Here is a 107109-nt window from a genome sequence, read left to right as displayed (position 1 = left end):
AACCTGGTGCCCATAAGGGATGCCAGCACCGCAGACAGAGGATTAACCAAGTGAGCCATGGTGCCAGCCCATCCAACTTGAAATTTCTAAAGAAGACTTCACTTAAATGTGTTTAGCAATGATGTTTTCAGAAAGGAAATACAAAGAGCTACCCTTTTTCTTTGACTTAGCTGAACTTAGTTGTGGGAAGGAAGGGGAATGTGGAACCCAGTGTCTGGTGATGTCTCAAGACCTAAGCTCCTAATGGCTACTCCCATGATTTCCTACAACTTTTATATCGGGGTGAAATCAGGTGAGAAACTCTAGTGTGCAAGCAAAGCACTCTGACAATCAATATGCTGTCCACAGTAGAGACTAGGATACCTGAGGAATCAATATAGTCATTTTTCAGCATGGTGATTGCCTTAGAGCCATGAGCTTCAGCCCCCTGGGTGTAAGAAATTCCCAACTTTTGGTCCCCCAAATCCAGAGAGGATTCCATGACAAGAAAAGCTTTGACCAAACATGTGAAGCCCTTTTTGCATTCTTGATAGGATTTCTCAGGATCAAGGTTGTAAGCATTTTGACCTTGAGATTTCTAGCTGGACCCTTGGATATGTCAAAGGATATGCATCTCATCTTATAGAGGCAATAGCTACTTAGTCTATTTGGATTTTATATAAAGTTCTATTATACAAAATCATGCTAAATGTTGTTATATTAACATGGATATGTTATTGATATAAATGTCATAGAAATTATATAAAAGTGGGCTGGCACTGTAGCATAGCAGGTGAAGCCACTGCCTGCAGTGCCGGCATCCCATATGGGCACAGCTTTGAGTTCCAGCTGCTCCACTTCTGGTCTAGCTCTCTGCTATTGCCTGGGAAAGCAGTAGAAGATAGTCCACCCATCTTGCCATGAGACCCCTCTGGGACACATATATGTGAATAATCATGACATTCAACAAGTGTGTACTAGCAGGCTGGATCTAACAAATGTCCCTTTAGCAGAAGTAGGGAACATCCATAGTGTAGGCCATAAAAAGCCCGTGAAATCACCTGGTCTGACCCTGCTATGGAAACTGAAATGGGATTTGAAATCCAATAAACTATAGCAGGCTAAATCTTTATTTATTTATTTGAAAGGCAGAGGGAGGGAGAGAGAGCAAGAGAGAGAGAGAGAGAGAGAGAGAGAGAGAGAGAGGTCTTCCATCCACTGTTTTACTCCCCACATGGCCACAGTGGTAGGAGCTGGGCCAATCCAACGTCAGAATCCAGGAGCTTCTTTTGGGTCTCCTGAGCAGGCGCAGGCGCCCAGGGATTTGGATCATCTTTTACTGCTTTCCCGGGCCATAGCAGAGAGCTGAGTCAGAAGTGGAGCAGCCAAGACTTGAACCAGTGACCATATGGGATGTTAGCACTTCAGGCAGCAGCTTTAGCCACTACACCACAGTGCTGGCCCCTGGGCTAAATCTTACATTGATAATTTGGTATGGCCTGTGAATAATGGTATAGATATACAGATGGCCCTTGGAAGAAATGTCCTTTGCTTTAGAAACTACAGACTAGAAACAATCATGGGTGGAAACAGTTTCACAGACAAGAATCACATGCTGAATATGCACCAGTAACTCCCCAGGAAACTTGGGAAGGAGTAGCATTGCTACAAGGTATCTTAGTACAGAATGCTAAACTCAAAGCCCTCACCCATGCCTATGTCTAGGAGAAAGTAAGAGTCACAATTCACACTGACTTGAGTTAGGAAAGAGGGATGTTGATGGTCTGAATATTGATTAAAGACATATTTTGGGCCTTCCTTGGGTTCAAGAAAGATGGAAAAGGTATACAGAAATCTGTGTTACCCAAACTTTCTTTGTAGCTAGTCCATATCTCTGTTCCATTCATATGAAAACTAGCTATTCATCTTTGTTCTATAGATAAGACTGGAGAGTGTGATTTTGCACATTAAACACTGGCAAAGTGTTTTCAACATGTCTTAAAATGCTATGTCTAGACCAACTCTAAGGTTTTTTTAAATATAAAGATTTATTCATTTACATGCAAAACAGAGTTGTGGGGGGGGGGGCAGAAATATCTTCCACCTGCTGGTTTATTCCCCAAATGCCTGCAACAGCCAGAGCTGGGCTGATCTGAAGTCAGGAGCCTGGAGTTTCTTCCAAGTCTCCCAAGTGGGTGCAGGGGTCCAAGCACTTACGCCAACCTCTGCTGTTTTCTCAGGTATCTCAGCATGGAGATGGATCAGATGTGGAGCAGCTGAAACTTGAACCTGTGCCCATCTAGGACACAGGCTGGTGAAGCAGACAGTGGCTTTACCCTCCACACAATAGTGCCAGCCCCATACACACTAAGCCTGAATTCATAACTCTACTCCTGGTTTGGACTGGAAGTTTTCTGGAAGAAAGATTATTAATGTTTCTGGCTTTCATTATAGGTATAGAAATAGTAGTGTGTTCTTGGTTTCATTGATATAGAATGGTGATGCAACTGCAGGATAAAGCTGTGCAGAGGGGCTGGCACTGTGGTATAGTGGGCAAAGCTGCCACCTGCAGTGCCAGCATCCCATATGGGCACTGGTTTGAGTCTCAGCTGCTCCACTTCCAATCCAGGTCTCTGCTATGGCCTGGGAGAGCAGAGGAAGATGGCCCACATACATGGGCCTCTGCACCTGTATGGGAGACCTGGAAGAATCACCAAGGCTCTTGGCTTTGAATCAGCTCAGCTTTGGCCATTGTAGCCATCTGGGGAGTGAACCAGCAGATGGAAGATCTCTCACTGCTTCTGTCTCTCTATAACTCTGCCTTCCACATAAATAAATCTTTAAAAAAATCTGTGCAGAAACTGGCAGTGCAACACTTTGGGGTGCTCTGCTACGAGCTGCTGGTGGGAAATTCACCCTTTGAGAGCATCTCTCACAGAGACATACAGACGCATCCTTAAGGTGGATGTGAAGTTTCCTGTAACAATGTCTTTGGGAGCCCGAGACTTGATATCCAGGCTTCTGAGATCCCAGCCATCAGAGTGTCTGCCCCTGGCCCAGATCCTGAGGCACCCCTGGGTCCAGGCCCACTACTGGATGGTGCTGCCTCCTTGTGCTCATCCAGCTTCCTGAATCCTGTCTGCCTCTGTCTGCATTTGTGCAGGGAGCTCTCCAGGCTCTGCTAACTCATCTATTTTTTGTTTGTTTCCTTTTTAAGATGCAAGATATAAATTAATAAAAGCTGAATTGTTTAGTACCAGCTGAAAAAAAATTGCAGAGGATCTCTACAGCTAAACTCAAGACTAGGAACTTTATTTAAAGAGATGCCTACAGGGTTGGTGTTGTGGTTGGTGTTGTGGTGTACCAGGTACAACTGCCATCTGACTCAGCATCCCATATGGTGCTGATTTGAGTCACAACTGTTCCACTTTGGTCCAGCTCCCTGCCAATGGCCTTGGAAAGCAATGGAAGATGGCCCAAGTTTTTAGGCCTCTGCATCCAAGTGGGAGGAAGCTTTTGGCTCCTGGATTCAGATCAGCACAGCTCTGGTCATTGTGATCAATTGGGGAGTGAATCAGCAAGTGGAAGACCTCTCTCTCTGCCTTTTCTTCTCTCTCTGTGTAACTCTTTCAAATAAGTAAATCTTAAAAAAAATCAGATAAAATAAATCTGGTTTATAACTGGTTGAATCACTCTAAGTGGATGGATGTTATTTCAAAATTAATAGGGAGTTTATTTTGACCAAATATTTTAAGCCCCTTTGGCATCCTTAACAGATTTCTCAGAATCAAGGTTCTAAATTTTTTCACTTTGAGAGTTCCAACAGGAACCCTTGATGTTTCAAAGGATATATCCTATCTTGTAGAGGTAATAGATGATTATGCAATTTAGATTGTATGTAAAGTACTGTCATGAAATTATGCTCAATTTTAAATTATATTAATATAGATATACCATTGATATATAAATTTCCTAAAAGTTATATAAGTTTTAAAATCTGATAATTCTGTTGTGTTGTTATCAGTCATGATGGTTATCTTGATAAAAAGGAGACCCAGAGGCCTAAGGGACGGGAGACAATAGGTTTGTAAACTCATTCCGTTTCTTTCTTTCCTTTTAAAAAGATTTATCTATTTTTTTGAGAGGCAGAATTCCAGAGAAGAAAAGACAGAGGGAGACAGATCTTCTGTTGGTTCACACCCCAAAGGGCCACAATAGCCAAGGATGGGCCAGGCTTTGGTGATCATGTCTGCTTTATTAACAACCATGTATACTTTTGAAAGGGCAGGCAGCAGGAGCATAACTAATTCAGGGCAATACTAATTCTACAGGATGAAGCTGACATTGGCACTGCTATGCTTCTCCATTAAGCTGGAAGAGTAGATTTCCAGGTGGGCCTGGGCCACACCCAGGAGTAGTTTATCTGATTGGTGGTGGTTAAAGGAAATGCACCCAGGGATCCCATTGCCTGCCAGGAGGGAGGCCATGGGGTCACTCCTGGGAGGCATGGTGCACCATGCCTTTTCAACCTCCTGCATGGGCAAGGCAGGCAGTCTGACAGGATCACCCATACCTCCCAAAAGGGTGCAGGAGCCCAAACACTTGGCCATCCTCTGCTGCTTTCCCAGGTGCATTATCAGGGAGCTGGATCAGAGTGGAGCAACCAGGACTTGAAGTGTAACCCATATGGGATGCCGGCATCAGAGGTGGCAGCTTAACATGCTATGCCACAATGCTGACACTCTTTAGTTGCTTTGTAACATGCTGTATGGAATGAATGTAAGTGGCTCATGTCAATTAATCAATTTCATTTTAACCATGTATATTTAAAGATTGTGCCATCCATAATTTTGTATTCTCTAAAAACACTTGAAATCAGTTTAACAAAAAAATTCTTAAATACAGATCTTAGGCTACTTTAGACAATAATTTACAGAATGCTGAGGGAAAGAAAAAACTAAAAACCCCATTAAACTGCTAGTAGAGGGGCCAGTGCTGTGGCACAGTGGGTTAAAGCCCTGGCATGAAGCTCCAGCATTACATATGGGCACCAGTTTGAGTCCTGGGAGCTCTACTTTTGATCCAGCTTCCTATTCATCTTCCTGAGAAAGCAACAGAGGATGACTCAAGTCCTTGGGCCTCTACATCCACATGGGAGACCCAGAAGAAGCTCCTGGATCTTAGCTTCAGATCAGCTCGGCACCAACTGTTTCAGCCATTTGGGGAGTAAACTAACAAATGGAAGTGCTTTCTCTCTCTGTCTCTGTCTCTCTCTGTAACTGTCTTTCAAATAAATAAAATAATTCTTTCAAAAAACCTGCTAGTGGAATTCAAACAAGAATTAGTTAAATGAGATTGAATGAATCATATTTATGGATTTCTATGCTTTTATTTAAAAATTTTTGGTTCTGCATTTCAGTGTTTCATCTAGATTCAGGAAGATTTCTACAATTTCTATTGGTTAATATACTTTAGTATAGTTTTGTAAACAGATGGAAATGTTTACTTTTCCACCTACTTGATTCCTCTAACATGCAAAACTTTTTTGATTTCTTGTGGCAACGTTATTGTATGAGCTCAGTAAGAATCCATTATCAGGGCCGGCACTGTGGCATAGCAAGCAAAGTTGCTACCTGCAGTGCTGGCATCCCATATGGGCAATGATTCAGGTGCCGGCTGCTCCATCTCTGATCTGGCTCTCTGCTATGGCCTGGGAAAGCAATGGAAGATGGCTCAAGCTCTTGGACCCCTGCATCAGTGTGGGAGAATCAGAAGAAGCTCCTGGTTTCAGATCAGCCCAGCTCTGGCCATTGTGGCCATTTGGAAGAGTGAACAAGCAGATGGAAGACATCTTTCTCTCCCCCTTGCTTCTGCCTCTTTGTAATTCTGGCTTTCAAATAAAAATAAATAAATTTTTAAAAAAAGAAGAATCTATTATCATCATACCACAATATCCTTGAAAACATTAGCAAACACAAAAATTATGCACAGAATATCTGGCATGATGAACTCCTAGCCTTGCAATTAGTGAATAGAGTTGTCCCTTCTTAATGAACCCCAAAACTTGAAAATACCAGATATTGCAGTTAAAAAAGAAAACATAAGCCTGTCTTGGATTCAATTTTTAACTTTTAGAATTTCTGGACCAGACATTATACGTATTTAATGTAAGTAGTTAGTACACTGTAATACCCCTTCTTTCAGATCACAACTCTGTTCATTGTTCTTGTTTTATTTAAAATATTTAATTTTTCATTTATTTGAAAGGCAGAATTACAGACAAAGAGGGAGAGACAGAGAAAGAGAGGTCTTCCACAAATGGCTGCAATATATGGAATGGGGCAAGGCTGAAGCCAGGAATCAGGAACTTCATCTGAGTCTTCCCCATGGGTGACAGGGGTCCAAGCACTTATATCATCCTCTACTGCTTTCCCAGGTCCATTGCCATGGAGTCAAATCAGAAGTGACTCAAATTGGCACTCTTATGGGATGTAGGCATCAAAGATGGCAGCTGAAACACTGGGCCACAATACCATCCCATGTTCATGGGCCTGAAAACTTTCACTGAGGTTAATAGTCATTTCTTGTGTACTTATGTGATGTTAATTATGGTATTCTGCTATTCACTTGTAACCTTGTTCACTGTTTTAACATATAACTTCTGCATAGCTTATATGCATAGATGTAACTCAATTTGTTATCATCTTGTTGGTTTTGTTAAACACTTTTATTTTGAATTTTGGGCCTATTGAATGGCTTACTTCTATAGAAGTACAATTCCCAGCAAAATAATCCTGGCTAGGTACTTCGGGGCGATGACTTCTGTATACAGAACAGATAGATCTAAGTTTAACAATGGACTACAGATAAAGTTAGCCTGAAGACCACTCCTAAATCTTCATTGTTAATCAAATGTGACTAAAAACATATTTACACTGACATCTTCTCATCAAATGTTTCTATCTTGACATGGGTCTGCATGAAAAACCAGGTCAAATACAACTTTGCAACAAGAGACAGATGGAACATGACTGATCAGCTAAGATTTCAGAAATAGATCTTGAACACAAGGAAGAAACAAAAGTCAAGATGTAGTGAGTCACTGGTGTGAACTCTAAAGCAAATTAGATAAAGCAAAAAAGTTATAAATAAAGATTTTTAATGAATGATGGAAGTAACTGACACAAAAAGACTCTGCTAGAACTATAATCTCTAGAGTGCTCTCCCATTTTGAAAAAGAGATGGGAACTAGATATGATACTTAATATTCTCACACCTAATGCTACATCTATATGCTATTTAAAATGATTGTCATTCTATGAGTCTGCTGTGTGGACTGCTTCCGAACTCAACATGTCTTAAAATACAATGTCTGGCTTCATTCTAAGTCTTGTTTATTTTTGCTAAATATTTATTTATTTATTTGAAAGATAGCTTTACAAAGAGAGAGAGGGAGAGACAGAGAGATCTTCCATCTGCTGATTCACTCCCCAAATGGCTGCAACAGCCAGAGATGGGCCCACCCAAGTCAAGAGCCAAGAGCTTCTTCCAGGTCTCCCAAGTGGTTGCAGGAGCCTAGGGCTTGGGCCATCCTCTGCTCATTTCCCAGGTGCATTATCAGAAAGATGGATCAAAGTGGAGCAGCTGGGACTCAAACCCATGCCCATATGATGCTGCCAAGGCAAGCAGTGGCTTTATCCTCTACACTAAAGTGGAAGCCCCATGCACGCAAAGTCTTAATCAGTGACTCTTCCTGGTTTTAAACTGAAAGTTTTCTGGCAGAAAAATCACTAATTTCTCTGGTTTCATTTGAGGTACAGAAATGCTAGCATGTTGCTTTTATTACTGCTGTAGAATGGTGATGCACCTGCAAGATAAAGCTATGCAGAAACTGGCTGTGTAAACCTTCTATTTATACAGAAGATCACTACAGCTAAACCCAGAACTAGGGAGTTTTTTCTTAAAGAAACACCTACAGCAGCTGCTGTTGTGGTGTAACAGGTGAAATTGCCAACTATGACTCCAGCATCCCATATGAGTACTGGTTTTAGTCTTGGCTGCTGCACTTCCAATCCAACACTTTGCTAATGGCCTTGCAAAAGCAGTGGAAGATGATGCAAGTACTTGTGCCTCAGCCACCCAGGCAGGAGACCATGAAGAAGCTCCTGGATCCTGGATTTGGCATGATCAAGCCCCGGCTGATGCCGCCATCTGGGGAAGTGAAACAGCAGGTGGAAGATCTCTCCCTCTCTCTCTCTGTTAATTAATAAGTAAGCAAATAAATAAATTAAAGAAATGCCTACAACCTCCTCTCTTTTCATCCTTAAAATACCCTCACATTACTCCATAAATTTCATGAAGCACTCTAGGCTCTTGATGTTATCTGGATAATTTCTCTTCAAATGCAAAAAATAGGTTGACTTTTCCAAACATCTTGTATTGAAGAGACTACTCATTTTTCATCATCTGTTCTAGACACCTTAAAAATCAATTGGCTATAGTTTAATGACTTGTTCTCTATTCTGCCCATTGCTTAGTGTATCTGCTTTAATGCCAGTGACATGCTATTTTGATTACTATAGCTTTGTAAAATATATTAAGTAGTGTGACCATTCCAGCATTCTTCTTTTACTTCAATATTGACTTGACTATTCATTATCCTTCACAGTTCTGTACAATTCTGGGGACTTTAAAATATTTTGTTAAAGATGGGCTGGTTGGCACTGTGGTTCAGTAGCTAAAACCACCACCTGCAGTACCAGCATCCCATAAGTGTGCCAGTTCAAGTACCGACTACTCCACTTATGATTCAGCCCTCTGCTATGGTCTAGGATAGCAGTGGAAGATGGCCCAAGTCCTTGGATACCTGGAAGAAATCCTGTTTCCTGGCTTTGGATCAGCACCCTGCCCCAGCCTTTGCGGCCCTCTGTGGAGTGAACCAGTGGATGGAACACTTCATTCTCTGTCTCTCTGCAATTCTTTCAAATAAATAAATCTTTAAAAAAGTTTTATTAAAGAATAACACTGAAACTTTGCAATTGCATTGAGTCTGTATATTGCTTTGGATAGTAAGAATATCCTAATACTATTCTAATTGATGAACTTGAGTAATGTTTCAATTATTTCTCTTGTATTTTCTTTTATCAATATTATAAAATTTTCAGCATTCAGGTAATTATCTTCCTAGATTAAATTCACTCCTATATATTTATTTTTTTCTGCTAGAATTTGTTTTTCAAAAATTGGTTCTTAGGTTATACAAATTCTCTTAATTTTGTATTCTGTAACAGTTGCAAAGAAAAAAGCATCTGGCAAAACCAACCCAGATTCATTATTTAAAAAATTCAAGAGACAGAGCCAGGGGCTGATGCTGTGGTGCAGCAGATTAACGCCCTGGCCTGAAGCACTGCCAACCCATATGGGTGCCGGTTCGAGACCCAGCTGCTCCACTTCTGATCCAGCTCTCTGCTATGGCCTGGGAAAGCAGTAGAAGATGGCCCAAGTCCTTGGGCCCCTGCACCCAAGTGGGGACCTGGAAGAAGCTCCTGGCTCCTGGCTTCGGATCGTCAAAGCTCCAACTGTTGTGGCCATCTGGGGAGTGAACCATCGGATGGAAGACCTCTTTCTCTCTTTCTCTCTCTTTCTCTCTCTCTCTGCCTCTCTCCTCTCTGTGTAACTCTGACTATCAAATAAATAAATCTTTAAAAAAGAGAGAGAGAGACAGGGTCAGTGTTGCAGTACAGATGGTTAGGCAACTGTCTACAGCATCAGCATCCCATATTATCACTGATTCAAGTCCCAGCTGCTCCACTTCTGATCCAGGTCTCTGCTAATATGCCAGGGAAAGCAGCCGTGGATGACCCAACTGCTTGCACCTATGTTGGCGACTTGGATGAAGCTCCTGGCTCCTAGCTTTGACCTGGCCCAGCCCTGCCATCAGTTGGGCATTCATTTGGAGAGTTGAACTAGTGAATGGAAGATCTCTGTCTCTTCCTCTCTCTGTAATTCTGCCTTATAAATGAAGTATATAAACTTTTTTTAAAAAAAAAAAAGACTATAAGAACTGCAAGAGGGGTCAGCATTGTAGAAAGCAGTTAAAACTGCTGCCTGTGATGCCAGATTCCCACATGGTGCTGATTCACATCCCAACTGCAACACTTCAGCTACCACCTTCATGGGATACAACAAAGAACCTCCTGGCTTCAGCCTTTAGCCTGGACTAGCGCCAACCATTGTGGCCACTGGGGAGTGAACCAGTGGATGGAAGGTTTCTTTTTCTCTCTGTCTCTCTCTGCTTCTCTCTCTGTAACCTTGTCTTTTAAATAATTAAATAAATCATTAAAAAGGAAAGAAATTAGGGATAGAAAAAAATATACCTTATTATAATAGAAGCCAGAAACGACAAGGCTAAAGATGACACTATTCTTGGTGAAAAGTATCCCTCAAAGTTCAAGAACAAGATAAAGATACGCACTCTCACATCTGCTGAATCTAACACTTAGATTCACATCAAAGCAATTGGATAAGAAAGTAAAACTTGCAAATAAAAGGGCTAGTTTTCTGCTTGCTAATGATATGATCTTAAACATATGAAAAATAAAAGGATCATTTACCACAACTTTTATTCATAAAACACAAGCACATTTCAAGATATACAAATCAATAAGTGTGACATGGGGCCAGTGCTGTGGCACAGCAGGTTACAGCCCTGGCCTGAAGTGTTGGCATCCCATATGGGCATCAGTTCTAGTCCCGGCTGCTCCTCTTCTGATCCAGCTCTCTTCTATGGCCTGAGATAGCAGTGGAAGATGGCCCAAGTCTGTGGGGAATCCCACAGGAGTCTCAAAATAAGTCACGGATCACCGCTACCTGGAAAGGAGGTGAACTGTGGAAACTCCACAGTAAAAAGTAAAAAGTTACCACTAGCCACACAAGAAAGTAAAGTGCAGTTATTCATGATAAGTCAGGAGCTGATGCAATACCTAATGGCTGTTAGGGAGATGCTCCTAATCATACCAAGCAGACATCTCTGGTCAGTCAGATAACAGTGTGCTATAGGCAATACCCTCCTGCCCACGCAGACTGGACTGTTCAAACATAAGCAAGGAGGAAACAGCACTGATTGGACAAGTCAGGGGATGGCAAGCTGGAGGACTGCCAGAAAATGGGGATTTTTTCAAGGACCATGGCCTGTGTGAAACCACTGGGAGCAGAAGAAAGAAGAGCGGAGCGGAGCTGAGCTGTCACTGACAAGTTCCTGACCCGTTCCTGACCTGTCTGAGCCACAGCTTCCTGAGCTGCACCCATTCCTGAGCCACTCCAGCCACAGTTTCCTGAGTGGCCTTAACCGCATGAGCTGCCCTGTTCCTGTCTAGTTCCTGTCTAATAAAAGTTGCTGTAACACTTTCGGCTTTGCCACTGAACCAAGGGCCTGGTATGTGTGAACCTCTGGATCTCCACACATCCAGAGCTGAAGAGGCAGCCCACTACTGTCATGGATCAGGTAGCAGCACAAGCCGACCTGCAGAGCTGTCCCTGAGCTGTAATACTCACTGTCTGTGTGAGTGTGTGTGTGTGTGTGTGTATGGCCCAGTGCATGCGAACCTCTGGATCTCCTCACACTTTGAGCCAAAGAGTCAGCTGGTTAGCTTTCTAGCTATGCGGTACAAGGTGACAATGGGCTCCAGATGCCAGCAGAGCTGCTGTGTTGCTACTGTGCTGCCCTGCCTGACCAGTGAAGCTGCCACCTTGCCACCTCACTGCCTCGCCGCCATGCACTAGTAGCAGGGCTGTCATTGTGCTACCCGAGTCATCGCCTCACCTCACCACCTCACCATCTTATCACCTACCCATTGCCTCACACTTCCCCGTTCATCTGAGAACTCCAGGCCTGCTGCCTGGAAGTGACTGATCCGAGGACTGTCCCTGCTGGGACGTTGAACCCTGGACACTGCACACTCCCCACAGGAGAAACACATTCATGACAGTGATGCAAGCCTAGATACGTAGCAAACCAATGTCATGTATTGAATCTTTTGCTGTGCTTGTGTTGTTCATTGTGATAGTACTTGAGATAACTTTAATAGTGTTTGTTGTGACTTGTGGTGTAAGAATATTGATTTTCTGGCCAATAAGTGATATTGTTAAGTTAGGTATATATTAAGGTAAGTAGTTGTGTTAAGTTAAGTAATTCAGCAAGTGTGTTAAGTCAGCTATAAGTTATACTAAGTGATATTAATTATATTACTGATAGTGATACTAGTGATATTGATAAGTGTGTTAAGTAGTTATGTTAAGTTATGTGCTCAGGCCAAGTAGTTATGTTGCACTTGCTACTGTTGAGCTACATGACAATATGCACTCGTGACAAAGTCCTTGGGTCCCTGAACCTGCATGGGAGACCCAGAAGAGGCTCCTGGCTCCTGGCTTCAGATCAGCACAGCTCTGGCCATTGTGGCTATCTGGAGAGTGAACCAATGGATGGAAGACCTCTCTCTCTGTATCTACCTCTCTCTGTAACTCTTTCAAATAAATTAAATAACTCTTTAAAAAAAGTGTGATGCAACATGAATGTATTACATCGACATATGAATTGCATATAGCAAAGTGTTAAAAATTATTAAATCTTGGGGCCAGTTGCCAACTGGGAGAGGGGGAGTGGGGGAGAAGGGGAGGGAGAGGGAGAGCATTCCATATAGGTGCCTGCTACACAACTTCTGACATAGCTCTCTACTATGGCCTGGAAAATAAGCAAAAGAGGGCCCAACCTCTTATACTCCTGCACCTATGTGGGGCACCTGGAAGAAGCTTCTGGCTCCTAGCCTCAAATCAGTCCTGCTCTGATCATTATCTCCATTTGGGGAATGAACCAGTGGATGGAAGATCCCTCTCTCTTTTTCTCTCTGCCTCTGTCTCTTTGTAAACCTGCTTTTTAAATAAATAAATATTTTGGCCAGCGCTATGGCTTAACGGGCTAATCCTCCACCTTGCGGCGCCGGCACACCGGGTTCTAGTCCTGGTTGGGGTGCTGGATTCTATCCCGGTTGCCCCTCTTCCAGGCCAGCTCTCTGCTGTGGCCCAGGAAGGCAGTGGAGGATGGCCCAAGTGCTTGGGCCCTGCACCTGCATGGGAGATCAGGAGAAGCACCTGGCTCCTGGCTTCGGATCAGCGAGATGTGCTGGCCGCAGCAGGCCATTGGAGGGTGAACCAACGGCAAAAAGGAAGACCTTTCTCTCTGTCTCTCTCTCTCTCACTATCCACTCTGCCTGTCAGAAATAAATAAAAATTAAATAAATAAATAAATAAATATTTTTAAAAATTAAATGAAAATAAATTTTTTAAATGGAAAAAACATGTGATCATGCCAGTTGATGCAAAAATAGCATTTGGTGAAATTCCTGTTTTCCTGATAAAGGAAAAAACTGTCAAGAGATTAAGTGTACAAGAAATGTATCTCAGGGGCCAGCGCTGTGGCGCAGCAGGTTAACACCATGCCCTGAAGCACTGGCATCCCATATGGGTGTTGGTTCAAGACCTGCTTGCTCCACTTTCTATCCAGCTTTCTGCTATGGCCTGGGAAAGCAGTAGAAGATGGCCCAAGTCCTTAGGCCCCTGCACCTGTGTGGGAGACTTAGAAGAAGCTCCTGGCTGCTGGCTTTGGATCGGCACAGCTCAGGCCATTGCAGCCATCTGGGGAGTGAACCATTGGATGAAAGACCTCTCCCTCCCTCCCTCCCTCCCTCTATCTCTCTGCCTCTCCTCTCTCTGTGTAACTCTGACTTTCAAATAATAAATAAATCTTTTTAAAAAAGAAATGTATCTCAATAAAATAAAGGCCATAAATGACAAGCTCACCACAGTCAACAGTGAAAATTTGAAAACTTTTCCTCTCAGGCAGACATTGTGGAATACTTGGTAAAGTCACCATCTAATGCCAACCTCTCATATGGCATTGGTTTATGTCCCAGATGCTCCACTTGTGATGAAGCTCCCTTTTAATGACCAGGAAAAGTCAGCAGGAGATTCTCTAAGTGCTTAGGCCCCTGTAACCCATGTGAGCCCCAAAAGAAGCCCCTGTCTTTGGGCTGGCCCAAGGCTGGCCACTGCAGCCATCAGGAATGAACCAGAGCATGGAATATTTCTCTCTGTTTCTCCTGACTCCTTGAAAATATAAACATTTCCAGGGCCAGCGCTTGGAGCAATGGATTAAAGCCTGAATGATTAATGCCTGAAGTGTCGGCATCCCATATGGGTGCTGGTTCTAGTCCAGCTGCTTTTCTTCTGATCCAGCTCTCTGCTGTGGCCTGGGAAAGCAGTAGAAGATGGCCCCAAGTTCTTGGGCCCCTGCACCCATGTGGGAGACCCGGAGGAAGCTCCTGGGTTCCGGCCTCTGATGGCACAGCTCTAGCTGTTGCAGCCATCTGGGGAGTGAACCAGCAGATGGAAGACCCCTCTATCTCTCTGCCTCTCCTCTTTCTGTGTAACTCTAACTTTGGAATAAATAAATAAATCTTAAAAAAAAGAAAAACATTTCCTGTAACAACAAAAATACAAGGATGTCTGCTCTCATCACCTCAATTGTGTACAGGACTGAAACATGTAGTGGGAGCAATTAGTGACAAAAAGAAATAAAACTGGAACTTAGCTATTTAGAAGCCCTAATGATTCCATGAGAGGCTATTCATTGTCCTGAATTGTGCAGCATGTCAAGCCATTGTTTGTGTTGCCAGCATCCCATATCAGAGCACCAGCTCTAATCCCAGCTACTTTGCTTCTGATCTAGTTTCTTGCTAATATGCCTGGGAAAGCAGCAGAGGATGGCCCAAGCCTTATGTGCCTGTTACCCAGTGTAAGAGACAATGATGTATTTTCTGGCTGCTGGCTTCAGCCTGCCAAAGATCTGGCTGTTGTAGTAGCCATTTAAGAAATAAACTCACATTCTCACTCTCTTTCCCCATCTATCTCTGCCTATCTCAGAGTCTCCTGCTTTTAAGACAAATAGGGACCAGCACTGTGGCAGAGGAGGTTAAGTGGCCTCTTGTAATGACAGCATCTCATATGGATACCAGTGTGGGTTCCATCTGCTCAACTTCCATTCCAGTTCTCAGGTAATACACCTGGGTCCAAAGTCCAAGTGTCTGGGCCCCTGCAACCACATGGGAGACCTGGAAGAAGCTCCTGGATCCTGGCTTTGGCCTGTCCCAGCCCTGGTTATTGCAGAAGTGAACCAGCAGATGGAAAAACTGATTCTCTCTCTCTCTCTCTCTGTCTGTCTGTAACTGCCTTTCAAATAAATATTATAGCAAGCAAACATAGCAAATAAATATTTTTCAAGATTTCTTTCATTTATTTGAAAGGCAGAGTTACAGGGAGATAGAGAGATCTTTGATCCTGGTTCACTGCCCACATGTCTACAGTGGCATGGCTGGAGAGCCAGAAGCATGGGTTGCAGAGGCCCAAGCACCTGAACCATCTTCCCCTGATTTTCTAGTGCATTAGCAAGAAGCTGGATAGGAAGTAGAGGAGCCAGGACTCTCTAATCAGTGTACACATGGTATAGCGGAATGGCAGGTGGTGGCTGGACTAAAATAGATATATCTTTAAAAAGGAAAATTAAAAAAAAAACTATTAAATCCAAAAATGAATTCCATAGAGTTGCAGGATACAGAATCAACCAGGTTGTAGTAACTGTGCTACATCAAAAATGTTTGAAGCAATGCAGATTTATCTTGGAGAAGGACAGACTGAAAGATTAATGCCTTGCTAGTGAATAAATGCAGAATCTGATGTTTCAGAGTAAAAGATAGAAGCATTTGAATGTGTATTGTTTCCTATGCTGCCATAAAATCATGACAAAATAGGTAACTTAAAACAACTAAAATGGGATAGGCATATAAAAAGGTGGAATAAATATATATTCTTTTTCTGTTCTGGAGGCCTGAAGTCTGATATCAGCGTGTCGGCAGGGCCAAGTTCCTTCTAATGGCTCTGGAGAAGAATGCCTCCTTGCCTTTACCTAGCTTTTGATGATTGCCTGCAGTCGTTGGCATTCAGTGGCTAGAAGCTGTATCTCTCTAATTTCCGCCCCTGTTGTCATGACATCTCTCTTCTGTGTGTCCTCATATGGCTTTCTTTTTTTAATATTTTATTTTATTTATTTGACAGGTAGAGTTACAGACAGTGAGAAGCAGAGACAGAGAGAAAGATCTTCCGTCTGCTGGTTGACTCCCCAAATGGTGGCAACAGCTGGAGCTGGGCTGATCCAAAGCCATGAGCCAGGAGCTTCCTCCAAGTCTCCCAGATGGGTGCAGGGGCCCAAGGACTTGGGCCATCTTCTACTGCTTTCCCAGGCCATCAGCAGAGAGCTAGATTGGAAGAGGAGCAGCCGGGACTAGAACCGGTGCCCATATGGGATGCTGGTGCCACAGGTGGAGATTAAACTTCTGTGTCACAGCACTGGTCCCTATATGACCTGCTTATAAAAACAATACATATTGGGGGCCAGCACTGTGGCGTAGCAGGTGGAGCTTCCACCTGCAGTGCCAGTATCCCTTATGAGCACCACTTCGAGTGCTGGCTGCTCCACTTTTGATCCAGCTCTCTGCTGTGGCCTGGGAAATCAGTAGAAAATGACCCAAGTCCTTGGGCCCCTGCCCCCACATGGGAGACCTGGAAGAAGCTCCTGGCTCCTGGATTTGGATCAGCACAGTTCTAGCCACTGTGGCCATCTGGGGAGCAAACCAGCAGGTAAAAGACCTCTCTCTCTCTCTCTCTCTTTCTCTCTCCCTCTCTCTCTCTTTCTCTCTCTACCTCTACCTCTGCCTCTCAAATAAATAAAAAATATTAAGAAAAAACACATTAAATTTAGGGCCCATTCTGATCTTGAAAGGTCTTGGTTTAGTTACTTACCTATGCAAAGATTCTATTTCAGAATAAAATCACATTCTGAGATTCCAAGTATATTTGAACGAAATAATATTCAACCCAGCAGAGTTTAATTTGCAAATGCCAAACAACAAACCAACCGATTCAAGAAACAATAAGAAAGACAACATGACATCCCCAAAAGAACAGCATTTCAGTACTAGATTGTGAAGATGATGAGATGGAAGAAGATCAAGGAATGGAATTCCAAAAACTGATCATAAGATTACACAGAAGTAATCAAAAGCAAATACTGGTTTTTTGAAAAAATAAACAAAATTGATACACCATTGGACCAACTAACCAAAAAAAAAAAAAAAAAGAAGAAGACCTAAATCACTAAAATTAGAGATGAAAAAGGAATTGTAACAACAGACACCCAAAAATATAAAGAATCATCAGAAATTATATGAAGAGCTGTATGCCAACAAACTGGGAAACCTAGAAAATGGATAGGTTCTTGGACACAACAAACCTACCTAAATTGAGCCATGAAGACATAGAAAACTGAAACAGATCCATAACCAAGACAGAAATTGAATCAGTAATAAACTCCCTCCCAAAAAAAGAAAAGCCCAGGACTGGATGGCTTTGTTGTAGGCAGAGAGAGAAAGAGAGAGAGAGACAGTGAGAGAGAGAGAGAGAGACAGTGAGAGAGAGAGAGAGAGAGAGAGAGAGAGAGAGAGGTCTTCCATCTTCTCCTTCACTCCCCAAATGGCCTCAATGGCCAGAGTTGAGTCACTTAGAAGCCAGGAGCCAAGAGCTCCTTCAAGCTTTCCCATGTAGGTGCATGTCATAAGCACTTGGGCCATCTTCTACTATTTCTCCAGGACACAAACAGAGAGCTAGATCAGAAGATGAGCAGTCAGGACACAAATGGGAACCCATATGGGGTGCTGGTACCACACTCAGAGGCTTAACCTATGTCACATCACCGACCCTCAGAAGATTTGCATTTTAAGAGCCAAACTCTGGAAAGAGAATGGAGTCATAGAGAGGAAGAATTAGAGGAGAAATCAAAAAGAGACATGACCACTAACCTTTAGATATAGTAGTAAGAATACTAAACAGAAAAGACAGGAAACAGCCGGCACCGTGGCTCACTAGGCTAATCCTCCGCCTAGCGGCACCGGCACACTGGGTTCTAGTCCCGGTCGGGGCACCGATCCTGTCCCGGTTGCCCCTCTTCCAGGCCAGCTCTCTGCTGTGGCCCGGGAGTGCAGTGGAGGATGGCCCAAGTCCTTGGGCCCTGCACCCCATGGGAGACCAGGATAAGCACCTGGCTCCTGCCATCGGATCAGCGCGGTGCGCCAGCCACAGCGCACCTACCGCGGCAGCCATTGGAGGGTGAACCAACGGCAAAAAGGAAGACCTTTCTCTCTGTCTCCCTCCACTGTCCACTCTGCCTGTCAAAAATTAAAAAAAAAAAAAGACAGGAAACAAGAACACAATTCAGTTATAATTGGCTGGGCAAAGGATCAAAAGTGGAGTTCAATTCCATGATGTATGTATGAAAGACTGCGTGGGCACTGGCATAGGATGTTGAAATTGGGAAAAAAATCAGTAAGAATATGATGAAAAGACATGAGACTGAAATTGGACACATTGTGTTTGAAGTTTCTGTTGTTAATTATGTCAGGATCAACAAAATGCAACTAGAAACATGAGGTAGAGTTCAGTGTAGAGATTAAGTAGCAGAATATCAGTGATCAGAGTGAATGAAATATCATAAAGAACAGGATAACATAATGTGAAAAGGAATGTGAACAGGATCTGAGGAAACTCTGACACCTACTGATAGGGAAGGACATAATAAAAAAAGAACAGGAGAGAAGGAATTTTAATGTTTATTCCAGGGATAATGAAAATCTCAATATTAAAAAATCTGGGGCCAGCTATGTGGCATAGTGGGTAAAGCTGCTGCCTGCAGTGCCAGCATCCCCTATGGGTGCTGGTTCAAGTCCTGACTGCTCCACTTCCAATAGGCTCTCTGTTATGGACGGGGAAAGCAGTGGAAGATGGTCAAGTCTTTGGGGCCCAGCACCCACATGGGACAGCTGGAAAATTTCCTAGCCCCTGAGTTCAGATTGATCCAGGTCTTGCCCTTGTGGCCATTTGGGGAGTGAACCAGTGGATGGAAGACTTCTCTTCCCTCTGGCTCTCCCTCTCTGTAACTCTTGTCTTTCAAATAAATACATTTTTTAAAAAAAATTATTGAGTATATATGGTTTCAAGATTTGCAGCACCAAAAAATAACTTACATCTCAATTCTATTTCCCAAACATTTATGAAGTACCCCTGTCATATTTCATGATATTCAGAGGTCTACTGAAACAAATTTCATGATCATCAACAAAGGCATTGAGAAAATACATTTTAAAATATTTCTTTGGTAAAAAATATTTATTTAATTGAAAGTCAGGGTTAGAGAGAGAGGAAGTGAGACACAGAGAGAGATCTTCCATCTGCTAGCTCACTCCCAAAACAGTTGCAAAAGCCAGGGCTGGAATCAACTGAAGCCAGGAGTCAGGAGGCTCTGCTGGGTCTCCCACATGGCTACATGGTCCCAGGGATTTGGGCAATCTTCCATTGCCTTCCCAGGTGCATTAGGAGAGCTGGATCAGAAGTGGAGCAGCCAGACTCAAACTGGTACCCATATTGGATTCAGGCTATAGCTTAACCTTTAAATCTTGAAAAAAATTATTATTACTTGCACACAATTTATACCTGCAAGACTCAAAGAATCCCCATGAAAACTCCTATTTGGGTGGTTCAATAAAATAAAATAATATTGGAGCCAACACTGTGGTATAGAAGGTTAACCCACTGCCAGCAACACTGGAATCCCATATAGGTGCGTGTTCAAGCCTCTCTGCACCACTTCCAATCCAGTTCCCTGCTGAGGTATCTCAGAAAGCAGAAGATGAGCCAAGGGCATGGTCCTTATAGGAGATGTGGAAGATTCTTCCAGAATCCTGGCTTCAGACTGTCATAGCAGCAGTCATTGCAGCCATTTGTGTAATGAATCAGCAGATAGAATCTCTCTCCTCTTTCTGTAACTCTTCCTTTCAAATAAATAAATGAATCATTAAAAAAAGATGAAACATGACCACTGCTGGACAAGTAATAGGAGTCAGAGAGTATTCTTATTTTATATATTATTGTTTAAGGTTGCCTCCTCCAGTTCTTATAAAAAGTACAAGCAATCCTTTGGGAATCAAGAGCAATCTGTCATCTCTCAAGTAACTGATAACTGAAGGTTATGGCAATGACAACACTGTTCAATATGTGAATGGGTTAAATAGACCCCAAGTAAATGCTTCCAAATGCTCAAAATTGGCCAAAGGAAAGGAGAATGAAATATACATAAAACATGGCTTTCAAAAATCATAAAAGGCAAGATTAAAACATCATGTCTCAAAAAGTTGACCCCATCTAAAATTATGAAAACATATATCTAAGTCTATTTTTTATTTTGTCAGAAGCAACATTACTGACAAAAAAGTATGGAGGGTTTAAGCTGTAGAGAGGCCAAGAGTGATACAGAGGAAACACAACACCTAAGCAATCTAACCCTGAGAGTCCTTGCCAATGGGTACAGTGGGATTGCAGAGGAAGGACACTGCAGAGGGCAGAGACATGTGCAGCAAGGGTGCATAATCAAGGCTTCTGTGAAGAGTGTCTCGTGTGAACTCAGAGGTCTCTCCCTACTTCTGCCCCCAAAATGGGCAGATTGCTATGATTCCCCGCCATGTTCTAAGCCTCTACATGGGGTACACAGAAAGCACATAACTTATTTCTCTGTGAAAGGGTCTAGGGGCCAAGGGTAGCTACCCCTGTGGAGAACAAGGGGGCCTGGCATTATTCAAGATTCTGGATTTGAGTGCAACATGGAACATTATGACTATTGAATTACACCATAAAATACGAGTATCATTTGGATTACCATGAGAAAAAAAGGAAAGTTGGGAAGCCTATGAATGTCCAAAGAAAGCAAAAAAGAGAGACCTGAAGGTTAAGTTCTACCAAAATCAGTGCCACGCTGAGAAATACAAATGAAAAAGTTTATCAGGGCCGGTGCTGTGGTGTAGTGTGTAAAGCGGCTGCCTGCAGTGCTAGCATCCCCTATGGGCATTGGTTTGGTGAGTCTTGGATGCTCCACTTCCAGTCCAGCTCTTTGCTATGGCCTGGGAAAGCAGTAGAAGATGGCCCAAGTCCTTGGGCCCCTGCACCCACATCGGAGACCTGGAAGAAGCTCCTGGTCCCTGGCTTCAGATCAGTGCAGCTCTGGCTGTTGAGGCCAACTGGGGAGTGAACCATCAGATGGACGACTCTCTCTCTCTCTCTGCCTGTCCTGTGTAACTATGACTTTCAATAAATAATAAATAAATCCCCCACTGAAGGACTACTTTGCCTGTGAATAGTCCTGCACAGGTGCACGCAGGGGCAGCACCAGGCTCTGCCCTGCCTCAGTTCAGCTGGTGGGGTCTCACCGTGTACCTCAGTTCTCTCCTGCTTGGTGGGAGCAGAGCCGCCTGACCCTGTCTCTTCCAGGGGACCGCAAGGTGCCACCTGCTTGTGCACAGTTCAGACCTGGCTGCTGAGAGTGGCCACACACGGTGCTCATTTTTACCTCTAAATGTTAAAAACTTGAAGTAGATAGTTTCTCCCCCGGCCTGGGTTACCGCTCAGAGGAAACGATGGCTAAGATACCAAAACCACAGTGCCGACAGCTCTCCAATATTCGGGTTGTTGCTGGCAGATGGCTCAAGACAGCAACTGTAAACCAGATTTTTAACAAAGCCTGCCCCTCTGTGTTCTGAGACATGTAGCGAAGGGTCTTTTTCAGGGCCTGGGTTGTCTCTAGGGCTAGCAACAGGAATGGATGTAAATGTCGGTCTTGATTTTGACCTGGCACATTCTCCTCTTGCAAGGGGTGCAAGGACTGGAGGCTGCTGTCAGGACCTTTGTATTTTCCACAATGGTGACTGTCAGCAGGGATGACGTCATCACCATGTTCAGGGCTGTTTTCCCCCACACACCCAAGGGCAGGGGCCACTTGTAGCTAAGTCCCTCCCAGTAAGTGCAGGACACCTCTCAGGGGACCTCAGGAAGGGGTGGGCTGGTTGTGTTGTATAAGCTGCCATATTGTGTAGACAAGTCCTGGCTGTCCCCTCTTCCTGTGTGAGGGGCATGAAGGAGGGACCTCCCACATGATGCCCCCCCACCCCAACCCTCAGGCCTCATCCTGCCCCTACAGCCAGGGGTGAAAGCACAGGTTCTCACTTTCCTCTCATCTAAGAGATGGCCAGGGGATGTGCAGCAGCAGCTCGCCCCTCCCCTGCAGATTTTAGAATCCTTTTTTATCCCATGTTTTTAGAGGAAGGGGAGGCCAGGCTAAGTACGCTGCATTTCAGAAATGCTGTCTGTGACGATTTTTAACACCTTTTACTCTTCTTACTGGTGCTATTTTGTAGGATAAGAGACAATGTTGAGTTTTGTGGGGCTTTTTATACATCTTTTTTTAAAATCTCAGACTTCTATTTTTTTTTTTGACAGGCAGAGTGGACAGTAGAGGGAGACAGAGAGAAAGGTCTTCCTTTTTGCCGTTGGTTCACCCTCCAATGGCCGCCGTGGTTGGCACGCTGCGGCCGGAGCACCGCGCTGTTCCGATGGCAGGAGCCAGGTGCTTATCCTGGTCTCCCATGGGGTGCAAGGCCCAAGCACTTGGGCCATCCTCCACTGCACTCCCGGGCCACAGCAGAGAGCTGGCCTGGAAGAGGGGCAACCGGGACAGGATCGGTGTCCCGACCGGGACTAGAACCTGGTGTGCCGGCGCCGCAAGGCAGAGGATTAGCCTACTGAGCTGCGGCGCCGGCCTAAGACTTCTATTTTTATGTTCAACATTTTCATTAAAAGTTATTTTTTTATTATTATTTTTTTTGTAACTGGAGCCACGGAACAAGTATGCGGAAAAAACTGTGCCTTGTTTCAACAGTTTTTGCTAATTTTTAGGCTGGAAGATGATGATGCCTAGAGTTTACCTTATTATGTTTAATTAAAATCAGTATTTCGCTAAAAAAATAAATAAATAAATCATTTTTTAAAAAGGAACTTATGGGATATGTGCTCCATGGAATACTGACAAAGGTTAAAAACATCATTTAATTTGCAACAAAATGGATAAAACTGGAAAACATCATACTTAGTGAAGTAAGCCAGTCCAAAAAGGACAAATACCATATGTTCCCCCTGATCTGTGATAACTAATAGAGCACCTAAGGTAATCTATAAAAATGAAATTTACACTTTGAGAAGCAATGACTGAATAGCCCTTGTCTCAACTATTGAGGAAGAGTTTTTTTTATATTATTTGTTGAAATATTTAATTAGTATAATTAATCATATGTGTATAAAGTTATTTGAAAATAGATCTTAGTGAAAAATAAGAATGCAAATAGGAGGAGAAAGAAAGGGTGTAGGAGTGTGGGTGGGAGGGTGGGTATGGTTGGAAGAATCACTGTTTTCTTAAAAGTTTTAATTATGAAAAGCTTGAAGTTTGTATTCCTTAACTAAAAGGTTTCTGGGGAAAAAAGACAGAAGAGCATTCCAGGAAAATTTTCATTCTGATGATTTGGGTCAAGGATACTTGGTAGCAATATTTAAAAAGAAAATAAATTATGTGTTTTTCATCTTATTTATTTTTAATGATTAACTGATTTGTTTTGAAAGACATTGTTTTGGGAGAGAGGAGAAGATAGAGAAAGATCTTCCAGTTGTTGCTCCAGTCTCCAAATAGCTGTAACAGGCAGAGTTGGGCCAGACTAACCAACAGCCAGAAGCTTCATCTGGGTCTCAAACATGGGTGGCAGATGTCGAAGCACTTGGACCATCTTCTGTTGCTTTCACAGGGGCCCTAAGCAGGGAGCTGGATTGGAAGTGGAGCAACCAGGAAACAAACCAGAACCCATAAGGGATGCTAGCATCCTAGGCAGCTGTTTAACCCACTATACCACAATGTCACAATGTCAGCCCAGGTTTTCAATTTAGAATTGTGTGGCATGAGGTGCCATTTGGACAGCTACAAAGAAACACTCAACAGGGCATAGATATAGTGGTATATATGCTGTGCAAGAAATACAAGCTGGAAGGAAACAGACATGTCAGACCAGATAGGGTCAAACCTGTCAAGGTGAATTGCAGCATGGAATCAACAAGATACCAGTAAAAAGAGAAGAAACCATCAGTGATGTCATGATACAAACAGGATGGCTTCCAGAAGGCTGTCTAGTAGTTTCAACTATGGCAAGGCAAAAGATTCTAGAAGTGAGGCAGTCATTTAGGCTAGTGCCCTAGTCCTACAATAACATTTCTGGCTGTGCTTCCAGCACTGGCTCCTAATTCTAGATTTTTGCAAATCTAGACACCAGAAGTCAGTGCTGACAACTCAAGCAAGTAGGCTTCTGCATCTCAAATGAGAGGCCAGAACTACATTCTTGGCTCTCAGCTATGACTTTGTTCCACCCTGGCTACTGTGGGCATTTGAAGTATGAATCAGTGGATTAAAGGTCTCTCTCTCTCTCTCTCTCTCTCTCTCTCTCTCTCTCTCTCTGTGGCATAGTAGGCTAACACTACACCCATGGTGCCAGCATCTCACATGGGCAACAGTATGTGTTCCTGGATGCTATTCTTCTTCTTTTTAAGATTTATTTATTTATTTGTTTGTTTATTTGAAAGTGGAGTTACAGAGATGGAGAGACAGAAAGAAAGGTCTTCTATCCACTGGTTCACTCCCAAAATGGTCACAAACAACTGGAGCTAGGCTAATACAAAGCCTGGAGCCAGAAGTTTCTTCCAGATCTCCCATGTGGATGCAGTGGCCTGAAGACTTTGGCCATCCTCTACTGCTCTTCCAAGTCACAGCAAAGAGCTGGATCATTAGGAGAGCAGCTGGGACTCAAATTGGTGCCCATATGGGATACCAGCATTGTAGGCAGAGGCTTAATCTACTAAGACACAGCACTGGCCCCAGTTGCTCTTCTTCTGATCCAGCTCTCTGTTTATGGCCTGGGAGACCCAGAAGAAGCTTCTAGCTTTGGATCAGCCCATCTCCAACAGTTTGGGCCATTTGGAGAGTGAACCAGTGGATGGAAGACTTTTCTGGGGCCGGCACTGCAGCTAAATAGGCTAATCCTCCATCTGCAGTGCTGGCACCCCAGGTTCTAATCCCAGTCGGGGTGCTGGATTCTGTCCCGGTTGCCCCTCTTCCTGCCCAGCTCTCTGCTGTGGCCCAGGAGTGCAGTGGAGGATGGCCCAAGTTCTTGGGCCTTGTACCCACAGAGGAGACCAGGAGAAGCACCTGGCTCCCGGCTTTGGATCAGTGTGGTGTGCTGGCTGCAGCCTACTAGCCACAGCAGCCATTAGAGGCTGAACCAATGCAAAAAGGGAGACCTTCTTCTCTCTCTCCCTCTTACTGTCTACTCTGCCTGTCCAAAAAAAAAAAAGACTTTTCTATCTCTCCTCTCCCTGTAACTCTGCCTCTCAAATAAATAAAATCTTTTTTCAAAAAAGTCTCAATATATTTCCACCTACTTCTTCTTTCTGAAGTATATAATTTTTTTTTTTTTGACAGGCAGAGTGGATAGTGAGAGAGAGAGACAGAGAGAAAATTCTTCCTTTTTGCCGTTGATTCACCATCCAATGGCCACTGCGGCTGGCGCATCGTGCTGATCCGAAGCCAGGAGCCAGGCGCCTCTCCTAGTCTCCCATGCGGGTGCAGGGCCCAAGGACTTGGGCCATCCTCCACTGCCTTCCCGGGCCACAGCAGAGAGCTGGCCTGGAGAGGGGCAACTGGGATAGAATCCGGTGGCCCAACCAGGACTAGAACCCGGTGTGCCGGCGCCGCAATGTGGAGGATTAGCCTGTTAAGCCATGGCGCCGGCCCAGTATATAAATATTTTAAGATGGCAAAATATTCAAGTAAAGCAAAGACTAGGGAATTGACTTTGGCTCTGACTATAGTCTATGCCATTGATAAATGTTTCAAAAAATGGAATAATTTGGCTGGCACCACAGCTCACTAGGTTAATCCTATGATTGCAGCACCAGCACACTGGGTTCCAGCCTCAGTTGAGGCACTAGGTTCTGTCCCAGTTGCTCCTCCTCTAGTCCCGTGTGGCCCGGGGACACCCGCAGGTGTGTGTGCTCCCCATCTGGCAGGCCGCTGCCGCTAGCAAGCACCTGGGTTCAGTTGGCAGCACCGCCTTGGCTTCCTCCTAGAGCCAGGGGTCTGGCAGGCTCCACAGCCGAATGGCCTACGGAAGCTAAGGGGGGGCCCACCTGCTCCAAGGCCTCCAGGGACACAGGGGACACAAGTGGGTGTGTGGCTGGCAGTGCCCGGCCAGAGGGAGGGAGGCTGCTGAGGCACAGCCGGCTCCAGCCCTTCGGTGAACTGGCAGCGGAGGCTTCGGGAGTGGGGGCTGCCAACTCAGACCGCCCGTCTCTGTGGCTGCCCCCGTCCAGGCAGGCTACAGGTTTGGGCGCAGCCGTGGGCCTGGGGGGCATTTTTCCTGTGGGCGGGCTTCCACGCACAAGGTGGCACCTATCCCGGCCCAAGGCTGGTGGCGTGAACCCAGGAGGCGCTCGGAGACGCAGGAGTGCCCAGACTCCGGTCCTGCAGGCAACACCTGTGGGCCCCCGGGGGGGTTCCGTCCAGCCTCAGGAGGCCCTGCTGGGACAGCCCATGCCCGTGCTCTGAGCTCATCTCCCTTGGACCACCCCAGTGGGCTACAGGAGTGGGTGTGTTCCAGAAGCAGACCTCCCAACCCACCCACCCTGCATCGGCCCCGCCCACAAGCCCCTAGGGCGAGGATACCCAGAGGGCTCATTTGCAACCTGGAGAGGCAGCCCAGTCAGTGTGTGAGGCCCAGGGACACCCGCAGGTGTGTGTGCTTGCCCCGTGGCCTGCCACCGCGGCTAGCTAGCACCTGGGGGCAGTTGGCAGCACCGTCTGGGCAGCCTCCTAGAGCCAGGGGTCTGGCAGGCTCCACGGGCGAATGGCCTACGGAAGCCGAGGGGGGCCCGCCCGCTCCAAAACCCAAAACGCGTAGTGGCCTCCAGGGACACAGGGGACACAAGTGGGTGTGTGTCTTGCAGTGCCCGGCCAGAGGCAGGGAGGCTGTTGAGCCGCAGCAGGCTCGAGCCCTTCGGGGAACTGCCAGCGGAGGCTTCGGGAGGGGGGGCTGCCAACTCAGACCTCCCGTCTCTGTGTCTGCAGCCGGCCAGGCAGGCTGCATGTTCGGGCCCGGCTGTGGCCTTAGGGGGCTTCTTGCATACGGGCGGGGCTTCCACGCAAAAGGTGGCACCTCATCCCGGCCCAAGGCTGGTGGCGTGAACCCAGGAGGCGCTCGGGGACGCAGGAGTGCCCAGACTCTGGTCCTGCAGGCAACAGCTGAGGGACCCCGGGCGTGTCCGTGCACCTTCAGGAGGCCCTGCTGGGACAGCCTGTGCCCGAGCTCCACGTTCAGCTTCCTATTACAGCCCCAGTGGGCTTCTAGAGTGGGTGTGTGCCAACAGCAGCCCTCCCCACCCTCCCACCCTGCGTCGGCCCCGCCCACAAGCCCCTAGGGCGAGGATACCCAGAGGGCTCATTTGCAACCTGGAGAGGCAGCCCAGTCAGTGTGTGAGGCCCAGGGACACCCGCAGGTGTGTGTGCTTGCCCCGTGGCCTGCCACCGCGGCTAGCTAGCACCTGGGGGCAGTTGGCAGCACCGTCTGGGCAGCCTCCTAGAGCCAGGGGTCTGGCAGGCTCCATGGGCGAATGGCCTACGGAAGCCGAGGAGGGCCCGCCCGCTCCAAAACCCAAAACCCGCCGCCGGCCACTGCCGCTAGCTAGCACTTGAGGTGAGTTTCCCGTGTCGCCTTGGCTTCCTCCTAGAACCAGGGGTCTGGCAGGCTCCGCAGGTGAATGGCCTACGGAAGCTGAGGGGGGCCCGTCCCCTCCAAAACCCAAAACGCGCTGTTTCCTCCAGGGACACAGGGGACACACGTGGGTGTGTGTCTTGCAGTGCCCGGCCAGAGGGAGGCTGGCTGTTGAGCTGCAGCAGGCTCCAGCCCTTCGGGGAACTGCCAGCGGAGGCTTCGGGAGTGGGGGCTGCCAACTCAGACCTCCCGTCTCAGTGGCTGCAGCTGGACAGGCAGGCTACAGGTTTGGGTGCTGCCATGGGCCTAGGGTATTCTTGCCTATGGGCGGGGCTTCCACAAACAACATGGCACCTCCTCCCAGCCCAAGGCTGGTGGCTGGAACCCAGGAGGCTCTCGGAGATGCAGGAGTGCCCAGACTCCGTTCCTGTAGGTAAACAGCTGAGGGCAACCGGGCATTTCTGTCCAGACTGAGGAGGCCCAGCTTGGACAGCCTGTGCCTGAGCTCCGAGCTCATCTCCCTTGGACTGTCCCAGTGGGCTTCAGGAGTGGGTGTGTGCCAGCAGCAGCCCTCCCCCCCATCCACTCTGCATCTGCCCTGCCCACAAGCCCCTTGGGGGAGGATTCCCAGAGGGCTCATTTGCAACCCGGAGAGGCAGGGCAGTCAGTGTGTGAGGCCCGGGGAAAACCGCAGGTGTGTGTTCTCGCCCTGTGGCCTGCCACTGCCGCTAGCTAGCACCTGGGGGAAGTTGGCAGAGCCACCTGGGCAGCCTCCTAGAGCCAGGGGTCTGGCAGCCTCCACGGGCGAATGGCCTACGGAAGCTGAGGGGGGCCTGTCCGCTCCAAAACCCAAAATGTGCTGCGGCCTTCAGGGACACAGGGGACACACGTGGGTGTGTGTCTTGCAGTGCCCGGCCAGAGGCAGGGAGGCTGTTGAGCCGCAGCAGGCTCCAGCCCCTTGGGGAACTGCCAGCAGAGGCTTCGGGAGTGGGGGCTGCCAACTCAGACCGCCCGTCTCTGTGGCTGCCCCCGTCCAGGCAGGCTACAGGTTTGGGCGCAGCTGTGGGCCTAGGAGGCTTCTTGCCTGTGGGCGGGGCTTCCACGCACAAGGTGGCACCTCATCCCGGCCCAAGGCTGGTGGCGTGAACCCAGGAGGTGCTCGGGGATGCAGGAGTGCCCAGATTCTGGTCCTGCAGGCAAAACCTGAGGGCCCCCGGGCATGTCCATCCACTCTCATGAGGCCCTCTTGGACAGCCCATGCCCGAGCTCCAAGTTCAGCTCCCTATTACAGCCCCAGTGGGCTTCAGGAGTGGGTGTGTGCCAGCAGCAGCCCTCCCAACCCTCCCACCCTGCGTCGGCCCCACCCACAAGCCCCTAGGGGGAGGATTCCCAGAGGGCTCCTTTGAAAACTGACGAGGCACGGCAGTAGTGTCTGTGGCCTGGGGACACCCGCAGGTGTGTGTGCTCACCCCATCGCCGGCCACTGCCGCTAGCTAGCACTTGCGGTGAGTTTCCCGTGTTGCCTTGGCTTCCTCCTAGAACCAGGGTTCTGGCAGTTTCCACGGGCGAATGGCCTACGGAAGCCGAGGGGGGCCCGCCTGCTCCAAAACCCAAAACACGTAGCAGCCTCCAGGGACACAGTGGATTCAAGTGGGTGTGTGGCTGGCAATGCCTGGCCAGAGGGAGGGAGGCTGTTGAGCCGCAGCCGGCTCCAGGCCTTCGGGGAACTGCCAGCGGAGGCTTCAGGAGTGGGGGCTGCCAACTCAGACCTCCCGTCTCTGTGGTTGCAGCCGGCCAGGAAGGTACATGGTCGGTCCCGGCTGTGGCCTTAGGGGGCTTCTTGCCTGTTAACTGGGCTTCCACGCACAAGGTGGCACCTCATCCCGGAGCAAGGCTGGTGGTGGGAACCCAGAACGTGTTCGGGGACGCAGGAGTGCCCAGATTCTGGTCCTGCAGGAACACCTGAGGGCCCCCGGGCGTGTCCATCCAGACTGAGGAGGCCCTGCTGGGACCGCCTGTGCCCGAGCTCCGAGTTCAGCTCTCTATTACAGCCCCAGTGGGCTTCAGGAGTGGGTGTGTGCCAGCAGCAGCCCTCCCCACCTCCCACCCTGCGTCGGCCCCGCCCACAAGCCCCTAGGGTGAGGATTCCCGGAGGGCTCATTTGCAACCCGGGGAGGCAGGGCAGTCAGTGTGTGAGGCCCGGGGACACCCGCAGGTGTGTCTGCTCCCCCTCCTGCGGGCCGCTGCCGCTAGCTAGCACCTGGTTTCAGTTGGCAGCGCCGCCTGGGCAGCCTCCTAGAGCCTGGGGTCTGGCAGGCTTTGCGGGCGAATGGCCTACGGAAGCCGAGGGTTGCCTGCCCGCTCCAAAACCCAAAACGCGCTGTGGCCTCCAGGGACACAGGGGACACAAGTGGGTGTGTGGCTGGCAGTGCCCGGCCAGAGGGAGGGAGGCTGTTGGGCAGCAACCGGCTCCAGCCCTTCGGTGAACTGCCAGCGGAGGCTTCGGGAGTGGGGGCTGCCAACACAGACCTCCCGTCTCTGTGGCTGCCCCCGTCCAGGCAGGCTACAGGTTTGGGCGCAGCTGTGGGCCTATGGGACTTTTGCCTGTGGGCTGGGCTTCCACGCACAAGGTGGCACCTCATCCTGGCCCAAGGCTGGTGGTGGGAACCCAGGAGGTGCTCGGGGACTCAGGAGTGCCCAGATTCTGGTCCTGCAGGCAAAACCTGAGGGCCCCCCAGGCGTGTCGGTCCAGTCTCAGGAGGTCCTGCTGGTACAGCCCGTTCCTGTGCTCCGAGCTCATCTCCCCCTTTCTGCCCCAGTGAGAGGGAAAGGGAGGAAGGGAGGGAAGAAGAGAGAGGCAGAGATACAGAGGCAGAGATGGAGAAAGATATTCTATCTGCTAGTTCATTGCCCAAATGGCTGCAATGGCTAGGGTTGGGCCATGCTGAAGCCAGGAACCATGATCTTCATCTGGGTCTCCCAAATGAATGCAGGGGCCCAAGATCTTGAGCCATCCTCTATTGCTTTCCCAGGCACATTAGTAGGGAGCTGGATTGGAAATGGAGCAGCCAAGGGTTGAACCTGCATCCATATGGGATGATTGCATCATAGGCTCTGGCTTAACCCATTATGTCACAATGCTGGTCTCAAAAGTTCATTTAGACACTGTGCTGTGGCAACACCAAAGTCCATCAGTGTCCTTTTAAATCTGCTATTATATCATTAAGCATTATAATTTCTACTTGGATCATAGTATGGGCTTTTTAAAAACACATGCATATACACAAGAATAATTTATTCATTTTTGTATTTTCTTTCACTTTCTCTGATATCTAGAATTTAAGGGACATATTTCTAATGTTTTATTTATCATCTATTTTATTTCTTTTTCTCATTTAGGCATCTGGGCACCTAGAAGCACAGTTTTTTTTTTTTTAATTTTTTTTTATTTTTGACAGGCAGAGTGGACAGTGAGAGAGAGACAGAGAGAAAGGTCTTCTTTTTGCCTTTGGTTCACCCTCCAATGGCCACCGCGGTAGCGTGCTGCAGCCGGCGCACCGTGCTATTCCGATGGCAGGAGCCAGGTGCTTATCCTGGTCTCCCATGGGTAAAAGCACAGTTTTTAATTTCTATATTTTTTTGAAAAAACTTTTTGTGGAGCTTCTGCGTGGGTGCAATTTAAGCAGGTAGGGATTGGGTATATCACTTTGCCAAAGTCACCATGACACATTACAACAAATGGGATGGTTTAATTCACCAGATGTTGTTTCTCATAGTCCTGCACATTGGAAATCTGAGATCAAGGTGTTTGCAGGCTTGGTTACTTTTGCGACCTCACTCCCTGGCTTCCAGTCAGCCAGCAACTTGCTGTGTGCTCACATGGTATTTCCTCTGTCCATGTGAATACCTGGTGGCTCTCCTTATAAGGACAGTTATGAGTCTGGATTAGGGCCTCACACTTGATATCATTTTCCTTCTATTATATCTTTAAAGGTCCTGTATCTAGAAACAATCACATTGGAGGTTAGGGGTGCAAGATATTCACTTTTGGGAAAGTCAGTTCAGCCCATTACAGTGAGAAGTACCAGTGCTCTGCCTCAATGAATCCAGGTCAGAGGAGGGCTTAATGCTTGAAATGAGGGTTAGGATTCCTCATAATATTATTCTATGCTGTCTCTCATTGTGCACATAAATATATATATATATATATATATATTTACAAATTCCTGTGTATGCATACACAAAATGTAGATGTTTAAATGTTGTATTCAGGCAAAATCAACATAGTAACCCATAAAGTGGAATGTTAGAAAATATTAAAATGGAAAATAGGAAAATGACAACACGGTGAGTTATATAAGAGTATATATGAGTCCATCATTCATCATTCCCAAAAAACAAGCATCATAGTATGAGAAACAAAACTAAAACTATTCTTCACAGGAATACAGGCCAGTTTACATGAGGAGTGTTGTCCTAATTTTTTTTTTATAAACCTTTAATTAATGTTAATCTGGTAGAAATTATGATTATATAGCAAAAAGGGAAGATAGATTCTGAGAGAATATCAGTCTGTTTCTGTAGTAACAGGTTTAATGCTTCTTCTTTTTTTTTTTTTTTGGACAGGCAGAGTGGACAGTGAGAGAGAGACAGAGAGAAAGGTCTTCCTTTTGCCATTGGTTTACCCTCCAATGGCCACCGCGGCTGGCACATTGCACTGATCTGAAGCCAGGAGCCAGGTGCTTGTCCTGGTCTCCCCTGGGGTGCAGGGCCTAAGGACTTGGGCCATCATCCACTACCTTTCCGGGCCATAGCAGAGAGCTGGCCTGGAAGAGGGGCAACCAGGACAGAATCCGGCACCCCGACGGGACTAGGACCCAGTATGCCAGCACCGCAAGGCAGAGGATTAGCCTATTGAGCCACGGCACTGGCCTAATGCTTCCTTTTATCTTCGAGCATTATCTACTAAAGTAACTGCAGAGTGGTTCATTGTGGATTTTTCAATTCCTTGCCAGTTTTACATAATAACATTTTAAAAATTATGGCTACATTTTTTTATTTACTTGAAATGCAGAGTTATAGAGAGGCAGAGAAAGAGAGAGAGGAAGAGAGAGAGGGAGTGAGGTAGATCATTCATCCACTGGTTCACTCCCCAAATGGCCACCATGGCCAGAGCTGGGCCAATCCAAAACCAGGAGCCTGGGGCTTCTTCTGGATCTACAACGTGGGTGCAGAGACCCATGCACTTGGGCTATCGTCTATTGCTTTTCACTGTGCATTAGCAGGGAGCTGGATTGGAAGTGGAGCAGCCAGTACTCAAACCGGTGCCCATATGGGATGCTGGCACTGTAGGCAATGGCTTTACCTGCTAATGCCACAGTGCTGGCTCATAGATGTGCTTTTAATTCTTGTACTTATTTTACCAGTTTGGTGAAATAGATATGGTTATTAATAAACTTGTGATAAAATGTCAAACAGACATAAATGTCACATTAGTTTGTTCAAAGCCAACAAAGTGCATCAGTAATAATGTGATAAATTCACAGAATACTGAAAACTTATTGAGTTTGTTTTTAGTAGCTAATAGATAATTAGTATGTGGTAATTAGAAACATAATTCACAAGTTACTGAGTACTCATGTATTAAAATTGAATGGGAGGGCGGTGCTGTGGCATGGCAGGTGAAGCCCCAGCCAGCAGTGCCGGCATCCCATATGGGCACCGGTTCGAGACCCAGTTGTTCCAGTTCTGCTCAAGCTCTCTGCTATGGCCTTGGAAAGCAGTAGAAGATGGCCCAAGTCCTTGGGCCCCTGCACCCATGTGGGAGACCTGGAGGAAGCTCCTGGCTCCTGGCTCCTGGCTTTGTATTGGCACAGCTGTGGCCAGTGTGGTCAGTTGGAGAGTAAGCCAGCAGATGAAAGGCCCCCCCCCTGCCTCTCTTTCTCTTTCTGTGTAACCCTTTTAAGTAAATTAATTAATCTTAAAAATAAATGAATGGGGGGACCTCACGTCTGCAAGGAGTCGCACCTACCTCACCACGGATGCACACTCCTGAAGACAGAATATGTAACATCTAAAAGTGAAAGACCAAGAGCCAGCAACACAATCCAAGTCTCCTACATGGTTGGCAGGAATCCAATTACTTGGACTATGACCACTGCCTCCCAGGGTCTGCATTAGTTGGAAGCTAGAGTCTGGAGCTGGAGCTGGGCTTCAAACCTAGGCACTTAGGTGTGGGACAGAGGTGTCTTAACTATTAGACCAAATGCCTGCTTTGAGGCTCTTTGATTAACTTTCTTCAAGCAGAAGCCACATGGTGTAATGGGAAAAACAGCCTTGGAATCTAACAAAGTTGATTCCTGGATTGAGTCCCAGTTCTGCGTGACCTTGGACAAGTTGCTTTACTTCTATGAATTTCCGTTTCCTTCTCAATGGACACCTTGCAACCCAGCGTCTAGGAGCACCCCTAGCACATCCTGAGTCAGCCTAAACGACTAGCAGCCATGATTACGAGTCTGCCACTCCACAACCCTCTCGAGGCTGGCGCCCTCTCTCAGCAAGTGTGTGCACAGCTTGCGCTGCCCCCTGCTCTCTGGGCTCGAGAGTCTGCCCGCTGGGTGTCCTCTCGCAGACCACAGAGTGGCAGCGCGATGGCCTCTAGGTGTCCCCGGCCCATCCCGACACAGAAGGGGCCCATCACCGAGGGCTCAGCCGAGGCCGCATCCCTCAGGGTGCAGGAGATTGAAGGAGCGGGCCAAACGTGTGCGCGGCCACCATCCCCTCAGCGCTCCCCTCGGCTCTTGCTCTGCCTCCTCTGCCTTTGCGCGCCTCCCGCCAGGGTCACCACCCAGCAGTGGTGTCTGCAGAGCACAGAGCGAGTGGCGCCCACACGCCCTGCGCTGCTCCACAAGCTGGGCCCGGCTGCCCTGGATGCTGAGGTGGCGGACTGGAAAGCTGCTGGTCTAGCGCGCCCAGAGTGGAGATCCTCGTACCCACGCAGGCCGTACACTCTCAGCCCGTGCGCGATGAGGCGCTGAAGCAGCCGCTGGCGCTGCGGGGCCGCCCCCAAGGACGAGAAAGCGGCCTGGCTGAGGGCGGGGGACGCCGGCTTGCTGGAGTAGAGGGGCGGTGGGTTCATGGCGCAAAAAACGTTCCCTGCCTCTCTCCCTGCTCCCTGGCCCTGGACTAGGCAGTCCAGCCCCCACCTCTCCTATTCCACCACCACTGCCTCCTCCATGGGCAATGACAGCAGCTGGCCTGGCTGGTGGAGCCCGAGCAGCAAGCAAGACCCGTAGTACTGTGAGCTCTGCGGAAGATGCAGAACCTGCTGTGCTGCAGCCACAGCACCAGCGCCAGGATTGGAACAAGCAGGAGCTCCTGTGCCGGGGCCAGAGGGCGCCTCTGGACGTGGGGCAGGCTCGCACCAGCACCCTGGCCATTCCCACAACACCGCGGCCCAGGGCCGGTGGGGCCAGAGCCCGAGAGGCCAGGAGATGCAGCCAAGGCCTTTGCTGCGTCCCGCCTCGCGCAAACCCGGGCCTCCAGGGCCTGGCCGCTGCAGCAGAGGTGGAGCCAGGGAAGGAGGAACCGCTGACCCGCCATCGCTGTATCAGGAGAAGGCGAACCTGTCTGTACCCGCTTAGCCCATGCTCAGTGAGGGCCTAAGCCATAGGTGTGGTCTGCAGCCCAAAGGGCCGAGGAAGCTGCTTCTGGCGCTGCCTTGCATGAACAAGCGTGGCATCTGTGTAGTGGACGACTTCCTGGACAAGATAGGTGACGAGATGTGCGCCCTGCACTGCACAGGCAGGTTCACAGATGGCCAGTTGGTTAGCCCGAAGAGCAACTCCTCCTAGGACATCAGAAGGGATAAGATCACGTGGATCTAGGGCAAGAAGCCCGGCTGTGAAACCACTGGGCTGCTGATGAGCAGCATGGACAACCAGATCCGCCACTGTAACGAGAAGCTGGGCAACTACAAAATCAATGGCCAGACGAAAGCCATGGTTGCCTGTTATCCAGGCAATGGAACAGGTTATGTGTGGTATGTTGATAATCCAAATGGAGATGGGAGATGTGTGACATGTATATATTATCTTAATAAAGAGTGGGGTGCTAAGGTAAGTGGAGGTATACTTCGAATTTTCCAGAAGGCAAAGCCCAGTTTTCTTTCTTTTTTTTTTTTTTTGACAGGCAGAGTGGACAGTGAGAGAGAGAGAGACAGAGAGAAAGGTCTTCCTTTGCCGTTGGTTCACCCTCTAATGGCCGCCGCGGTAGCGCGCTGCGGCCAGCGCACCGCGCTGTTCCGATGGCAGGAGCCAGGTGCTTCTCCTGGTCTCCCATGGGGTGCAGGGCCCAAGCACTTGGGCCATCCTCCACTGCACTCCCTGGCCACAGCAGAGAGCTGGCCTGGAAGAGGGGCAACCGGGACAGGATCGGTGCCCCGACCGGGACTAGAACCCGGTGTGCCGGCGCCGCAAGGCAGAGGATTAGCCTGTTGAGCCACGGCGCCGGCCGCCCAGTTTTCTGACATTGAACTCAAATTTGATAGACTGCTATTTTTCTGGTCTGACCCTCGCAGCCCTCATGAAGTACAACCACCATATGCCGCAAAGGACACAATAACTGTTGGGTATTTTGATGCAGATGAGAGAGCAGGAGCTAAAGTAAAATATCTAACAGGTGAAAAAGGAGTGAGGGTTGAACTCAATAAACCTTCTGAGTCAATCAGTAAGTATGTCTTATACAGCCTCTCATCCAGCAATACCCTTGGTTCACGACAATAATTGTTGACACTGTTTGTTAACTTGTGAATGTAAGTAAATGGGATAAAGAAAAATAGACAACCAGTGAGCATTTTAATAAGGAAAAGATAGAACTGTTTTATGTTGCATCAAAGCAGAAGATTTCACTGCTGTGGCTTTGTACTGCATGATCCACTCAGAATCTGTGATTGCTTATGGGAAGAAGGTAAGCTGTCAGTGGAAAATGGTTTTTACATCTGGACATGAAATAAGTGCCCTGTGTAAAATTTTTTCATTCCTATATTTTGTCTGATCTGTCATCTTGCTGAGTTATTTCATATCTCCCTTTTTAATATCAAGTTTGAATTTGGGGTAATTTTTGTATGATTTTGTATGATTAGGTACAATTTATCAAAACTGAATTGAGAAAAAATTACAGTATTATTTCTTAATCTATTTTTGTAAACCTCTTCATACTATTAAATTTTTGCCCTAAAAGACCTCTCAAAATGATGGTTGCTAGTGGCTGATGATTAATTAATTTTCTTTTCATTTAAAATAAGAAAAGGGGCACTTTACCAATGGAAACATCAGATTTTTTGTAGTCCTATCTTGGTCTAATTTGGGTTCTTAAAGATTGCTGCTGTCATGTTTTGACATTGTTAATAATGAACCCTAACATTGAAACAGTCACTGTTTATTACCAGTAACTTCAGTTCATGTTTTATAAGGAAAAATACACTGTAAGAAGGATTTATCCTTTCAAGTTTTTTTTTTCTTTAACAAAATGCACTAAATGAATTTGGGATTATCCTCAGCATCAAGTTCTTGAGATAAATGTTTTCTACGGCTTTCCCTTTTGCTTTCCAATTGATTATACTTTCAAATTTATTGTTTTCTTCCTAATACTATAAACCATCTGATTTTCAGATCAGAACTCTGTTTCTTTTGAAGAACATCAGGGGGTGATTATATTTCCATTGAGAAGGAAACGTGTTTTCACAGACTTGATGTTCAGTGAGTCTTCAGACAGCTCTTGAGACATTGCCCAAATGTGACGCCAGCCTTCTTGTCAGTACTGAAAGGTGTATGCCTAGTTTAGAAAAATGAACAAGTGCAAAACCAGATTATTTTATTTTTTTATGTTTTTGTAGTTTTATTTTTTATATTTGAGAAAAAGAAGGAACATTTTGTAATCACATAAGGCCTCTCAGACTTCTATTACTTAATGAACGAGTGGAGATAGATATCTTAGAGTTCACTCTCCTAAGCTCTTTAGCAAAGAGCCCTTACCAATTTATGTTTCTAACCCCCTTCTTCAATCTTCTTTGCCAAAATCTGAGTATACAGAAACATTTATATATATTTCTTTTTTTAAAAGATTTACTTTAGTCAGAGTTATTTATTTAGTCAGAGTTACACAGAGAGAGAAGGAGAAGCAGAGAGAGAGAGAGGTCTTCCATCTGCTGGCTCACTCCCCAATTGGCTGAGCTGATCTGAAGCCAGGAGCCAGGAGCCTCCTCCAGGTCTGCAGGGACCCAAGGACTTGGGCTATCTTCTACAGCTTGCCCAGGCCATAGCAGAGAGCTGCATCAGAAGTGGAGCATCCAGAATTTGAACCGGTGCCCATATGGGATGCTGGCACTGCAGGCAGTGGCTTTACCTGCTATGCCACAGTGCTGGCCCCTCTATGTATTTCAATTTATAGCAGTTTTAGCATCTATATAGTTTGTATGCAATTAGAGACCTTTTCTATGGAAAACTCAGTAATTTTTATTAAAAGATTGCTATTATTCATGTGTAATACGAAAAAAAATATTTAGTGAAACTGACAGTATGAATTTAGAATGGGATTAAATATTCTATATTGTGTTCTCACATAGGAGAACCTGCAGGAAAAAAAGTGGTAGTTTATTGTTTTTCCTTGCTCATGTTCAGCTTTGTCCACTTGCTCCTCCAGATGATAACGTAACATCTCTACAGTAAGTGCCTCTCTGCCAGCCCGACCTGGGAGAACAAGTTATCCTTGACATCTGGTCTATAGTGCAGTGCACTGCCTTGGGCCACAACTCAAAAGCACTGTCATTTTTAGGGTTAGTAGAAATTGTTTTAGGTAGACTGAAGTCTGTTAAGCATAGCCTTTTCATTTGGGAGCCCCTGCTCAAATGCGTGTATCTTTGCAGTTGTATACTTATCATATACAACTATCCATTGGTTGTGCTTGGTAGGCAGATCTTAGATTGTATATTTTTGCAAAAGTTTATATACTTTCATGGAGATCAGTATGAAAATATCAAGAAATTGGGATAGCCATTTCTTTTAATATTCACTGAAACTATTTGATGTTAGTGGGATCATTAACTTGTCCCCGAGCAGGACTATATTTAAAACTAAATTGAAAATGGTTTGTGGCCTATATGTGTTTATTTCTAGTTAAAGATAATTCTTCACAGTGCTTATTTTTATTCAACACATTAACCAGTTGTAAAACAGAACTTTATCAATAGTAGGCAAAGAATTTCAGGGTTCCTATATAGACAAGACTATAAAGTCATAATTTGGAAAGCAGTGTTTCATTATGAAATAGCTCTCAGGGTGCTTGTAAAGCTAATCTAATTAAAAAGATGTATAAATGTTCTTGAAATATATTGAATGGTTCCTAGATAAAATTCTGGCATGACACCCCTCCATTATAGCAAGTTACTTAAAAGAAAAACAAAAAGCCAACCATTTAAATGTTCTGTAAATGGTCTGAAAGTCATACAGCAAATAAAAGAAAAATAGTTACTGAAGAAGGTCTTCTAAGAATCAGGAAGAGCATGGAGATCCAGTGGTATTTGAATCCAGACCTCCTCTCTCCCTCCCATCAGTGAAATGGGAACTCTATTTCAGACACATGGAGACAAGAGCATGAGGCTTCCTCTCCCAGCAGTTGGCTGGCGAGTATTCTGAGTGTGACAAGACATGCTCATTTTTTCTCCTTCCACAGGTACCTGCTGCTGGTCATATGTTATATTGAGTGCAACTGAGAGGTGTGCTTCTGACCTCATTTGTTGATGGGGACTCTACATTGTGCATAAGAACACTTAGATACCATCATCAGTTGCATGTAATGTTTACAATAGGAAGATTTCTCAAAATAGTAGATTTGCGGTCGCTATGGATTGGAGGGATGAGCATATAGTTAAGAAAAAGTTAAAAGGCACTAAATTTGGGGGGATTTTGCACTTTAATAAAATTGGCAACTTTTTTACACAAAAGACATAATTTCCATCTTTAAAAATGTTTTTAAAATTATATTTAAATTTCACAATTTCATGTATTTTCATATATAGAGATTTAGGAGCATAATGATACTTCCTACCATACCCTCCCTCCCACCCATGCTTCAACAATTCCTCCTCCCTTTCATATTCCCACTCTTAATTTTTACAAAGATCTAATTTCTGTTTACTTACTGATTGCATGGTTAACTTTAAACTAAGTAAGAGTTCAACAAACAGTATGAAAAAACAAAACAAAACACTGTTCCTCAACAATTGAGACAAGAACTGTAAACAACATCAAGTCTCAAAATGTCCATTTCACTCCAACACATTACATTTTGGGCACTTTATTAATTACCCCAGGTTGGGAAAAACATATATCTATCTTTTGGGGATGGGCTTATTTCACTAAGTATAATGGTGTGCAGAGGAATCCATTTTGTAGCAAAGGACAAGATTTCAATTTCTTTTTATAACTGAGTAGTGATCCATAGTGTATATATACCATAATTTCTTTATCATGTCATCAGTTGATGGCCATCTGGGTCAATGCCATATCTTAGCTATTGGGAATTCAGCTGCAATGGATCTGGGGGTACAGATAACTCTTTCATATGCTGATTTCATTTCATTTGGGTAGATTCCTAGGAGTGAAATTAGTAGGGTATATTGCAAATTTATTTTCAGATTTCTGAGGTATTGCCCTACTGTCTTTCACAATGGATCTAACCAGTTTACATTGGATTAAGTTACCCCTTTTTCCCCACATCGCACCAGCATTTGTTCTTTATAGGTTTCTGTATGAGAGCTGTTCTAACTGGGATAAGGTGAAATCTCATTGTGGTTTTGATCTGCATTTCCCTGATGGCTAATGATCCTAAGCATTTTTTCAAGTGTCTGTTGGACATTTAAATTTCCTCTCTTGAAAAATGACTATTCAAGTCCTTTATCCAATTCTTAACTGGATTGTTTTGTTGTTGAATTTTCAGTAGCTTAGTTTGCAAACATTTCTTCCCATTAAGTTGGTTGTCTCTTCACTTTTCTGAGAGTTTCTTTTGCAGTGCTGAAGCTTCCCAGCTTGATGTAATCCCATTTGTCAATTTTGGCTTAGATTGCCTCTGCTTCTAGGTTCTTTTCCAAGAAGTCTGCCTATGCCAATATCTTGCAGTGTTTCCCTAATGTTCTCTAGTTATTGGATGGTATCAGGTCATAGATTTAGGCATTTGATCCATTTTGAGTGTATTTTTGTGTAAGGTGTAAGGTAGAGGTCTTGTTTCATACTTCTGCAAGTGGAGATCCCAACTTCCCAGCACCATTTGTTGAAGGGCCTGTCTTTCTCCAGGGATATATTTTAGCTCCTTTGTCAAAAATAAGTTGGTTGTAGATGTGTGGGTTGATTTCTGGAGTTCCATTCTGTTCCATTGGTCTGAACATCTATTTTTGTGCCAGTACTAGGCTGTTTTAATCATAACTACCCTGTTGTGTGTCTTGAAATCTGGTATTTTGATGCCTCAGGCTTTGCTTTTGTTGTATAACTTTGTTTTAGCTATTTAGGGTCACTTTTGTTTCCACATGAATTTTAGAATCATTTGCATAGAATGGGAATAGGAAAGGGAGAAGGTAGAAAGGTGGAAGTGTCGGTAGGAGGGCAGTTACAGTGGGAGAATCATTATATTTCTGAAGTTGTATTTTTAAAAAGCATGAAGTTTATACTCCTTAAATAAAAGGTTTCTGGGATGGGGCCAGCACTGTGGCACAGCTGGTTAATGCCCTGGCCTGAAGTGCTGGCATCCCATATGGGTGCCATTTCTAGTCCCAGCAGCTCCACTTCTGATCCAGCTCTCTGCTGTGACCTGTGAAAGCAGTGGAAGATGGCCCAAGTTTTTGGGACCCTGAACCCGCATGGGAGACCCAAAAGATGCTCCTGGCTCCTGGCTTCAGATCGGCCCAGTTCCAGCCATTGCAGCCAATTGGGGAGTGAACCATCGGATGGAAGACCTCTTTCTCTCTAACTCTCCTCTCTGTGTAACTCTGAGTTTCAAATAAATAAATAAACTTTTAAAAAAGAATTATTTGCATAGATCTGAGAAGGATGTTCTTGGTATTTTTATTTGGATCACTAAATATGCCTTCTATTCCATTCTCTGTTTCCACACCTTCAGGAACTCCTAAGAACTATATGTTGGGTTGTTTGATAGTTTCACATAAATCTCCTACACTATTTTTAAGTGTTCCAATTTCTTCTCTTTTTTTTGGTATGACATTTTCTAATTATTTCTTCTCCTTCCTCTCCTCCTCCTTGTCTTCCTCTTCTTCCTCCTCCTCCTCTTCCTCCTCCTTCTTCTTCTCCAAATATTTGTGTTCTAGCTTGGATATTCTTTCTTCTGCCTTACAAGTCTGTTGTTAAGGGTTTCCACTAGACTTTTATTGAATCTATTGAATTCTTAATTTCTAATATTTCATTTTGATTATTCTTTTAAAATCTCAATTTCACAAGAAAAATTTTCTTTCACGTAATGCATGGCTTTCTTTAATTCATGGATTTGCTTCTGATTTCTTTTGAGTAATCCTATGATTAATTTTTTGAATCCAATTTCCAGAATTTCATTGATGTCTTAATTTTTACATTTTAATGTTGATGTGTTGTGTTCCTTTTGTGGAGGATGTCATGTTGTGTTCTTTATTCTTGTTTCTTGAATTGAATTTCTGCATATATTTTAGGCATTTGTGGATATACTTCTGTTTTTTTTTTCTGATGGCTTTTATCTTTGAAGTATGCTTTGTGGCTTAGTGGAATGCTTCCACTTTCTGTGAATGTCCAGAGGTGTGTGCTGGGTGTGGCCAGGGAGCTGTGGTCAATGCCCTAGCATGGTGCGAGTTACCAGGGTAAGTCCATGTTGGATGAGGTAGATCCTCTTGTTAACAGAAGGGAGTGAATGGTTACCTCTGTTGGTGTGATCACAGCCTCATCTACTCTCCTCCAAGTTGATCAGCGCTCAGGTGTTAGCCCACAGTGGGCACAACACTCATCTGCACCCATGTATGAACCACAGAAATGATCTGCACAGTCCTCACTCCAAGCACGGTTCCTACTGCAGTGGCCTGTCCCAGGTCACCACATAGGTCTGCGCATGTGGAACCACACACAGTGATTTCTCAGAGGCCCAGATACATGCTGTACCCTCTCATGCAGCCAGAGTGTCCTCACAGCCTCAGCACACAAGGATCCTGTAGTTGCTGGGTGCAGTGAGTCTGCTTCACCTCTCCACCTGTCCAGTCCACAGAGAGGTAGACTTTTTCCTGAATCCACTGTCTGTTGGAGTTCAGCCTAAGTGGCTTGAGCCCCAGAGCCTGTGGTATGTTAGGAGGCTGGGAGTGCCTCACAGTCTCAAGTGGGTGCCCAGCTCCTTGTCAATCCTTGCAGCCAGGCTCAAAGAAGGTGGGGACCTTGGATTTTTTCTTCTGCTAGAATCTCTAGATCACATGCATACAGAAGAGCCACTGGCCAACTGTTGCCATCTCCCTGTCACTGCCATGAGTCAGGGCACTACTTTTTGAGATAGTAAAAACATTCTAAACATGGCATTCATTATGGTTGCATATTTCTTAAATCCCCTGAACTTTACACTTTCAATGTAATAATATGGCAAGTTAATTATACTCATATATAATATATATTTTGGGAAATTTATGATTCTTAATAATTTTGAAATGTGTATATTTAATTATTTCACTTTTTGTGTGTGATACTAACACACTAATATTCAAGATTCCAGGCTACATAAAATGTAACTTCCCTTATGTATAATACATATAGATAGCTAGATACAGATAGATAGATATGGCTATAAATGAATGAGAAAATGTCTGCATCATGTAAACTGAATTAATAATAATAATATTTAATTCAGGGGGAAGGTCCTCAATAGATTGTTGGTGAAGGTGATGTTAATCTCATCTATGTCTGTTTCTAAAGAATGCATTTAAAGCATAAATAGAAAGCTCAACAAGATCAGATACATGAGGTGCATAACTGTATATTCTCATTAGTTATCAGTAAAGGATTGACCTCTGCTCTTAATCCTAAGGGAATCCTTAATTAGTGAATTCTACTCTCTTTTCATTATTCTCTTTATTTTTTGCTATAGGGACAATATTATTCATTCTTCTGCATTCAGTACAAATTAATTATTAGAACTCCTCTTACTGACTAGGTGATCAAAATTAAGAACTCCAGTCATTACATGGAAGGTATGACTATGATGCAGAGAGAGGAAGTGAGGTGCAAAATGATTAGTCAATAATTGGCTGTGGCCTTTCCACTTTCTCTCTTTAATGCAGATCGCTATGGAATCCACATCTCAAATTGTAAAATGTCCTGCTGACAATGACAGGTGATCACTATTACAGGAACAATAATTCTTGTGAGCAGATATTAGGACCTACTACTCCATGATGACTTTCTAGTTTTTTTTTTGATCTCTGCAATCCATTTTCTATTTAAATCGGTGTGACCCTAATACCTAAGAATTTAGGGTACACAAAATTTGCTTCTTTGGTCTGAGGTGGAGGTACTTAGGGTAGAAATCTCAAAGCTTAAGTCTCTTAATCTGCAGAATATAGTCATTGATAGGACGTTGCAGCATCTAAGAGGATACAAGAATTTGAATAGTACATTTCATACTCCTATCCATAGAGAAAATGATTAATGGCTGTGAACCAAGAATCATCATCCCCATTACATTCCCACTGAATTTCTCTTCAACTGTATCACAGCATCCATGCCCATTCTCAATAGGACAGGAGTAGAAGTAGCATCAGGAGCTCCATGAAACTCATATATTCACCTCTTTGCCTTGTTTGTGGCAAAATCCAGCAGATGGATAACAAGATTCTGGTCAAGTTCTTTAAAAAAGTATTAAAGTTTTGTTACATATGTTGAGAGGAAGGCAAATGGACAGATGGTTGGCTGGATTTCAGATACTTCTGGATAAGCCAATATCAGAGAGTCAGCTTTTAAATTTGCACAATAAATTTTGAATGTATTTGCCCCATTGCTCAGGTATATTATGGAAATAAATGGACTAGAGTAATTTCCCAACTGTGGGAAATTATCCATATATAATTCACAAAATATTTCAGTAGATGAGATCAATCATCATTTTAAAAATTGAGAAAAGAGCTGCCAAAATAATGCCATTTCTTCTTTAAGTGTTTCAAATTACGATAGAATCCCTGGTGTGTTGCCATCCCATGTGGACATGCTTGGACCTTTGTTACTCTACTTCCAATCCAGTTCCTGGATCATGTGCCTGTAAAAGCAATGGATGATGGCCCAACTGCCCCCCATGTTGGAGGCCCAGATGAAGCTCTTGGCTTCAGCCAGGCCAGCCCTGACCATGTAGCCTTATCTGCAATGAACCAGTGAATGGAAGATTCATATTCTCTCTCTCTCTCACCTTCTCTCTCTCTAACTCTGCCATCATTCCTTCTTCTCTCCCTCTCCGCCTTTAAAATAAATCAAATAAACCTATGAAAATAGTTAAAATGTGAGATTTTTCCTACTTAAATATTTGTAATGAGAAGACATGGGTTCTATAATCACTATACAATTATTGGAACCAACGAAGACGGTAAAATTAGTGACCATTACCAAATACTTCTTACATTTGAATTTCTCCATTAATAGAACAATTATTTCAAATGTGAATTTGTCAAATCAAGAATTTAATAAGCAACCAGAATTTCATAGGGGTGTCATATGTATAGAGATGAGTTCTCATGCATCCCCTCTGCTTTCCAAGAGTCTATTTATACAGGAAATATATGGATAACCCTTCTTGTTTCCTAATGGGGGGTTGAAAAATCCTGTGGAAAATGTAGCCACACCTTTCCATTACCTTATCAAAATAGGACCATGGGAAGGCTTTTCTGGGCTACTTCTAAGCAGGTTCTGATTCCACCCACTTGTACCATCTTTTCAAAATTGCTAACCATAGAGCTTTCCTGATGTTGCTCCACCACTCAGGCTGGCATCTGTGCTTGTGAATGTTTGTGTGAGAGTAACAGAGAATATCTGAGATTCAGTGTAATCCAAGGAGTAGGACAGGTGTCTCCTCACTTGGTGTTAGCAAAATCTTCCATCCCTCAGGTCAGGTCTATTCTGGGCTGGAAGGAGACATTACTTTAAATCCACAGGTATGGGGGTAGGGATGATGTGACTCAGGCTGTGCTTCTGAGGACTGATTCTCAGCTTGTAGTGCACAACCAGAAGGCCACTGTGTGCATCTCAGTATGCAAAAGATGGTTCCAGATGCTCTGTGAACAATGTGGCTGGTTCAACATGGCAATGGATGTGCAGACCATGTGATTTGGGAGGGATGTGATGGTGTAATATTAGTTCCTGGAAGTCAGTTCCAGATGCTTTGTACAGTGTGCCTGATCCACTGTGACTACAGGATGGTATTAGGTATGTGGACCAAGAGTGGTGGAAGTTGCATGGGGTTGAATCTAGGTTGTTGTTCTGTCACAGTATACTCATCTCTAAGATGAGAATACTGACAATACTAGCAAAATGTCCCTAAATTCTAAGAGAAATCATTGTGAAATGTGTGCCAGCTGCCTCTTGCTACATGGAAGTTGTATTTGTAGGGTTTCATGTTGTCTCTTCAAGTGAAGCTTCTGGTTCCCTCCTGCACTGTGTTACCTGTCTAGTCCTTCTAGTTTGAATTTACATCAGTTTATACAAGATCTATTTTCTAAGAATAGGAAGTTATACAAGGGAAATTTGGGTGCTGGATAATATTTTTATTTCCCATTGAAAAACTTAGTTTATATTGCATGAAAAACAGAGCTCCATAAATAGAAATTGTCTCTGAAAAAAACAACCATCTCACTGGACTTTTTTTTCTTAGTGTTTCAGAGTAGGGCCAAAATAAGCCATGACTTGTGTCAATCCTAGCTTTATTTGGCCCAAGGAGTTACAGAACAGACTGACCAGAATGAACATGACTTGATTGATGCTACCTTGCCTTGTCCATAGGTTATCAAAGACTGGTGACATTGAATTATTTGGACCAACTTTCACAAGGGAGGTGTAATGTGTTGAGGAGGACTGACTAGAGTCTATGAAATATTACTTATAAGCAGGGTCTTGAGCATGGGGACTATGATGCTGTAAGTCTATGATTTGAAATAAGAAATTTAGACTGTATGAGATTTTAACTGCTAATAAGTTTCTTGAAATATTTATAAAATATAATACAGTGTACACATGTAAGTAAAAATTTAAAACATGGAGATATGATCTTCAGACAATTTCTTTGTGGAATTCACATAACCTCTTCATGCCAGTAGCTTTAGTAAGAGCCAACTGATTTGCACATATAATGTTTATGAAAACATCTACATGTGACTGTAAAGTTGTACTGATTTTGTCATGCAGTTTATTTCTGACCTACTCACAAATATGTATAAGCATTTGTTGTATGAATACTCAAAAAACTTACTGGATTAGAAAAGAATAATTTGATTTATAAATCAGTTTACATTTTGGGGTGGGCTTAGCTGAGAGTTCTTATGATCAGTCTAGGTTCACAAATAAGGTTTTAGCCATCTCGTACCTTGATTGAGTCTGGTGTCTTAAAGATGACTTCATTCACATGTCTGGTGATTTGTTCTGGCTCTAACATATTCTCTCTTTCTCCAAGAGGCAGGCCCCAAGTTTCTTCACAAGATCACTGTGTCAAAAAAGGAGAACTATTAGACACATACTTCTAAAACCCATGCTTGTGTCATATTTTCTGATATCCCATTGGCTAAAACAAATGAAATGGGAAAATCAAGGGTTATTGTCAGGAATAACTGTGAGGGCATGGGTAAATGAAGTGTCATTTGAACCATTATGGAGATGTGTACTACAATAAACATCTACTTTGAACATTTTCCTTAAAGTTCTAGGCAAAAATGTGAGATAACAAGATGCATAATTTCTTTTTTTAACTTTCATTTAATAAATATAAATTTCCAATGTACAGCTTATGGATTACATTGGCTCCCTCCCATAACCTCCCTCCCACCCACAACCATCCCATCTCCTGATCCCTCTCCCATCCAATTCACATCAAGATTCATTTTCAATTGTCTTTATATACAGAAGATCAACTTAGCATATACTAAGTGAAGATTTCAACAGTTTGCACCCACACAGAAACACAAAGTGTAAAGTGCTGTTTGAGTATTAGTTACCATTAATTCATATAGCACAACACATGAAGGACAGATATCCTACATGAGGAGTATGTGCACAGTGACTCCTGTGGTTGATTTAACAATTGACACTCTTATTTAAGGTGTCAGTAATCACCCGAGGCTCTGTTTTTCCTTTTTTTCATTTATTAAAATTTTATTTAATGAATATAAATTTCCAAAGTACAGCTTATGGATTACAATGGCTTCCCCCTTCCCATAACTTCCCTTCCACCCGCAACCCTCCCCTTTCCCGCTCCCTCTCCCCTTCCATTCACATCAAGATTCATTTTCAATTTTCTTTATATACAGAAGATCAGTTTAGTATATATTAAGTAAATATTTCAACAGTTTGCCCCCATATAGCAACACAAAGTGAAAAAATACTGTTAGAGTCCTAGTTATAGCATTAAATAACAGTGTACAGCACATTAAAGACAGAGATCCTACATAATATATTTTTAAAAAATTAATTAATTTTCTATGCCATTTCCAATTTAACACCAGGTTGTTTTTTCATTTCCAATTATCTTTATATACACAAGATCGATTCAGTATATAATTAGTAAAGATTTCATCAGTTTGCACCCACACAGAAACACAAAGTGTAAAAATTCTGTTTTAGTACTAGTTATAGCATCACTGCACATTAGACAACACATTAAGGACAGATCACACATGAGATGTAAGTACACAGTGACTCCTGTTGCTGACTTAACAATTTGACACTCTTGTTTATGGCATCAGTAATCTCCCTAGGCTCTAGTCATGAGTTGCCAAGGCTATGGAAGCCTTTAGAGTTTGCCGACTTTGATCTTATTCTGCTAGGGTCATAGTCAAAGTGGAAGTTCTCTCCTCCCTTCAGAGAAAGGTACCTCCTTCTTTGATGGCCCCGTTCTTTCCACTGGGATCTCACTCGCAGAGATATTTCATTTAGGTCTTCTTCTTTTTTTTTTTCTTTTCCATGGTGTCTTGGCTTTCCATGCCTACAATAGTCTCATGGGCTCTTCAGCCAGATCCAAATGCCTTAAGGGCTGATTCTGAGGCCAGAGTGTTGTTTAGGACATCTGCCATTCTATGAGTCTGCTGTGTATCCCACTTCCCATGTTGGATCCTTCTCTCCCTTTTTGAGTCTATCAGTTAGTATTAGCAGACACTAGTCTTGTTTATGTGATCCCTTTGACTCTTGGGCCTATCAGATTCATCAATTGTGAACTGAAATTGATCACTTGGACTAGTGAGATGGCATTGGTACATGCCACCTTGATGGTATTGTATTGGAATCCCCTGGCACATTTCTAACTCCATCATTTGGGGCAAGTCCTATTGAGCATGTCCCAAATTGTACATCTCCTCCCTCTCTTTTTCCACTCATATTTAACAGGGATCACTTTTCAGTTAAGATTTAAACACCTAAGAATAATTGTGTGTTAATTACAGAGTTCAACCACTAGTACTAGAACAACAACAACAACAACAACAAATACTAAAAAGGATAAAGTATTACATTGTACATCTAGAGTCAGGACAAGAGCTGATCAGGTCATTGTTTCTTATAGTGTCCATTTCACTTCAACAGGTTTCCCTTTTGGTGCTCAGTTGTCACCGATCAGGGAAAACAAATGATATTTGTCTCTTTGGGACTGGCTTAATTCACTCAGCATGATGTTTTCCAGATTCCTCCATCTTGTTGCAAATGACCGGGTTTCATTGTTTGTTACTGCTGTATAGTATTCTATGGAGTACATGTCCCATAATTTCTTTATCCAGCCTACTGTTGATGGGCATTTGGGTTGGTTCCAGGTCTTAGCTATTGTGAATTGAGCTGCAATAAACATTAATGTGCAGATGGCTTTTTTGTTTGCCAAATTAATTTCCTTTGGGTAAATTCCAAAAAGTGGGATGGCTGGGTTATATGGTAGGGTTATATTCAGCTTTCTGAGGAATCTCCAGATTGACTCCATAGTGGCTTAACTAGTTTGCATTCCACCTGCATGCCACTCTGACAATGAAGGTGGTATTTTTAGAGTTTCCAGAGTTGTATTTTTAGGAAAATCAATTGCTGTTCATTTAAACTTCATTATTCAATTCTTCAGTCATTTACCAAAACATAAATTGTAGTCAAACTCAAAGACTCTTCTCTATTCTTTGTCTTACTTGAGCCATCTGCCATGTTCAAAATATTGATGTACTTGGGGTGGAGAAGGGAGACAGAGTGAGGGAGACATATAAAGAGCTCCCATCCACTGGTTCACTCCCCAAATAAGACAGACTGAATCCAGGAGCTGGATTGGAACAGGAGCAGCCAGAACTAGAACATGCAGAGCATTAACCTACTGCGCCATGGCTCCAGCCGGCCCCTATTTTTTATTTTTAATGTGGTGTATTAGAGTGTTCCTTTGGTTACCCATTCATCCCTCTCTGCAATTCTTGGCAGATTTTTGCCTCTGTGTTCTGACACTCCTGTTTCTTCCCAGCTTTGGGTCACAGGTATAACTACATGTTGAATGTTTCTTTGTGGTTATACAAAAGCTCAATACATCTAAAATAGAGTCATAGTCTGCATTCCACTCTTACATTCATATAGGTAATATGAATCTCACAACTAGCCTTGACTGATATCACAAAAGTGGGATTTTTTTGTCCTGGCATCTTTGATCAGTCTGAGGTCTAATCAGATTAGACAGCTACTTCTGTCTTTTTGTTTTCACATTATTGTCATGCATACATGCAGTGTATATAAAGGAAGAGCTGTTGTTCAATTACTAATACTGTAGGGTTTTTCATATAAGAAATATCATTGCTGACAAAAAACCCAGAAGGTATTTTAGCACATTAATAATATTTTAGTCTCCTCCTCCTACCAGCTGTGCTAAAAGCTAGTGGATGTGGTGACAGTGGAAGAAAGCATTCAGGAGTTAGGGGGTACATAGGACAAGAGTCAAGAGAAATATACAAAAAGAACAGAGACAGGAAACACAGCTTTTAATATTTTTTATCTAGGGTGGGCATTTTGCATAGTTAAGATGGTTTGGGGGTTACCTGCTTCCCAGATTGGGGAGTGTGGGTTTGAATCCTATATTAATTTATGATTCCATCTTTATATTAATACAGACCATGAAAGGCAGCAGATGATGACTGAAGTGCTTGACATCCTTCTATCTACATGGAAGTCCCAGTTGACTTCCAGGCATCAGACTTTTGCAGAGCCTTGGCTGTTGTGGGCATTTGTGGAGTGAATAGACAGATAGCATGTCTCTGTATATCTGTGTGTCCATCTCTCCCTGCCTTAGTAGCAAAAGTACATTAATTAGGCAAAGATTTTTGCTGAAATTTGAGATGTTAACTTTGCTCTTTCATAATTTTGATAAATATATTGCATCAAATGTTAATATTTGCATTTTTAGTAAATTGCTTCAAAATAATTAACACTCCTCAGATGGAAGACTTTTAAATAGGTTTAAAAATTCTGTTTCTCAGTTGTTATGTCAGTGTATGTAGAGTTTTACTAAGTGAGACACATTCCAGTTTAGGTTCCCAGAAAGCAGATGTTGCTGAGTTGGAGAGCAAAATTATTTTTTGGGACCAAGTCCTATAACTAGATGGGAGAGGAAGTAACATGGGGCAAAGGAAGAAGTTGGAACTGTTATAGAGGCTCTACGATGCTTTACCCCATCAGTAATTAAGTCTGAAACAAGTATGCCTTTTTTTCAATTCTGAACCTTTATACAACCTAACAGCAAACCATCACCCTGTTTCTCAGGAAGGGTAAGACCTCTAGATGACTGCAACAGAGATTGACCTAGAAGGAGGTGACAGCAGGGGGCAGTCCACTGACCTTGGTCTCCATAAGTGAGCAAAAGTCCTATCTTGGTCTGGGCTGCTCAGCTCAGTATCTGTCACATCCTCACATCACATAAGAAAAATATTTGAAGCATCTATTTTTAAAACTTGTTCTCTTCATAACACATGTTCCTTCAAAGGACACTTATTCTCTCTCTTTTTAAAAAGCCATATTTACCTTGAATGAATAGCTTAAGTGTAATTTTTAAATTATCATGTTCAGGGAGTTGCTGTGTTGGAAAGCAATCTAAGACACCTTTCGCAAGCCCTGCATCCCTTATCAACATGCGCTTCAAGTTCTGGCTACCACACTGGCTATACAGCTCCCTGATCATGTACCTGGGAGGCAGTGGATGATGTCTTCTGTAGTTGGGTTTCTGCCACTCACATCAGAGACCAAGATGGAATTCTTAGTTCCTGGCTTTGGGCTGGCTTAGCCCTGGCAATTGGGGGCATTTGTGGAGTGAATTAGTGGATGGAAAATCAGTGTCTCTGTTTCTCTCTGTCTCTCTGCCTCTCTCCCTCCCCTTTCTCCCTCCCCTCTTTCCCCCCCTTTTCATAGAACTATATCTTTAAAAATGATTATTATCTGATTGGTAGTAGGTAGAAAAATAACAATAATTATACTTGCATCAAAAATATCATACTTATTATTTGTTTTTTAAGAAAATTCTGGGATACATGTTTTGCACAGGAGTTAAAATACAGCTTGGGATGCCCACATCTCATATCAGTGTCTGGGATCAAACCCTGATTTGGCTTCCAATTCCAGGTATCTGCTAATGCACATCCTGGGGTGCAGCAGGTAATGGCTCAGGTAGTTGGGTCCCAGCCACCAACATGGGAGACTGGGACTGATGTACAAGCTCTGAGCTTTACCTTGATGGAGCCTTGGCCTTTCATGGAGTGGTGATCAATAGATGTCATTATTGAAGGTGAATCTAGTCAATGTCACAAGCTTAATCTTTGGAGCAACATTGGTATTTTCACATGGAGTACATCCTCATATACTGTAAACATTCTTCTAAGCAATATTTTTCATATGCCCAGGAATGGTCATTATGAATTTCCTTAAATTCTGTCTGTAAGAAGAACACCTATTGGTTTAGATTTATATTGGATGCATTATTTCAGCCATTTTGTTGTAACAGAACTTCTCATTGCATTTTGTAAATAAATAAATGAAACTCTTAATACTGTCATTAACTTTTAGTAAAATTTGTAAAGTACTAGATTAAATGTCTTGAAACACTGCAAAATGGCAAATATAAGTACATACATAAATAATTTTTAAGATTTATTTTATTTATTTGAAAGACAAAATTACAGAGAGAGGTAGAGACAAAGAGAGAGAGAGAGAGAGGTCTTCCATTCTCATTCATTCCCCAATGGCTGTAACTGCCAGAGCTGAGACGATCTGAAGCCAGGAGTCAGGAGCTTTTTCCAGGTCCCCAGCATGGGTGCAGGGCCTAAGGACTTGGCCATCCCCTGTTGCTTTCCCAGGCACATTAGCAGAGAGCTGGATCAAAAATAGAGCAGCTGGGACTCAAGCTGGTGCCCATATGGGATGCCAGCACTGCAGTCCAGGGCTTTAACCCACTTTTCCACAATGCCAGCCCCAAGTAAATAATTTTTAAAATAAATTTTTGCATATATATTTTTATGATCCTATATGTTGTTTGTACTAAGTTGCATGTTTGTAGCTCCAAAATTACTTGCCACTGTTTCAAACTCATTTAATTGGTATATTCTGCTATTTCACAATCTAAAAATTAGTAGTGAAAAATAGGCTTATGAATCAATCATTAAAATGATTATGGACTAAGACTGTGGTTCATAGTTGAGAGAAAACATTTTCTTGTAATAAAATACATTATGGAACATTGGATATTTTAAGTGCATATTTTAACAGCATTAAATATTTTGCATTACAAAGCAACCTTCAGATACCACCTCAGATTTCTTTTAATTCCCCACAAATAAAACTTTGAATGCATTAAAAGCTAATTCCATGTTTCTCTCCATTACAGACCCTGTGATCACTTCTCTACTCTCTTTCTTGAATTTGTCTACTCATATAAGTGGAGTTATACAATAATTGTACTCTTACTACTGGTCACTTCTATTAGTATTACTTCTTCAAGTTTCTTCCCTTGTCCTGGTACATGTAAAAGTTATAAGATAATTCTTCAATTCCAAATATATTTCATTGTATATTGCTCTCATTTGAACATAACTTTGGGGTTAATCTCCCCTTGTAAGGTATTAGGGCAGGAAAATTAATCTGAATGTGGTGTTTAGAGGTGGTACCTTTGGGATGGGATTAGGATTAGAGATCATCAGAGTGGAACCCTCATGACATGGCTTTTAGAGAATGCAGGATGAGACCAGAGACACTTGTATGTCCCCTGTCTGTTACCATGTGAAGCCTTGTGCTTCTTCTAGAATTCACCAGTGAGAAGGCCATCACCAGATGCTGCTCCTTATCCTTCAACCAGAACTATGAGCAGAAATAAACCTTTTCTGCCTATAACTTGGTCAGGCTGCCATAATGTATTACTAGCAACAGAAATTAAACTAATGCATATGTATATACCACACATTTTTTTTCATTTATCATTTTATGGGAAGTTGAGTTGCTTCTATCTTTTGTTTATTGTGAATAATGTTGCTTTGAACATGTGTGTGCAAATATCTGTTCTTTTTAAAATCTTATTTAAGGTGTACAAATTTCATCTATTTCATATATACAGATTCAGGAACATAGTGATACTTTCCACCTTACCCTCCTTCCCATCCATGCCACCACTCTTCTTCAGCCTCCATCTCCTATTTCTATTCTTATTTTTTTTACAAAGAAAGATCCATTTTCAGTTAACTTTATACTCATAAGATTAGACTTACACTAAGTAAAGAGTTAAATAGTATGTATATATTAAAAAAAAAATTGTTCCTCAACAGTGGAAACCCATTTTCACTTCTTTTGGTTGTAGACTCAGTAGTGGAATTCCTGGATAATAAGAAAATTTCACATTTAGTTTTTTGGAAGTTTCAGTACTTTCTTCCATATTATTTCATCATTTTGCATTCACGACTGGAGTATATTAGAGATTCAGTTTCTCCAGCATCACTAACACTTATTTGTTCATAATGGACATTTGAATGGATGTAAAGTGGTATTTTATTGTTTGTCATTTGCATTTTGCTAGCAACAAATATGCTGATAATTCTTTCATGTGCTAAGCAGCAATTTGAATAACTTTGTAGAAATATTTAATCCGTTGCCCATCTCTAAATGTTTTTGTTTCTGAGTTGTAGGATTTTCTTATATGCAACATATCTCCAATAATAATCTCTCCTGAAACATGAATTGTAAAAACTTCCCATCAAATGGGTTCCCTTTCTACTCTGATAGTACCTTTTGTTGTATATTTATACAACAAATTAAAACTATTTAGTTTTAATTTTATACAATTCCTGCTGCAGTTTTCTTTTGTTGCTTTTGAATCATTAGTATTATATAAAATAAGGTACTACCAACCCCATTGTCATTGTTTCTCCCATTTTTTCTTAACATTTTAAACTTAGAATTAAAATTTGATATCATAACATAGACTATTAAATGATTGTTATTTATTTAGAGAAAATATTCAAATTAAATTTAATGTTTCCCAAAAGGGTAGTATTCTTTGTTACTAATGGCTTTTTCAGTGCTTTAAATATGCCAAGCTGTGTTGGCTTGGTAGGCAAAGGCCAGCCTATATTTAAAGGGCAGTAATTTCCATTTCAGATGTTAGAGTCATAAAGACATTCTGGTCTCCATGTATCTACCACAAATGTAATTATTATTTTGTATTTTCATTTTTCCAACATAAATTATAATCTTTGTGATTTTTTTTTCATTCGTGGATTATATAGTTTATTTGAGTTTTAAATACTGGAGGCTTTTCTGGGCTTCTGTTTTCTTATTGATTTCTTTTTAAAAAAATTTTTAGAAAGATTTTATTTAATGAATATAAATTTCATAGGTGTAGTTTTATGAATATAGCAGTTCTTTTATCCATAACCACATTCCCACCCCCACTTCCATCCCATCTCCTACTCCCTCTCCCATCCCATTCTTCATTAAGATTAATTTTTAATTAACTTTATATACAGAAGATCACCTCTATACTAAGTAAAGATTTTAATAATTTGTACCCACACACACACACACACACACACACAAAGTATAAACTACTCTTTGAAAACAAGTTTTACAGTTGATTCTCATAGTACAACTCATTAAGAACAGAAGTCCTACATAGGGAGTAAGTGCACAGGGACTCCCGTTGTTGATTTAACAATTGACACTCTTATTTATGATGTAAGTGATCACCTGTGCGGCTTTTGTTTCAAGTCATTTGATACTTTCTTTTGGTCACCTTAATATTTACAATTGTTATATAATTTTGATATATGATCCATTTATTACAATGAAAAGTATTAATAACATTTGCCAATTTTATATTAATCCATAAGGATAATTCTACATCTACGCTTCAAGAATAAAATGTGACATTTAAACAATTGAAGATGAGTACAAACTACAAGAGAAATTCAATTCAAGACTCATGATAAAGTATTGTAATTTAAGAGTCTTGTACTGTCAATAAATTTTAGAAACAAAAAAAGTGAATGTGTATGTGGCCTGGCAGTTAAGTCATAAGTTGGGATGCCCACATCCCATATCATAGTGCTTCCATTGGAGTCCTGTTTCTACTCCAGATTCTGGCTTTGTGATAATGGGCACCCTGGGAGGCAGCAGGTAATGGACCAAGTATTTCAATTCATACCATCTATCTAAGAGATCTGGATTGGGTTCCTGACTTCCAGTTGCAAGGGGTTCATTCCCAGTTCTTGTGCACAATTGGGAAATGAACCAGTGTAAGGGAGCTGTTTCTGCCTTCTTTCTCCATCTCTCTGTCTCTCCATTTGCCTTTCAAATAATAAAGAGCAAGACACTCACTTAAATTGTGTGCATTCTTACAAAATTTCCTTTAAGAATATATACTGAAATATAGACAAAGATGTTTAGAGTTTTCAAAAGAATCCATTTGGAAACAGTATTTAGAAACTCAATATAATTGTTTTGGTAATAAATGTAGTCAAGATATCTTGCAATTCCATTCAGGCCTATGTAATGCAGATAGGGCATAAAGCCTACCCTTTCTCTGGTAATGTTGATCATGTAAATCTAGGGCCGGTGCTGTGGCTCACTAGGCTAATCCTCTACCTGCAGCACTGGCACCCCAGGTTCTAGTCCTGGTTGGGATGCTGGATTCTGTCCTGGTTGCTCCTCTTCCAGTCCAGCTCTCTGCTGTGGCCTGGGAAGGCAGTGGAGGATGGCCCAAGTGCTTGGGTCCTGCACCCGCATGGGAGACTAGAAGGAAGCACCTGGCTCCTGGCTATGCATATTTATGGGATACCATGTGATGTAAGTATCCATCCACATTGTATCACTTAACACAATGAACTCCAGTTTCCAACACTGTACTGCAAATGACAGGACTTCATCCATTTTATGACTGAGTAGTATTCCATTGTGTATGTATACCATATGTTCTTTATGCATTCATTTGATAATGAAACTCCATTGATCCCATATTTAACTACTGTGAATAGTGCTGTAACTCTTCGATACCATGATTTCATCTTTCAAATATATATCCAATAATGGGATTTCTGGATCCTAATTTTAAATAAATTGTCAAAATTGATTTTAAATCTTTGTTATATGTATTATAAGAATTATATATTACTATAGTTTCAATAATGTTGTGACTATTTTAAAATTTACTTTATGTAAGTGAGGTTGCATATTGTTTCATTTTATTATTGTTTATATCCCTTGCCTATTTTTCCACTGGACTATGGTATTTCTAATTTTTTGTTTGTGTAACTTTTTATTTAGTAGAGCCATTAAGCCTTTGACTATGATGTAAGTTAACACTATTACCTCAAATATATACTTATTAAGTTAAAAACAAAAAGAAATTCTGACACAGTTTTCCAGAGTTGCAAAATAATTTATATTACCACTGATGCTTAGTGAGAGTTCCCAATTCACCACACCCTTGCCCACATTTGTACTTTCTGTCTCTTTAATGATAGCATTTGAATAGTGTTGAGGTGATTGCTCATTGTGGTTTCTATTGGAATTTCTATTTTGACCAGTGATATTGAGCATTTTTCATGTGTTTCTTGAGGACGTGTATATCTTCTCTTGAGAACTGTGTATGCATGTCCTTTGCCCATTTCTTCATTGGATTATTTTGTTGAGTCTTTTTGTTTCAGATATATTCTGATTCTTAATCCTTTCTTTGATAAGTAGCTTCCAAATATTTTCTCACATTCTGTTAGATGTGGCATTTCCTTTGCCATGCAGTAGTTTCTGAATGTAATATAATTCCATTTATCTAGTTTTGTATTTGTTGCCTGTGCTATTTTGTCATCGTATTCAAATATTCTTTGTCTGCATCACTGTTTTGAAGTTTGCTCCCATTGTTATCTTCTAGTAATTTTATAGTTTCCGGTTTTATCTTTAGGCCTTTTATCCATCATGAGTTGATTTTTTGTATGGTGAGAAGTATGCATTTTATTTTATTTTTTACATGTGTAAAAAATTATTACACATATTTGCCAGATCATTTATTGAATGGATTATCCTTTTTCCAATGTCTGTTCTTGACACTTGCATCAAACATCACATGGATTGATTTCAGCATTATCTAATCTGTCCCATTGATCCTTGTGTTGGGTTTTATGCCAGTATGATGCTGTTTCAACTATTGCAGTTTTGAAATCTGGTACTTTGATGCCTCCAGTTTTATCTTTTCACTTGGATTCACTTTGGCTATTCTGGATCTTTTGTGATTCTACACGAATTTAGGATTTTTTTTGTAATTCTGTAGAGAATGTCATTGATATTATATCTGCACATTGCTTTAGATTGTATGGACATCCTAACAATATTTGTTCTTTCAGTTCATGAATAAAAAATCTTTCCTTTTGTTTGTGACCTTGCTGATACCTTTTACTGAAGTTTTATAATCTTACTGTAAATATCCTTCACCTTCCAAAATTAGTTATTCCTAAATATTTAAAATTTTGTATCTATTGTGAATAGAATTTCTATCTCGATTTCTCTTTCAGCAAAGTTATTACTGTTGCATTAAAAAGCTAGATTTCTGGATGCTGATTTTCTATCCTGTAAATTTACTGAGTTAGTTTATCAGTTCTAACAATTTTTGGTGCAATGTTTAGACCTTGCCATGTACAAAATCATGACTTCCTGCTTTCCAAGTTGAAGCACTATATTTCTTTTCACATCTAATTGCTCTTGCTGAAACTTCCAATGCTATGTTAAATAAGGTTGATTAGCATTAAGAGAATTAAGAAGGCTGGCACCAAGGCTCAGAGGCTCACTAGGCTAATCCTCCGCCCTGCCGCGCCGGCACGCCGGGTTCTAGTCCCGGTCGGGGTGCCGGATTCTGTCCTGGTTGCCCCTCTTCCAGGCCAGCTCTCTGCTGTAGCCAGGGAGTGCAGTGGAGGATGGCCCAAGTGCTTGGGTCCTGCACCCCATGGGAGACCAGGATAAGCACCTGGTTCCTGCCTTTGGATCAGCACAGTGTGCTGGCCACAGCGCACTCCATTGGAGGGTGAACCAATGGCAAAAGGAAGACCTTTCTCTCTCTCTCTCACTGTCCACTCTGCCTGTCAAAAAAAAAAAAAAAAGAGAGAGAATTAAGGGATAATGCCTGCCCTCAATGATCCTTTAGGCATGTTTAAATACCTTATCCAGTCTCTATGCAATGTAGGCATTTACTAAAAGACATACGTTAAAAATGGATCAATTTCTTTTTAATAAGCAGGCCTGCTTTTGTTTTTACTGAAGGCTCAGGTGGCACATAGCAGTTCATAAAATGGCTTCTGAGGTAGGGGGTTGAGGGAAACAAAAAATAAGCTGAGGTGGGAGAGAAAACCTGAGAAGGTAAGAGCTGGCTGGTTCCTTCTCAGCCTGATTTAGGGGAGGGAGTAGATGCCTCTGAAAATCAGGAAGGATCCCTTCAACCCTTGGTAGGGGAGAGGGGAACCAGGCAAAAGGCTGCTGCTTTGGCTCTCCTGAGACTCAAGAGAAAGGGGAAAAGCCAGTGTTTTCACATCATGAATTATGGGAAAACAGAGAGTGGTACAAGTCAGTTGGAAACACTGGCAGATGGAGATGGTGGCTGGGTGTCCATTGACTTGTATGCTCTCCAGCATGGTGGTGGTGGTGGGTCTCAGTGTTGATGGAGCCTAGGTCTCCGGGGCTGAGGTCTCTGTGGGACCAGCAGTAGAGGCAGTTTCCTGAGAGCTGGGGCTCAGGCCAGGAGCCGAGAGATTGGCCTTGGTTGGAATAGGTCTCACCATCCCCACCTCCCATTGTGGACTGCTGGGGTGCCTGGGAAGGAAGGGCCATGATGTCTGGGCCAAAGTCTAAGCTGGGGACCCCTCACCTCCCTGTTGTTGGTCTCCCTGCTCTGGGGCAGTGTCTTTGGGCTCCAGCCCACAGTGCCCTCTATTGGCTGCTGCTGGCTGGGGGGCTGGGGTCCTTGCACAGAGGCCTGGTGCCCTTGGTACAAGTGGTGGCCATGTCCTCTGGGCCCCCACACACTCTTCAGCTCGCTCCTCTTCACTGCCAAGTTCTTTCCCGGTGGAGGGCGCCTCTGCCCCGTGGGTGCGCAGCAGCTGGGCGAGGCTGAGGATGAATCATGGAACCTGCTCCGACTGGGGGCACAGCGGCTGCCCTTTCACCGGCGCCTGCCCGCTCTGGGCCCAGTTACATTAGCAGCTTCTGTGTCCTTCTCTTCTTCTACAACATCAAGCTCCACAGGCTCCCCATAGCCAGCGCTGTGCAGAAACTCCCTGGGGTTGATTCTTCTAATAGCTGTCTAGTGAACAAAGATGTCCTCCTTGGGGTCATCCCTGTTGAATCTGTAACATTTGGACCTGAATTCCCAGCACCAGCTTGTCTACGTGACTGAACTGGAGAGCACAGGGGTTCCCAAGGTTGCATTCCGTGTTGCCAGGGGTGCGGGACCTGGCGACCAGGGGGTCCTAGCAGCACTGCCTGAGGCAGATAGGCCCTCTGCTGCCTGTGATCTGTGGCTCCCCAGAAAACATTGGTACCATCACCACCACCAAACCTGCCGCTGTCACTGGCACTGTCACCACAGGGCTGGAGGCCGCTGTCCCCACTCCCCTGGCCCCCTCTGCCTCCTTCCCCACACTCATCACGGCGTTCAGTATGGGCCACTGTAGCTACCTGCTCCACCTCTTCTGCAGCCCTGGCCACCGCCCTGGCTCCTCCCTCGGTTCCCTAACCCACCTCCTGCATGCTGGCAGCGGGCCCTGATCCGAGGCCAATCGCAGCCTGCTGCCGAGGTGCATGCAGGCCCTGCCTCTGGGCACCAGCCAATCATAGCTCAGCAGCCCCCTGGCCCGCAGGCCCCATTTGGATGGAAGATCTCTCCCTGTAACTGTTTCAAATAAATAAATAAATTTTTAAAAAGCTTGGATTTGAAACTATAGAATGTCATTGTCTTAGGGGTAAACTAGTTGATGAAATATAAAAGGCTTCCATAGCCCTGGCAACTCATGACTAGAGCCTAGGGAGATTACTGATGCCATGAACAGGAGTGTCAAATTGTTAAGTCAGCAACAGGAGTCACTGTGTACTTACATCCCATGTGGGATCTGTCCTTAATGTGTTGTCTAATGTGCAGTGATGCTATAACTAGTACTGAAACAGTATTTTTACACTTTGTGTTTCTGTGTGGGTACAAACTGATGAGATCTTTACTTATTATATACTGAATCAATCTTCTGTATATAAAGATAATTGGAAATGAAAAAAAAAAACCTGGTGTTAAATTGGAAATGGCATAGAAAATTAATTAATTTTTTTTAACTTTTATTTAATGAATATAAATTTCCAGTGTACAGTTTATGGATTACAATGGCTTCCCCCCCCCATAACTTCCCTCCCACCCGGAACCCTCCCCTCTCCTGCTCCCTCTCCCCTTCCATTTGCATCAAGATTCATTTTCAATTCTCTTTACATACAGAAGATCAATTTAGTATAAAGATTTCAACAGTTTGCACCCACATAGAAACACAAAGTGAAACATACTGTTTGAGTACTAGTTATAGCATTAAATCACAATGTACAGCACATTAAGGACAGAGATCCCACATGAGGAGCAAGTGCACAGTGGCTCCTGTTGTTGACCCAACAAATTGACACTCTAGTTTATGGCGCCAGTAACCATCCTAGGCTGTCGTCATGAGTTGCCAAGGCTATGGAAGCCTTCCAAGTTTGCCGACTCTGATCATATTGAGACAAGGTCATAAAAGACAGAGTGAGGATAGTAACCAATGATCCTAAGAGTGGCATTTACCAGGTCTGAACAATTATACAGCATTAAGTGGGGAAGAGGAACATCAGTACACACATGTTGGGAGTAGAGCCATTGGTGGTAGAGTAGAGGTTATGATTACAAAGGAATGAGGCCCAAGTGCACTAGACAGGGCCTAGAACAAAGGACAGAGTCATTATTAGAGGAGCTAAGAAAGGTGCTGTCTAAGCTACAATTAAGTTTTCTGATTGAGAGGCAAATAGAACCTGATAGAAGGGGCTTGATAATAATCTGGTGGGCTTTAGGCCTTGTAAATTCAGAGGCCCAGACCTATCTATCTCTTCACGTGGGGTACATCCTAAGGGAGGTGTGAACCTCCTAGGGGAAGGCACTCTGTTGACTTTCATTACTTAGCTGGCCTGGGAGGAGAGCTGGTCAGGTAAAGGCAGGGGGCATCTCTAACAAGAAATTTACAGTTCTGCCTGCAATGTTGCTGACCATGCCATGCCATCCCCTCAGCTGCAGTGGTCACTTTGGAAGTTGGGCTGAGTGAAGGGCTTTTCAGCTTAGAGCCAATAAGATCTGTGGCTCTGACCTGGGCATCCTTCGACTCCAGGGCAGGTCCATTTCCAGTGATCCAACTCTTGGCAGAGCTGCCAGGGCTCTTCATAAGTTGACTTCTGCTGAAGCCCAGGCTTACCACTTTGAAAGCCACTGCAGTGGACTGGCCTGTTGGGTCTCCTTGAGGGCAGATCACTGTACAGATCAGCCATTAATAGGCCTGCCACCCATTGCTTCTGATGCCAAGCTTTCTTTTCCTCCTGGTTTGTGTTAAAGCAGACCAGAGGATGCAAGTCAAGGGAGTGCCCAAGTCCCATCTCTAAACTTCAGTGGCCTGAACTACAAGTCTATAGTCACAGGCATGTTCTGTAGTAGTTTTTCTAAGGTAGACAATGCCCATGAGGAAAATTATATTCTCACTTTAAGACTTTCTTTCCCTTTGGTCTGAAAGGGAGGTTTTTTCTACTTACTGTATACTTCGCTGATGGCGAAGTGAGTCTAGCTATGAGATTATTATTTGAGTTCTTATTTTGGCTATGCTATTGCAGAAAAATGTTAGCCATCTCTTTTATAAGGTCTAAAGATTAAATTGTGCATCCTACAGATTCCTTCATAATAGAATTAGTTTCCTACCTTGAAGAGAATAGAGACATGAAAGAACAAGTTGGGCTTAGAATAGAGAAATGAGGGAGCAAGTCCTAGATCGCTTGCTGACAATAGCAATATCACATGAATACTTAGCAAACCATTTCAACCATTAGATAACAACTTAAGAAAACATTTACCAGAAGGTCCAATGCCTTCTATAAATTTTAAGAATCATGTATTTGAAAACACCTCTTAAATATCTAACATGGTGTAGTTTGTTTAGCCAGTAAACTTAAGCACAACCATCTAAAATGTTTTTAGTTTCTTTCTACCAACAAGTATAAAACATATGATACACAGATTCAGGTCCGACAAATTAAAATGTATCTTTGATTGATTTTAGCAGTTTAAATTTATGGACAATCTTATCTATAAGCCATTTAAAATAAAACTCTTAATAAAACTTCCCCATGTGGACATACAATATGTACACACATAGAACATAACACAATAGACCAATATAGCAATTTTAATACTAGCTTTTAAAATATTTAACTCTTTTTGTAGATTGCCAATTGATTTGAATTGCTTTTTGTTTTTAGTAACCTCAGTTAACCATACTTTCTCTCAGTTGGTACTGTTAATACATTATTGGCTTCATCTGTTTACAGAGCCATCCCAAAGTACTGAATACAATAAAAGTGGCTGGAAAAAGTCCATAGGAACCTATAGGAGGACAGCTAAACACAGAACCAACAACGCTTTAGTTTTATGAGCAGCACATCATATATAACTGTGGATGAGAAAAGACTTTAAGTCGCCATGTTTAAAATTATAAACTCATCAACCAACAAGAGGCACTTGCTTACTTCACAGTATTTTTGAAAGCACCTGTAGGATTTTACAAGTATTTAACCCTTTAAGCCTCTGGGGCTTTCTCATTAAGATAACTATCATGTCTAGTAACACAAGATCATTAGACTTTTTAATTCTCAAACATTTGTATTAATAGCATTTTCCATTATAGAAACTTAAAGTCTGGTACCACATCACATCTTGACAGTGCTTCTAATATACTCCAAATAGACTGATTAGTTGGTGTCTCTATAAGATGAGAGACATAGGTCCGTCGATTTTTTCAGTTGGGCCCAAACTGGAAAAACCAAAGTCCAGGATTTACTGGAAATTTTAGAGACCAGATTGTTTGAAACTTTGATTTTTTGAATGCCTGTCAAGAATTCCAAGAAGGCTCAAAATCCAAAATATCTGGTTGAAATAAGATTTCTTAAAATCATGTCATAACATAGACCAAATTTGATCATTGTTACAAGGTGATTATTCAAATTTTTGAAATTAAGCACATATTTAAATAACCCCTAGCTCTTAATAAAAATTCAGCTGTTTTTGAACAATTAGAATTTAACAGACATCAAGAGAACATAATAGATTACTTTAACACATTGCTTTAACAGAGAATCAGACTTTAATTCTATGTCAAAGAGAAATTGAGCTTCCTGTGATCTTTTGCTGTGAGGTTTCCTTCCTTTACCTTCTTTCATATTGGTGACCATGTTTCTGTGTTTCTGTGTGTAAGACATCTTTAAGCATCTTTTGCAGGGCAGGATGAGTGGCAACAAATTCTTTCAGTTTCTGTTTGCTATGAAAAGTCTTAATTTCACCTTCATTCACAAATGAGAGCTTTGCAGGATATAGTATTCTGGGCTGGCAGTTTTTCTCTTTTAGTACCTGGGCTATGTCTCGCCATTCCCTTCTAGCTTGTAGGGTTTCTGATGAGAAGTCAGCTGTGAGTCTAATTGGAGATCCTCTAAGAGTGATCTGACGTTTCTCTCTTGCACATTTTAGGATCTTTTCTTTATGTTTCACTGTGGTGAGTTTGATTACAACATGTCGTGGTGAGGATCTCTTTTGGTCATGTTTATTAGGGGTTCTATAAGCTTCCTGTACTAAGATGTCTCTGTCCTTCTCCAAACCTGGGAAATTTTCTGCTAGTATCTCACTGAAAATGCCTTCTAATCCTTTCTCCCTCTCCATGCCTTCAGGAACTCCTAGAACCCGAATGTTGGGTTTTTTAATAGTATCCTGTAGATTCCCGACAATATTTTTTAGATTTCTAATTTCTTCTTCTTTTCTTTGGTTTGCCTGTTTCCTTTCCTGTTCTCTGTCTTCTAAGTCTGATATTCTCTCTTCTGCTTCACCCATTCTGTTTTTAAGGCTCTCTAATGTGTTTGTCATTTGATCTATTGAACTCTTCATTTCATTATGATTTCTAGTCACTATCAGAGTTTCTTGTTCCACTAGTTGTTTCATTTCATTTTGATTCCTCCTTAATATTTCATTTTCACGAGAGAGATTTTCTATCTTGTCCATGAAGGATTTCTGTAGTTCAAGAATTTGTTTTTGAGAACTTCTTAATGTTCTTATCAATTTTTTGAGATCCGCTTCTTGCATTTCTTCGATCTCATCATCTTCATAATCTTGAATTGGGGTGTGTTTTTCATTTGGGGGCGTCATAGTGTCTTCCTTGTTCTTGTTAGCTTGGTTTTTGCGTTTGTTGTTTGGCATGTTGGAGATATTTGGTTTCTTCACTGTGGTGTTTTTTCTTGTTACACTATGGCTCTATATTAAGTGAACTGTCTGCTTTCAGTGGAGCCTTAGAGGCTTGAGATGAGTTTGGCCTGAGAGCTGTGTTTGGTTCCTCAGGGTTGAGGGTGTGTCAAGGATGACACTCCCAGGTTAGGTGTGGTAAATCTCTCTTTCTTTTTTTGATTTAAAAGGGAAGTAATTCCGCACAGCTGAATGTAATTGGAGGTAGTTAGCAGGCAAATGATATACCCACAGGAGCCAGAGATCGGAAGCTCTTTCCCAAGGACCACACAGGGAATCTCTGCTGCCCTCAGTGTGGGCTCCAATTCTCCTGCAGTCTCCCACTGGGTTGCCAAGTTAGATGCTAATCTCCTGTTATTTCACCCCTCCCCACAGAGTCAGATTTTTCTGCTAGGCTCAGGGCTGGTGCAGACCTGAGGTCGCCCTGCTTATGACGTATGTCCAAAATGGCGCCTGCTCTGTCTTGCTCGCCTTTGAGAGGTGAGCGGAGAGAGAGAAACTTGTGTCCGTATCAGTCACTTTTTTAATTTTTTTTCTCTCTCTTCTAGTTAGCCTGGTGAACTTTTCCCCACGGAGTTTCAAGCCTCGTTCCCTCTAGCCTCCTCTTTCCGCTTGCCTGCTGGTATCTCGGGCTATGGAGGTTCGGCTCACCTCGCGTTCCAGCGCTGGTGCGTTGAGTCTGCCGCTGGTGTCCCGAACTTGGGCTCCCACGCTCTCCACGCAGGTCCACTGTGAATCACTAGTTCCGGAAGAGTTTCCTCTGCTGTTTCATCCCCTACTCTTCCTTGACCCTGCAGTATCTCCACTTATATTAAACTTTCTCTCCCCCCAGAGTAAGTGTGCTCCCTGCCTATTCCAAAAATATATTATGTAGGATCTCTGTCTTTAATGTGCTGTACCCTGTTATTTAAAGCTATAACTAGTACTCCAACAGTGTTTTTTTCACTTTGTGTTGCTATAGGGGGGCAAACTGTTGAAATATTTACCTAATATGTACTAAACTGATCTTCTGTATATAAAGAGAATTGAAAATGAATCTTGATGTGATTGGAAGGGGATTGGGAGTGGGAAAGGGGAGGGTTGTGGGTGGAAGGAAGTTATGGGAGGGGGGAAGCCATTGTAACCCATAAGGTGTATTTTGGAAATTTATATTTATTAAATAAAAGTTTAATAAATGAAAAAAAAGAAATATAAAAGAGAACAATTGGTCTCCTAAAATACACACCTGGAAAATATAGGTCATTTTATCTGGATTGTGATTTAGAGCATACATTTTCATTACAACAAAGCCATCAGTTTACAGCAACTGTGTACAGTTGTTAGCAAGATGGTAGAGTCAATGGCATGGTATATAAAAATTCCTACACTTCATAGAATCTTTTTAAAATTATAACCGAAAACATAACTTAAAATAATATCCAAGAGTCAGTGTTGTGGTGCACCAGGTTGCTGCAATCCTGGATCCCATAGTGGAGTGCAGGTTCAAGTCCCACCTGTTCTGCTCCTGATCTGACTCCTTGCTAATGCACTTGGGAAGGCAGTGGAAGATGGTCCAAATTCTTGGACACCTGCCACCCATATGGGAGATGCACATGGAATTCCTGGTCCAGTATGACAATTGTGGTCATTTAGAGAGTGAACCAAATAATGGAAGACCTCTTTTGCTCCTTCTCTGTCATTCTGTCATTCAAATACATAACATAAACCTTTTTAAAAAGCAATATCTCAGTTGTTTCTAAAGCAGATAGTGAGAAACAATCCATATCACCAAATGGCTTTATAAGTAAAATTTAATGAAATTGTATTAGGAAAACATAATTCAAAAGTCTAAAAACACAATATTCAAGAGAAAATCATTATTAATAAATAGTAAAGAAAATTTTAATGAAGCAGAAATCATAAAGTATTAGAATAACAACCCAAAGTTCCTTTTTAAAAAATAAGTAATTATTTAGCTAATCTAACTTTAAAAATTGAGGTGGAAAATTGCTGGTATACAATTTTATAAATTATAAGATAAAAATAACCACAATTTTGGGCCAGCAACATGGCATAACTGGTTAAGCACTCACATGCAATGCTGGGATTCCATATGGGTGCCAGTTCTAGTCAGCTGCCCCACTTCTGATACAGCTCCCTGTAAGTGGACCTAAGAAAGGCAGCAGAAGAAGGTTCAAGTCACTGGGTCCCTACACCCATGTGGGAGGCTCAGATGAAACTCCTGATCCCTGATTTTAGCCTGTCCCAGTCCTGGCTGTTGTGGTCATTTGAGGAGTGAACCAGCAGATTGAAGATCTCCCTGTCTCCCTCTCCCTCTCCCTCTGCCTCTCAAGTAAATAAAACAAACCTAAAAGCCCACATTTTCACACTAAATATCTCTCCATAATAAAAAGAAGTAGAAGAAATCTGCAAACCCTTGGAAGCATAGATGATCTTATACTATCCACCTATAGACAAAGAAGGAAAATTTGGTCTAAAAATCAACAGATTTCATCAAAAAAGAATTCTTAAACCAAAAATGAAGTATAACAATTATGAATTATAATGAGTACAAAATATGAAATAATTTTAAATAGTAAAATAATTATATATAATAATCCAGACTGAAATTGGTTTAATATGAAATCTGTTAATGTAATCAATTACATTGAGTAGGCAAAAAGGAAAGTAATATTGTTATATCTGATTATGTACAAAAATGACAGACTTTGGATATGAAGAGTAGATATTTTATTATCTTATGAACATGTCAGTCAAAAATACAGGCACTGATTCATTGGAAAATATGTCCATTTCTCATGACATTGACAGATCATGCTAGGTTATTCATCTTGGGTCTCAGCTGATCTAGAAGGTTTAAGACAATTTATGCATATAACTGGTGTGTTGTCACAGAGGAGGCTAGGGTGCTGGGAATCAGTTGGGCACACTTCACTCTCTAGGTTTCTCTAGGCATTGCCCACAGGAGAGTAGGTCTGCTTACTTCAATAAGGCCTAGAGATGCCATTGCATTGGAGGCCAGGTCTAGAAACTGGCACGACATTGTTTATAGTGTAATCTTGTGTCAAGGCACTCACATAGTAGCTTAGAGTCAGAGGAAGAGAATGCAGGCTCTATCTCAAGTAAGGAACATCAGATATTTTGTTGGCATCTATAATTAGAGGCAGATTATGTGTTAACAAAATCTTCCTCATATGTAGGACCGCCAATCTCAACAAATAATTGTTAGTGTTAGAATTTGAAAGTGGGAGGAGGGATAGTGGGAGTTGGGTAAAAAATTGGGGAAGTTGGCATGGTTCACTAATTGTGAAAGACTATCAGAATTCTATAAAAATTGAGAACTCAATGAGTGCATGTTGATTGTGACAAATATATCATTCTAGTATAAGATGTTAGCAGTAAGGAAACCCAGTGTGGGATATATAGGAACTATGTGATTATTTTACAATTTTTGTTTTGTACATTTAAAGTATTCTGAAGTAAGTTATTTTTATAATAGCATTGATACACTAAGAATTTTGAAACAAAACTATATAGCACTTAAGAGTTGGACATAGATGCCACTGTCTTCATTGTTATTAGATTATTAACTATGGAAATAGGGAAAAAATCAAGTTAGAACCATAATAATTTCAGAGGAAGAGAAAAATATTTTGTTGAACATTATTTGGTTATAGAAAAAATTAAAAGAATCTTGGAAAAGCTAAAATTAGCAAGCTAACCTAATGAATCATTTTATAAAATCAACACTCAAATAACAATAGTCTGTGTTTTCAACACACACCAATTACAAAATATAATGGACTAGAAGATCCCATTTTAACTAAAAAAATTAAAATAAAATAAAATGTTAGAAGCTTATACACACATATCATTGTAAAAGGGGAAAATATCATGTTTTTGAATAAAAGCTTAATATTATAAAAAGTTTTTACCCCATTTTAATTTATAGAAACAAATATGAAAGGTGCATTTTATAAAATGTATTTATAATTTATAAATTATAAATTCTTAATTTAAAAATCACTGGATACTTTATTTTCTACAGTAAATTATTATAGGCATGTTTAGAACACTCAAGCCAAAAATAGTAAAAAAACAAAAAACAAAAAAAAAAAAACTCCTGCAAAAAAGAACAGCAAGGAGAAAGGACCGTGTAATAATGTTCACATAAGGAACAAAATAAAATTTATATCTTGAGTCAATTATGCATGGAAACATAACACAAAAAGGCAATATGGTTAGTAGCAAATGCAAGAGGAGGAGGTGTGGGAGGAGAAGGGGGTGGGGGAGGAAGGGGAGGGGAGAAGAAGGAGGGGGGGAAGCCAAGAGGTGGGGTAGGGGGATGAGAAGAAAAGGAGGCACTTGGGGCCATACTCCCCAGTCTGAGAAGCCACATTTTCAAGAAGTGACTTCCGGGGAGCACACTGCGCTGCCCCATGTGCCCTGCCTGTGGGTGCAGGCCTACACAGGCCTGCAAGGCAGCATCCATTGAGTCTGTAACCTGGCCCTGCTGGGCCAAGAGCCTAGAACATGTGATTGTACTGCAGCAGGGAGCTCCTGTGTCCTTGTGGGGAAGTGACACATGGAGCCCCACCATGTCCCGAGGGAGCACAGCTCATGAACCAGCAAAGAAAGGGGAAAATACTCAGAGGACCCCTCCAGGTCCTGCACAGGCTGCTCCAATGAAGACCTGCCCTCTCCCCCGACTGGGTGTCTGAATTCAATGGTGCCGGCTCTCTCTGCAAAGTGCAGAACTTGGCGTCCCAGTGGAGTAGAAGACTGAACTGGACTAGTGAAAATGTAAAAGTTCTAAGCAATACACTATGAAGGTGGAGACAGAGGCCTAAGATGCTGCCCTGGACTGCCCTGCAGTATTCCAGCTAACAGGAGCAGCTGGGCAGCAGTGGGCAGCTGCATGGAGAGGAGGCAGCTGGAACTCCTAGCTGGCATGTGCAACCAGTAGAACAGCTTGCCCTGCAGGACAAATGGAGCACAGCCTGGCAGGAGCTTGGGCTTGGAGCAGTCAGGTGAGGAGGAGCCCAATAAGGACACAACAGGACTGTCACTCCTCTGTATGGCATCTCACACAAGCTCCTGGAAAAGAAGAATCCACTCTCTGGAACCAAGGAGCTCCTGATGGCAAACCCCAGGAGCAGCAATTCCTGTTCTCCTTAGTGAACCACGGAAGCAGATTGCAGCATCACAGGGACCAGTTTGCAACTTTGAACTCCTCTACTTCCTGACCTGGGAGATGTTAGGCTGAACAATGGTTGCTCTTGGTGTTGAGCATTGCTCTGGAGTGTCTCTATGATGTCTACAGATTGTACCTTGTATCCTGGAGCATGGCTCCCTGCATTTGTGCAGGTAAACACTCTTGTAAATCTGACTTCTGTGTTCCCTGATGGTGCAGCTGAGGTTGAGGGGAGCTGAACTATGAGATCAAGGGGCAAGAGAAATGGGGTTCTATTCTCTTCCTGGCTGTATCCTGCCCACCCCTTGCATGTCAAAATGAAAATCAGTAATTGTCTTGTTCCTCTTCCCACATTGTGCATGCTCCATTATATCTATTTTTTTAAATTAAAAAGAAATCCTTTTTTGAAAACAAATTACCAAGCTTTAAGGGGGCAATTTACTTAGAAAAAATTGTTTTAAATATTTGAGGAAGTACCATAGAATGATTTCAGTTACTGAGTTTTTTAGAAGATGTTTTCAATTTATGAAACATTCATAAGTGCCGTGTTCATGCATGATGATTCATCATAGCTCCAGGTGGCTTAAGAGACTTGTCTTTTTCTTCTTGGTTGAGAAGGGTCAAGCTGCCCCCTTGCCCTTGCATGGCAGCAAAGAGGATGCCATATCCTAGTTGCCTCTCTGTTGTACTACCCAGGAAGGTTGCACATGGCCTAGTTTGTCTTCCAGTGCCATCTGGGTTAGAATGTTATACACACCCCAGAGAACACTGGCTAATGCTGATGCTAACATGAATGTAGATGGATGTGAGCTGTGTCTCTCATGACTCCCAGTCTCTCCCCATACATGGTGCTGGTTGGAGGGGCAGATATATTTCCTTGGAAAGGAATGTCTATGGGCATTTGGATTCTTGTTTGATTTAAGGGTTGAGCCCTTTTGGGCTCACTGAGAACTGTTTAATCTCCATGTGTGTATTTATACAAAATCAAGCTCTGGGAGCTGTGTACTGACTTCCCCAGACTCAAATGTAGCTCCTCCAGGCAGCAATGCATCATTGTTCTCCAGGGCCAGCCGTGGACTGGGGCCCAATGGGAGCTGGCACTGGAAGGATTAGGTGATCTCAGAAGACTCCTGTGTCCTTTCCATGGTCTGCTCAGAATTGCCCAGGCCTTGATGGCTCACACCTACCCCATTTCTTGTTTTTAGAACATGTGTCTCTTCCCTCCTTACCGATTGGGAAGGCCACACTGTGTCTGGCTGGCAACTTGCCCTTCAGGAGTTGGGGCTGGGAACTTACCCAACAGATCAATTCCAGAAAAACCAATAATTTCTCCCAACCTACACTGGGGGCCACATGCCTGGCCTAAGAGGGAGAGGAAACGGTGAAAGCATAACTGAGCAAGGAGCCTGGGACATTAACTGAACCACACACTGTAGGTTGTGGAGGCTGCAGATTTGATAACGTCATGGCTTAATAGTTCGCAACCTTAAATTGCAAATACTATAGGCTGGCATTGTAGCATAACATGTTAAGATGCCACTTGCAATACCAGTATCCCATATAAGTGCCAGTTCAATCCTGACTGCTTCATTTCCAATCCATCTCCTTGGAAAAGTAGTGGAGTACAGTCCAAGTATTTGGGCCCCTGCCACACACATTGGAGCCCTGGATACAGCTCCTGGCTCCTGGCTTCAACCTGGCCTAGCTCAGCCATTTTGGCCATTTGGAGACTGAACTAGTGGATGGAGGATCTCTCTCTCTCTCTCTTCCTTTTTCGTACCCTCCATCTGTTACTCTGCCTTTCAGATGAAATAAATAACTATTTTTAAAGATGCAGAAATACTAGGACTTATGGTAGGATTACTAAAAAATACAGAGAAGCAATTACATGTGTTAAAGAAATTGATGCATGCCATGAATGAGAAATTCAGCCAAGAAATAGAAATATTAAAGAACAACCAAATTGAAATATTAAGAAATGAAGAGTTCAATATGTCAAATAAAAAATGCAGTGAAAAGCATGAACACCATTCTCAATGGTGCCAAAGAAAGAATATCCAAGCTGAAAGACAAAGGTTTTGAAATATCACAGTCTGACAAAAAAAAAGAAAAAAATTCAGAAAAATGAAAACAGTGTTTAGTCTATTAAACACCATCAAGGACAAACTACACATGTCTTAGGCATTCCTGAAGGAGTGGAAAAACAGAGTAATTTAGAAAACTTAATCAGCGAAATAATAGAAGAAACTTTCTGAAATTTGGACAAAGATATGGACATCCAAGCACAGGAAGTACCTAGAATCCTAGATAGACATGATTGGAGAAGGTCTTCATCACAATACAGAGTATTCAAACTTTCAAATGTAAAACACAAAGAAAAGATGCTAAAAAGTACAAGACAGAAATGCAAGATTATCTTTAAAAGAGCTCTAGATTGACAGCAGATTTCTCATCAAAAGCCCCCTAGAAGAGGATAGAACAGAGACATAGTCCAAGTCCTTAAGGAAAAACAAAGCTGTTGGGCTGGAATACTGTATCCAGCTCAGCTCTAATTTGTAAATGAAAGTTAATAAAGACTTTCCAAAACAAACAATCTTGAAAAAAAAAACTTGTCCCCTTAAAAGTGATACTTCAGGATGTACTAAACACAGAAACAGAGAAATATAACCAGCATCGTGAAAGAATATCAGGCCAAAAACCTAGTATTAGTACAAAGTAATAGTAAAACAAACAGTAGAATATATGTGGGGAAAAAAGGCAAGAACAAGTCATCACTCACCAAAAACAATCCTTTTTTTTTTGACAGGCAGAGTTATACAGTGAGAGAGAAAAAGAGAAGGGTCTTTCTTCCATTGATTCACCCCCCAAATAGCCACTACAGCTGGTGCTCTGTGCCAATCTGAAGCCAAGAGCTAGATGCTTACTCCTGGTCTCCCATGCAGGTGCAGGGTCCAAGGACTTGGGCCGTCCTCCACTGCCTTCCCGGGCCACATCCGAGAACTGGACTGGAAGAGGAGCAACTGGGACAGAATCCAGCACCCCAACCAGGACTAGAACCCGGTGTACTGGTGCCACAGGCAGAGGATTAGCCTAGTGAGCTGCAGTGCCAGCTACCAATAACAACCTTGAGTGTAAGTGGAATAAACTCTCCAAATAAAAGATAGACTGGCTGAATGGATTAAAAACATACAAGAAACACTGCGTGCCAACAAAGCTACACACAGACCGAAAGTGATAGAATGGAGAAAATTATTCTATGCTAATGGAAATTAAAAAATGAGCAGGAGTTCCTAGCCTAATATCAGATAAAATAGACTTTTTTCAGAATTAAGTTTCATTTCACATTGATAGAAACTGTGGAAAACATTTACATTTTCCCACTTTACAGCACAACATTGCAACAGAATATTTCTTGCCATAAATAAGATTTTGCTGACTTATATAACTGAAACAATATATTTTATTCTTCAAGGCAAAGCAAAATGACTCAGAAATGATTGTTCAAAATTTTTAAATCCAGAGATAAATATATGGCTTCATTATTAACATTATTATTCTATAATCCAGTACTAAATTATTTTCATTACCAATTAGCACTCATTTATAAGAAACATTCTTGTGTGTCTTGTTTGGTCTGTTGTAATACAGCAGAAAAATTAACATACCTCAGAAATGTTAAGCATCCTTTTTTTGCTGACAGGAACTGTGCCTCATGCCTTCATAGGCCTTAAAGGTTACACTGGCCAGATTTAGCAATGCGTTTAGCTTTTCCATAGTAAGAGAATGAAACATTAGTGGACCTAAGGGTTGCAATCTCCATGGCACAGGAGAATAGAAATATCTCTATTAGCACCACTGATAGGACATCTTGGAAATGAAGCCCAAAGTGGAAGCCAGCAACTAAGTGCAGTGATACCCACCAGTTTCTGCTGTATGGTAATAGCAGTATATAAAAATAAAACTCCTCCCTGAGGAAATCCTTCCAAAATAATTCTGTTAGAAGGAATGCCACTCGTCATCTCTTGATCTATCAAAACCTTTACATTTTCTGCTGTCTGTTTAATTCCAGATTCATCCTCCTGTGAGTCTGGTGAAAGTCCAATATTAGCAAACCAATAAGGCATAGCCATGTTTATATTTAATGTAACAGGCATAATGGGTGCATGTGGGCAGCTACATTTGGTATGTGAACTTGTGATACCTGCAAAGGCTTCTGCTCATCCATGCCAAGTATCTCCTAATCCATGAAGGAAAATTACCACAGTGGTAGCCTTCTGGGTGTGAGGCATGATTGCTAACAGTGGAGAGGACATGGTATTACCACACATACACAGAATAAGCCAACAGCATGTCAGAAGTGGAAGCGAGGAAGAATGTCTGGCCTCAGCCCAAGGGTCTGCCAGCAGTGAGTCACCGGAGCACTACTTGGAACACGCTCAGTCATGTAGGCGTTAAGCCAGAGAAAATAGAGTTTAAGAAATCGTCAGGGCCAGTGCTGTGGCATAGAGGGTAAGGTCACTGCCTGCAGTGCCGGCATCCCATATGGGTGCTGCTTTATGTCCTAGCTGCTCCACTTCTGATCCAGCTCTCTGCTATGTCCTGGGAAAGCAGTAGAAGATAGCCCAAGTTCTTGGGCCCCTGCACTCATGTGGGAGACCCAGAAGAAGCTCCTGGCTCCTGGCTTTGGATTGGAGCAGCTCCACCCATTGCGGCTGATGGGGAGTGAACCAGCAGATAGAAGACCTCTCTCTCTGACTCTCCTCTCTCGGTGTAACTCTTATTTTCAAATAAATAAATAAATCTCTAAACAAAAAAGAAACTGTCCAAAGAGACAAGGTCATTATGTAATAATGCAAAAAATGGATGAAATGAAGAAATAGTGTTTTGAAAAATAAATAAAATTGATATATCCTTGGTTTAACTAAACAAAAAAGGGAGAAGACCAAAATTAACAAATTCAGAGATGAAAAAAGAGATGTTGGGACTAGTGGTGTGGCACAGCAGGTAAAGCCACCACCTGAAGTGCTAGCATCCCATGGAGATACTGGTTTGAGACCCAGATACTCCACTTATGATCCAGCTCTTTGCTGTGGCCTGATAAAGCAGTAGAAGGTGGCCCAAGTCCTTGGGCCCCTTCATCTGCATGAGAGACTCATAAGAATCTCCTGGCATCTGGTTTTGAATCAGCACAACTCTAGACAATGCAGCCAATTGGGGAGTGAACCAGCAGATGGAAGACCTCTCTCTATCTCTGCCTCTCTTTCTTTCTCTGTGTAATTCTGAATTTCAAATAAATGAAAAAAAAATCTTTAAAAAAAGAAATGTCACAACAGAGACCACAGAAATAAAAAGAATCATCAGGAATTAATGCAAACAGCTATTGGAAAGATTGGAAAATATACAAGAAATACATAGATTTCTAGAAGCAGACACTCTATCAAAATTGATTTATGAAGACACAGAAAATTTAAATAGGCCAATAAGCAAGATGGAGACTGAATCAGTAATAAAGACCCTCCCAACAAAGAAAAGCCCAGGACCAGATGGCTTCACTGTTGAATTCCACTTTTAAAGAAGACTTTTAAAGAACTAATTCTAATTCTAAGTCTGAAACTTTCACAACAATTGAAAGGGAGGGAAGCATTTGCACTAAAAGTAAAAACTTAACACAGTGAAGAAGCAACCAACAGAATGAGAGAAAATATTTGGGAACTATGAAACTGATAAATAATTAATATTCAGAATCTATAATGAGCTCAAAATCTCAACAATAACAAAACAAAACAATACAGTTAAGAAATGGGTAAAGGGCATCGACAGGCATTTTTTCAAAGGATGAAATATAACAAATGAAAAAATGCTCAGAAGTAGTAGCCATCAGGGAAATTTTAATAAAAACTACATTAGGTATTTCCTCACCCAATTACAATGGTAATCATCCAAAAATCAGAAAAATAATAAACACTGGTGAGGATTTATGGAAAACATTACCTTAATACACTCTTGATGATAATGTAAATGAGAACAATCATTATGGAAGACAATAGGTAGATTACTCAAAAATCTGAAAATAGATCTACCATATGACCTGGTCATGCATCTCCTGGGAATTACCCAAATGAAATGAAATCACCCTATGAAAAAACCCTCATGTTCATTGCATGTCAATTCACAGAGAGCTAACACATGGAATCAACATAGATGTCCATCAGTTGATAACTCAATGAAGAAAATGTTGGGGCTAGAGCTATGCTGTAGCAGGTTAAGCTGGCAACTGCAGTGCTGCCATCCCATATTGGCACCCATTCTAGTCCTTGATGTTCCCTTCAGATCCAGACCCTTGCTAATGCACATGGGAAAATAATGGAAAATGTCTGTGTTCTTGGGCTCCAGAACCCATGTGGGAGACTTGGAAGAAGCCCCTGGCTCCAGTCTGGCCCAGCCCTGACTGCTGTGGTCATTTGAGGAGTGAACCAGCAGAAGGAATCTCTCTCTCTCTCTCTGTCTTTCCTTTACCCTATATAATTCAGACTTTCAAATGAATAAGTAAATCTTCAAAAAAGATTTTTAGTATATATACATGATTGAATACTACTCATCCTTAAAAATTAATGAAATCCTGTCTTTTGGAAAGAAATGGATGCAGCTGCAAACAACTGTGCTTAGTGAAATCAGCCAGTATTCTAAAGACAAATATTACATTTTCTCTGATATATGGTAGTCATTATAAAGCACAAAAGATGTGTAGGAATGAAATGGACATCTTGTGATTTGATGTTTTTAGCTCTTGTTTCTACTTCTGTGAAATTGTGATCTTTCTACCTTTAACTTATTATTGTTAGTGGTACATCAAATCTGTGATTATACAATGAACTAAAATTATGCTTTTCCAAAGATTAAAGAAAAAAGAAGGGAAGGAGGGTCATTGGTTGATGGGGAGAAGGATGGGAGTGAAGTGTGGTTATCTCACTAGAATTTTACCTCAGAAATATATTAAATCTGGCTAGCACTGTGGCTCACTAGGTTAATCCTCCACCTGCACACCAGCACCCTGGGTTCTAGACCCAGTTGGGGTGCTGGATTCTGTCCCGGTCACTCCTCTTCCAGTCCAGCTCTCTGCTATGGCCCGGGAAGGCAGTGGAGGATGGCCCAAGTCCTTGGGCCCTGCACCCACATGGGAGACCAAGAGGAAGCACCTGGCTCCTGGCTTTGGATCGGTGCAGTGTGATGGCCACAACACGCTGGCTGTAGTGGCCACTTGGGGGGTGAACCAATGGAAAAAGGAAGACCTTTATCTCTGTCTCTCTCTCTCTCTCTCACTGTCTAACACTGCCTGTCAAAAAAAAAAGAAATATATTAAATCTGTTCTTTTGGGTCCAGTGCTGTTGCACAGTGGGTTAATGCCCTGGCCTGAAGTGCCGGCATTCCATGTGGGTGCCAGTTTGAGACCTGGATGCTCCACTTCCTATCCAGCTCTCTGCTATGTCCCAGGGTACCAGTAGAAGATGGCCCATGTCCTTGGGCGCCTGCACCCACGTGGGAGACCTGGAAGAAGCTCCTGGCTCCTGGCTTCAGATCGTCACAGCTCCAGCAGTTGCGGCCATTTGGGGAGTGAACATTCAGATGGAAGACCTCTTTCTCTCTCTGCCTCTCCTCTCTCTGTGTAACTCTGACTTTCAAATAAAAAAATCTAAAAAAAGTTCTTTTTATATTAATAAAAATTAAATAGAACTAAAATATTTTAAAATAATGAAGGGAAAAATCTTAAAATTATACTGAATACATAGAAAAAGACAACAGAATAAGAAATCAAATTAGTCTTTCCATCATGTTTGTTAAGTGTAGAATCCCCTTGTAATCTTCTGTGGTTAGGATTAAAGTCTAGTGATTATTTACTATTGCATATGCTTTGAGTCCCAGAAAGGAGACTTTCAACTTGTTTAGGCATTTTTGTGTCATCTAGTGACAGAAAATAACAAAGCTAACGGTCTTTATTCACTCACCCATGTGTTGGTATCTATCCATTAATCACTACCTAAACTTCCAGTAAGTCAAAACATTTTCAGAGTAGATAAAGAAGAGCTATATACTTTTTAAAATTTATATTTCTCCACCAATTGTGGAAAACAAATGATAAATGACTGTGGCTGCACTTAGAGGGATAAAGCATAATTCCAGATCTGTAAGCCTCTAAACCCCATGTTCAAATGCATTATGATCAATAGTTTGTATTTGGAGAATTTTAAAAAAGCATTCATGACCTTCACATTCTACTTAAACACCCTGGGCCTCAGTTTCTTTTTCTTTTTTATTTATTTGACAGAGTTAGACAGTGAGAGAGAGAGAGAGAGAGAGAGAGAGAGAGGGAAAAGTCTTCCTTCCATTGGTTCACCCCCCCAAATGACCACTACAGCCAGAGCTATGCCAATCTGAAGCCAGGAGCCAAGTGCTTCTCCTGGTCTCCCATGTGGGGGCAGGGGTCCAAGCACTTGGGCCATCCTCCACTGCCCTCCTGGGCCACAGCAGAGAGCTGGACTGGAAGAGGAGCAACTGGGACTAGAACCTGGCACCCATATGAGTTGCCGACACTGCAGGTGGAGGATTAACCAAGTGAGCCACAGCACCGATCCTCTTTTTTAAAACATAAAAAGGTTATAGTTCCTGCCTTACAGGGTCATTGTGAAAATTTAATGGTTGCATACCTGCCAAGTCCCTAGAACAAAATTTGCCCTTTGTTAAGGGTTCAAAAATTATTAGCCATTATTTTTATCACCATAATTCATATTCATAATCATTCAATTATAATAATTCCTCATAATCACAGACAGGGAGGTTTGAGGGATAAAAATTAAAGTCTTTGTGCTAAAGTCTTGCAAAGTTTATCTGAAATTTTCCTATAATAATTTGATGGTATTGGGTCATAGATTTAGGTATTTGATTCATTTTGAGTGGATTTTTGTGTAAGGTGTAAGGTGGGGGGTCTAGTTTCATGCTTATGCATGTGGAGATCCAGGTTTACCAGCACCATTTGATGAAGAGACTGTCCTTGATCTTTTGTGAAAAATATGTTGGTTGTAGATGCATGGATTAGTCTGGAGTTTCTATGCTGTTCTATTTGTCTACTCATATTTTTTGCCAGTACCAGGTTGTTTCAATTATAACTGCCAGTAGTATGTCTCGAAATCTGATTTCATAATGCGTCCAGCTTTGGTTTTATATATAAGACTGCTTTGGCTATTCAGGGTCTGTAGTGCTCCCATATAACTTTAATAGCATTTTTTCTAGGTCCTTGCTATTTTGATTGGCATCTCACTGATTCTGTAAATTGCTTTTGGTATAATGTACATTCTGATGATACTGATTTTTCCAATCCATGAACATGGAAGATGCTTCAATTTTTTGTGTCTTCTTCTGTTTTTTCATTATTTTTTAAAAAAATTATCAGTCATAGAATTCTCACTTCCTTGGTTAAATTTATTCCAATGCATTTAAATATTTTTGTAACAACTGTGAATGGGACTGATCTTAAGACTTCTTTCTCAGCAATGGCATTGTTTTTGTATACAAAGGCTATTGATTTTTGTGTGCTAATTTTACACACTGCCACTTTCCCAAACTTTTTAATGAGTTCCAATAATCTCTTAGTGGGGTTTTTTGGTTCTCCTATATTTAAAATCATATCATCTGCAAATAGGGATAATTTGACTTCCTCATATTAGTATAATCCAGATCTTTGATGTGAGTGATAGAGATACAAAAATTTTAGACATTGGCTTTTACCTACCAGTGTGCTTGTCAGTAGAAAGTCTGAATTGGGAGTGGAGTTATCACTAGAACCAAGGTAGTCCACTGTTGGTTGCAGGCATATCAAGCAGTAACTGATGTGAAAACATCTTTTAACCGGCCTGTCTACGACTGGTATGCACTCAGTTCACACTTCTAAACTCCTCTCTCCCTTAAATGAGGTCCTCACTTTCCTGTGTATTTCTCCCACACCATAAATGCTAAAGCATACCATGTTGATATTCGAGCTGATATTCAGAATTCTTATCTAAACAGATGACAATGACCTTCAAGATATTAATGTTAAAAAAATTAAAAGGGCAACCCATATCAAATGAAGGTGAAATAAAGGCCTTTCAAAACAACAGAAATTGAAAGAATGTGTCAGTGCTCATCCAGCTTTACAAATCATACTTAAGATGTGCTACATATAAAAACAGAAAGAGAGTCAGCATCATCAAAGAATGTGAAGGCAGAAAATATAGTAAACCTATAATGAAAATACAAAACAAACTAGGAATATTTACAGGAAAATGCCAGAAGTTTATAATTACTGATAGTAATCTTGAGTGTAAATTGCCTTAGTTCTACCAATAAAACATGCAGACTAAAATGTTTGGAAGAAGGTCCTGACTACTGGATTTGATTTGACTTAGCCCCTGCCATTACCACGATTTGGACATTTAGCCAGGTAATGGGAGAGCTCTCTCCCTGTCTCTCTCTCTCTGTGTCTGTAGCTCTGCCTCTAAAATAAATAATCTTAAAAAAAAAATGGACTGCTTGCCAATGTCCCTAAGAACTTGCAAACTCATCACGTAGACAGCATTTAATTCCAAAATATAATTCACCATAACCACATACACAGAATCATATTGGAATGTGCTTTGTGTGAGGTTTGACAATGAAGTCCTTTTTTAAAAAAATGAGATTTCTCATCTGAGAGTGCATTGTAAGTTAATGACATTCTGTTCCTTAAAATGTAATTTGTGGGAAAAAGTCATCTTTAGAGGTGGAGAGGAAGTAATCTTGCTGTTACAGCTTAAATTGTGTTTTCCCAAAGTTTCATAATTTGGAGTCCCAACACCAGGACCTCAGAATGTGGCCTTATTTGAAATACATACTTTGCAGAAGTAATCACGACAAAACAGGGCCATCAGGAGAGTATTATGAACCAGAATGACTGGCATCTTTGTAAAAAGTAAAAGTCTGGATGCAGGCACACACATAAGGAGAAAGCCATATGAAAGTGAAGGCAAGCCCAAAGCTGCCAGGGAGATGCGAATCCAGTTCACCAGCCCAGCTTTCAGAGGAACTTGCCCTGCTGATACCTCCATCTCAGACGTCAAAGATCCACAACTCTAAGATATTAATTTCTGTGGTTTTTTTTATTCTTAGATTTTTCTGTCTCTCTGCCTTTCTTTTTTATTAAGCCACTCAGTGTATGGAATTTTTTTGAGATCCCTATCAAATATATCAAAACTATACTCTAAGTTTGGACTGAATAGTAGCTTTTGGCTAACTCGTGTATTGACTTATCTTTTCCAATTCCTCCCATGAAACTTTAGGCTGCCCTTGAGAAACAAATATTCAGAAACACACTTTGTCATACAGAAGGACTGTTAAAGACACTATTTTCACACAAATAGTAAGCATCTGACAAAATTTTATTTAATGCATTATGAAAGTAACAATGAGAGTCAAAAAAAGCAATTCATCATGTATATAAGAAACTGGGTTTTATTATAGGAAAGAAATGTCTAACTACTAACTTAGATATAAAAGTAATTTACTTTCTGCAGGTTAATAATATCTTAATGAACTTCTAACCTTCAAGGAATATAGTGCCAGCATCTCCACCAGCTTGGCATAAATAATCAAACACATAGAGACAAAATTTACAATATACAAGAGAATCAATCATCAAATAACAAGCTTCAGTTTTCACTGGAGCAACCTAATTAGAACACACTTTAATAAAATAATGTCTAAATGTCAAACAACCATTTTTTCTTATTTAGAATTTGGGATAGTTTTATTCCCTCTACTCATGATGCAACTATGAATTACAATTCTCTGTGTGTGCATGTGTCTGTGTGTGTGAGTGTGTGATGAATATCCTAGAAAATCTCTTAAAATAAGTTATTTTACTCTCTAAAGAGTTACAAGAGTGGCCAGTACTGTGGCACAGCAGGTTAATCTGCCATGTGCAGGGCAGGCATCCCATATGGACACTGATTTGAGTCCTAGCTACTCTACTTCTGATCTAGCTCCCTTCTAATACTCCTAGGAAAGCAGCAGAAGATGGACCAAGTTATTGAGCCCCTGCACTCATGTGGGATACCCAAAAGAAGCTCCTGGCTTCTGCCTGACCCAGCCCTGGCCATCACAGACATTTGAGGAGTATCTCACAGATGGAGAATCAATCTTTCTCCCTGTTGCCCTCTCTCTCTCAACTTTGAATTTCAAATAATTAATTAAATATATAAATAAATAACAACAAAAATTTATTTGGCAGCTAGTAAGAGTTTGAGATTCTTTTAACCTTCTTCCCTTGGATGAGAAAGAAGTAATTTTCAACAGACATATTGGAAAAGACTTGCTGGAGAGGAAAGCATATCAGCAAATGAGAAGCTGAGCTGCAGCCATGAGAGAAGCTTAATTTGAACTCGCAAAAAGATCTGAGGTTGCAGTGCCCCTTCAGAAAAAGTCCAGTTTCAGATAAAGAGAAGACTTTTCAGTCTTTAGGCATAGTATCCACTCAGAAGAACAGAGTCATGGGTGATAATGGAGATGATACCTAGGAGAGAACTCAGAAGACGACCACCAAGAGCTAACATTACTGTCAGGTGGCAAAATAAGGACAGTCTATTGATCCTGATGAAGGCATGTGGACCCCAAGCCACAGCACCACTCACCAGAGTATTATCACAGCAAACTTATTAAATCATATCATGGGCATTTTACAGGTTATGACAACTAATCTTAGAAACTTTAAAGTTAAGTAATTTAGATAAGTCACAGGGCTAATTGGTAATAAGGCCAATATTGGAGCTCTTATATCAGTCTCCAAAGTTTCCATTATTATTCATGCCCTCTTAAAGGAGAAGGAGAGATGACAAGAAAGGCCATACACAGGGGATAGAGAAGAATCTACAACATGGTACTGAAATTTCCCATTGCTGTGGATCTTTGATATTACCATAACCCTGACAAGGCCAGATCAATTGCAAATGTGAGGCCTCATGATGCATCTTCCTCTTGTATAACATTCAGAAGGAAGGGATCCATGTAGTGTCACAGGTGGATGTTAGGTGGTAGCTGGAGGGCAGCTAGGTACTGTCAACACAGACAATAACCAGTGGTAGACTACTGAGTGATCCCTTAGACTTCATGACTTCATGTGTGTCTCTCCCTGGATGCTCACATCTGAAGTCTTTTACTGCAGACAGGGAAGAGCAGCAGAGCACAGCAGGATTGGTTTGGGGGATGGGTGAGATTAGGGAAAAACTGGACTCTGACACTTTTTGCCTGGTTCCTGTGAAATTAGAGGCACATCTTCTGGGATGCTAGTCCAGCAAGTGACACCACAGTTGCAAGTGGCTACTCATTATTTTGTGATGACATTTGAAACAGGGGCAAATTGGACATCCACATGCCAAAAATTGAAAGATAACATTATTATATTACACCAGGAAAGAATTTCAACTTAAAGGGTAGGCTTACATACAAGACCTGGGAATTTAAAACTCCTTAAAAATGGGAGCAAATTCATTGACAAAAATCTCAACAATGATTGTTTAGATATGACACTAAAAGTACAGGTGACAAAAGCAAAAGTTAAGACTACAAAAAAGTAACAAAAAAGCATTCTGCATACTAAAGGTAAAACTGAAAAGTTAACCCAAAGAATGAAAGAAAATAATGGAAAACCTCAGTCTGACTAAGGGAGCAATACAATGAACACAGACAACTCAAAAACACATATTGCAATAAAAAATGCACAAAGGATTGATTAGTTTTTCCACTGAACATAAACAAGTAGCTAACAGGTAACTAAAAAGGGGCTCAACACTGTTATTCAAGACTACAATGCTAATTACAATGGTTATTAACTCACATATGTTAAAATGACTATTATGCAAAAATAAAAAGATAAATTAGACCAGATGTGGAAAAAGAGGAATACATAAATCATTGATGGGACTAAAACTTGGTATATCCAATACAAAAACACTGTGTAGGACTTCAAAAAAATTAATTATAGAACATATGAAAAACCTACTACTGCATTTGTTTCCAAAGAAAATCAGTATCTCCAAGAGATACCTGTATCACGATATTCATTATCTACAAATACAAGATATGGAAATAACCACAATGTCAACAGATGAATGAAGAAAATGTGACATACACAGAAACACACACACACACACACACGACACACACAGGAATCATATGTAACCTTAAAAAGGAAATTCTACTATTTTGTCAAAACATGGATCCAAAAATAGGAATAGCTCATTAGGCTATTGGGAATAAGGCCTTAAAAGATAATTGCCATACAATCTCAACTGTATATGGAACCTAAGAAAATCACAATCACAGAAAATAATGGTGGTCATCAGGGGATCAAAGTAAAGAAAATGGGAAAACATTTTCAATTATGAGATAAATTAATTCAAGATCTTAAACACAGTATTTAAAATATTCAACACAGTATTTAAAAGAATACTCTATTACATACTCACAACTTGTTAATGTCTTATGTATTCTTTAAAAATGTAACAATGTAAGGTGATGGATATGTTACCTTTTCCTAAGCATTTCATAATGATTCTTGTATATGTATAAGAGTATTACAAAAGTTTATGAAAAAACGGGATTAGTTGATAATTTAAATTTTCCATAACTTTTGAAAATCCCCTCACCTATAAAACATCAGGTTTCATATCTTGAATATACATACACACATTCTGTCAATTATACTCCAACAATATTGAAAAAATTAAAATAAGCAAAAAGAAATAGGCTCCTATATGAAAATATAAATTCAAAATAACAGTAAACTAGGCATATCTTCAGGATTGGAAAGGCTTTCTTGGAACAAAATTTTTCAAACACATAAATTTAAGTGGCCAAAATTTCTATTTTGAAAGTGTTAATAGAGACGACAGCCGTTCAAGGGAGCCTGTAAGTGCTAAGATGATAGCCAAGTGTCAAATTACAGGCCCTCCTGCCTCTCTAAAACCTGGATAAAAACCCAGAGTCAAACACTTCTCTTTTTATCTTATCTAACCTGTGTTACTACATTACTGGAAACAGAAAACAGAGACCCCTCTAGAAACAGCTAAGCAAAGAGGTCAGCATCCTGGACAAGATCCTGATGCATACATATTTAGAAAATGTCTAGAATATTTAGAATCAAGTCCTCACAGGGAAGGAAGGAGGAACCGAGGGCCGCATTAGAGCAGCTCCAGGCCCGCATGAACCCCATACACAGAACCCACAGCTTCCCTAGTGACAGCTCAGTCCCCACTGCACACCTGGGGAGACGCCGGGCTGCCGCTAAACAGCTGCCCAGGGATGGCTCCAGGGATACAAAGTCGCTACAAGCAGGGAAGGCCCAGGGTGTCGGGGGGTCTCCGGCTCCAGTCTCCCCCAACCCGGGGTCAGAGGGGACCAAGGAAAGTGCTGTACCTGCGGCAGTATGGTGCCCACAGATCCCAGAGATGACCTCTGGGAGGCCCGCGTCCTCCTGGCCCTTCAGCAGCTCCAGTGGCTCCGCTTCCCCCCGGACACCCGGGCCCACACACTCACCGTGTCGTGGTGGTCAGCTTCCTAGGTGTCCAGCGTCGCTGCCCTCCAGCCCTCCGCCGTCAGTGAAGGTGGAAAGTGGCGGATTCTGATTGGCTTGGGAGCCTCGCGGCAGCGGAGCCGTCTTCTAGAACCTGGCGCACCCGCAGAACTGTAGGACAGAGGACTATGACGTCAAGACTCCTGGATGTCACCGTCCTTGATTGGACAGTTTGCATGACACGTCACAAACGACGCAGCCAATCAGCATCCTCCATAGCTGGGACGCCCTAAGCTCAGGTTGTGTGGATGGAAACAGCAGGCATGGAGGCCTGGGTCAGGTGGGAAACTGCTCCTCCTGGGCCCTCCTCCCTGCTGCAGGAGGGCCTCGCAACTCCCTGCTGCCCTCTGCTGGTGTCGCCCTGTGTCCCCCTGTCCTCCTGGGCGGATTTTTTCCGGAGCTTCAGGTGAGCTAGAATTTTGTCTGCTGGCTTATGGGCCTTTCTTTTCCCTTGTATTTTTGCTCGTTTATCTGTTGGGTCGTTTGTGTTACTTTTTAAATATTGATTTAAAATGCTTAAAGATATAATATTGTTGGACCTCTCAGTTGCAGAGATGCCCACTTGCTCGGAAGGACGCCCAAAGATCCAGACTCCAGACCAGTTGATGCAAAAAGCACGAGGTTTTTATTGAACGTTTGCGCAAACGGGCCCCCACCTCAGGCAGTGAGGAGCCCTGAGCGGCAGTTTCACACAGGTTATATAGGCAATGAATTAGCATATTCCTAATGCGCATACATAGGATTGGTCAGTTCAGAGGGACCATTAGCATATGGGAGAATGCTGGCGAAGAATGCTGGTGGAGAGTGCTGGTGTAAAATGCAGAGGTGGCACGGGATTGGCTGGTTCGGAGGGACAATTAGCATACCGGAGAATGCTGAGGGAGAGTGCTGAGGGAGAGTGCTGAGGTGTTACACGATTGGCCGGTCACAGTGACATCATAAGTGTGCGCCTAGAGACTCTCCGAAGGGGAGGGGCAGCTCTGCTCTGGGCGCGCCCAGAGGTTTCCCAGAGGGGAGGGGCAGTTCTGCTCTGGGCGTGCCTAGAGGTTCTCTGAAGGGGATTGACTTTTCCTTCCCAGAAAATGTCCTGCCCGCTAGACTCTGGGGAACATCTATCCTCTTAAGAAGCCCCTGATATTTGCCCAGGCCTAGTTTCTTGTCCCTCTCCCCCATAATGGTCCTTCAATATTTAATCCTTTTTTTTCCTTTTCTTCTGTCAATATCTGTTTTCTATGCTGCCTGTTGATCTTTCCTATTTTCTATTTGTTTCTTGCTGGTGCTTGGCGATCTATTGGATTTTATATATTAATCTTTCCAGCAATCTGGTAAATTCATTCAGCAGTTGTATTTGTTTTTAGATTTTATGGACAATGTATATAAATAACTCCAATATATTGACCATATATTGCTTAGAAATTGATCTTTACTTTGTTATTGTTTTTTTTTTCTCTTTTTCCTCCACTACTTTTCTGATAAGAAGTTGGAGATAGTGGAGGAAGCCTGTTCTAGGTTTACTTTCAAGAAAAAAGGTTTCAATGATCCTGTATTAATTGTGTTGTTTGTTACAGGATCCTTTTAAACAATCTCGATCAGACTAAGGAAACCGTTGTTTTTACTATACTGCTAGAAGGTTTTTTTTACTAGATGTTGAATTATTAAAATTATTTTCAATATTTAAATGATCATGCAATTTTCTTAAAATTTTCAACTATCTGGAAAATTTACAAGGCTTGTTTACCAACGTTAATAGCTCTTGAAATTTTTATTATATCTCACTTGTTATTAATTATGTTTTCATATGTGATTTCCTTTATTAACCTAATGTTTACTAAGAATATATGTATCTGTTTATGAAAGGGATACTTAATTTGTATTCCAAGTTCTGGTCAACTTGCATCCTCATCAATGTTTTGCTGGTTTTCCAAAAGAAATTTTAAAATAATCTCTGCTTATTTCCACTATGAATATGTGTGGGAAACATAGGTGTGTTTCTTTCTTTCTTAAATATTTGGAATATTTTATAATTCTAGATTTGAAATTTTTCTTCTATAATTTTTTTATTGGTTGGTTGCTAGTTTTCAAGTTGTGGTTCAACTTGTTTGTTTTAAGTAGGAGTTTTCCTATTTTATGTTATATTTGTGTTCTTGGGAATTTAGTTTTCAATATATAATGAATTTTGACTTCTAGTCAAATTTTACACCTAAGACTATCACACATTTCTTATAGCGTTCTGACAAGGATATATTATCTATAAAGAATTATTTTAATTCTTGAAACTTGATACTAATGTTACTTTTCCATTTGTATTTATAATTACCTTTACTTGCATGTTAATTTTGTTACCATTTAAAAAAAAATATATCCTGGTTTGTGGTACTTCAAAAACATCTATTTATATCTGCTATTATCCTTTTGAATACCTTTCTTCTATATACTTTCAGGTTTCCTTTATCTTTTTAATTCTTGATTAGGCAGCTATAATGATTGATTTTTAGTTTTTTATTCTAACATTCATATAAGGCTATAAATTTTCTCTAAGGATTGATTTATCTGCAGTCTATTTATTCCCTCATAAATTTCCAATCCCTATATGTGCAGAGCCTGGCCACCTCCAGTGTCACCATTCCTATGTGACAGTAGCCATCACAGGTACATGTATTTCCATTCTTGTGCCTGAAACACATCTGTTGTGATTGGTAAATCAATGCTTCAAACATTAGAGACAAATTATTTATAGCTTGAAGAGCAGGCAATCACACCATATCAGCTACCATTTACATGTCTGCAAAATGGCTATGGTTTCTGCAAATATATTATGTTCTGTGAAAAACCTTGAAATAAATGTATGGTTTTTCAAAAATATACATTCCATTAATTTTGGAAAAATTATTCTATACATAAATTTCCAGTTTTCTAGCACCAAAATAAACTTACCTTTTAGTTTCATTCTCCATAACAATTTTGAAATCCTCATTGTTCATAATATATATGATGCTTATATTTTAATTTTTTTAAATCAAAAATATAATTTATTTTTCAAGCAAGTACATGAAAATATTTAAAAAATGAAAAGTTGTTGGAAAGTTTTCAACTTGTTTTTTTATTTGTCACATATGTTTTGAAGAGATCACTTGTTCTTGAGACTGGACAGTAGGGTAGAAACAGTAAATGCTAAGACACAGAAAGGAGACAGCAGAAGTTCTGCAAGAGAGAGTAATGGTATATTGAATCAGTCAGGTAACATTACAGAAATTGAGATCCTGACTTCACTCACAATGTATTAGAAACATCTCATAAAACTTACTGAGTGATTCTATGTTAGAGAACGGCATACTTACATAGGATTTCTAGGTTTGGATGTTGACTTTGAAAAGTGCACATACACTGTACACATCTTTTCAAAGCATTGTTAGGAAAAGTATGGTTAGTTTAAGGGATCTGGGCCCACTTCATCATTGGAACAGTCTTGCTGTAGGCTCACTAGCTAGCCCAAAATGGAGACCCTGGGTTTTGCCAGCATTTGCTATGAGGAAAGGGAGTTAAAAATGTAGTTCCATGAGGCCAGTGCTGTGGCACAGTTGGTTAAGCCACCATCTGCAGTACTGGGATCCCATATGGGAGTTTGAGCTGTGACTTCTCCACTCACAATCCAGCTCCCTACTGCTGTACCTGAAGGAACTCCTGGTTAATTGCTTTGGCCTGGCCCATCCCTGGAACATTGCAGTCATTTGGGGAATGAACCAGCAGATGGAAGATATCTCTCTTCACCATCCCCAATTTCCTAATAGCTTGTCCATGGATCCTTGGAGTTAGGTGAACATTTTCCTTTTTCTTTGCCATTAGAACCATCACCATCCCTCTTTGATTTCAGTTTGGAAGTCCTAGAGGACTTTTCTTGGGAAGCAGAACTATTTCCACCTTCCCCAGCCATCAACATCTATTTCTGCTTGTTCCTGGGGACCTTTGTGGTCAGCGGGTCTCCGAAAGCTTCTGCTATGCAGAGCCTGTGGTCAGCCTCTTACTGACCTTGGTGGAGTCCATGGTTTCTTGTTCAGCTGCTCCATAAGGACCTTCACCAGCAAAGCCTGCATATTTTTGTATTTTTTAAAAAAATCTTATTTAAGTTACCAAAGTTTCATGCATTTCATATACAGGTTTAGAAAGTTAGTGATACACCCCACATTATCCTCTGTCACACCAATATTCCAACCCTTTTCCTTCCTACTTCTGCTATTCCAACTCATAATTTTTACATAAATTTTCAGTTTACTTTATAATCATAAGGTTAATCCTATATCAAATAACGAGTTCAACAATTGGTGTAAACTAAAAAAAAAATGTTCCTCAACAGAAGAGACAAGGGCTGTAAACAATCATTAAATCTCAAAATAACCATTTCACTCCAGTGGATTACATTATAGATACTATATTAGTTACCACAGGTCAGAGAAAACACATTATATCTGTCTTTTTGGCACTGGCTTATTTTATGAAGTATAATGACTTCCAGTTGCATCTGCTTTGTTGCTAAAGACAGGATTTCATTTTTTTTAAACTTATGAGTGGTACTCTATACCATAATTTCTTTATCCAATAAAGAGCTGCTGGACATCTGGGTTGATTCCATGTCTTAGCTACCATGAAATGAGCTGCAATTAACATGTAGGTACAGATAACACTTCCATATGCTGATTAATTTTGTTTTGGGTAAATTCCCAGGAGAGGGATGGCCTCATCATATGGTAGATTTATATTCAGATTTCTGAAGTATGTACATACTGTCTTCAACAGTGGCTGGACCACTTTGCCTTCCCATGAACACTGGGTTAGGGTACATTTTTTATGCTGCATCCTCACCAGCATTTGTTGTTTTTAGATTTCTGTATGAGAGCCATTTGAACTGGAGTGAAGTGAAATTGCATTGTGGTTTTATTTTCATTTTCCTAATTGCTAATTACCCTGAGCCTTTTTTCTTTTCTTTTTTTTAAAGATGTATCAATTTATTTGAAAGGCAGAGTTACAGAGAGGAAGAGAAAAAGAGAGGGAGAGGAAGAGAGAGAGGGAGAGAGAGTGAGCGAGCTTCCATCCATTGGTTCACTCCCCAAATGGCTGCAACAGTCAGAGCTGGGCCAATCTGAAGCCAGGAGCCAGGAGCTTCTTCCCACACAGGTGTAAGGGTCCAAGCATTTGAGTCATCTTCTATGACTTTCCCAGGTTATAGCAGAGAGCTAGATTGGAAGTGGAGCAGCCAGGACTCAAACGGGCACTATAGGGGATGCCAGCACTGTAGGCATTGGCTTTATCTGCTATGCCTCAGTGCACTTCCTTTGAGCCTTTTTTCCAGTATCTTATGGCCATTTGAATTACCTCTCTTGAAAAATGCCAGTTCAAATCCTTCACCCATTTCTTAACTGGAATGTTTGTTTTGTTGTTCTTGTTAAATTTCTGTAGCTCTATATAGATTTTGTTTATTAACCATTTATCATCTGCATAGTTTGGAAACATTTTCTCCCATCATGTCAATTACCTCTTCACTTAGATGAGTGTGTTTTTTTTTGCAGTGCAGAAACTTCTCAGCTGAATGTAGTCCTATTTGCCAATTTTAAATTTGATTTCCTGTGCTTCCATGGTGTTTTTTTCAAAATGGCTTTGCCTATGCCAATGCGTTATAGAGTTTCCCCCAATGTTCTTTAGTAATCGGGTAGTATTGGATCATAGATTTAGGTTTTTGATAACTTTGAGTGGATTATTATGTAAGGTATTAGGTGGAGGTCTTCTTTCATATCTGTGCATGCAGAAACCCAGTTCTCCCAGAACCATTTTTTTGAAGAGACTGTCCCTGCTCCAGGGACTGATTTTAGCTCCTTTGTCAAGGATAAGTTGGTTGTAAATGTGTGGATTGATTCCTGGGGTTTCTATTCTGTTCTATTGCTCTACACATCTGTTTTTGTGCCAGTACCAGGTTGTTCTGCTTATAGTTGCACTGTAATATGTCTTGAAATCTGATATTGTGATGCTTCCAGTTTTGATTTTATTATATAATATTGATTTAGCTACTTGGGGTCTCTTGTGTTTCAATATGAATTTCATCATCATTTGCTCTAGATCTGAGAAGAATGTCAATGGTATTTTGATTGGGATTGCATCAAATCTGTAAATTGCTTTTGTAGTATGAACATTTTGATGATATTAATTCTTCCAATCCATGAAAATTGAACATTTTTCAACTGTTGTGTCTTCTATTTCTTTGTTTAGTGTCTTGTAATTTTCATTGTAGAGATCTTTGACATCCTTGGATAAATTTATTCCAAGATATTTAATTCCTTATACCTATTGTGAATGGAATTGATCTTAGAAATGTCTTCTCAGCCAATGCATTGTTTGTGTATACAAAGGCTATTGCTTTTTGTGTGTTAGTTTTATATCCTCCCACTTTATGAAACTCTTTTTATGAGTTTCAATAGTCTCTCAGTGCAGTATTTTGGATCTCTGCTATGTACAATCATGTCATCTGCAGATAGGGATACTTTATTTCCTCTTTTTCAATTTCTGTCCCTTTGACTTCTTTTTCTTGTCTAATGGCCTTGGATAACACATACAGGACTATATTGAACAGGAATGGTGATGCTTGTCTGGTTTTGGACTTAGTGGGAATGCTTACAACTTTTCTTTATTCAATAAGATGTTGACTATGAGTTTGTCATAAATTGCCTTGATTGTGTTGAGGAATGTTCCTTCTATACCCAGTTTTATAAAAGGTTTTATCATGAAATGGTATTGTATTTTATCAAATACTTTCTCTGTATCTATTGAGATAATATTATGGTGTTTGTTCATCAGTTTATGAATGTGATGTTATCACATTTATCGTTTGCAAATGTTGAACCATCACTGCATAGCATGGATCATTCCCACTTGGTCTAGGTGAATGACCTTTCTGATGTGCTGTTGGATTCCATTTGTTATGTGATTGTATGTGGGGTGGTCTACAATGAGGTAGTCTACACTGGGGCTCAACTGTTAAGGCTTAAGTGGTTGGACAGTTAGGGATCATCTTCCTCCCTCTGCAATAGGGGGACCTTAGGCTAACACTCTGTTTTTTCTCATCTAGAAAATGGGCATAGTAGTGGCATCACACTGAGGATGATGTTGAGAGTCTGCTGTGAGTAAAAGTGGTAAACAGATGTATGCCTAGTATATAAAAGTGCTCACACCTGAACATGCACAGACATATGTGTGCATAGTACACAAAGGCATCCAAACAAGCACATGTGCATTCCTGGATGTGTGCCAGATACCTGTAAGGTGCTCACACACAGACACATATGCATGTAAAAATTTACACCAGGCACACTGGAGGTGCTCATACCTGCACATGGGCCTGCATGGATGTGTGTCTTTCATACAAACATCCCCACACCTGAACATGTACGCATAGATATGCACCTGTTACACAAAGATGTTCAAAGAAGCACATGTGTTTGCATGGCTATGTCTGGTACACAGAAGGCGTTCATACTCATGTGCACACATAAGGCCCCAAAGATGGGAGTAGGTACAGGTTATGTTGGGTAGCCAGGTACCTAATTCAGACAAGGTGTCCAAATGGGCTCCAGGCAGAGGTTATGTAGGTAGACTATCCAAAAAATGTCCAAACAATTTGGCACACAACAGATACTAATAAAAGTTGTCCCTCTTTGACCTGAAGAAAGTGTGTGACCTACAAGGTGAATAAGCCACATTTGTTTCAGAAAACATTTTCTGGAGCAAATGACCTGCAGAAGGAGCATTTTACAGGCCGCTCAGCTAAGAGAATCGTTTTCCCTCTGGATTTTGCCTTTATCATCTGTACTTTTGCAGAGGGCTTCCTGCTGCTGCATTTTCTTAGAACAAGAGCCCATCACCTTTACACCTCTCATGGCAGACACAGATCCAGACACAGGACACAGGAAATTCAAGGGTCACCTGATAAAAATAAGAGAGAAGATGTGTTTTTTTTCCTATCTGGACACCCTGTAAAAATAGGTTCGGTCTTAGGTAAGAATGGCAATATTATGGCTGAAGGATAGTAGAAGTATCTCCAAGATCCTGAGCGCTACAAAGACAGAAATCTTTTTATGAAGATTTATTCACTTATTTGGAAGGTAGATATACACACAGAGAGGGAGACACAGCACACACACATACATGCATACACATACACAGAGGTGGAGAGGAGAGAGACCTTCGTCCACTGGTTTGCACCACAAATGACTGTAATGGCTGGTCTGAGCCAGGTAGAAGTCATGAGCCAGGATCGTCTTCATGGTCTTCCACATGAGTAGCAAGTCCCCAAACACTTGAGTAATTCTCTACTGCTTTTCCCAGACCATTAGCTGGGAACTGGACCAGAATCAGAGCAACAAGGATGTGAACTGGTGCCCATATTGGATGCCAGCCTTTCAGATGGGAGCTTTAGCTGCTATGCCACAGCAACAGCACCCCCCAGTGACAGGTTTTTATCTCTTGTTTTGTGCACCCTTATTTAAGTATAAGGGAATTATTTCTTTCATTCTCACATGATTTGCAATTAAAAAATAGAGGGCACACTGATAAATTTTAGTTTCAGATAAATGATGAATACATTTTATTGTATTCTTCACTGCAATATTTGGGAATTAATTGTGCCAAAACATTGTTATTTGTTTGAAATCCTAAATTAACTGAGAATTCTGAATTCCATGGAGCAAAAGTTGGATGAATTACTCCCATTCTGCTTAGGGACTTCCCTTGGGGGTAGGAGAGATTTTATCCACTACTTCAACTAGGATAAACCTAGCTTTATTTTTCCTCTCAAGTTTTATTTAAATATGAGATGAAAAAAGGTGATATAACTCACTTATGGATGAAATTTCCAAGTTTTGCAACCAAGAAATTTCAGGTTCTTATTCAATCTCACTTCCTTAACCCCCCCCCCTTTTTTTTTGACAGGCAGACTGGACAGTGAGAGAGATACAGAGAGAAAGGTCTTCCTTTTCCATTGGTTCACCCCCCAATGGCCGTTGGCCAGGAGCCAGGTGTTTCTCCTGGTCTCCCATGTGGGTTCAGGGTCCAAGGACCTGGGCCATCCTCCACTGCACTCCCAGGCCATAGCAGAGAGCTGGCCTGGAAGAGGGGCAACCGGGACAGAATCTGGCACCCTGATCAGGACTAGAACCTTGTGTGCCAGTGCCACAGGTGGAGGATTAGCCTATTGAGCTGCAGTGCCGGCCAAAACCCTTTCTTATACTCACTCCTTCAGGAATACCAAGAACAGAGTTAGAGGGGATTACTGAATACAAGCACCTTGCACCCCTTTTCCTCAAATGGCCCTGAAAAGTGAATAAGGAAACCATATCTGCTCAGTCCTCCTAGAGAACAATAATATCTTTTGATTTTTATAATTCAGAATTCATTGCTGTTAGTCTTCATATTCCACAATACGTCATCCGATCTTATAGTTCCTTGGTACTTTGTTTTTAAACATTCTTTACTCCAGAAGGACCTGTGAAGACTGTTTATAAGATAACTTAGAACCCAGAAAACATTACATTGGAAATGCTGATCTCTCTTCCTAAGAAAGAACTGATAAACACATATGGGTATCTATTTGAGGGAAATCCATACACAAGTCTGTTGCTAGCTGAAAACATTTTGTTCACCTGAGGAAGCCCCATCTCTCAGTAGAGGAATTTCAGTAAGGCATCACCTGCACCTGGACAACTCAAAAGCAAATATCTCAACAGATGGACAGCATCTTCATTCAACAAAAAAGTGCCACCCCCACTGTGAAGGTTCAGTCCTCACCAGGCAGGATGTGTGCTTTGATGAGCGTGATGAAAGCAACCTTTCAAAAACCCTACTCTGAATATCTGGGACATTTTGTGTTTTACACAAACTAAATAAGAAGGTAGGGTGGCCCTGATGATGCAGCTCTTAAATATGATTATGATGTGACAAAATAGTCAAATGTCTGTGCTGAGTGCCATCTAGGAGGCAATAAAAGTGTAGGTGATTACAACAATATAAAGCAACAGAAATAAAAGACAAGTTGGAAAATACCTATCAACTTATAAATGGTGATTGTGGGAGCATTGTGTGTTTAAGCTTTTCTAATGATTGTTGTCTAAAACCTTAGAGAAATTCTAAATTTTTAAACATAATTTAAAAGGAATTTTTTCACTGGATTACATAAATAACAAGTATTTTGGAACTGTTACAAAACCAACAATAAATCTCAAAAAGCTCAAAGGATAAAAAGTGAACATGAGGGGCCGGCATTGTTTTGTAGTAGGTAAAACTGCCACTTGCGGTACTGGCATCCCATATGGGCATGATTTTGAGTCCCAGGAGCTCCACTTCCAATCCAGCTTCCTGTTAATGCACCCGGGAAACCAGTAGAAGATGGCCCAAGTCCTTGGGGCCCTGCACCTGTGTGGGAGACCTGGAAGAAGCTCCTGGCTCCTAGCTTTGAATTGGCCCAGCTCCTGCTGTTGCGATCATTTGGGGAGTGAACCAGCAATTGGAAGACTTCTCTCTCTCTCTCTATGCCTCTGCCTCTCTGCAACTCTGCCTTTCAAATAAATAAACAAAAAAAGTGAACATGAAAGACCCAACCTTAACAAACATTGGGAAATCACAGATATTCTAAGGTACAGATTTGCTGGCACCCTGCGATGCTTATGTGAAGACCACTGTTGCCCTGAAGAGGTGTACTGGACTGGGCAGGTTCTTCTGGGATAGGATATATGGCAAGAACTTGGATGAGGACAGGAGAGTTGGGAAAGGCATTCATGCTAAGGGCAAATATCAAGATAAAGGAAGAGAGGTGGGGAAGCATGCTCGTTTAATTAGAGAATGGTTATTTAGAAAGTGGGCTCAAAAATAGATGCACGTACCCCAGAATTGATATACAACAACCCATTATATTAGAAGAATTAATTGGAATTTCTGAGTTTTTTTAATTAAAGGTATAAGTATAACCTTTTGTGTATGTCTCTAAGGAAAAGTGTCTGTCTTTTATGCATGTATGAATATACTATACACATATATGAGCTGTATACAGCAAAGCAAGTCCTTACTGACAAGTGTTTAATCTTCTTCACTTGGTATTGGGGAAGCACCTTCAACTCTCCCTGACAATTTCTTTGTCTATGTAGCCCTAACATGGTTTGCCTTTTTTAATTTTCAAAGTTGTTTTTTGTTTATTTACCTGAGAGGGAGAGAGAGAGGAAGAAGAGAAGGCAGAAAGGGAGAGGGAGAGAGAGAAGAGATAAAGGAGACAAAAGACAGAGCTCTCCTATGCCCTGGTTCATTTTCAAAATAGGTGGAACAGCCAGGAATGGGCTGATCCAAAGCTAGGAGCCAGGAATTCCATCTGTTTCTCCAGTGTAGGTGGCCATGACCCAAGTATTTGTGCCATCAACTGCTGTGTCCTAGGATTTGTGTCCAAAGAAAGCTGTAGTAAGGAGATCGAGCTGGGAATTGAATTAAGGCACTCTGATATAGGATGCAGCTGTCTTAATAGGCATTTTAACCACTAGAGTAAATACTTGTCCCTGCTTTTTTAAGGTAACAGTCATGGTAATTAGACTTCATGCATATGTGGAATGTTTAGAAGCTTTCGAGTCAGCTTAGGGCAATTCTAGACATGGTAGATTCTGTTTCATGTCTAGCAACATAAGGAGATGCTCCTCTTCCTCGATCTCCTTTTTTCAAACTTGTGTGAAACAAGGATGATAAATCAGCCAGGAGAAAGTCACTGCCAAGGCTGAATTGTGCCCCTAACCTTAAGTTCTGTGTTGAAATTATGACCTGTAGTACTCTACTATTTCATAGGCAGGTCATTTGTTATCAGTTAGGGTGAGGTTATACTAGAGCAGGGTGAATCACAATCCGATATGGATGACATCTTTATGAAATGGATTTGCAGGCAGACATAGGCAGTCAGAATGCAATGTGCACGTGAAGGCAGAGATCGGGGGGGATGTCTACAAACCAAGGATACCATAGATTGCCAGTAACCCACCTAGCACTAGGAGAGAGGCCTGGAGAATATTGCCCTCGACAGTTCTCAGAAACAGCCAGCCCGGCTGAGCATGATCTCAGACCTACAGACTCCAGATCTGGGGGACAATGCATGTGTCTTGTAAGAAGCCATCCAGAGTAATGTGCTTTGTGATGGCAGCCCTGGAAAACCAACAGGCATAAAGACATTCTTGCCATTTTCTCAAATGCAATCTGGCAACTCAGAGGAGCAAATCATATAGTACCATGAAGAAGCAAGAAACTCAACTCATGTTCCCCAACCAATTATACATAATCTCTGCTGCTGCTTGTGGAGAGTCAATACTTGAACCTAGACACTCTGGTATGGCACGTGGACATCTCAATCAGTATCTTAACCATTATACCAAATGCCAGCCTTCTGAAGTTTTTGAAGTACCTACATATTTTTATCATCCTGCACAAGATTATGTTTCTCCAGGGATAGCTGAGGCCCTGGCTATGGTCATCTTTCATCTCCACATTAAGCCCAATGACTGAGCCACAAAGCACTAAGAAATGTTGAATAAATGATGGAGTGAATGAATGGATAAGTATGTTTATGTTCCCTCTCCTTCTGGAAACTGCATCTCCATTTGGCCTAAGGGACATCATCTCCCACCCTCATAGTCTCTATAGTAAAATGTGGCTGGTTCCCCCAGCCAAGGGTGGGGCACAGGGCCCGAGTCTGAGCCTATCACTGCATTCTACACTCTTTCCAGAGTGGCTGATTTCTGTAATTGTGTAATAGGGGCTATTGGCATTTCAAGAAATGGTGAGGGATGTGATAGCACCCTGTTTGAGCCAACAAGGAGAATGAATCTTTCCTGATTAACTGAGTGTGGCAGTGGGGTAGGTCTGACAGTGTTGGGGGCTGCCCTTATCCCAAGGTTCCTTAGGCAATGAAAGGTCAAGATATAGATCCCATATTTGATTTTGAGATCCAGATCATGCTGCTTCTACAGCTAGGTCCACACATGGACTTCAGAGTTGTGAGCCAACAGTTTCCTTTTCCTTTTCGACAGATTTGCCTTAAGTTTTCTTTTTCTCCCTCTTTGAAACAATTCTAAAATACACATGATGAAATTTATCATTTTAGCCATTTTTAAATATGCACTTCAGTGGCATTAACTACACTCATACTGTTGCACAGCCATCACCTTTATCCATCTCTAGAACATTTTTCCTCATACAATTAAAATTCAGCATTCAATGAACATTAACTCTCCATTGCTCTCTCTGCACCCCTGTCTCTGGTGACTTCTCCCCACCCCATGCTGCTTTCTGTCTTTATGAACTTGACTACTTTAGGGATCTCATAGAAGAGGAGTTACATCATATCTGTCCTTCTGTGACCATCCTATTTCACTTAGCATGACTTTAAGTTCACTCATGATGAAGCAAGTGTCAGAAATTCCCTCTTAACACTGATAAATATTCAGTTTTACTGATTGACCACATCTTGTCTGTTCACACAGCTATTTCTGGGAAACTAGGTCACTTCTACCTTTGATTAATGTGAATAATGCTTCTGTGCACATAAATGTATACATCTTTTTTTTAAGTCCTTACTTTCCATTCATTTTACTATATGAGGATACTTTAAGTTACTTGTTGTGAAGCTGAATTAAAGGATGTTTATTTTGGTGCAAAAATTTTGAAATCCATGCAAACTCTTTTTTGCCATTTTTAATTTGTTTGCTTTAATGTTGTTTTTGATTATCAAAGAAATTATTTAATTATGCTTCTTTGAATGAAGTCAAACATGTTTTATGAACTTTGATGCTCTCTCATTCTCATGGATTTCAAAATTTTCCATGAAAATGAACTTAAATTTTAATTCCATTTTCCATGAACTTTTGGAAATATCCATGTATCCAGTATGTTGAATAATATGGTAATTTTATTTTTAATTTCCTTGGTGAACTGTTATTTTTTTAAATTCTCACCAGTTATGCACAATAATTGGATTCTCTGTTACAACTAAAATAGTTCTCCTTGATACAGTATACCCACCCCTGTCTCATCACAGCTGTTACTCCCTGAGAAATATTCTCTATGGTCTATTAAAACATTCCATCCCCAACTGTAGATAAACACACATAAATATTAAGGTTTTCCTAGGAGGGCTGGTGCTTCAATCTCTCCTAAGTTTTTAGCAATGATAGGAGGCTGTGGTAGTATCACATTTTGTCCTTTATCAGCAGTTCTATTGCCTTTTAATCTTTCTGATAATCATGGTAACTAGCCTGTAACATCTCATGGGGATCTCCTTGAAAGAATTCCAAACAGATCATCTGCTTTGGTCACTATAAATCTCTGAAAGGCCCAAACACTGATAACCATTCAAGACCGGGCATCCATTGACACCGTCAGAAGTCCAGTCCCTTATTTCTGAAGGATCAGAGGGAGAAGGGGTGGAAATGTTGTCTGCACCTATAGGGGGAGGGTCTGGACACTTCATACTCTGACACCCTTAAGCAGGCCTGAGCTCCCTCTGGGTGAAGTACCCATAGTGACAAATAGAAGTTATCAGATGTGTGCTAGTGTCCACCATTTTCCATGCAAGCTCTGTCTCTCTGATAATCTGCATGTGCACAGAACTGAGAGGGCCAAAAACCAAAAGTCCTGGAAGGTATGCACAAGAGGTTCATTGTGAACAAGATTAGAACACACATGGACAGTAGCCATCATCATGGGAAGAAACAAATTTTTCAGAGTAGAAAAAATAATTTGGATCTTTAAAAAGAAGTCAATGTTAAATCATTAATTGTGAGAAATTGCATTAAGATTCAAAGGATAGGTAGTAATTTCAATTTTTTTGTCCATTTTCCTTGTATCTGATCTCTTGGTCTCATAAAACACACCTGCTGCTCATATACTGAGGTGAGATGGGAGCAGGTGGAATGGATGAGGAATTGGATCCTTATCAGCCATCTATTCTTTCCCATGGCCACCGTGCTAATGATGCTGGTATCCCTTCCTCTGGATCTGATCACTTCTCAGGCAGCAGCCTTATCTGGCCCTGATAAACTCTGTAACTCCACTGTGATTTAGTTTTTGTTTGTTTGCATTTATGCTACTATGGCACAAGTTTTTCTCTGAGGGTTTGGGACAGCCTGTGACAAGATTGACTGCCCTAACCAGGAGAAGAACTTGGTCTCAGGGTTACTTTATGTGTATAGATATGTAGAACAAAGGAATGGGGGTAGGCTGTGATGTGGTCAAAAAGATAAATGAACTCAATTCTCTACTACTTTGTGGTGAGAGTGTTCAGTTGTTCATGAGGACATTATGGAATGAATAGAAGTTACTTTTCACACTATCAGGACCCTAATGGGTATCTCACATGTTCACTCTTTTTTTTTGGTCGTATTGATAATCAATGGTAATATTTGGGACCCAACTTCACTCAAGGCACTGGGTCAGCCATTCACATGCACCACCTAATTGACAGTCACCAGTCCCAGGAGGTAAGGACTTGAATAACACCCATTTTCCAGATGAAGAAATGGAGGCCCAGGGAGGTGAAGAAATCTACCTAATTCACTGTCGAGTTCCCCAGTGGGGACCTGAACCTGGGCCTTCCAAGTCTTTATCTGTGAGCTACTGTGTGAAGACACAGAAGATAATTATATTAACTGTATGCCCATACCCCTAATACCATCACAAATTTTAGCTGCTAGCCAGCTCACCAGACTAAGTTCTATGCCTATAGGAGTGGAAAGGAAGACACAGAGTTTGTCAAGGCGAGGGGCCACAAATTTGGATTTTTGCAGCATCAGGAAGGACCCTGGGGATAATCTCCAGAAAGGATTTGATGGGAAAAGAATTTGCATGTGTGCCTAGAGAAATGTCCAGGATGGAGAAGACACACACAAGTGAAGGTGCTGGAAGATCACTGCTGGATTTTAGCAGAGAAATTTCATAATATTTTAGGTAGGTCAGGGCCCAGTTTACTAGGGAAAAGACACCTGATGAGATCATGATCAGCCATAGGCCTGGGATAACTAGGATTAGAGCTGGAAGTTCAATATCAGCCCTACCCACAGCCTGGACATAAAATGTCAGCATCATCAGGCTTAGAAAAAATGATTTAATTTTCTCAGAGTTTTCTTTCAAAGTTAATTTATTTGGGGTGGTGGTACATGGAGACAGAGACCCTGGGAAAGTTTTTCATCAGTTGGTTTAATATTCAAATGTCCACAATGGCTGAAGCTGGGCTTGTGTCTGGCTGGAATCAGGGCACAGGAACTCAGTCCATGTGGGTGGAAAGGGCCCAAGTGTTCAAACCATCACCTGCTGCCCCCAGGGTTTTTATTAGCACAAAGATGGGAATTGAGCCAAAGCTCTCTAATATGGACATCTTAACTGTTAGTCCAAACATTCCTCTCTGAGAAATCTTGTCTTGACCAAATGAACAGCAGAATAGTGTTCATCCGCCCTACCTTGTTGTGCCATGCCTTCCGTTCCATATTCAGGCAGCTGTAAGGATGAAACAAGGCAAGGGAGGGGTACAGTGACGTGTTGGTGACAGGTGTGTGGAGTCAGTAGAGATAGAGTTGAGTGGTTTTCTTATGGACTACTTTGGGGCATGCTCTAGATCATAATCTAACTGAATACTATCTAAGAACAGAAAAAAAAAGTAAAAACAAAATGTCTTTGGCCATTGTTTCATAGGTTTTAGAGCATAATAATTGTTTATAGAGCATTCACACTGTATGAAGTATTATAAATAATCTAGAGCTGTTTTAAAGTATATGGGAATATGTGTATAGGATATGTGTGATTGCTAGGCCCTTCCAAACAAGAGAATTGAGCATCAATAGGTCTGGTGGTAGCAGATGAACCCTGAACCAATTCCCCAAACCAAGGAACAATTGTACTGATGCTACTTTCATTTTCTAGATGGAGAAATGGGATACTTCTTCTAAGGTCACACAGCCAGTAAGTTGTAGAATGGGGATTTAGATTCAGGTTTTCCTGACTCCATGAGATGCTGCAATCTGTTCATTTTACTCTATCATAAAGCCCTAATTTTAGTAAATATATATATATATATATATATATATATATATATATATATATATATACTCTTAGCTCACTGAAGCAGGAGAAGGATCCAGGGAAAGAAAGTTCTGAAGCACCACTAATTTTGGTCACAGCAAGGCCCATCATGTTTACTGGGATCAGAGAGATCTGAGGTTGGGAGACTTGGATGCCATTCTCACAGATGCACATTCCATTGCCATTGAGGCCATCTGCACATGGGGAGCAAAGGCATGCCTTGTGGATTGTTAGGACACATACCAGCAATGGAGTCCCAGAACTCTAACAGAATCTCTCTCTCTTTTTTTTATTGACAGGCAGAGTTAGACAGAGAGAGAGAGAGAGAGAGAGAGAGAGAGAGAGAGAGAGAAAGGTCTTCCTTTTTCCGTTTGTTCATCCCCCAAGTGGCCGCCACAGCTAGCACATTGTGGGCTGCACGCTGTGCTGATCCAAAGCCAAGAGCCACGTGCTTCCTCCTGGTCTCCCATGTGGGTGCAGGGCCCAAGAACTTGGGCCATCCTCCACTGCCTTCCCGGACCACAAACACAATCCCTCTTGAAAGCACTTTTCTGGTCTCCTTGAGAGAAACTGATTCATCTGGGTACCAGTCATGATGAACAAGGATGAACTTGGTTTTGTTGAGTCAGGATTTAGAGCTTGAAGGGAGTTCATAAAAGGGAATCACAATAAGATGGAAGTGATAAGACAAGGACCTGCACAATTAATGCCTGGCCTTTCTCTCTAAATTCTCGTGTGCTCTGATACTCCAAAATGAAGTGAATTCTTGCACAGATTAGCAAATTTACCTCCTATCTCCCCACAGGTAGGCCAGATTTGTGTGGTTCAACAGGCATCATAATTGGGTGAGGCCATCTTCCTGTCCACAAGTGTTAGTATTGGCCATTTCTAGCTCTCATCCACACAGTGCCCCTACTCATGGTTGTAGTTTTCCATTCCCATTGAAAGAGCCTTATTATACTATGGGTTTATTGAATGCACAGACCTTTAATTTTCTCATAACAATGACAACATTGTTAAAATTTCTTTCTTTAGCTTTGACTTCCAAATTGGATGAGGTAATGTTTCCCATTACATTTCATTGAGTTTTGCAGATGGGTTAAAAAAACAGCCATTGAACAGAACTATATTTTAATGATAGAATATTTCCTGGATGGGAATTTTTTTAAAATAGTATATTTTAGTTATTTGAAATACAGAGTAAAAAGAGAGATATATAGATCTTCCACTTGCCAGGGCTAGACCAGGCTGAAGCCAGGAGCTAAGACCTCTAACTGGGTTTCCCTTGTGGGTAGCTAGGGCCCATAACTTGGGCTGTCATTGGCTGGTCTCCAAGGCCCATTATCAGGAATCTTGATCACAAGTGACGCAGCCAGGACTCAAGTCAATGCTCATATGGGATCCCAGCACTGCACTACAATACTGGTCCCTTCATGGGATCTTGGAGATGAATGAAGGCAAACTCTCATATCACTAGTAGAAGGAAAGTGAGGTTCAGAAAGCCATGAGTTGTCCAAGGCCTTCAGCCTGCAACAGGAGAGCAAAGGCTGGAAGCAGTGTCACTGGGCCATAACCAGCCGCATATCAGGACGAGATTCTTTCTTTTACACATATCCCATTTTTGTTTTCCAGTAACTAGTATATTTCTTTTCTTAGAAAAAGTTACTTTTATTTATTTGAAAGTGGGAGAGACAGGAAGACAAGGGTAGATCCCCCTTTTGCTGGTTCATTCCTCAGATTTCTCACCTCTAGATTTATGAAACAAAAAATACTGTGTTAATGCCACAATTTGTGGTCATTTGTAATGGTTGTTGTAGAAAATTAGGGTACTTGGGAAGCCCCTGTTATGTGGAAACTCCCCCAAGGAATGGTGATTCACAATTTATGAGACAGAACTTCTGGCCTTTGCATCTTCTCATCCCTCAGGGATGTAAATTAGGCTGCCAAACTCTCCTTGTCAGCTTTCTCAGAATTGTATCAAAATGTTTTCTGCACCAGTGGATTGTTGGACATCTTCTTTATTTTCCTAGCTTTCTTAAAAGTTTCATTTCTCTGTCTCAACACAGCAATGGAGCAGGATTAAGTTGATGGAGGGAGGAATGAGAACTGCTGTCAGTGTGCAAATCTTGCCATGTTTAGCACTGAGCTCAGCTTCTTCTATTGATACACCATTTGCCAGAATCTATTCCTAAAATGAAGCATTCACAGCTTTTATTCTGTCTTTCTAGAGCACTAGTGATGCCCAGACAACCTCAACAAAAGCCCTCAATATCCTTTAGCTTATTACTGGATGATTAACAATTTCTTGACTAACAGCTCTCTAAGATGCCCTTTTGGAACTGGGCTGAGGAAAAGGGATTGGCTCCAAAATATATTTTCAAGGTGACACATTGGACTACATGTTTTATGTGTCTATGATAAAATAAAGGTAAACATGCACGGACTTGCTTATAATTGCTATGCCAAATGCCCAATCCTATCCCACTCCTACTTATTTTCTCTGATTTTCTGCTTTTCTATTTAGAATTCTTTAATATTGATATTTGCTTATTAAATTAAATCAATATTGTTACTAATACTAAGTAAGTACTTATTTACCATGTTTATTGTCCATCTCTCCATTGTCTAGAATGAAAATTCCACACAAAGTTGGACTTTGTTCATTGGTTTATCATTAGGACTTAGAATGGTGCATGGCACCAAGCTGGCACTGAGTATCTATTGGTTAAGAGAATGAGGCAATCATTGTCACCATCTACAGTGACTCAATAGGATACAGAGTCTATATGCTACCAGACTTGTGATGATATTACAGAAGAAAGGGGCTTAACTGAATATCCCAGCCTTATTTTCATTTTAAAAATAAGTTACATTTTCTTCCATCTCAGAGCCTTATCACATATTCTCTCTGCTCAGAACTCTGTTCTCATTTCTGCCCAAGTGCATTCTCATTCTTCAAGCCTGGACAACCCATCACCTCCTCCTGGGTGCTTTTGACCTCCAGACATGCTGAGACT

The 107109-nt window shown here is 41.8% G+C and overlaps 1 long non-coding RNA gene and 2 pseudogenes across 1 annotated transcript; 1 reads left to right on the top strand and 2 right to left on the bottom strand.

The window, feature by feature from the left end:
* Window positions 1-35063: 35063 nt before the first annotated feature.
* On the top strand, window positions 35064-36604 carry LOC133754788 (egl nine homolog 1-like; annotated as a pseudogene).
* Window positions 36605-37421: 817 nt separating this feature from the next.
* Window positions 37422-87025, bottom strand: LOC133754792 (uncharacterized). Its single transcript, XR_009865295.1, has 3 exons — window positions 86926-87025; window positions 47451-47567; window positions 37422-37655 (listed from the first exon to the last, which is right to left on the bottom strand). It is a non-coding gene; the product is annotated as an uncharacterized LOC133754792 (long non-coding RNA).
* On the bottom strand, window positions 75001-75546 carry LOC133754725 (acyl-protein thioesterase 1-like; annotated as a pseudogene).
* Window positions 87026-107109: the final 20084 nt, after the last annotated feature.

This window comes from Lepus europaeus, unplaced genomic scaffold (assembly GCF_033115175.1).
Source record: "Lepus europaeus isolate LE1 unplaced genomic scaffold, mLepTim1.pri SCAFFOLD_29, whole genome shotgun sequence".
NCBI classification, from domain to species: domain Eukaryota; kingdom Metazoa; phylum Chordata; class Mammalia; order Lagomorpha; family Leporidae; genus Lepus; species Lepus europaeus.
Note: the sequence above shows the minus strand (reverse complement) of the source record. Positions and strands in the feature narration are given on the sequence as shown.